This window comes from Rhinolophus hipposideros, assembly GCF_964194185.1.
Source record: "Rhinolophus hipposideros genome assembly, chromosome: 12".
Taxonomy (NCBI): Eukaryota; Metazoa; Chordata; class Mammalia; order Chiroptera; family Rhinolophidae; genus Rhinolophus; species Rhinolophus hipposideros.
Window position 1 is genome coordinate 34594832 of NC_138058.1, and position 144179 is coordinate 34739010.

General features: G+C 43.8%; 1 protein-coding gene across 6 annotated transcripts; it reads left to right on the forward strand.

Annotated features, from left to right (window-relative positions):
- Nucleotides 1-9259: 9259 nt before the first annotated feature.
- Nucleotides 9260-109271, forward strand: BCL11A (BCL11 transcription factor A; the record flags this gene model as incomplete). Of its 6 annotated transcripts, none has more annotated exons than XM_081068453.1 (5): nucleotides 9260-9408; nucleotides 10215-10472; nucleotides 17279-17608; nucleotides 93635-93736; nucleotides 99021-105403. In XM_081068453.1, 4 exons carry the CDS (start codon nucleotides 10418-10420, stop codon nucleotides 101039-101041), a joined length of 2508 nt encoding a protein of 835 aa, XP_080924579.1. In that variant the 3' UTR covers nucleotides 101042-105403. The 6 variants fall into 6 exon arrangements, with proteins under 6 accessions (XP_080924579.1, XP_080924580.1, XP_080924581.1 ...); XM_081068454.1 differs by having other exon boundaries at nucleotides 10291-10472; XM_081068455.1 differs by lacking the exon at nucleotides 9260-9408 and adding an exon at nucleotides 108765-109271 and having other exon boundaries at nucleotides 10027-10472; nucleotides 99021-100915.
- Nucleotides 109272-144179: the final 34908 nt, after the last annotated feature.

Here is a 144179-nt window from a genome sequence, read left to right on the forward strand (position 1 = left end):
GATTAATATTTATTTCCTTGCGGCTGGTCAATCTCTTGTCCCTAAAAACTGAAGAAAAGATACCAACTGAAATCAGAGGCACTTTTGTCCCTTTCAACTCCCATAGTGAAAAGCTTCTTTCTTTTAAAATATTTAAAAATTGGAAGTAATGAATCACAACTTTTTGCCATTGTCAGAAACGTATTAATTTTAAAATGTTTTTAAAAATGAGATATCATGTCAATATTACTGAGGGTAAAATAACTGGAAACACAAGCCTGGGCTCAGCATTTAAACATTTCTCTTTGTCACATTAATTTCAAGAGATTGAAACACTTAAATATGAACATCAGTGGAAATAAAACAATCCAGCTTGGAATTACTAAAGCTAAAGTCATATAATTTTTTGTTGTTGTTTAAAGTAGTTCCTTTTTGGTTTCAGGCTGCTTTTCAGTTTGATTTATTTATGCTAAAATAAAAGTAAAAAACTGAGAGTTGCAAGTTCCCATTAACGAGAGCTGATTTCCTGTAAAACATGTTTTAAAATGAACATATTTTAAACTTTCTAGAATCTTTAAATTAACACGCCCAAAAGATCTACAATATTTAGCAAAACCCATTTATATGCTTAATATTCAAATAATTAATTTATATATCTTTCCCTCTCATACATTTATAGTCAGAAACTAAGTTTATTTTAAAAATTCCACTTATCTTGTGTTTTCTCCTACTAATTAAGCTGGGAGTTCATGATTGAATATTTTGAGAAGAAACAGCCATGATTCTTTCCCCACCATATTTGAAGAACACATACTGATATATCCCTATTCCCTAAGCAAGTCTACAAAAATCACTGTTTGGGGATGGGTGGGAGGTCAATTGCCCATGTAAGGATCTGTGAGCTTTGTCTCTTTTAAATTAGAACCAGCTAGAACAGGCCTTGATATTTAAAGAAGGTAGTATCGTGATAATCAGGCTCCAGAATTAATCTCTCAGAGTTATTCTGTGTTACAATGCACTTGGATTTTGGCTCCTTGAATATTTTATTGCATTTCAAAATCTGAGAATTGAGAACAATAGAAAGAACATTTTATCTATGATAGATAGAAATTTGAAGTTTCTGGGAACCTAAGTGGTCTATTTTGTAAGTTTTTATTCACACACGAGACATTTTCCTAGGGTCCTACTCTGTGCTGAGTGGGGAAAAAGATGAAAATGACAGAAGCTCTGCTCTAAAGGCACTGTTAACCCAGGACTTGAGTTAGGCAGTGGCTTTTATGACATGTTACTATATGTACACAGAAAGACATGCAATTGTTTTCACCTGATGCAAATGGGCTTGCAGTTTATAATGTTTAGGTTACATAACAGTGCAAATGGCCCATACTTAACTATTTAAAAAGTAAAATAATATAACTTTTCACTATATGCATATTTAATTTATTAGTGAGTAGAAACAAATACCTATGTTTTTTTCACCTGCAGCAGCAACTGAAAATACATTTGTGGAATTCATTCCTTGACTCAACAAATGTATTCAATGCCTACAATGTGTTAGGGAAGCGAAACAATGTCATTTAAAAAAAATGACTCATTCACAAATGCATGCTAGAAATAATCTATACTATTGTCTACAAAACAAATGTAGTACAGAAGGCGCATTTCTCTAAAGTAACTAGTTTGGCTATTTAATAACATCATAAACACTGAAAACAAAAGATTATCACAGGTATCAATGATCAAACTTCATTAATTTACCAGTCTACTTTTTGGGAAACCAAACTCGGGTAAAAATCTGGAGTCAGAAGTGACCAGAGCTGTGTTCCTTCAAATAGGTACTTGCTAAAGGTTTAGAACTGATCAAATCAGTAACGTGAAGCCAGGGCTATACAAAACAAGGATGATAGTGTGCATCTATGTGGCTTTTGCATGTGTAGCTCGTGAACTTTGTGACATAAAGTCTGGTGCCTGTGTGTGTATCCTAGTGCCTCAAAAATAAAAGCCATCTAAGAGCAGGAACCACATCTCATGTCTGCTCAGTGCAGTGCTCCATAAAGAAAGAAAGAATAAAAATTCTTAGGACCAGATTCTCCATTTTATAGGAACCTGGAGGCTTAGTTAGCCGACCTTATGCAAAAGATTTTTTGTTTTTAAGAGAAAGAGAGAGAAAACAGGCGAATTGTATACAACCAGAAATGTGAGACTAGAGACATTTATCCTGTACCGCACTGCTAAAGAAAGATGAAATAGAAATAGGTATTTTCTACCTAAAAGGTTCCCTTTGCTGAATTTGGCAGGAAAGAAAAAGTACCGATGCTTAACTATCAGGAAAAAAAAAGTGTCTTTATTTCTGGAAAAGGGACCAGAATGGCCCCAGCTATTCAGTGATCTCTGGGAATGATTGGCATACATCTGGAGTGTTTGTGGGTCTGGATATTCGTGGGGTTTATGAGAAACTGGCAGAGAAGGAACTTGAGCCTGGTGACATGTTTTGATGACTACTTCTCTTTTGTCACGTACTTAATTTCAGAGGAGACCAACTAAAGCTATTGTGAAGTGAGAATTATCAAGTCGGTTTGGCACTTGATGGCTTGATTTGGTGGTCTGCTTTCAGTAAGAGAGAACAGAGAACAGGAACTGTTCTTCTAGAAGTGAAAAGGTTTCTAAATGCAGACATGGCTGTACACAGTTCTTGGTGGGTCCTTCTTTATGAAGTCAGTGACCTTAGGGCCTGCCAACAGCACCCAGCTAAGGCCACATGTTGGCGTGTGAGAGAAGCACACAGAGTAACATGCGTTTGAAAACTTCATTTTAACTCTTCTACCACCTGATCTTTATGGAATTGCTTTTCTAAAGCAAATAGAGTTGGAGAAGCAAGGGTTTGAGCCTTTTATCTTCAACTTTCATCCTATTTCTACTCCCCTGTGATGGACATGATGACTAGAGAAACCACCGTCACCCTCATCTCCTACCCCTACCATCAACACCATCACCACCACCATCATCACCGCCATCATCACCTCCATCATCACCCCCACCATCACCACCATTATCAACACCATCATCACCACCACCATCATCACCTCCACTGTCATCACCCCCACCACCATCACCACCATCATCATCACCATCAACACCACCACCATCATTACCTGCACCATTCTGTTTTCCTTATGATAGAATCAGCATCAGCTACATCGTCACTAATTACATATTATGGTGGTGGTAGACCAGGTTAATAGAACATATTTTAAAAATCTCGTCCATTAGATAACCTAAGGTAAATTCTTCATCAATCTGTCAACAGTCAAAATTAAGCAGAGAAATATATGGTGTTTGTGTACAGTCCTTGGCTAGTTCAGTGCTGACGGCACCATGTTTGTTGTGGCTTTCTGAACAAACCAAGTGGTACCAGGAAAGCTACAACTTTCTGAAATATGCATAAGATGTTTAATACCTCTTTTATTTTTACCACCGTGTCGATAAGATAAAAGATCCGAGGTGTTTTATTTCTCCTTTTCAGTAAAGTTTTACATTTTCATCAGAATGTAACATCAAATGTATACATACCTCAGTGTATGAATATGAGGTGGTAACACATCTTGACATATAGTCTTGATGTTTTCAGTTGTCTCTCTCTCTTTCTCTCTCTCTCTCTCTCTCTCTGTGTATATATATATATATATATATGTTTTTCCAGGATAATAAAATAATAAACACTTATAATAATGGCAAAGAGTACTTGTCCAAATAAAGGGCAAACTGAACTGCCTATAAAATTTCCTTTTAGACAGTGAAGTCATAGCTACAAGTTGGCAATAAGACCATCTGAAACTATTAAAAATCATTTCTGTGATGTTTTCTTAGAAAGGAAGGGAGAAAAGGAAGGATAGAGAGAAAGAGAGAGAGAGAGAGAGAGAGAGAGAGAGAGAGAGAGAGAGAGAGAGAGAGAGAATCTCTAAAAGATTCCTCAACAGAGTTATTTTGTCTTTTACAATACAACTTCACATCTGGACTGATAACTTGAATTCCACCCAGTGCCATTTAAATAGCCCAAGTTATAAACCTCTTAAACTTGGGGTTTATAATAGAAACACTGACAGACCCTTAACTATAGTGCCTCTATAGTAATGAAAGCACAACTATTTCATTATAGCAGTGTCTGGCAGGGCTGCTATAATTAAGAGCCTGTCAGCGTTTCCATTAAAAACCCAAATTTTAAGAGGTTTTTAACTCACATTGTTTTAAATCACATTGGGCTGAAATTTGCTGTACAAAATGTTGGACCAGATGTGTATGTGTGTTGTGTTGCTTTTCCTTTTATTTACGACTCCACCCCCAAAGAGACAAATAGGTGAAGCTTGTTTTTAAGATTGGGTGTACTGAAAAAATGATTTCTTTATTAAAAGCAAAAGCTTCATGTAGTGGGGCACATAGGAAATGAAGTTTGAGATATTTTAAATTTTTTGTTTGTACTTATTGTGTTTTTTCCTTTAGAAATGCTCTCATTCGGGAAATCAGATTTGTACATCCAAAAAGCAATGTTGAAAAAAAAACTGGATCTTTTGATACTGGGTTCTTGATACTGGCTTATTTGGAAGATATTGACAGTGTGGGCTGCTGGAGTTGATGGAAACATCTTGCATTGTGTTTTTAATTGTTCAGCTGCTCTGATATTTGGGATAATCATTTTGAGCTCACCATCCTTGGTGGGAATCACTTTTAGGCTAAAATGCACTCTTAATAGGGTTGCCTGATCAAAATCTTAGTGATTTCTGAGGAAAACCAATAGAATATAGATGGTTATATTAATTTCATTTATATGGTGATGGGATTTATTCAGTGGTCACACACACAAACAAAAACCACATTTATTGAGCATCTCCTATGTGCTGAGTACCGCATTAGGACTTTTCTAATATAGTACGTTGGACGGGCTTCATTGGCCAGCACCTGTATGTCTTTGATGTCAATATTAGGGAGCTAAACTGAACATTTCACCTAACAGTGTTCTAATCAGAACTCCTTGTTGTCTTCAAAGGGGACTTTTACTTAAGTGGTGAGACTACTGCTCCCCACTCCCCATACATTATTGACTCAGCACACAGCTACCCAGTCTGGAGGCAAGTACAGACTTATTTAGAGCAGATTCAGCTTTTTCCTTCTTCCTCTTTCTCCCTCCCTTCTTTTAATTTTTGGATAGGTCCATTCAGGTATGTGAAGTGGTTTGCCAGCCAGCCAAAAGCACAGGGAGCCTCTGGAGAAGTATCAGACTGTTCCCCCAGGAACCTCCCTAGGGGAAGTTTGTGCCTTAGCAGAAGGTGTGGACACTGCCCTCCAGGGGCCTCCTCAGGTCTCAGGCTCTGGATCACACTGGAAGTAGAGGAAGAAAAAATGTTATTCTGTATGGAGGGGTGGAGGGCTGGGAGTGGGTGTTAGGAGCTTAGGGAGGCTGAAGAGAAGAGGGGACTGTGGCCCTTCTGCTCACCTTTCAATTTAGGGTGCCTACACAAAGCCCATCCCCTTCCTCTCACACAACCCCTCTTTCTCTTTTTAATTAATATTTCCTTTGTCCTAACAAAATCCTAGTACTCCTACCCTCAAGAACCCCAAATGCAAAAACCTATGCTAAATGTAGAATCTATACCTAAGTTTTATTTTTATGAAGATGACTGCCCTTTCTCTATCTTCTAAACTGCCTCTAGGAAAAAAAAAAAGTGAAAAAGCAAGGTGGGATCGATTGCATTTTTAACCATTCATTCATTCAGTCATTCATTTGTTTATCTTTAAGTTCATAAAGGTGTTCCCCCTAAAGGCAGACAGTGAATATTTTACATTAATCTTGTAGTTTCCTTCTAGACGGACCTTTTAACCCTTCATTCTCCGGCTCAGCCCGAGTCCCCCGCGCCAGGCGATCGTCTGCACGAGGGCTGGGACTGTATTAAGTCTCCCTCTTCAGAGCTGTTTGTTGACCACATTCACGTTCAGAGCCCTGGAGCTAAAAGCACTTTACACCATAAAATAAAAGCACTGTCTTTTTTTTCTAAAAGGTTACGTCTGGAGGCCACGCGGCTCATACTTCATACCGAAAACTACTGAAAGGACTATGAAATCCTCTATGATTTACACTCTCTCACTGCATTAGAGTATAGATCTACTAGACTCTAAAAATACGGTGAGTTTCTAACCGACGTGAATATATGTGCATTATTTCAGAAAGTCTGTTAGAAAACTTGTCAACACATTATAAAGCATAAACCAGGACTTGGCTATTAAGTACGGAGATCAGAGGCAGAATATATACTGCAGGAAGTCCTGGGGAGTCTCCTCCGCGGGCAAGATAAAAAGGGGGCGGAGGGGAGGGGAGGGGTCCTCGGTTGGCCTGGAGTTTACACGCGCAATGTCGTCACCAAAGGTTTGGGAAAAAGCCCACGGAGCGTAATGGCCCCCTCAGTGGAACCAGCAAAGGTTCTACAGCTCCAAATGAAGTTAACTGAAGGGCCAAAAAATAATTTTAACGTTGTCATAATTTATTACTTTCTAAAAACCACTTTTGGAAAGGTAAATATACTTATTGTGTATTCAAGTGTGCGCGTTTAACGTGACCTTTCACCCCTCTACAAAACCACCTGCATCATTAATCAATACTTATGTAATATTTTTAAAGCTCTTAAAACAACACAATTTTATTTCTTTAAGCACACATAAAAACCCTCCCCCTCCCCCACTTCTGGGCGCTTTAGCGAGCATCCAACCGCAATGAGGGAGGGGGCGTCACTCCTAGGGACTAGCTCAAGGAACCCGAGCGGGGGTCCGCGACCAGGAGGAACCAAATGCCTAAACACAGCCCTGGTTTTCTGGACTGGGTGAAATCAGGCTGGGGGAGGGGCGGGAGCGGAGGGCATTTCCTATTTCACTCTGGGCATTTTATGATGGTGAAATTAAATATATGTTAATGGTGGAAACGTTGCTGCTTACCTCTGCATTGGCACCCAGGGAAAGCAGCTGCAAAACTGGATTTTTAATGTATGTTTTAAGATGTGGTTTCGGAAGGAACCCCCTGGAATCTGAAACAAGTGCAATAACATAGCAGACCTACTTGTGACTAAGTGCTTAATTTCCTATGATTTTTTTAAAAAAAGAAAATCAATAAAATGTTGCCAGTTATTTATTGGAAATAACCACAGATAGCGGCCCTGATAGGGTGCCAGTTTTAGAGAGCACACAATTGTGTAATGAATTGTAATTCAGGAGACTGTTAAATGTGAACCACAGAACCTTTCAGAGGTAATAAGTCATTACTTTTACACTACAGCCAACCCTGAAAAGCTTTATACATACCATTATATATAAATCATACATATATATTTCCACAACACACATTCGCCCATTTATACACCTTCTTTGTACATGGACATTTATGGATGGATGGGGAAAATATTTAAATTTGCAAAACTCTGTTCCGAAAGAATCTGACTCACTATTGTTACCTGAAGGGGTTTTATTTTTTAAATTTATTTTTCAAAGGCCTCCCAGTTGTACTTTCTTCTTCCCTTTGCTCACCTTCCCTCCAACCATTCTCCTCCAAGTCCCCCTCCCCCAACCCCCGCAATGACATTTTTTGGTAGCTCTAAGGCTAGTTAAACAAGACAAAAAAATAGACAGTATTGGAAGAAAGAAGCTGACCTGGTGTGAAGAACTCATGAAAAGGGGGAAATGGTGTAACGCACAAACGCACAATCTACAGAGCTTTACTGAAAGTGAAATCTTCCTGCTTCTTAAACGGGATGTGAGTCTCCCTCCTCCCCCCAAACTGGAGGGAAACAACAACAAACCACATTTACACTAACTCAGTCCAGCTTACGTCTCTCCTAATGTTGAGCATCAAAACCTCCTTTTCTTCCTGAGAGGGGCCCGAAGCTTCACCGAGCTAGGCAAGCCAGTCATTTTCTAATAGGTTTGAAACTTTACTAAAACAACACATGAATAAACAGCCGCTTGCCGGCGCGACTGGGAGGTGGGTGCGCGCTGGTAAGCCGGGGACCCTTGCTTAAAACAATAAAGCCCCCTGCTGGGTTGGCGACTTTATGAAATAGACGGCCCTTAGACTGAGGAGGGGGAAGAGAAGCAACGAGGGGTTGTGGAACCCTTGGAGCACAGGGAAGGAGACTGCTTGCTCTGCAGATACACACACACGTCCACCTGCAGCTTGGAGTCTCGCGGGCTGCGGCCACCTGCCTACACCATGCAAGCTTTCGCCTCCCTTGGACTTGAGTCCCTTTTCCTCTCCCCCCTGCCCTTCCGGATTTGCAATCGCAGCGCGGTCTCCGCGGCGGCAGCGGCGGCTTGAAGCTACAGGGTGGCGCAGGCAGGCAGGGAGGCTGGGAGGCGGGAGACGCCGGGGGACTTTGCAGGCACGTTTCTGAATAAACTTTCCAATCGCAGGGGGTGCTGTTGCTGTACATTTCACGTAAAACTGAAAGTATCCCACGCCAGAGTGAAGCCCGCTTTTTGACAGCGGCAGTGTGTGTGTGTGTGTGTGTGTGTGTGTGTGTGTGTGCGCGCGCGCGCATTAAAGAGACAGGGGTTTATTTCCAACAGGTCTTCCCTAATTTCCTGAGAACGTCTGCAGAAAGGCCAGACCGGGGCTGCCGGTTCCAGCGTGTGCGCCTTGGCCAGGAGCGCTTGAGGAGCACGGCGCTGAGCCCCGGCGGTCACCCCACCACATGGCCTCCCCGTAGCTCCAGCGAGACAGCCGTTCTCTTTCCATTCCCCATCTTCTCTCCCCGGGTAACAGCACAGGAATAGTTGTGCTCTGCCCGTAAGAAACATTTTCTTTCTATTTCTCAGTGCTTTTGCAGTTGCTCGGGAATGGGAGGGGGTGTGTCCATCCCTGGGACCCGGCTCGGGGACCTCGCTCAATGCCGGGAGCACGTTCCCAGGGATTGGAATTACCGGGACTGCCGGTGCTTTGTCCTCTGGCCTGCGGCCGCTCGGTGAAGTGGACGCCTCGGCGCCTCCCTAGCCCAGGGCCCCGGCTCTCCCCTCCGGGGGCCGAAACGTACCCCTAATCTGGCTCCGGGTTCTTTATTCCTCAGCCTCTCTCTTTCCGCGACCCTAGGGAGATTCGACTCCGTGCTTCCAGTTGCATCCAGACCCAATCACTTGTGGGGGCGCGTAGAACCACGGCCCTCCCACCCCCAGTTTGGCCTTGGGGGCGCTCTCCCAGCCCTCCGACCCAGGCCTGCACCACTCTCCTCGCCCTTGCCCCTCTTTCCAGGCCGCCAGGGCTCCGGGAAGCCCGGGTGCTGCCCTTCCGGACCCGCCACCCTCCAAACTTGGGCTGGACTCTGTTTCGCCGCGCGCTCCCTCCCGTCTCCCCTCGCCCGCTGCGAAGCTGTAACTTGGAGGCTCAACTCTCAACTTCGGGTGATTTTTCTTTACTATCCTCTCCTTGGGCAAAGTTTCCCGACCGCAGCCGCGGGCTCAGGGCTTTCACTTGGGCCCCGGCGTCCGCACGCGGGGAGAGAGCGCAGCGGCAGTGGTGAGGGGAAGTGGGTGTGCGCACGGAGGAGGGTGTCCGGGAGCAACTCTACCTGGCTTCCCTCTGCCCGCGCTTCCTCGGCCCCGGGCTGCAGCCTCCCCGTACACGCCAGCTTTTTAATAATAATAAAAAAAACCTTTCATTTTTGGGGTGCGTGTGCTGGAGGAGGAGGGAGCACGTCTTGCTCCCCCCACCCCCTTTACCCCCCCCCGTCGCCCCTTTCTTCTTCCCCGGCCACGCCGCCGCTTCGGCGTTGGCTGCGTCCACTCGTGAGCCCGCGGCCCCAGCTCCCCCTCCCCTCCGCCTGCCCCTCCCCCGGGGGCCGCGTCTGGCATCTGCGGAGCCCCCCGCCCCGCACCTCCCCCGCCCCGCACTGGCCATTGGCTTGTCCTGGTCTCTTTTTCATGTCCAGCCCCTGATGTGTGTCCATTGGTGTGAGCTTCCCCTTCCCTCCTCCCCTCTCTCCTGCTCGCCCTGCCCATGTTTTGTGTGTCTCTGTCCATCCAGACTCCTGACGTTCAAGTTCGCAGGGACGTCACGTCCGCACTTGAACTTGCAGCTCAGGGGGGCTTTTGCCATTTTTTTCATCTCTCTCTCTCTCTCTCTCTCTCTCTCTCCCCCTCTATCTCTCCTCTCTCTCTCTCTCTCTCTCTCTCTCTCTCTTTTTTTTTTTTTGCTTAAAAAAAAAAAGCCATGACGGCTCTCCCACAATTCATCTTCCCTGCGCCATCTTTGTATTATTTCTAATTTATTTTGGATGTCAAAAGGCACTGATGAAGATATTTTCTCTGGAGTCTCCTTCTTTCTAACCCGGCTCTCCCGATGTGAACCGAGCCGTCGTCCGCCCGCCGCCGCCGCCGCCGCCGCAGCCGCCCGCCCGCCCCGCAGCCCACCATGTCTCGCCGCAAGCAAGGCAAACCCCAGCACTTAAGCAAACGGGAATTCTCGCGTAAGTAACCCAATAATAGTAATAATAATTATTAATAATCACGAGAGTGCGCAGGACAGAAGCAAGAACGGGGGGGGGAGAGGGGTGTGTGCATGCATTTTAAAATTTTTTCAGGAGAAAAACCTCCGAGAGTCGGGATAAAAGAGATTAAAGGGAGGGGGGAAAAAAAGCAAACCTCATTCCATCTCGAATCCTAGCCGTATGTACTTTTGGGACAGCACGCACCTTTTAATTTTACAAAAATTTGACTCCTCCTCTTTCCTGCTTTCCGCTGCTTTATTTCGCTTTTCGAAAAGGAATGCAATGATTTCCCCTCTAATTTTGCAAAATAATGAACAATGCTATGTATGGATGCGAACAACTCTCTTGCAAACCTAGGGGAGGGAACTGGAGGATAAAGGGGGGTTGCTTCCACTCATCGAAGGAAGGAAAACGGGGTGGGGGGGGGTAAGAGGGAACCCAAGACTAAAAAACAATTCCCAGTGAGAAAAGAGGTGAGATTGGCCCTCGGACATCAGCGCGCTCACGGTCAAGTGTGCACCGGGAGGAAAGTAGTCATCTCCACAATAGTGAGAAAGTGGGATTGTGGGATGGGGCCCCCGGCGCTCTGGAGTCTGCCGAGTGTGGAGAGGGGCCGCGGCGGCTGTGAGAGCCGGGCGACCGGGAAGGACGGGAGACGCGGCCGGCGCTGCCGCCTTTTGTTCCGGCCCGAGGTGGGTGTTTGTCCCGCTGCCTTTTGTGCCGGCTTCTAGCGCTTGCCCTCCCGCGCCGCCGCCTCCGAAGGGCAGGAGCAAGGGCCGGGGGTGAGCAAGAAAGGGAGGGTGGGCGCGGGTGCCGCCACCGCCCGGGTTGTGGCTGCCCTCCCCTCCCGGGAGAACCTCAGTGGCGGATAGAAGACGCGCAAAATTAAATCAAATTAAATTAAAAACTAAATATAACAAGGCAAGAGAATGTAAAATTTCTTGCCCCAAAACAGAAGCCGAACGCTCCGCGGGCAGTTGCTGCAACGCTCTCCTCTTTGACTCTCCCCCCCCACCGCAAAAATCTCACACTCTTTAAATAGGGGGGAAAAATACAATCACCCCCTTCCCCAAAACCTCTTTAGTTGCAAACTTAGAGCGCCGGCGGCACGGAGAGGGAGCGAGGAACTCCCTCCTCTTACTATTTTTTGGAAGATTTTCAAAAAAAGTGGAAGTGGATTTTGATTGGGAAAAATCTCGTGTCTGAATGTTTACAAGCACCGCGTGTGCGGGAGCCTCCTGCCAACAAACAGACAGAGGACCGAGCGCGGCGCGGCAGCCCGGGAGCGGGTGGCTGCCGCGGCCGGGCCTCGTTGGGGCCTCGCCGGGCCTTGCCGCGCCCCCGCCCTTCCCGAGATTGCCCACCCGGCGCCCGGCGCCCGCCCGCCGACACTGCTGGCAGGCCGCGCCGCAACTCTGCGCCAGCGGGGTCCACGGTTCTCTCGCCCCCAGCACAATACCCAAACCTCCCCCCGGCCAACCCGACTGCGAAATCCGCTGGGGAGAAACGCGGCTTTGCAAAACATTTTCATTTTGCGAAGCAACTGAAAAAGCGAGTTTTGCGACCCCTCCCACCCCCCCAATCCCGGTCTCTTGTCCACAGCTCTGGACGGCGGGGAGGTCACCACGTGCTTTCCCTGCCCTCCTCCCACCCAGTCTGGTTACCAGCCCCTCGGCTCCCGGAGCGCTGACTTGCGGCGGCGGGGGGGGGGGGAGGGTGTTGGGGGGTGGTCAGGAGAGTACTATATTCGAGTACGCGTTTTGGGAGTGCTGAATCTCGGGACTCCGTGCACCTCACCCTTGAGTTCTTTCCCTTTACCCCTGGTCTGGCTCGGTCGGGGGCAAGGGGCGGGGGGTCCTTGTGAGCCTATCAGTGGTGGGTGGGTTGCTGCCTCCTCGCTAACAGAGTGCGTCTGGAAAGGCGGGTGGTGGGCACTTAGGAAAGTTTGGCAGTGAGGGAAAGAAAGGCGTGACAGGGCCCACATCCTTTCTCCTTATTCATGACCCTTATTTTAATTTTTGATGCAATTTTAAAGGGCCACAGATACCCAGTTCTGTAGTTTTTAAATCAGGGGGTGCGCACAGGGAATTGAATTTTTCACTGGGCCCTGGAACTTATCACAGACTTTGGGAGCTTCCCCCGCCCCAGCACGTTGCGGGGCCCTCCCTCTCCCCACCCCCGCGCATCCCTCCCTCGCCGCTCTCCCCCGCCCCCCACTCCCCCGGCTGCGCCGGATGCGGAGCAGACGCGGCGCGCGGCGGTGTGAAGTTACAGCCGGGCCAGGTACCCGCGGGAAGGAAGGGCAGTGTTCGCAGGACTCGGGAAAGCCGGGCCCTTCTTCGGAAGGATGCATTGGGGGCTCAGAGGACAGACTGAGGCGTGCAGTCCGGGCTGCTCCCCTGCCTCCCTCCCCCCATCCCGGGTCCATCTCGGGACACTCCAGGCTGGGTGGATTAGTCCCCCTTTCCCCCCACCCTAGTGCTTTGGGTTAAGGGACCAGCTTGGAGGGGGTTCGGGGGTCGCTTCTTGTACTGGGCGCAAAGAGGGGGCGGGAGCCATTCAGGTCTTTAGGACCCCCCCAACCCCCCATCCTCCGCTTCTTGGGCTGAAAGAGAGCCATTCGGTCGCTAGGAGGCAGAACAAGATCAAGAAAGCTCAGCGAACTTGAACCTGTACCAGAGCCTCCCCCCACCCCCAGTTCTGCGTTTCTCCGCCGGGGAGGGAAGAGCTTTGCGAGGGTGGGGGTGGGGGAAATGGACGGTTAGGCAGAATTCCCTTTCTCCCCTCATCACCTCTTAGGTCTTTGTTCTTCGTTTTGACTTTAAAAATGCTTCAGGCCAGGGCTGCGTGGAAGCGCCTGGGCGCACCGACAGCCCCGGGCACGGAGAGCCGAGCAGGGTGGAGTTCTCGCTTTCTCTCGGGGCGGGCATTTTTGGTAGGGAGGAAAGGGGAGTGCGCGCCCTTCGGCTTCGGGGTAAGGCCAAAGGGCAGGATCCCGAAAGTTTGCACTTAATCTCTAGGTTCACTCCTTCCACCTCCTCATCCCCGCGCAAAGCACCTACCCCCGGCTCCTCCGCCTCCTGCAACTCTTGCTTCCGAGCCCGAAATCACAACAATAGTAATAGTTATCATCGTAATGATGCGGGCAAGCAGCGTCATTAATAATGAATAACCTTAGCGGCCGCCGCGCTGCGCACACCAGTGCCGGGAATTGCGGGAGAAATGCATTTGCCGAGATCCCCCAAAGTAAAGTGTGAGCCTGTGGACACAGAATGAATTTCAGGAGCCGCGCTTGAGGTGTGTGCGGTGATACCGAGACTGCACCAGGTTAACCAGCTGAGTTTTTTAAGCCTCGAGTACCATTTCTCCCAACTGGCGGGCCCAGGGAACCTCGTCACCCGGCGGTCGGGATGGATGGACGTGGAGGAGGCAGTCGGGGCCCCTGGCCGCCAGCCGCCTCCTGGCCCCGGGCCCCACGGCCCTGCGGCCGCTGCTGCACGTGTTCGCAGCGAGCGCCGCCGTAGCCTGCAGCCTGCACGCTGCTCGCTTTGTGCTTCATAGTCCCTGCGCCCAACTTCACTTTCTGCACAGCCCGACCCAGCCGGGCCCCCTGCCCCGGGCCTGTTGTCCCTGCCTTCGCTTTTGTCTCTTTGCTTTTCCTCTCTACATTTCAGCCTCGGTTTGCTTCCTTACCCTGTTAAGACAATTATAGGGAAAGACTTGGAAAGCAAACTTGAAGGCAAATCTCCTCCCAACCCCCAGCAGCCCTCGTTTCCCTTGCTCCTTCTCTACATTTCTTCTAAGGCTTTTTTTTTTTTTTTTTTTTTTTGTAATTTATTCCTTTGCAACTGCAGAGAGAGGAACGAGATCTCAGCCGCTGGGGCATTGAGACGTTTCAGTCTGTCTTGCTGTTTGAACGCAGAAGCATTTTATTTTCTATTTCTCCCCTTGTAGAGAATTCGCGGCTAATTATTATGATTATTTGCTCACTCCCTTCCACTAAAGTCCTGGACTCTTCGCTTTGTAGCGGGAGCTTAGGCCCGAGCTTAGAAAAGATAGTATTGTGGGGGCGAAGGAGGATGGAGTTGAATTGAAGGAGGGGGTAAAATGGCTGAGGTTAGGAATATTTTCAGGGAAAGAGGAATTTGCATTAAAATACAGAGAAATTATCAGATGCCCAGAAAGGAAATGTTGATTGCCACTGAGAAAAAAAAACGTCAATGCAAATCAGTAGACTACACCAAGAGAACTGTATTCTCATATTTTCTTTGTGCCCCACTTCGTCTGATTGTTAATAATATAGCGACAATAATAAGAACAGGCTTTGGAATTTCTCTGAACATCACTAGCCAAATGTTTTGCAGGGAGCCCGATGTTAAACGTATTTCATACATTAGGATATAATTCTTGTTAATTAGCAATAATTTACGTTAAGAGCATAGAAAATGTTGAGGTTACAGGTTTTATATCTGTACATTTGATCATCTTGTTATTTTCAAGAACTTTGCCTCCTATAAAATTAATTAGGTGAAATGTGGAGGTGTAATCAGCAACCTCTGAATTACCACTTCATTTCCTGGTTTTGATTATAAATCAGTTCAGTCACTACATTTAGAAGACCTTAACCAAGTCTGTTTTGTACCGCATTACCTTTAACTATTTGATACCTAGGAGAATATTTCCATTTGTTCCTAAATAATATTTACACTTTAAGAAATGTGTCAGGCCTTGGGAATAAAAAAACGAATCTTAACGGAGTTTTTTTTTAAAATGTTTTTTCCAAAGGGTCTTTGTACTACTAACTTTAGTAAAATAAAATATTTATTCTTAGTCTTTCTTCAGTCTGTAAACCTCAACTTGTAGTTAATGCTGAAAAACAACAACAAAACTACATTTGTTAATGTGTACCTTAAATCCTTAATTCAAATAGCAGGGATCTTGGAGAATGACTTCCTTATTCAGTTCTTCATTGGGTCAAAATGAAAGCAAATGTAGGATAAAAATGACACAGAGGCATAATGCACAAGCACTTCTGTTTGTCTTTTATTTGAAAAGTATGCATGTGTAGTCTCTATTTACCTTTTGGTCAGTGTGTTGGGCAAAGAAACATAAGTGCTTACCTTGCTGTCTTTATTAGTAGGAATATAACCTTCATATTCCTGTGGTGACCTTATGTTAAATTAGGAGGAGGACCAGAGGCTAGAAATTATGACATGTCCTACTTGAGCACAGGTGCAGCTAGGCAGGGCTCTCTCAATATTATTTCACCCAGCACATCTGGGAGTTACTCCAGATCTTCCCCCTCAATATTCAACCTGGGTAGGGTTGAAATAAATTTAACCTGAGTTCACTGGATTTTTGCACTTTATCAAAATCTGTTCCAATATTCTACACTCAAATTAAAATCTATTTTTTGATTCTCTGTGGCTTTAAGTTCATTAAATGTGAAATTGGCAGCTTGCTAAAGAAGGTCAGACTGATTAACTGTTTAAGACATACATTTTCTGCTTCAGTTTTATTAACTGGCAGCATCCTGGATGTGTTGTGTATTTTGTGATTTTTTTTTTTTTCCTAGAGTAAGCATGAGGTTTCAGGAGCAGAGACTTACCAACTCTTTTTTCCCCTTTGGAAGGTCAAAAAATGATAGAAGCTGTTCAAATAGGTGCTGAAGTATTTTGGTGCAAAGTTATAAAAAGGAAACAGGAATGAAAGACGTACCTACCTTGTTATACCATCCGCTGGTGATTATGTGTGCAGAAATAGTTCCATAATGAAGCGTTTTAGAGCTCATTCAGAAAATTAGTCAACTTTGACAACATTAGGCAAAGTATTTCAAGTCTAAAGAAAGGACTTCTCAGCCTTGTTCTGAAATGCGGCGTTTTGCTTGACCATTCTGATTTTTATGTGATGGGGGCCACCAAGTGCAAACATGTTTGGAATATTTTAGGGTTTCTTTCTTCAGAATGAAAAAATGACTAATTGGCTTATTTTCTTAAGTACTCAAAAGTATCCCATTTAGCTAATGTGTCTGAGAAGAATTGCCAGTGAATTTGGTATTTCTTTGATTTTGTGGCACTGCTGAGATTGAGATCAGAAAGGTTTTTGGCAGTGTGAATTATGCTGCGTTATGATTATTATTTAGATCTGTTTCACAGGTGAATGCAGTCGTTTTCTTATTACGGCAGTGTAAATGTGCACATTTTCTGTGTGATGTAGTAGCTTTCTAATTTATGAAGCTATGTCTCTATTCTTAGGAGTATATACATTCACACACAAAGGGTGTGTATGTTTATTCACCTCTCCTTTTATTCTTTGGCACAATAGACAACTTAGTCTATAGGAAAAAAGAAACTTGGTTTCAATCCATGTTTTCATCAAGTTTTTCGATGAGGGTAGTTATTATTTAAGTTTTCTTTATGCCTTCTGCATTAACTATTTAATAGTCACATTCTTCCCAAACTCACAAACCAGATACATTTGTTGTTGTTGTTGTTGTTGTGTGTGTGTGTGTGTGTGTGTGTGTGTGTGTGTCTGGAATTATGCAAGTCAGACAGTTTTCTTTAAATATATGATGATTTGCCTCATTGATAAATTTGCTTGCTTGTTGACCACCTCCACAGCCTTGTACATTTTAGGCGCTCACGTTTTATGGGTGTTATATGGAGGAGTCTAGAAACACTTTATATAATGTGGTGGGGTGGGGTGGGATTAAAAATGAATGTATTTCCCCCTTTTCTCTCCTTTCTGGCACTCTAATAATTGTGCTTTTGTTTCTCCAACCACAGCCGAACCTCTTGAAGCCATTCTTACAGATGATGAACCAGACCATGGCCCTTTGGGAGCTCCAGAAGGGGACCATGACCTCCTCACGTGTGGGCAGTGCCAGATGAACTTCCCATTGGGGGACATTCTTATTTTTATCGAGCACAAACGGAAACAATGCAATGGCAGCCTCTGCTTAGAAAAAGCTGTGGATAAGCCACCTTCCCCTTCACCAATCGAGATGAAAAAAGCATCCAATCCTGTGGAGGTTGGCATCCAGGTCACGCCAGAGGATGACGATTGTTTATCAACGTCATCTAGAGGAATTTGCCCCAAACAGGAACACATAGCAGGTAAATGAGAAGCAAGGAGAAAAGCTGTTTGCATGTTTTCTTTTCATTTGCAGAGGCGCTGTAGCCAAGCACTAAGGAATGGTGAAGTGCTTTCTGTATTTCTCCATGTGACTGTCCATGACAGCCCTGTAATGTTAAAATAATCATTCCTATTACTTACATCCAGAACACAAAAAAATAAATATTTCCACTTCACTGAGTCAGCAGTAGGTGCAATAGGTACACACACCTGATACCTTCTCTCTGGGTCTCCAGATTCTGAATTTCTTCCCTTTTTTCTTCCCTTCTTATTTTTAAGTGTTCAATCTTATTACACCTAGCCCAATTTCCAGTGTCCATTTCTAGCCTTGGGGACAATTCAGAGGCAAAGTAGCCATATAGACATTTGTAGTTTGGCCAATGACCTGTTTGAGTCAGGCCTCCCTAGGGGTTCAGTTAGTTCTCAGGGCTTCCATGAAGTGGGCTGGGCTGCAGGGTGTTTTGAGAGGGTGGAAAGAGTTAACTGAGCTTCAGGGCTAGCCTTGGATCCATATTGGCTGTCAGCCCGTATGGGGCTGTAATTAAACACAGCCCCGTGGTGGGATGACACCGTGACCTTGACTTTAAGATGCCATTTTCGACTGGCCAGGCCAGAGTAGAGAGGGCAGTTGCTGAAGCGCACAGACATGCTTACTCGAAAAGTTTAAGGGCATGTTGGAAATTTCAAAAGGTTGGTTTGACAGGAACGGCTGCTCCCTGCAGCCTGCCTCCTCAGCTAAATGATAAATGCTTCTCTGTGCTCTCTCTTGTCTCTGATGTGGTTTTGACAGATGTATCTTGATTTTGTTTGTGGTTTACACAACCACATGTCACCCTTACAAATGTCCAGTCCAGACTTCCACTGTTTCTGCTATAACACAATGTAAAAATTCTCTTGGAAAAGTACATACAATACATTCAACAGCTCTCCTTCCTTTGGTTAATTTTAGCAGAGAGGTAGCTAGGTGTGTGGGTTTCTCAGCCACACGAGGGAAAAGGAATTAACGGCTAACAGGGACTTAAATCCCTACTCTTAGTGATAAACAGCAACACTATATAGTGGCCTTTAAAACGTATTTTTTAACGAAACAACAGTGATTTAACATGTAAGACAAAGTGAATGCAGATTCTATGGTGACAAAAACAGTATGCCTGTTGTGGATCACTTTCCTCTATTTTTCTCTGCTCCCTCCCCCTAAGGCAGAAGATTTGTTCAGTTTTAGGCAAGGTGGTGCATATAATCAATTGATTCACTGGAAGTTGTCTCTCTGACCTAGTTTGACCACAGAGTTGAACTGTAGTAGGTCAGTGGTCCGGAGAGGATTAAATGTCGTATTATTTCTCCTCAACCCCCCTCTGGAATTTGATCATTAAAATCAAATGTGGCATTTTCTTTCCTTTTTAAAAAATGCTTCCTGCAGTAGCACTCAGATACTTCTCCTTTAGTGCAGTGAGAAATCTGCTCCCAGGGATGCTGCATTTACAAAATATTTTTCTTGAATCCACCACATTTCGCTTATGTGACATGTAGGTTAAGATTTTATCTCCACCCCGTTACCCCACCCCCCAGTAGGATATGGGAATGGCCATTTCCATGTACTGTCTTGTGACTGGAAGGAAAATGAACAGAAGTGTAAGGCATGATTAATGAAGCAGGAGCAAGCGGAAGGGGATTTGTCGTCTTCAGAGATCCAAAGCCTTTCTAAATCACCAAATATGGAGTAACACTTGCGTGATGTAACATCGTATTTACATATTGAGCTGCTCGTTTAAAAGACAAAACACAGTGTCTGTCAAGCAAGAATTAAAACCACACTTCTTACTGAGGTCCCAGATAGGTTATTCAGTCTCAGATTAAGCAGCTCAAAAATTCTGTGCTTCTGTACTTAGAGGAGGTATCTAAAAGCTGGGGGAAAGGCCCTATAGGAAAGGCCTTTTACTGTTACAGTTGTGAATCTATGTAGGGGAAGAAACGATATTTTCCTTACCTTTCTGGTTGTATATTATTGTTATGTTTTTAAAGAACGAGCACAATAACAGAGTCCAGAGAAGCCAAAACCAAAAGACAACTTTAAAATGTTTTATAGGGCTAATACAAAATAATTCATTGAAGTGAAAAGCTATCTATGATATTCAGTGGGTGCACAAATGCTGCGACTCAGGTGAGGTAAACCTTGCATGCACGAATAATTGCAAAGCCTTGAATCCTTTCATTGTGTTTAATCACCTATTCCCACCCTGGAATTGGCTGTACATAAATAGCATGGTCACATCTCAAAGCGAGATGTCAGTAACTAGCATCATGACTTCTCATAATTCATAGTAATGAATTAAGAGTTTCCTATGGTGAAATTAACATTCTACCATGGCACATAAATTAAGATGCCCTGGCCCTCAGGTGCCTCTGAAGTCAAGTTCTGGAAGACGGCTGTGTACTCCCAGCCCATTTCTCTCAAGCACGTCTTCACAATTCCAAGTCTGCTTTTTTTTTTATGGTGAGGAGGGAAACAATAAGAGTAATCATTCAGTGGATATTTGAATCGTGTCACAAAAAGAAAGGAGAAGCAGTGCTCTGTATTAAGAAAGAGATATATTGATGAATCTCTAGAAGAATATGTTTGGCAACCACATAAAAGGTAGTCATTTAAGTGTGCTGTGTAGGAAAGGCTTTATTAAAGTGGTGTAAGTTGGATTCGAGCTCACTGTGCTCTGTGCCATTTTACAGGCAGGAAGCAGGAATGAAACAGAGACAGATCTTCCTGAGATAAATAAAGCTTAGAATTTGGGGCTTTCAGATAGGAGAATGAGGTAGAGTTCTTTAAATATTTAGTAAAATGGTATGCATTTTGACTGTATATAGGCTTCTCAATAGTGAGTATTTCTGAGAAAGGATAATTTTTACCTGGCGAATAGAGGGGTATGTATGTGTTAACTAGACACATATACGTGGATCAGGTTGCTTTCTTCATTTTATTCCAATAGTCAAAATGTATGACTGACCCATTGAGACCATTGAAATAGTATTAATTTAACTGGAAATGAGCAGGTTATACTGTGCGGGGCCCAGTCCATCAATTTGTATGTCAGATATCCACCATCAGCAGCCTTTGACTGGCAGTCAGGGCTTTTAATAGGGGTTTGGTTTTGTTTTCTAGTCTCATATTTTATGATGGGAACATATTCATTGGAGATTAGTGAATATAAAACTGCTATTCACTTATAGAAAAGTCCACAAAATATTATCCCACAGTATCAGATTTGAGGTTTTGGCTTATTGCACATAGAAATGTTTAAATTAGGATCGGGCTATCATAAAGTTAGCTTTTTGAGAGAATGGGAGAAAATATAACAAGTTCTGTAAAATGAAGTAAAGTCTACTGCTATTGATATGTAACATTTTTTTCCTCAAAATCATGAACATAGACATTTTATATCAGGGTATTTGAAAATGATTTGCCTAGACGATACACCTCATATCTAAATAATAGTATGTAAGACAGATATTCTAATGAAGGTAGAAATACTAATTCAAAATCGAAATACATTAACATGTTACTTAAAGGTAAATCAAGTATAACATACTTATGCTTTTCAGAATTTAGAAAATCAACTTGCCTTTTCTCTTTGTACCCATTCTGATTCTTCCCTAGCTCAGACTGATCTGGAGGATGGTATTTGTATACTTTACAGTGTAATTGTAAATGAGACTAAATTATCGTATCTTATTATGACTACTTATTTTTCATTTTTCTTTATTTGTGTGATTCTGAATAAAAACTACTGACTGCTGAAGTGAATTTTTAGCATGACAGCTAAACAACAACAACAACAACAACAACAACAAGAGCCCAGTATACTGATTAACATTTTATTTGCCTTCAGAATCCAGAGTCTAGAGAATATTGTTTACTAATAAATACCTGGGATTTTCATTGGGAGCCTGTATTTGTGAGGCCACTACCCAAAGAGCCATGTCCATGAGACTGGGAGTCCTATATACAAGCTATATTTGTAAATAAGACAGAGAAAGGTTGTGAACTGGCAGCTTGGATGTTTTGTCAAAGTGCAATGTCAGAGAAACTCTTTCTAAGACAAATTGTAAATAGAACTGTCACAGTGATTGCATGATTGAGCCGCAGAAGTGTCTTACAATTGTTGGCATTGTCAGAGGACTTTTGAAAGCTTAATTAAACACAGTGGCCCACATGGCTGCTAAATTTACTTCGGAAAGCCAAAAAGAAAAAAAAAAAATCTGAAATGTGGAAGATCCCCTAAATCCTAAGTTCTTCAGACATTACCTTTCTGGTGACACAGAAAAGATGCATTGTGCATTTCCCTAGTTGTCTTTTATAAATAATAGTTTTGAGAATAGGGCCACGTGATATGAAGATCATCCTGTGTGTGATGTGGCGATTGTGTTAGTTTTTCTGTCTCCTGCTGTTACAGACAGTTAATGTAAAAATGGCCTTTTATTGGAAACACAAATATGTATTCACTTCAAGAACAGGAGCAGAGGGAGAAAGTTTCCCTCCCATTCTCTGTGTTTATTCTGTGAAAGCCTAAAAAAACAGTGCTGTAATTTCTTAAATCACCCCATTCCTTGTTGTGTTGCAAGTTGTGCCTTTTACTTTAAAGGATCTGAAATCTGTTTTGCACACCTTTCTCCTAGAGAATGTGGCATTTAATTGTGGAGCTGCCCATGGGCTGGAAAATGCAAGTGGGTGTAGAAACATGCAGGCGATGTCAGGACAGCGAACCTTAAGCTCAGGGAAGAGGCGAGTTAGATGCATATTAATGGCATATTTTAGAGTCCTGGAAAATCATTAATGTCACACTGCAGCATCAATGTACTTTGGCTAATGTGAGAGGACTAAATTGGAGTACATAACAAACATGCAAATTTTAGGGAAGCATTTTTCAGAAATTCATGATTTTTTAGTGAAAGTGTTTAATAAAGGAGAAGACATGAATGGTGGCTTCCCACATTAGTCAGTGAGAAAAAAAAAGTAAGTTTGGCTTTCCTTTGGGGGAATATCTGAAATTTAACCAAAGGAGCACAGTGAGGGAGATGCACCGGGATTGTGTCATTTGATGTTAATTTAATCTACTTTAGTTGGCCTGTTCACTCCCTTTATTGCTCAAAGAAATCATTTGACAAAATTTACCCCAAGCCGAAGTCTGTTTTTACATACAGTAGTACCAGCTTTGTGCAATAAAAAGCACTTAGCATCAAGCTGGACCCAGCCTGGCACCTTGCCACTTTTTTAGCAAGAGATTTAATCACCAAGGATCTTTAGTACCTTTCTGCTTGTTCAGATTTCATTTAGGTCATGGTTATGTCAGCAGTGTTGTTATTACAAGGATTAAAAAAAATTTTTTAACTTAGTGCCCATTTTTAACATTACCTCAAACCAAGCAGGTTTTTATTTTACGTGTCAATTTGGAAGGACATTAATAAAGTTCATAAAATATGTTCAGAGTATATAATTTAATGGATAATGACTAGTATTTTTATTTGTAATACAAATACAAAATTGGCCGTTGTAGCCCTCCCTCCTCTGTTCTTTCCTCCTACCTTCAGGTGCTTCTCCCCTTTACTTCCAGGGTACAGAGCTCTGGCCAGTATCAGTAAATTTACCTTTGTAATTTGCCATGTAGTTTTTACAACAATGACCTAATTAATTTGAGCATGAACCATATTATTGCTACTAGAGTCATTTTCTGTCACAAACTTAATTTCCAGGAAATGTAACCTGACGAATAAGAATGCTTTAGCTCTCCACATGTGCTCCTAGAGACCAGAGGCAGATTTAAAATAATAATAATCAGAAAATGCCAGCATTATTAAAGCCAGTATGTTTGGTGCCAAACTCAATTGGAAGCCAGTAAACATCAGACTGTATTTCTAATCAGTTTTAGAATGTAACGCAGTCCATATTGGGTTCACTGGAATTTGTCTCCCTGCTTTTTTACTGGCCAGCTGCACTCCCTATGCATTTTTAAAACATTTCAGCAAAGGCTTTTGCTGTTCTTAGCAGGGTTTCTAACTTGGGGTCTATTTCTGAGCTCATTCGTCATTCTGCGATGGCATTGAGTTAGGTTGGCAAGGGAAGGATTTGAGGCATGGGGGGTGGTGAGGTCACTTCTGACCCCAGCAGGGAATAGGTGAGCTTCATTTGCCTTTACAATAGGCACACAGTTACTGCACCTTGGAGGAGCTCTCAGGTGCCGCTCAGATGGGCGCATGTAAATGCCCTGTCAGATGCGGAGCTAGAATATTAATGCTTCTTCCACCACCGCACCGTAATAAAGCTGTACACAGCCAGCTTAATATGCAGCTAGTCTGGGGAATTGTGTAAACTTAGATAGCCCAGTGTGAAAGACAGCGATGTAAAAATGCTCGATATGCCACAGTTTCCATTCTTGTTCTGTGATCTATTGCAAAATGAAAACATCATCCTTTCCTCCTCTTGGAGTTGTCCCCCCAACTCTGCCACGTCCCAATCCACCACCAGAATTTTTTGCATGTGCTGGTATGGAGAAATGCAACATAATTTGTTTCATATGGTTAATTACAGGCGTTTGAATATTTAAAAATTTAAATAGTCACAGTTCCAGCTTTTCCTGTTAAAAGTATGTGATTTGAACAAAGAGAGTACAGTGTAAATATTTGTGGTGATTTGCAACACCCCTCTTACTCCATTAAACACACATACACGCGCACGCGCACACACACACACACACATTCAGTTTAAATCTAGTGCCGACTTGAAGAACTTCTGTACCTTCATATGTATTTTTTTCTTAAGCAACTCTCAACTGGAACTCCATTAAAATATTTTACCATTATTTTTGAGTCCACTGTTGCTTCAGGTTTTAAAGAGGATTTTTATAATGTGTTCATTTAACAGAATCAACAGCTGTCAGAACCAGTTGTGGTAAATCCTCAAAACATACAAAGAAAAATACACACGTTTCCTGAAACAAAACACTTGGAAAAATAAGCTGCCAAGAACTGGTGAATGAGAAGTTTGCAGAAAGGGAACCGGAGTGTTTCATCTCTGGGTTCACCCTAGAGACTGATACGAGCGGATCTGATGCAATGCGGCTGGAAGGCTTACCTGTACAGGTTGCTGCTCTGAGCCACTGTGCTATGTACAAGGACGAGGCTCTCTCCCTCTTCTGCCCCCTTTATGATCTCTTTAGACAGATAAAAATACCAAATTCTTAGAGTGCTCAACAACAAATTATGTCCACTAAAGGTGAGATGATCAGGTTTAAATTTACTGGAAAAGAGGCGAGAAGGCGCCTTTGAACACCCTTTTCCAGATAGGGTTGGCAGCGTGTTACTCAGAAGTGAATCGGGCCGCCAGGGAATTCCCAGAGGGAACCTGGAGCAGGCATGTTGATGAAGGGGATACCTGGGGACCTTTGGCCACTCACAATGAGTTTCTGTTTGTATCTTCACTCTTGTTAGCATTGGTGATGAACAATTACACCTACAATTTGATCTTAGTTTTAGATAGAGGTGAGTCCACTGATTAAAAACTCCCATTAAAATGAAGAATGGAATTATTGTGAAACCTGCAAAGGTGCTTTCAAAAAGAACACAGGTGCTGTTGTGTTTCCCCCCCTTTTCTATTTTCTTTTTGAACTTTCTAAAAAACACAAGTTAGCCCTCTGCTAAGCATCAGGGCATTTAAATTTATATTCATCAGTTGTTCATTTTCTTGACATGTAATGATGCATAAAAAAAGCTGCAAAAAAAAAAGTCACATCTGTTAATTTTTAGGGAAATAAGGTGTAGGTAGCTGGGATCCTTACCTTAGCTGGAGCATAATGCACTACATGCCACGTCTGATCTTTTACATTTTAAATAATGGAGTTTTTCTTTGGGGGGAAAAAATCTCAAGTATTTCTTTATATTGACTCGGGATACCACGATTTCATGATTTATTTACATTTAGGGGGCAGCTCACAATGAGCCATTTACTGCTCATTTTAGCTGCCCCCTCCCAAGTCTTTGAGTTCACAGTTAAAACAATGCATTTACCAGTGTTAAAATTTAAATCTCATGATTTTCTCTCCCCTGCTTCATCTCATCCTAAGATTAAAAAACAAAAAATTTATTCTTTTACATTTAAAAGTGAACATTGGCTACTGAAGAATGATTTAAAGACTGAGAAAAATTTTAATAATAAATCGTAACCTTCTCATGTTATGTTTTTGTTATGTTAAGGGGAAAAATCAATAAGGAAAAATTTAATTCTGATAAAGATACTCTTGGATCTTTGAAAACAACTGCTGTCCTTTTAACTAAAACATTTGAGCAGCTTCAAAGACTATGTATTTCTTCTGATCTTGGAGCTGTGTGACTGGTAGCAAGAAAGAAAAAAAAATCTTATTCTACATACAAGTGGATTGCTTAACAAGTCTGCACAGACACGTACTTGTTTGTACAATAGAGATAAAAATTCCTGTATAAAAATAATTCAGCTGCTGACAGCAGGCATTGTTGTTGGACCTGTCTTTTGTGCTTGTCCCAGCTCTGGGCCCCCTCCCCCTCTATCTGCTTGGGGCAGCTTGCTGCCTGCAGACTCCTGACCAGAAGTTAATTGCTATATATTAAATATATAGGTATTGTATCGAAAGAGGAATATCTTCAGCCTTCCTATATGCATTCCACTCTACTTTCTGATGTGACTGCAGCATTGCCAGCAGGGGGGTGGCAGGCAAACGCTCTAATAGGGAAAATGACTTGAATGCAGTTAGGGGAAATTTGGCCTTCAAGTCCCATTTGCTCTGCAGTGTAGCATCGGTTTCTAAACTTTTGTTTTTAATCTAATTCTGATTTACTCTGTCACATCCCATATCAACCCTCATTGAACTCTACTCATGTAGAGTAACATTAGTGTCAAACGGAATTGGTCAGGACCGCGGACCTGTGGCTCATACAGATGGTTGTGGATGTGGGTTACATGCAGCTCTGCGTCCTGTTCTTCCTAATAAATGGTACAACGTGGCATGTTTCTGAGCAGGGCCCAGGGATCAGAAAGTCAGGGAATCAGCGATAGTACCTGAAGTTGTCTCCCTTCTCGCTCCTCCTCTTTCCCACTTCCTTGATATACCTGCATTTCAGGTAAGATCAACTCGAGGAAAACAGCTGAGATTGAGGGTGAAGGTTTGAAGGATGGCAGAGCGAAGTCAGTGGAATATTTTCAATAGGGTTCAAATGCAGTCACCAAGCAGAGAGCCCTTTGGGCCCCTGCAGCTGAGCAGTAAGCACAGCCACGTGGTCCTTTCAAAGCTGTTATTCTTAGTCTGACTTGTACACTAGCAGAGATAGGACTTGGATATACTTTGGTGCTTTCACCTGGGTTGGGTGTTCGGCATGGGGGAAGGAGAGGCCTTCACTGGGAATTCTTTCACTAGAATTTCTTAACTGGCACGAGGTTAGTAAGGTGTGTGTTAGCATTCAAGGGGCTGGTTAGATTCTTCTCCAGACTGGAAACTGGAAACATGAAAACCCCAATTTCCACAATACTCTCTAATAACTGGGCTGGGTGAGGTGGTGGTGGTGGGTGGACACCACAACTTTCTGAAAGTCAGCTGATGTCTGCATGATCCGAACCTCTTGGATTAAATGCTGCCAAGTGCAGGTTGGGGGAACCCCCAGGAAGATAAATGCCCCAACGACAGGATTTTCACTCCTCAGAAGTAAACCAGATCTGGCTCCTCTGCCTCATAGACTCTCCTTTCTTGCTCTTTTCCCTTTGGAAGCAGAAACTTCTAAAATGAATGCCACTCCAAGCCGATGAAAAAGCTGTTTTTGTACCATAGTGGATGTTTACACAGGAGACTCAACTTGAGGGGGAAAAGGCTTTTTGGGAGGGTGGTGGGACTCCTGTTAATCTGTTTTGTTGGAGGACTGTGCAGTATTGCCTATGAGCAACTCTGGGCTGTTTTTGATAAATTACCATGTTTAGAGATAGGTTTGGCTCTTAAGGGCTTAGTTTTATGAACAAAGTCCGTAACGATGTTTGCTGCCTCTGTTTGTCTCAGCCCCTTCGGCTTCACTAGAAGCTCAATGTTTAGTTTAAGCTCAGTCTGGAAGATATAACAATTTTGCATTAAAAAAATGAGGAAATCATAGGAAGAAAAACCCTTTGCTTTTTGGATGAATCTTACTGATAATTTGCTAAAGCTCATTTGAATTTTAAGCACTTCTTTAATCTTCAAAGGCTAAATTGCTTTATGAATATGCATGGTGTGGGCAGACTTCAGTTCATTACCTAGTTGTAAATTCTAATGACCATTAGGTCCTTCCAGTAATTGCGAATTGTTTTGCATTTTTGATTGGCCTATTAACATGTACATTCGGTGCACATCAGGCTGGCCTGTCAGCCTGCTGAAGGAGAAAAAAAAGGTGAAAATTGTTTATAGCACCAAGATTCTTAGATTTTCAATCTTGCAAAATTGATGATGTAAAAAAATTAAAGCAGTGTTTTTTCTTCTCAAGATTGAAAGTTCACCAAGAGATTTGACATATTTAATTTACATGATGACTTTGCACTCCTTCATTAATGCAATTTGCATATGAAGCTGTTGTTAATCACTTTTGATCATGTTTTGTGTATTAGCTGCCTCAGTGGCTCTCCTCCTCGGATGCCCCAGTAGAAAGGAGCAAAATGATGCATCTTTTTGCCAAGCTTCCTTTAGTGAATTGAGGAATTAGAAGTCTAACCTTGAGTAATTACATATGTTTTATCCATTTTTCTTTTAATGTTAAGTACATTTGTGGAAGTGTTGGCTGGAGATCCTTCTTATTTGGGGAGAAGACTGTAAAATTTAAGTGTGTGATTGAGGCACATCCAGCTATGTACAGAAATATGTATTGCCTGCCCCTGTTCCCCCATGAAAGTTGTCGGGCAGTTTTATTGTTAGCAGTTTGATGGCAGGGAGACTTGACTATTCTAGTGTATTAAGACATCAGACTCCTTTGGAAGAGACACGGCTACAAACTACAGACCTTTCTAACAATGTGTTGGATTTCTTCTTTAAATGTACGGCTGGTACCTACATGTCTTGGGCCTGGGTTTGGCTGACTTCTTTATCTCTTAGTTCAAGTAAGTTTTCCTGTGGTCTTGTTCAGCTTCTGCTCTCAAGCTGCTCTCTCTCTGTGTCCTTTCATAGTCACTAAAATAAATCGTGGTCTCCGGGCTCCGGGTGCCTTCCTCAAGGTATACAAGTGCCCTGGTTGTGAAAACAAGGTGCTAACTAACGGTTTCCGATTTTTGAGAGCCTGTGATTTTGCTGTTTGCCTTTGCTGTGGAATCGCCTGTGCTGTATTATTGATGTTCATCTTTGGTTTATGAGTTTGTCACTGGTGAACAAGCAGAATCAGAACACTGAAACTGATATTCTGATTAAAAGGAATGTGTAATGAAAGAAAATAAATTGTGATGGAAAATGAACAGTGTGTAAGAAACATAACTACAATTTTAACCTCCGAGGGACCCTAGCACTGCCCTACCGTGACTTCCATCCATACCATGCTAAAAGCATGCTTCAGTTCAAAGTTGTTAATATTCAGCTGGGAAACAGTATCCAGAACACAAATAAATTATTAAGTGCATGAACTTTTTAGGCAGTAAGATGAACTGATGGGGTCCATCTGTGAGATCCAGGGGCTTTTTATTTGTGTGTGTCGAGCGATTCTGCCCTCTCCGACTTCACAGCCTTTGGTCTCCGGCCAACTGCATGCATAATTGATTCCACACGCACTATCATTTTCTTGATGTAATTGCTTTACTAAGATATGATGAAATCTAATGGATAATTTGCTATTTGAAAATGGGCAAAAAAAGGTTCATACTTTTTATTGGGAGGAGGGCAGTAGACAAGGGGGTGTTCAGATGACCTGGTATGTAAGAAAACAAAACGAAACAAAAAAGGCAAAACTAACTCATGGACGCTGCTTCAATCGCGTTGGTTGTGGATAGGAAGGTCTTTATGACATATGGAAGCCAGTGTATAATAAATCTCTCTCCTTCTATCTCATAGCACCCCCCTTCATTCCTTCTCTCTCTGTCTCTCCCCCAAACTTTACAAGACAGGGATCCTAACAAGGTAAAAAGTAAACAATTTAGTCATCACAAGCCTTATTATTCAGTCTATCCAGGAGTTTTGCCATGTAGGTTTATTTAACTTCCAGGAATGTAAACACTGACACAGCCCTAGAAGCAGCAAGAAAGATTACAGTATTAGAGTTAAAAACCGTGAGCATGGAGTAGCTGTGCTTTATACTCAGCTACAATAACACTTTACATTGAAACATAATGGTAAGTCAAAACCGACTGGAAACTTCTGCTTATATGGAGTACAAATTTCATTCTAATAGATTGGCATAATCTAGTGTACCCAGAGTAGATTTTCATATAATGGAGAAACTGCATCAATGTCAAGTACACAAATAATTCGACAGGAAGTAAATGAAAAGTATTAGAAGTTCTTAAGTCACCATTAAATTTTGTTGCTGGGACAATCTCATTTGCTCCTTCAAAAATCATGTGTGGCTTTGCATAAGTCTTTTAAAAATGTATTTTAAGGGAATTTACGGACGTTGAAACATTGTTTTAATCCAAACCAGTTCATGCTTTAAATGTACCTTAAAAAAAATTGTACTGTTTTTTTCAAAGTATTTAAAGGGAGTGGAGGGGTAGAAAGCATATAAAGCGAATCCATCTCACTGTGGCAAACTGTTTTTCAAGTAAAGTCATAATAATGAACAACACATGATCTGAAATTCGATCAGCAAACATATACTTATGCCAAGGAATTTTCTTTCTTTCTTTCTTTCTTTTTTTTTTTCTTTGCCATTCACATACCAAATTTCTGTAAATCAGTAAACCGGGCAGAGAGTAACTCTTGTAAGAGGGAGACCAAATCCTAACACATAGGATGGCACAGCTAAGCTGTCTTTTGGAAGAAACATTAATATCACCACCACTAACAACAACAAAAAAACCTTTTTCCAAAATTGGAAATGACAGAATCGTTTTTAAAGGCAAAAAAAAAAAAAAAAAAAAAGCAAAAAACAAAACAAAACAAAACACACACACACACACACTCACACACACACACAAACACACGAAACTACCCCACCTTCCTGGTGCTCAAAACTTCAAACTATTAATAGACCACCAGTGAGATAGACTGTCTTTGTGCCTTGAAATGCAAAATGAGGGAAATAATTAGCAGAGGAACAAAATTCTCAAAATTTGAAGAACTTTTGTGATTACTGGGGGTACAGTGAAAAGAAAATGCAAATTTCTTCCTGATCTTAATTAGATTCAATTGTGCTGTGGGTGTGTTGGATTTGGGGGGAGTGGAGGGGGTAGGGAGTGCTGGGGATGAAGCAAAGGGCTGAGTGATGTGGAGACAGGTTCGCTGGGGCCTGGTGATATGGCAAGAAGAAAGAAAGGCAGCTTCCAGTGCTGGTGCAGTAAGGTGTGAGGGGGCCCAGAATCCTGAGCCCTTAATGTAGCTGGGCTCATTTCCCTCTGGGTGTAAGGGATTTAATTTGGTGTGCACTGAAATAAGAGCTCAGGCTTCCTAAGGAAGGGGAAGCAGCCTGTGGGTAACTTTTCCCCAGCACATGGGAAAACGGTCTGCTCTGTCTGTGCACTCCGGCCCTCAGTCTCAAGGTGGGTGCACTGAGCCCCCAACCCCAGGGCACTGCCACCCTGACCCCCCACAAACATGCTCTTTAGAGTTCAGTGGTGGTGGTTGGCCAGAGCCCTGCCAAAGTATGTGTAGCAAGTTTCACTGGCTGGATTTCCTCTTGAGTGAAATAATAAAAGCCCTGGCCAAGGCTTATGAATCTATTTTTGTTTCATTAATATTATTTATTATGTATTTTATTAATATTTTTAGGAGGGACTGTGCTCTCATTTGACCACTTGTAGTAATAATTAATACATTCCGTGCTGGTTATAAAAAGTGTACTTGCATTTAATTGCAAGTCAGGATAAATTAATGGATATGATTTAAAACAAAACTCACTTAAAATATTCTTGCAGGGAGCAAAGGAGGGGGCAGCCCCTGTATTTAATTTATTTTCTGGGTGAGTGTCCGCTGTGAGAGGGTCGACAGGATTGTGTGGGTCTAACGGGATTCGTGTACGTGTCCGAGGGATGTGGGGGCACAAAGGGGGAGGAGGAAAACTTGAGCAGGAGGAGGGGAAGCTAGGAACTCCGTTCTTTTCTTTAATTTCTGAGGTTACAAGGGGAAGAAGGGGGGCTTAAGCAAAGTGGTCAAGTCCATCTGCTCCAGAGAAGGTGGTAAAGAAAAGAGGTTAGTGCAAAAGGGAAAGAGCACAAAGGGAAAATTGTACATTGGGAGCGCTGCTCTCCCGGCCGTGGTGTAGCCAGACTGGTTTAGCAGACAGAATGATAGATTGTTTTGTCAAGGGTCCCAGGGTGTGCCCTGAACTTGAAGCACTTTGTTTATCTTGAATAGAAAGGGAAAAGCACAGACATAATCGATGTCTAGTTTTTAGGAGCTAGAAAGAGGTAGGAGAACAGAGAAGAGTCGGGGAGGTGGGGGAGGTGCAGGCCCTTGGTTATGGCTGTCCATTAACAGATGAACTTGGCCGAGGGCCAAGCTTTAGATGAGAGTGTCAGGGCCCCAGTGCAGCCAAGCCTTTTCAGTGGGTTTTTTTTTCTTTCTTTTTTTCTTTCTTTTCTTTTCTTCTTTCTTTCTTTTCTTTCTTTCTTTCTTTCTTTCTTTCTTTCTTTCTTTCTTTCTTTCTTTCTTTCTTTCTTTCTTTCTTTCTTTCTTTCTTTCTTCTTTTTTCTTTTTTTCTTTCTTTCTTCTTTTCTTTTTTTTTAATACCTGCTGACTGTACATCAAATGCTCCCAGGTCTTTGGCTAAAGGCAAGAGAAAAAAAAAAACCACACAGCTCAATTTTTTCCCCTCTGAACCAGTTGAGGCCAGTCTTTTGGCTACGTGCACAGGTTCTATCATCTTTCCTGGCTTGCCATTGGGGAAAAAAAGAGTTGTGATAACGCCAGTAACCTGAGGGCCCAGGATCCGAAGGGTTTGGTGTGTGCAGGAGACCAGCGTGTGTGAGCGCATGCGCGAAGCTGGGGCGGGCATGGCGAGTGGGCCTGCGTGTGCATGTAGGAAATCGGTAGAAATGAAATTTTATTAATTTTTTTAATGGCTGAAGTTAAACTCCTTGTTGGAAAAGACCTGTGAACTAATCTGTTGGTGGCTGAGAAAGATAACACACAAACAAGGCTCAGGAGAGGCCATGGGTGGGGAAAAAGTGCTCTTGTTGGAAGCACAGCATTTCCTGTGCAGGGCTGATGGCAAACCCATGTGTCTGGGCTTGTTTTGTTCTCGTTTATATCGTCTTCTTTGGTCTGTTTGTGTGTTTTTTAGTTTGTTGTGACATTATGCATTCACTTATGAGGGTTGGCAAACAAGAGTCATCAGCCCAATAACTTCCTGACATTTTTAGCTCTTTGAATGTGCAGTCTTTGCCCTTTTGCCACAAGTGGCAAGGTAATTGAATTTCCCTGTTACTTACTGGCAGGAGCCATGTTCTGGTTCCCACCAGAGGGGCTGCTGGGGCTAGAGCTGGGTTCTTAGAATTCTACCTGGGGGACCCTGGGCCTGTCTAAAATGCAGTTCACACAATGAAATCCATTTTTTCCCCACCATAGACTTGAAAGGCAGCGTTGTGAACATCTATATACAATACAGTAAAATCGTGTTTACTCCCCCAGGCCGAAGCCTCAGAGCAAGGTGAATTTTTCTCTCTCCTTAATCTAATGGCAACTAGAAGCTGGTGCTCTAGAAGCTGGGAAAAGTTGGAGGCCGCTGGGCTCATCCCACAAACGAACGAAAAAAGTCAGTCAAGCCCTTAGATGCCATCTTCTCTCCCACCTCGGTGTCTTTGTAACCTGTGTGGTAAGGAAGGGAAGAAAGGCTGAAAGAGGGGAAATAGGCCCTTAAAAATGTTTATCTCTTTTTATCTCTTTTTTTTGTCCTCTTGAGCTTCTGTATGTAAAATAAAATGGTGAAGAAGTGCTGTCATTTCTAGCTGTGCGAGCTTGGGCAGATTTCTTCATCTCTCTGAGCTTCAATTTCCTCATCTGTAACATGGGGAGGGGGGAAGTCACAGGACCCACCTCGTAGATGTCATGAGTATTATAGGAGAAGGCTTGCCTGGCACTTGGTGAGCACTAGAGAAAAACCAGTTACTATTATGATGACTCACGGCTGGGAACTTTTTTCTCCTACCAGAACCGGGCTCCACATAGTTCCTCACTGTGTGTGGGTGAGCAGTTGGGATGAGAGGGGAGCAGGGCAGGGAGGGTTCTAAAGGGCTCAGAGCCTCTTTTTGCCTTAGGGTGGGCTCTTGTGGCAGCCTGTGGGGAGGCGTTCTTGGGTGGAGGCTGTTCAGTAGCCCTTGCAGGTCTGGTGAGGTAGGGTGACTTGGGGGGCTTCTTCCATTGGCAGTTCCCTCTGTGCTTAGCCTTTCTCCCTACAGACATGTGCTGTACCACCAGGAGAGTGTGCCTGGATGTGTGACTTAGTCACTCTAGGTTCAGATTCCTACTTTGCCACTGACTGGCTGGGAGAGTTTGGGCAAATCATTTAACCTCTGTGAAATGGAGACAACCTGAAGTATCTCCCTTGTAGGGTGGATACAAGGAGGAAATGAGAGAAAGCACCTAAACTCCTTGCTACACAGGATGTACTCCAAGAGTTGTTACTGCCATACCACGTATCCTATGTATCCTACGCATTGTTACCCCATTCCACAGCAATCCCAAATGGGAAGTCCTAATAGCCCCATTTGGTAGAGGAGAAAGTTGGGGTTCACCAAGGGTTAAATGACTTCCCTGAGGGTTCACAGTTATTAAGGATTCAATCCTTTGTCTTCCATTCATTACCCTTTGCCACCTCTACAAAAGGTTTGCAGCTTTCTGCACTGGGCTGGGCACCAGTGGGTGGGAAGCTCTGGTGCTGGACGGTTGGCCCTCCTATGGGTTCTGTGGTCAAGTGTTTTAATCTTCTGGGAAAGAGAGGAATGTTCCCATCTAGTCCCTGGGCGGCTGTCCTGGGCTTATTAGAGGAGCCTTGGAGCTGTTGGAAAGAGTTGCAATGTAAGGAATTCTGCTTTGCAAGTAGTCACTTCTCCATCTGTCTAGAGTGAGCCAGAAGTGGGGCCAGGGTCCTGTGAAGAAGAGGGAGGAATTTTACTATTTGTGTATGACTCGGTTATGAGAAAGCAAGTAGGCTGACCAAGAAAGCAAGCTAGGACTTTTAAGGGCTGGTGAAATCTGGCTTTCAGCAGTTCCGTTCTGTTGTCTCTCTCGCATTCGTTTCACTGGCCACACCTTTAAAGGAGGGGGAGAATCAGAATTAGACTGTGACAGAGAAAGTGTGTGAGTGTGAATGTATATGTGTGTGTGTGAGTGTGTGTGTAGGGAGCGCTGGGGATGATGGGTGCTGGGGGGTAATAATCTGCTTCAAGGAGGTTTTCATTTCTGGCCACACCAGCGCTGTGGTAAGGCAAGTCCGGAAGGCATGCGAGGAGACTTGAGGGAATATTTGAATGGAAACTACAGTCAACAACTCCATATGATCCACATGTGGCTTTCCCTGAGGCAAGTTTTCAACTGCATGGTGGCCTCCCCCAGTCACTCCACAGGCTGCTCTGACACCATTAATATTTGCTGAAGCAAGACCTGAGGTTCGTTGCAGAGGGATTACGTAATGTATTCCAAAACCAAATGTCAGTGTTTTCCTTTCATTACCCATTCTTCCGAATTGGCTGGGCCTCCATAGACCTCCACTTGTGTATCATTCCAGAGTCAGTTGGTAGTTACGAAGCACCTACTGTGTGCGAAGGCCTCATGGGGGAGCTGAAGAGTTGGCTTTAACACTGACAAGTGTTAGTTGTAAGCTCTGCTCACTCGATAAGCCCTTGTATTCCAACCAAGGGAGGTTGTTTAGATCCACCATCAAGAGGTTGTCACTGGCATGGATCTAGGACGTCTTCTGAGTTGAAGTGGGCGTGGAGGTGGCTGCTGAGAATACATGTGGGTAAAGAACTTGAAACCCTCCATTTCAATTTTTACTCTGCCCTGGGACTGACATTCTTGCTCTTTGCCCCTCGCCTCTTCCCCGGGCTCTCCACGATGTCTCTATGTATCCCAGGACAGGATTGCAGTGGTATTCCCTGATCGCTCCAGAAGAGAAATTCTGAGTCGTGTTTGCTGGGACTCCTAGACTGAAAAGCTGACATGATAAAAGGAATACCGTTGCTTTAGAGCTCCTATTCCCCCTACTCCCCCACCCCCCGTTTTCTCTCCATTCTCTTGAAAATCAGGCCAGCTCTCTGATGGTGGCCTTTTGTTTCTTTTTCTATTTTGGTTCTGCCTTCGTTAAGGTAAGCGCGATTTAATGTCCCAAGAGGCAGGCTGGTGACCCTTCAGGCCAAGTGCCTGGATGTGGCAAGGCTATAATAAATATTGAATGGTGAGAGCAATGGAAATTTAACAAAGCCATAACTGAGGAGACCACAGAGGGGCAGTGGACTGGTTAAGAGGCTGTTGGATGAGCTGGGTAGTATTTCTACTTCAACCTGATTGAAATGTCGGCTAAAAAATCAATGCTGTTGACTAGTGATAATTTACAACGTTCCCGGTGCTAAGTAGTTCCCCGCTTAAGAATGCGTTGGCTGGGCAGAGATTAGTGCAGGGAGTTGTGTGTGTCACAATGAATCAGACGCATTATAGGTCAGCCCTTTATTTGTTTCATCATGACTTTTACACAGTTGTCATGTAATTTATGGCTGCTTTCACGTTGTCAAACATTTTCATTGCATCTTCTCCTTTAACACACTCCTGACACGGACGCGCTGTCTTGGAAGGCTTGGTATTATTTCATAATCCGAGAGGAGGCCTATAAACCAACAAATTACACTATCTTCGGGCTAATCTAAATGCGCTGCAGATTAAAATCAGAGCTCATTTGTCCCTGATGCAAATTATTAAGTTCTAATTATAAATATCCATTTAATTACCCCATACATTTTTATTTTGCGGACCCTTTTGAGCATTGCTGTCTGCTACTGGGGGGGAGATGCATGGGAGACAATCTGCGGTAATTAATGTACACTTCCCAAATGGTAAAGGATAAACATATGCTGCTTTGTTTATCTTATTTATTGATTGATTAGATGTATAGAGACTTTGGCATCGGCACAATCCAAAGTTGAAATCCTTTTAAAAATGAAAACTATTTAAAAATCTTCTGGGAGGAAAAAGCAAAATACAGCCAACCAAGAGCTGTCTGCTAGAACACATCGTCCTAAAATGTAGGATTTTCACCAGATTCTGAAGTTGAGCCAATCTAGATTTTGCAGAAGATAAGGGTGAGAGAAACCATATCTGTTTTATACCTAGAATGTCAAATCATTTTTGGTAATAGAAAAAACTATAATGTTTAGTAAAAATGACATCCTTATTTCCAGCCCTGCTACCACTCTCTACTAGGAAATAACAGTATCTGCATGTATTAGGAAGACAATCTAATTGAGAGCCTTATGATCAACTGTTTGATTACCAAAGAGTAAAGTAAAAAATGAAAAGAACGATAAAATAAAAATTTGTAAAGGCCTTATAACTAGACTTTTACTCTTCCATGAAGGCAGTGGAAAAATTACCAACACTGATTTGGGAAGGAGGGAAAGGATTGAGGTCTTTTGGAATTTTTCTAGAACCACACTTTAACTTTTAATGATTGTGGAAAGACACTGGTCTGGGAACTATGTTCTGACTCTGAGCTGTGAAACCTTGGGTTCCCTTCATCTCTTGGCATTTTAGTTTCCTCATCTGTAAAATGGGTAGTTGGACCGGGTGGGTCTCTAAATGGTTCATATATGTTCTAGCATACTGGTGGGTCTCTAAGCTCTTGTCGTGTTCTAGCATGCTCTGAACACACAGGCAGGTGGATTGATTTCCTGCTTTTTTTGGAATCTAGTTATTGAATGGGGTTCACCTGCAAAGAGGACAGAATACTTTCTTGATTTGTTTCAAAGATAGAAGCTGTGGTGGTGATTAAAGTTTGGGCTCATGATCCCTCAGCAGAAAGAACAACTTTCAAATTGCTGGAAGCAAAACTGAAGCATGGTATAATGGAATGGTGACAATTCACAGAAGTTTCCAACCTTACAAGATTTCTCCATCTTCTAATTGTTGCAAGCTGTGGGTTTTTTTTTTTTTTTTTTTTTTTTTTTTTAAATAAACTCTAAGGAGTGTAGTGTGTATTTTCTCCAAGCTTGCTTTTTTGGGCAACTCTAGCTGTGTCAAAATAGAAATACGTTTGACAAAGAAATCAGTTGAATTCAAACAATCAGGTATTTTAAATTCAATTAACTGACTGAATTCAGTGATATTTTCCTTCTGCCTCCCCCAAAAGCTGGTTTCTCTGTATGGACACAGCCCACATATGCTGAGTTCTTGGAGTTACAAATTCTTGCTTGTTAAAGGCATCCGATGCAACATGTTTAGAAGAACTCTCCCTCTGTTAGTGTTGAAGACAGCATAAATTGAGGGAAAATGTTCTTTTTTTATTCATCATGTAGGTAAAAGCATATGGCCTGTTCTGGAACATGTGATCTTTGCTATCCATTTTTCTAAACTTGTTTACCATTGACTTTTAGCACGGATGTTTCCGTCTTCCACACGTCCAACAGATACCATTTATATGTGGCATTAAATTAGATAGAAAATGATGTTTTTAGAAGCAGACTGAAAAACAATGTTCAAAGTTATTCTTTGGATAATAATTATTTAAAACTTTCTTTTATTATCGCATGTGCTGAGAATGAGAGGGGAATAGCCCAGTTGTGAAATATGTGTTCCCTGTAGGACAGAGGCACTTTTGATCTACAGCTCAATAAAAAAGTAATTTATTTAAATTACTGCCTTTTTAATTTATAATGTTTTCGGGATTTTTATTAGGAGTGCTCTATTTGGGCACTGATAATCAGCTATTTCAGATTTTGCATGCTCTTTGTCTCTGGCAAAAGCAAAACAAACACAAAAAACCCCCACAAAAAACAAGTTTGGGGGGAGGAGGGAAAACAGGGAAAGGGAAAAAGTTTAGTCCTAAGCCAAACCAAAGGAAGATAACGAACAGACTGAATGAATGGCAGCCACCCAGAGGTACCACTTTCCCCTTCGGTTATTACCTGAAGAGAAAGCATGATAACATTCATGCCAAAAAGATAGGTGACAAAATATGTATTCAGATATGAAGTTTAGGATTTCATAGCCTGATAATCTCTCTTCTCCTCCTGCCCCTCATATGGTGCAGATGTTTCAGGCGTTGTATTGTTAATGTATGATAGGATTGCTGTTGCTAGGACAGGCTTGGCTCACGAATGGGGTCAGCTGTGTCACAATGTGATGTATGGATTATGTTTACCATGGCATATTTTGTTTGTGAGCTGGGCTGTGAGATGGGAGCAGATGATAAATGAAGATACCCTACAGTTTTCACACTTGTTCCTGTGGTCCTGTGTCTCCAAAAGAATCAAGCACCTCTGATAATGGAGAGGTATTTATGAGGACATAATTCGATTTCAAAGTTGTAGATCTCTGGCTGAAGTTTAAGATGTGATAGTCCATTACGTTAATGTCTTTAGTTAAAGCTCTTATTTGACTTAAATAAATTATTTAGGCTTTGCTGCTGAAACTTGGGTAAATCCATGAACTTTCGGGCTAGTTACTTTCCAGTGGCTTTGTGTGCCTTGACAATTCATTTGCTTGGGCTCTTGTGTGTTTGTATGGTTTCTAAATTTATTTCTCAAGTTTCCCTGGCAAGAAATGATTTTTCTTATTGGAGTTTTATGTGGTACACCTGTAAAAGACTTATCTCTTTTTTAAAAATGTTCCCAAATACAGCAATAGCAACACAGTCGTCACAAGATATAGCGCGCACACACACACACACATTTACACATACATATATACTGTGTATAATATAATGTATACATATATATATAGTGTGTATATACGAGTATATATAGAAAGAGAGATTGAGAGAGTAGAAGATCTTTAGATTTACCATGATTTCATTTTTAGTATAGAAGTTTTAAAAATTGTCCACATGAATTCCTCTTTTCATCATGCTATTTGTCTCCGAGGGCCTGAGGGTCTGTGTTTCACATAGCCCCGGACTGAGGGGCAGCGTTGTACATTGAGCGACAACGGTCTGAAGCGGAACTCATGGATGGCTGCCTGTACCTTGGCCTTCACTGAGTTGAGAAGACTGGTCTTTCTTGATCTCTCTCGGCGGCTGTAACACTTGTTGCCTTGAAGTCCCCTTCTCCAGAATTCAGCCACAAGTCTGTTTCCTGTGACCTGTCTCTGCATCTGGTTAAATGGACGTCAGTAATCTGTACACAGTTACTTTTTACTGATTTTATATCCTGAAAGATATTAAGTCCAACAAGCTTTTACACACCAAATCTGCAGAGAAAACAGCCAGGCAGTTTTTGTTTCAATCTCCTCGTCTCTCTGGAGCACTAGTTCCAGAGGCTGATCAATAGCTTTTATTGTAGACCTCACTGTCTCGGAAAGCATTGTGACCATATCCTGCCTAAAAATAGTATTTGCTCTTGCCTGCAGAACCTTGACCTGTGAAAACCCGTTTGGAACATAACTGACATACATAGTCAGCTGTATATCCAAGACACGCTCTGTGAATGAATTCTGTACAGAACTGTCCAGGAGAACACTTTCTTTGAAGAAAACATAAATACCGGTTCTGAACACTGGGAGTGCACCTACTTGCCTGATGGGGTGATGGGACACGCAGTGGAGAGTGAGGGAGACTCCAGGCCTAGGGGCCATTGAGAGGAAAGAGGCCCTCACAGAGGATTCCTGGAGGGTGCAGGCGACCCCAAATAGGGCAAAGGACTGCAAAGGACAGAAGTCTGGATTGAAGTACAAGGTGGCTTTAAATAAGGTCTGCGACCCTCCTTAGAGAGTGTGACTCTCCAAAGCTTTTCTTGTCAGCCTCAGTCTTGAGCCTTGGTGAAAGGGATCCTCTGAAGCATGACCTGGATGGAAAGAAGTACTTCTGAGTCTAAAGTAACTCCTCTATTTAGTGATAAGGAATTGTTGTCACTTTATTTTTTTAGGTGTGATAATGGTTTTGTGGTGAGAGAAAAAAAGTCTTTATCTTTTAACAGTACAAACAGAAGTATTTACCGATAGAATGATAGAATATCTGGATTCAGTATAAATAAGCTAGTGGGCAGGGTTGGTGTTAGGGTTATAGATGAAAGAAGATTGGCAATGACTGGCTAGTGGTGGAAGCTGGATGACTCATACTTGGGAGCTGATTTATACCACTCTCTCTCCTTTTGTATATAGGTGAGATTTCCCTGAAAATAAAGGTGCTCCCTGACTGGTAAAGAGCAAAATGGCCTTATTCAGTGGATGTTACTTCTTCACCAAAGGTTTGGTTCAGAGGTAGGGAGGGGACAGGTGTACTGTGGGGAAGAAAGTACTTGTGAGCTTGTCTAGTATCTGGACAGTTCAGTGTTAAGGGGTCATCTTAAAGTCTGCACTGTGTACTGTGCTCCATTCTCCTGGAAGAAGAGATCCTATGATTTTTTTTCCCCAGTGCATAAAGGAGAGCTTCATTGAGTTTCATCCCTGGGGCCTCTTTTCATCAGTTGGTGTTGGGGAGAAGCAGGTGGGCAGTGCCCGCTTACCTGGTAGTGTTGAGGAAGACAAGTCTCTTGGGTCTTCCGAGGTCATTTGTACCCTGGCTATTTGAGAAAGATGGTTTGCCTGAGAGGAGGCTGACCACACCCTAAGGAAGAAGGGGATCAAAACACAGGCAAGGGAGGACTGGGTTACAGCCTCCCAAAGGTGAAAGGGAGCGGTACAATGATTACACAGCTGTAAAGGGGCATTTTGTTCTCTTTAGCAAAAGCCAGGACTGTCACTGAGTAGTGTGAAAGTGAGGCCACTGGTGGTCTTAGTGCAGCCAGTCTTGTCAGAGCCAGGGTGGGCCTGCTTCTGCCATAGCTGCTGCCTGGAAGCTGAGACCAGCCTTTCTGAGCCATTCCCAGGTTCAGGTCCCTCTGCTTTTACAAAATGTCCGCTCCTGCTCATTTCGCGCAGAGGCTATTATTAGCAAGTGTCACTCAGTTATCTGAGAGTGGCGCTTTTAGCTGCCATCTAAGTGCATGACACTTGGGTTTACAGCAGATTAAATTAAATTTTAGGCTGGTTTGGCTTCACTGGCAGTAGACAATAGGACCAGCTGTTGTAGAAATGTAACCTGGCACCCTCAAGGACCTGTGTGTGTGTGTGTGTGTGTGTGTGTGTGTGTGTACGCGCACGCTCACATGTGCACTTTTGGGAGTTCTGAGCACGCAGGTAAATCTTGGGTGATTAGGGACCTGACAGGCACCATTGTGGGAATGGGAAGGTGCCATTGTCTGAGGCTGACCTTGGGGCTACCCCTCCTTTTTCTCTTTTCTGTACTTCATCCCTTCCCAAAAGAGTGTGACAAACAGTTTCTCCATCTTGATTTTTTTTTTGTTTGGTTGCAAACGGAGTGTACGAAGCTGGAATACTTTCTACTATTTGCACATGCATGTCAGTGTTTCTCTGCAAAGAAGAGGCTAAGCTTGCACGAAAACACCAAAGGAAGCTAACAGAAGGACATAGATGGTTGTGGCCTTATTGCAATGTGATGACCAAGTTGATCTGATGGGTATTGTAGGCAGAGTGTCTGCCTCCCGCGTCCTGCTGTGTACCTCAGACTCCTGTAGGTCCAGAGGCAGACAGCCCTTGGGGTGGGAGTAAGGTCTGCCTTTTAAAATGCAAATATCCTCACTCTCCTTGGTTCTTGGTGCCTGGTGTGGTTGTGCCTGTGAATTTAGGACCTTTGTGCTTCATACTTTTGAGTCAGAGCAAAGCAATGTACATCAACATCACTCATTTAAAATTCTTCAGAAAACTCTGGGGAGATAATTTCTCCTTATAACCAGAAAGTAAGTGTGTCGTGTACATTATTTCACCAAAGGGAGATACCCTTTACTTTTTAAGATTTTAAAAATTCTGTGGCACTTGATTTCAGTTGCTCAGACTCCAGAATTTATACTCACTGATTAGTAATACATTATGCAAATAATTCAGTTTACATATCCAAATACTGTTTTTGCATCATTCACACCTCATGTCTTGAAAAAAAAAAGTGAAATGTTTCCTCAAAATAAACAAAACCTGTGGAAGAGTTTATTATAAGGGTGAAAATTAAAGAAGCACCCATTTGCCAGGGAACTTTTGAGGAAATTTTTTTTTTTTTTTTTTTTTTTAGATTTTATTGGGGAAGGGGAACAGGACTTTATTGGGGAACAGTGTGCACCTCCAGGCCTCCCCTCCGAGTCAAGTTGTTGTACTTTCAGTCTTAGTTGTGGAGGGCGCAGCTCAGCTCCAGGCCCAGCTGCCATTTTCTAGTTGCAGGGGGCGCAGCCCACCATCCCCCGGGAGTCCAACCGGCAACCTTGTGGCTGAGAGGATGTGCTCTAACCAACTGAGCCATCTGGGAGGCAGCTGAGCTCAAGGTGCCGTGTTCAATCTTAGTTGCAGGGGGCCGAGCCCACCATCCTTTGCGGGACTCGAATCGAACTGGCAAACTTGTGGTTGAGAGCCCACTGGCCCATGTGGGAACAGAACCAGCAACCTTCGGAGTTAGGAGCATGGAGCTCCAACCGTCTGAGCCATCGGGCTGGCCCAGGAAATTTTTAATATTCTTGCATAAATAATTCTGCAAGGTTTTTTTTTTGTTGTTTTTTTGCTTCTACCCATAGGGCATGCCATGAAGGTATATTATGTGATCTTTGGCTTTCTGGATTTTTCAATTTTTGGAAAAAAGAAGCCATAACACTATATCAGATACACATCTGTGCATATATACGTACAGCCATAAATGAACATTTAAGTTGAGTTATTTGAAGGAGGTAAAATAATTGCTTACCAGTGACATGATTTTTCCACCAGAGAGAGGGGAGAGTAAGTAAATGCAAACTTTGAATATTTCATGTTGAGAGAGAGTTAATTAAGCCTAGCCATGAATGCTTACGTTATAGATTGGCAAATGGCAGTGCCCTGTGAAAAGTATCTCTTTTCTTTCAGTGGGTTTTTATTGTCATTGGATTAATTCAGGAGAATACAGGATGTGACCCGGAGCCCTTGTCTGAATAAGCACGTTCCCATGCTCACGTGAATGTCTAAACCAGTGGCTTTGACCTCACATGTCAGAACAGAACTGGCCTCAGAAATCTGCCCAGATTCCACTGGTTCCAACCTCATACTCTGGAATGGCTAACTTACTGCTGTTGCAAAGCATGTCAGATTGCAGGAGGAACTTCCCTCAGAAAGAAGGAAGGACAGAAGGAAGGGAAGAAAGCCAGTAGGGACCTTGTTTTTTCTCTGCGGTGCGAGTGCTGTCATCTTTCTCGTACGATGCTCCACACCCATCTCCCCTAACAGGTTATAGACACATTTTTGGCACTGCATAAAGTCAGCGTTCCAACATGTTTTTAATCTTTAACTTTCACGTCGTTAAAAGTCTGATGTACTGACTCTCAGATGCCTGGAGATAGTTCAGGGCACAGCACCTGACAGGTGTAATGTTTTGTGTTTTATGTCTCTCAGTATGGAGGTTACAGAATCAAAAAGGCCACAAAAATGCCTTAAAGATGTTGGTCCTTGTATACTGACAGACACAGTCCTTAGGTTCCCTTTCTTGCCCCACTTTCACACCTACCTTATTTATTTATTTATTTGGTAGCCTGTATTTGAAAAGGGCCCTTGGTGTACTTAGGAGACAAGAAACTTCTTGCCGTGGTATAACCTACCAGGATTGGAGAATCTCGCCTCTCTTCATTTTCTCTCAAGGGTTGAGAGACATGTACCAGAGCTCCTTTAAAAAATGGCCTCTCTTTTTTCTGTGGATTGTAGGGAGGCAGATTTGGTGTGTCCTGTGGCTTCAGGACTTAACTTGAATGACAACATGTTGGTAATAAGCAGCCCCATGAACTACTGCTGAGAACGACTCTGTCTTCATCTTTACTCATCAGACACTGGCATGTTGATGAAGTTCACCCAGCTTTTCTTGAGCCTAAACAGTAATTGCTGGGTCCTCAGAATGCTCTGTGGCAACCCCCTCTTACATTCTGGTTCCTGGATGGACTTTTTTGGGAATTCTGCAATGATAAGTAGGCTCCTAAAATTTCTTTAACAGGCTCACCTCCACTCTGGTGTGTGGTAATTCTCAGATTGATCCTAGATGCCTAGATGCTTCTTGCCTTGTACCCTTCCCCTCTCCCCGCCATGTCTGTGCATGTGAGAAACTGACATTCTCATGTGTGATGCCCTCCCACATGCAATTTCTGGCTGGGCCCTACCTCTTACTCTCCACTCGAGTAAGCATAATGAAATTCAGGTGAGTTGGAATGTCATTTTACAGGCACAATCTTGAGTGTGCTCTAACACATACACTTAAAGAGTATATTTTATTAGTAGTAAGTGGTAACAAAATTCTTTGGACTCCTTTCATGACGGGCTGCAGCACACCCATGCAGACCTGAAGGCCTGCTCCAGTTCTGCCTTCACCTCTCATGCCTTGTGCAGTGAGGGAGCTCAGCAGATGTTGAGGAGGGAATAAGGCCAGACGATTTCAGATCCAGCTTTGTCGGAGGGAGTCTGGATAGAGAAAAACTGGCCTTCATTTTTTGTTTTCTTAAATGAAGAGAGCTAGATCCCAGTAGTTATTATAATGTGTTTTTAAAGAACTTCTCTCTTCCTCTCAAATTGACTTTTTGGGCAAGGCTCTTGTTCCTCGTTAACCAGAGTGTCTGAGGAATCACAGAATATAGTACAGGTCTTTGAGTGGAGGCATTTTCCTTCGTGAAAGGGGAGGTCAGTATTTACTGAGTCTCTTCTGTGTACATATAGGTTCGTGCAATCCTGTGGTTCACCCTCTCAATTTACAGATAAGGAAGGCTGAGGCTGAGAGGGGAGCGATGTCCCTGAGGCCACTCACTAGGCAGTGATAGAACTGGGCCTCACGTGTTCATGCTGGCTCGCTGTACCAACTCTTATAGCCAGTCCTTGCCCAGCAGGACCAAGGGGTGGCTCCTTGGGCTTCTGCCAAGAAACTTACGCTACTCCCAATGCTTTTATTGAGACAGCTGGATTACGTTTCACAACTGGAGCTTTGCTGGTGTAGATATCGGAACTCTCTGGGCATTGTTAACCTAGGGGTCCCATGGTAAAACCCAAACAACAAAACACCCAGCCAGCTGGCCATTGCAGAGACTGGTTGTGTTGCTTTGCCCTTTCATCCCACCTCCTGCTGCCCTGTGTCCTGATCGGGCTCCCACAGTGTGGCAGTTCTAGGGTTTGCACTGTGTGCACATGGAATAGGTTGGTGTCTTCATCCAGGTCGTTGGACATATGGGGTTGATGGAGTTGGGATGATGGTAGGGCCCACACCCTCTGGGGGACGGATGCGTCTTAAGAATTGGCCAGCCCTACCTCTTCTTCTAAAACCTATGTTCCTTCTTCTAATTTTAAATGCATCTCTCAATAGCAGGAAATCCTCCCTTTCGTCTACCTCAAATCCCTTATGCTTCAGTGTATGCCCATTTTGTCTTCATTCCATTCTCATCCCCAGCTTTGGTCTAAAAGACCTCATATTTTAGAATCCTTTCCTCTCTGCCATTGCTTCTTCCTGAGTAATCTCGATTCCCTGAACTTGATTGAATTCGACGATTATTTTTTAACCCATGTATTATTTTTGTACCTCTCTTTAGAACCTCCTGGTTTCCCAGGTCTTTTACTCAAACACTAGTCTGATTACTGCAGAGTACAATGGCAAGGTACCTTTGTGCTGTCTACATTCCTTACTCCAAGATCTGCACTCGGGTATCTTGCTTCCTTTTTAAAAAAACCAGTGCTTCATTGATGACTCATGCTCAGCTTGATGTCCACTAGGAATCTCAGATCTTTGTCAGCTATCTTTGAGTGCAGTTAAACTTTCACTCCCAACCATATTGATGTCACAGCTCTCCCTTCCCAGGCCGCCCTCTCTGTCCTTGTTCATATTGAACTTCACTCTCCACTCCTGTCCCAAGTTCCCTGACCACCTGTCTGCTTCACCAGGTGGCGGAGAGTTATGATCCTGTCTCTGAAGATGCCTCCTCCCTCTTGGCTTCTCTCCCAGTGACAACTTCATGGAGGCTGAGAAATACAGTGAGTGGCCTTTCTTGCCTCACTTACTGCTGGGGAGAGAACTATTCATAACTTTCTGCTGACATCTGGAGAACATAGGTTTTGGAGGACCAGAGCCCAGGTTTCCCACAAACCAACAGAGCCAAGTTTTTTTTGTTTCCTGCACAACCTGTGTTATAATGGTAGGAGCTAGTCATTGTGTTTAATAGTAAAACAAAATCTAAGTGCGCGTAATAAGCACATCTTTTCTGTGTGCTGGGGTAAAGAGAGGTGACAGTGAATGTGTAGGATGGTAGGAAAAGCATTACAGACATGGGAAAGCATTTCAGAGCACACGAACATGGCATGAGTAATAGGCTTATAGCCACAAGGCTCAATTTTCAATCCCTGCCTCCCATTTTTGTACCCCAGTTCAATCAGTTAAGACATAAGTGAAGTGGTGAGAGTAGGGGCCACCTGCTCCTCAGACTCCAGGGTGTTTGTAGCCCAGGACCCCTTTGTGGGCGTTGGCCCAGCAGGGCCCACAGAACGTCCTCCGACTGGAACTTTCTCAGCCTGACTTGCTCACTTCCTGTTCTGCCCTGCCCAGAGGTGACTTGGTAATCCCCACCGTATGACCTCATGGTAGGCTCAGAGGCCTGGGAACTTCTGCCTCCAGTCTCAAGTCAGGAGCAGAAATGGGGAAGCTGGGAAGTTGGGGGCTCAAGAGTCGGTTGGAAACCCCTGCCATCTGTGTCAGACCTGTTTTCCTTCCATCAGCCCCTCTGTTCACCCCCACATTCTCCTTGCCTGAAAGCACTAGGCTGTGTTTCAAAGAAGAAAGAGGTAGCTTGTTTCCATATACATGTATTGAGTGCTTGCTTCTGTAGCGCCTTCCCCTGGGCCAGATCTCCAAGGCCATTTCTCCAGATCACTAAGAATGTCTGAGTGGGGACCTGGCAAAGGCTCGACTCCGTCAACTAGTGGCTCTAGCTCCTTTGGCTCCCTTTGGCGGAAGTGTTGCTCTGGAATTAGTGAGAGGGCATCAACAATATTTACATTGCCTCCTGGGTGTCAGTATTTTCTCTTCCCAAAACTATGACCCTTTTGAGGGCAAGGACTGTTTTACTTTTCACATTTTCATGTCCCAAATAATGATGGTTCATATATGGTATTTAATTTATACTTTGTTCAGGCTGATTGATTGCAAGTGAAAAGACCAGGCTTTGAATTGTATTCCTTGGCTCCCTGTGGTGGAAACGTGCCAAGGCTGGGTGAGTTTATTTTCCCCCTTTCTCCCTGTGGACAAGATGAGAAAGGGGATGGCATCTTTGCAGACTTCACTCCATGGGCGCCTTTTCCCTTGGCCAAACAGTGAGCTCTCTGCTTCCAGCTTCTGCCCATTCTCACCTGGAAGTTGGTGTGGGGGAGGCTCCTCAGGCTAGGGGCTCCCCTGGGGGTGTGGAAAGCTGGCAGCAGCATCCTGTCATCAGCCCAGCTCATACCAGAAGGAAGTATGGCCCATATTCAGAAGAGACTGAGCACTGCTCTCCTCTGGTCGCTCTGGCTGATGTTGGGTTGGGTTTAAATGGTGATTCATTGTCTCTCTCTCTCTCTCTCTCTCTCTCTCTCTCTCTCTCTCTCTCTCTCTCTCTCTCTTTCTCTGGTGTATGTGTATGCGTGTATGCAAGACCTTCGATATTTAAGTAGGAAAATCCTCTCTTGCCAGTGGAATTCACCAACTTTTGCAGTGTTACCCTTCTCAGTGTGTTGTGAAGAGTCATCCAGACCAACTAGATTTACTTGCACAACTCTAATTTATTTCATAAGAAAAAAAAATTAATTCCATGTTTAGAAGGCCGGTTCTCCAAGTCTCAGGACTGTCCAGAAGTGGGTTGCTCAGCACTGCTGTTCCATTAGAGGTGCGGGCAGCCCACAGCCTTCTAGTTTGTTTGTGACCTTTCTCATATTACTTTGTTACCTGCTCCCACCTGTACCACCGGCGGTGGCCCAGCACAAAAGCGTTCCCCTTAGAGAGCCTTGGGGAGCTCTGCTGGCTGGCAGTGCTTTGGGGGGAAGTCTGGGAAGAATTCGCTTGTGTGGCTAGAGGTCTCTGTGACCACCTCACCCCAGCCCAGGTAGCCCACCTGCCTTTCCTCAGGCCATCATCCTTCCTTCCTTTTCCCCCTACCCTTCTTTTCCCTTCCCCGCTCCTTCTTTGGGACTTTAAGATCTTAGACTTAGAGAATTTAAGGTAGTGTATCTAGAATCCAAGTCTTCTGACTCAGTCTAGAGTGTTTTTTCTACTGTAGTCCTGGAAACAGTTTCTCTTCCATGGAGGTGCCTGTCTGTGGAAAGCATCGAGTCTGGCTTATTGAGAAGACAGACCACCTGCCCTTTGGACAGCACCCCTGTGTAGGTGCTGGCCCATCCGTGCTCAGTTCTAGAGCAGGCTTGCACCTCTAATTTCTCAGATGCTGACATGAGGGGAGTAGTAGTTGTGGTGGAGACTTTCCATCCTTGCCCGGGATGAGTCTGTTCTGTTTTGGGTGGGAGTGGGTGAGCCAGCCCTTGGAAGGAGGGGGGCACCTAGAAGGGAGAGGGCAGGACAGGGAAGATCCTGGCAGGATTTGAAGGTATGTTCTAACAAGAGAGAAGAAGCAGTTCTTGCTAGGGCTGACCCAACACCACCCCGGTGAAGCACCCCACTCCCACTCCCGTGGGGCACTTGGCTTTCGGGCATTGGGCGGTGGCATCTGCTGCAGAGTAGCTTCGAGGGGGCATGGAAGCAGCGTCACCTCACCGCCTGGCAATGAATGCCCGAGGAGTGGGCCTCTGAGTGCAGGAACTCCATCTGGTGCAACTCTTAGGACTCAATTCCGTCCCTACTTTGTCCCACACTCCACCATCCTGGAGTGGTGTTGATTGCATAGATTGGGGACCAGGGCACCATGGAGGTGTGCTGCAAGCCTAATTAGCCCCTAAGTCCCTGACTCTGGTCATTCTCCTCCCAGGAGAGAGACTTTCTAAGAGTTGTTGGGATGAGAAAGAGAAAGTAACACTTCCCCTCAAAGGCTCTGCAGCCTGTGGATTATGGTGGGGTGGGGGTGAGTTCTCACTCTCCCCAAAACTCTCCCCAAAGGTGACTGTTCTGTGGAGTGTCCTTTCTCTCCCTCTCTTGGGGGTAACTAGAGGTGCTGGCATGGTCAAATGGAACTTGTCAGCTGTGGCCCGGGTGAGATTCATCTCTGAGATGGCTAATGGGTCAAACTCCTTTCCCCTTGTCTCATCCAAATGGATGCATGTGGGTGGACAACATGGTCAAGTTTATTTCTTCACTTAGCTGTGTATTGCAGTAAAAGCTGCCTGTTCTCCTGCCCCTCGTTAAAGGGGACTCATAGTTGAGAAGCTAAAAGAAAATAAACCATCTTCCTCAGACTGTGATCCTCTCCCGGCTCTGAACCAATTTCAAGTAACCGAGGACGGCCCTAATGCCTACCTTATCGAAGCCTCTTACATTAGATACACAGCATGAAGCTTTTGGGGGCTTTCGTTTTCAGAGGACCAAAGAATTAGAGCTGAAAGGAGAAGCGGATGCCATCTAATCTCATTCTTATTCAACTCCAGTTTATTGAGCACTTACTGTACGCCTAGCACTGCGCTGGGTACTGGAGATACATAGATGAAGAAGACAGGCACACTCGCTCATGAGGCTTGACTTTATGTGGGAGACAGATCGGTGCGGGGAGGGAGGCATATGGGGCAAATCCTTACACCCCAGAGCCAGAAGGTCTAACGTACACAGTCTAAGAGAGGTGAAGTGATTTGCCTAGGCCCTCAGCTACCTAGCAGAGCTCAGCCACAAACCCAAATAGGTTTTTCTGAGTCCAAACCTATGCCTTTTCTAGCACATCAGGCAGCTACCTTTAGCAACGCGACAGAGTTACAGGTGGGCCGCTAAGTTGCCTTCTGAATTGCTTCCTTTAAAGTGTCCTAGATGAGCAGGCTTCCTCTTTGGACAGCTCTCCAGGGAAGGAGAGCACAAAGCTTGCTTTGCGGCTTCCCACCCCACTGTTTCTTAGCCTTCCAGTTGTTTGGATAAAGTTGCAGGCCCAGGTCAGCACACATGTTCATTTTGGAGTCACTAAGACACTATTTCCTGCGAGGAGTTACTGTATATTTGGCCCAATTAGTACGAAACGCTGAGCCTTTGAACACTCATGCCAGTTACTAGAAGGCCAGCTTGGTGAGTTGCATGTAGCAGATGAAGCACCTCACGTTCTTATTTATTTGTGTGTTTGGAAAGAAAAAAAAAATCCTACTTGCTTTACCATTCCTTTTCTTCTTGCCTTCATGGGAACAGAGTGCACAAAGCTTAGAGAATTGATGGCAACGCTCCCTACCATTGTCTTATATTGCGAGCTGCTTCTATGCCTCCTGCATTTTCAACTTAGTACAGCTTTTCTATGGCTTGGAAAATCCGTTGACTGAGTGATGATTGTTTTCCTGAAACGGTGCAACATGTAAAGCGGTGGTTGTCATTAATAGTGCAGTTATGTAGAGTGTAGCTCTTTAAGGCTTCAGTTTCAAATCAGATTAGTGCTCTGTTAACTTAAAATAGCCCCAAAAAAGAAGAAAGAAAAAAAAAGAACTGTCGGAAATCAGAGGGAAATATTAGCATTATGAAACATGTTAACAAGTGGCCATTAGCACTTTATGTCTGCATGAATAGCATCTTTAAGTGTTTTATTGGTAACAGAATAGAGTAGAGTCACATAGAATGGCATTTCTTTTCAAATTGGCAAGTTCTTTTAATTCCGACTTCTCCTTGTTATTGCCTACTGGGGAGCATTTATTCGCTTGTCAAAATGTACGCCAGGGTGGGAAAAGGTACTTTAGCTTTTCTGGCTGATCCCTGGCTCTCAGGTGTAAGGGATTTGCCCCTTCCCCATGGCCATCCTAACACCCCTCCCACCTGGAGGAGGGAGAGTCTGAAAGCTGACATGGAGGAAGAATAATGCCTGGAGGAAGCTGGCACCTCAGGGCTTGTGTCTGCCCAGTGCCCCTGCACAGCGTTGAGTGTGAGTTTGTGCATCTCAGTTTGCAGAGACACGTGGCTGGCTGCAAGGGTGTGTGTGTGGGGGGAGAGTGGTGAGGGGGTGGATGGTGGTCGCCGAGAGATGGGAGCTTTGAAGAGCTGAGGGTAGATCTTAGCTCCCTAAGCCTTAGGGAAAAAACTCTTAATTTGGTCCTGATTGGCCCCTCTCAAGAGTCCCCTATTCACTTTCCTTTCCCCAAACCAGCCAAACCCTTCCATTTGTATTATAATGCAAAATGCTGTTCCTTCTGGGCCTCAGGGCCTGTGGGGAAAATGCAAGTTGGCTGCAACTCCAACTCCAAAGCCAAAGTGACCCCAGGTCAGTCCACTGGGCGATTTTATAGGTTATAGCACTGATGAACCTCCTGGCTGTTAGGGATTCTGGAGGTTCACCGACTCATTTTGCACAAATTTTTTGAACACTTGCTCTGTGCCAGGAACTGTTTGTCGGGCATATAATGATGATCAAAACATTCAAAATTTCCCTCATCTTGTGGCACTCCCGTTCTTGCTGGGGAGAAAGACAGTGAATAAAGATGTGAATTATATAGTGTGAGCAGACTGTGTTGGAGAAAAATAAGGTAGGGACCAAGGATGGGAGATGGGTGGTGGGCACACTTTATAGAGTGATTAGGGAGCGCCCCACCGAGAAGCAAAGTCTCCAAGGAAGTGACACTAGGTCAGGTAGATTTGTGGGGGAAGAGGGTTCCAAGCAGAGTGAGTAGAAAGTGCATAATCTGCCTGGTTGTTTTTGGAGGAGCTAGGGGCCCTTTCCAGTCAGAGTGGAAGGCGTAAAGGAGGTGAGTAGGATCTAAGATCCAAGGAGAGGAGGCCAGCGCCTTGTAGGCTATCGTACAAACTTTGGCTTGGACGCCAAGAGAGATGGAGGAAGCCACTGGAGGACTGGTGTCATGTGACCTGGGTTTCCAGAAGGTCGCTTTGGCTGCTTTTTGAGACTTGAGTGAGGGGAGGTGAAGCAGAAGCTGTCAGGAGGCTGTTGCCCAAATCCAGGCAAGACGATGGCTGTTTGGACCAGGGTGGTCGGGAGGTGAGAAGGGGCTGAATTTTGGGACATATTTTGAAGGCAAAACCAACAGGATTTGCTGACACATCGGATGTGGGGTATGAATGGAAGAGGGGAGTCAGGGTGGACCCTAAGATGTTTGACTTGGTGATTGGAAGGATGAATGGCACTGCTGTTTGCTGGGATAGGGAAGGCACTGGAAGGTGCTCAAGAGGATGGCAGGGCTCAGCCAAAGCTGCGGGCTTCTTGTCCCGGGTTTCGGACTTAGGGCCAAGGGTGGCAGTTAGATTGCTCTGTTCAGGAAGGGTCGGAAGTGAAGGAGTGTGGCCTTCAGGAGGGGTAGTAAGGAGAACTTCAGTAGACTGCTTGCAACTGAGGTGATTTAAATAAAACTTGAACTTGTTATTCTTTGGAGTAGGTGTTGTTTTTGAATCGTTTGACTCAGTTTTCTTCTCTATTGTTCTTTTGATACCAAAGACACAGAAATATGTGCTTTGTGTCTTGCATTTTTTCCCTTAGCTTGTTTTCTCAAGCTGGGGTAGACCCTCAGGGGCTGCTGGTGAACCATGGGCTCTGGAAGTGGGTATACAAGCTGCGCCTTTCCCTGGACTTCACCTTCTCCTGGTGCCTGAGGCATCTCAGGAATCGATCACCTTGTACATCCAGAGAGTCTTTTTCTTAAGATGTGTCTGTGGCTCTGCTTTGCTCTGATCTGCCGGTCAGCCTGGGGGTTTGGAATTCCTCATGGAAACCAGTTGTCCTCCTTTCCACAGGTCCTCCTCCTTTCTTTCCCATTCCTGGAAAGAAGTTGGCTGGCAGATAGAGTGTTTTTCCTTGAAAGGAGAGTGGAGAGCCCTCTAATGGAAAAGTAAAATAATTCTTGGAATCCTCATAACACCCAAGCCCGCCAAAGCTGAGACCAAGTAAATTATTTGGGGGTAATTTGCAAGGGCCTGAGTCAAACAAATTGCCTTCTTGCCCTGACCTCAGCTTGAATCTTTAGATGAGAACCCAGTGATTTTAGGAGTATGATGAGAAACAGGAGACAGTGCTGCTGTCGGAGCCACTTTGGTGGTAAGGGGGTCCTGCAGTGGTCACGGCTCACAGGTGAACACCTTTGCCCAGCTGTAGGTTCTTTATTGCAGGAGGCGCTCCTTTACTTTCAGAAATCTCAAGAAAAACCTTACAATTGCAGTATTTAGAGTACGAGTTTAACATTCCTCAAGTTAGGCCGTAGTGTTCTCTCTCTCTCTCTCTCTCTCTCTCTCTCTCTCTCTCTCCAATTATTCTGGAATCGTAGGTGATTGAAGGGAGAGCCCATAGAAAAATCTAGGCTGCCGGCTCAAAGACCCAGGCCTGTTGTCCAAGAGACCCTCAGGGAACTCCCAAGGCTTCCAGCTATTGCCACGGTCCGGTCCGTGACCTGGAAGCATCCAGCCTTTTCCTAATCCAAGCTGAGACGGATCCCTGACACCTCCATTCTCATAGCGACACCCCTCCTTGACCCGTTTGCTGAAGTGTCTGAGAACCAGTATCTGCCCTCCTCCTACCAGTCACGTCCTTCCCATCCTGGAGGAAAATAGTCTTCAGAAAGGAAAACGTCCAGCGCAGTTCCACATTGGCTGTTCCATAACCTTACAGCCACATTCCTTTAAGAATGTGTTTTGAGGATGTTTTTCTTGCAGCAACTGGCAAACTCCTTGTTTCTGTAAATGTCAGGCGCCGTGACTGGGCTGCCATGCTGGCCCCTTTCCCCACTGCAGGGAGAGTGGCCTGGGGTGTAATTCTGTGTCCCCAAATAGCTTTTCTCTGGCTCCTCTTTCTCATCAAGTCTTGTCCGCCACATTCTAAAACAAGTGTGGCCAAGTTTGAGTTTCTTCCTATTTTTTTATTTATGTAATTTTTTGTAGTTGTTGTTGAGGGGGGCGCGGGGAGATAGCCCTGGGGCAGTCAGCATTTTAGGTTGGCACTTGGAGATGAATAACTACTTAGCTATTGCTCAACTACTTTTGTTTGTGAAATAAAGGGCAGTAAACACCATGACATGAGAGAATTTCAGGTTTATTGTGATTTCTTTTTTGTGTTTGCATCTGTCCTACTCACTTAAGACATTACTCGTAACCCCATAGGAACCAACACCGAAGACCATATGATTTTCAAGCTTTAGAAATCTGTGTGTGTAATATGTCTTTTGTGAAAAAAATTTTTTTTGTTCTTTCGCTTTAGAAACTGTAATAATAATCCATAGTAATTATCCCATAGTATGCTGTCCTTTGTTACAGGAGCACTGGATTAGTGTGAAAACGTGTCCTGTATACAGTTTCAACAGCTTGATTTTGCTTCTTCCTTCTCCCATCCCCCACCTCCCCCTTTTCTGTCATGTGCTATTTGGAAGACAATTTCCACATTTCTGCCATATGTCTTAGAAATGCTCGGGACTGAGAGGCGGTAGCAGACTTAGGACAGCGAGCTTAGTTCAGGTGGGGAGGCGGCCCTGAGTAACAGAGACTGTTATGCAGACAGCGAGCTGTTGAAACAGCTGCACTTGGAAATAGTGCTTCTCCTTGCCTGCCCTCTTTTCTTGAGAGACTCCAAAACATGTGAAAATGCAAAAGCACTTCACCAGGTTTTAACTTTTCTGGCTCAAACAGAAGCGGCTTCAGATGTAAGAGCATGGCAGTCTTTGTATGTTTAGTACACATTTTTCCAGCTTTTAAAGAAAGGCAAGCCCTTCTTTCTCACTTTTTCTCCCTTCCTTCCTTCCTTCCTTCCTTCCTTCCTTCCTTCCTTCCTTCCTTCCTTCCTTCCTTCCTTCCTTCCTTCCTTCCTTCCTTCCTTCCTTCTTCCCTCCCTCCCTCTCTTCCTTCCTTCTTTTGGTGCCTTGTTTTGCATTCTGCTGTACTAGAGAACATTTAATCCTTGGCCTCCCGTCTGTTGAGATATTATGTTTTTTTAATAGTGCTTGTTTATGACTAAGGTCAAAGACAGTATTTCAGAACAAAAATTAGAGTTAGTTCATAATTGAGTACATATGTATGTAACTGTTTATTTTTATAGTTTGCTAATTTATTTTTAAACAGCTCAGTTATGCCAACATGTTTATAGCTCCGTTCATCACAAGCCTTACCAGTCAGGGTGTTAAAAGGCACATGCTTTTCAATAGTTTGGATCTCAAGTTAAATTAGATAATGCCATCAGGTAGCAATTTAATTACATTAATTGAATGTTTAGGCGGAAAAGTAGTTTTGCAAAGGCTATAATGACATAACATTTATAAGTACACATGTATAAATCTCAGCATTATAGACATTATTTGCGGTTGCTGACAGAAAAATGGATATATATCAGGTGTTTAGAAGGAGACATGAGGGGGCTCTTTCATCAGTGGTAAATGCTGCCTTCGCAATTTAGGAGGCTGCCGGGCACGGCCATTTCCTTCGTGAGCTGCCTTTATCATTAGTCCTGGAGCAGAGACACACAAAGGCACTTGGGTGTGTGTTGTGTAGCCAGGGATTTCCTGGGAGGCTGCCTGCCAGCTTGGGGTGGCTCACTGAGCCTGAAAAGATGAGACACAATCTAGTGAGGTCTTTGTCACCTTGGAGGGTCAAGGCTTGGCACACTTGGGTTTATCTCCGTGGCACCCCCCCAAGCCAGCTCTGTCTGATATATGAGGAGGGCTGTCTCAGGGTTCCCTGGGGGTTTATAGACCAGGATGGAAGCCACTGGCAGAACCCCGGGGCATCAGATGTGGCGAGTCAGCCCTTCCCTCTTGCCTGTAAAGGTGGCTTTTCCTGTGATGCAGAGGGAGTTAAACAATAGGGCCAGAGCTCCAGCCCCTGCTCAGCTACCTCCCCCTGGTGCCCTGGGATGAAATGGGAGTGCTGGCATTTGGCTAATATGACAACCTATGTTGGGTCCTTTCCCACCTCTCTGTGATTTAGTGTGGTATCAAACGATGGCCAGAAAAAAGGGATTTTTAGGTGTGCTAAGAACAGATCCTTTGCCTATGAGTAATTCATTGTTTTCTGATACCATCTGGTTTCACCCAGGCTGCGAAGCCTTGTGTGGTGTCCCATACCCTGTAACACCCTATGTGGGTTACTTACCAAATGCCACTGTGCCACCCCCACAGCCTCTGGCCAAAAATCAGGTGGACCTGCTGTCACTCCTGGGAGTTTCCTGGATGTCAATGTTTTCTACCCACCATTGCTTTTCGGATACTGTCCCCCTCTCTTAGGCAGTTGTTCCTGGTGATATCTATAATTGGCCCTTCCCTTTAGGAGTCACCCATGAATGACCTTGTCTGAAGTTAAAGACCCAGATGGAGGAGGGTTGCTCCTCCTCATCACAGAGCGATCAGCTTGTGTCTCCTGCCTCTGGGAGGTGGGGGCAGGCGGGCGGGATTATTTCTTGCGTTGGTGGCCTGGAGGTCTCTGTTCCTTGGAGCAGGAAGGATGGAGCTGGAGGAGTGCCTTTGAAGGAAAGGAGACCTACTGGTTGGGACAAGAAGGAAAAGGAGGGTTGGTTTGGCCCCCAAGGGAAGGACCAGAAAGCTCTCACTCCCACTGAGGATTCAGTGTTGGTCCAGCTGAAAGCAGCCCCACTCGGTTGACTACCTGGTGAGTGATTTTCCCCAAGCTGACAGCTGCTCCAACACATTTCACCTACAAGTCCTGACAAAGTGGTGTATTCTTTTGGGGCTGTTATTACTGCAGCAGGCATTTGGAAGAATCTGGAAGAATGGGGCTCCAAAGCACAACCTTGAAGCAATCTCTGAATATCTGTTCGTTTCCTTCTTGCCAACCCTCCAGCTTTTTTGGTTTATGAAAAATTGGGCCCACCCCTTTCAAACATCCATTGTGCTGTTTATGATGAGGATAGAAATAAAATCGCGGTGTGTTTTTATGTTTCTTTTATAAGCCCTTTGATGAGCAGTGTCAGATTTGAGCCTCACCTCATGAGTAACCTTGTGAAGAGGCGGGAGTGGTGGTATCTGAAACCCCGGGAGGTTAAGGGCACTAAGGGCACGTCGGGTCTCACAACTACAGGACCAGGACTCCTCACTCCCCGCCCTTCACTGCTTCCACAGCCCACCCACACGGCACATCGTGGAGGCTTGCAGAAGGCGGTGTTTTGGTGGAAGGTCTATTTGAACAGTTGGGAGCAGGGAAGTAGGTGAGGGGTGCTCACTGTACAGGAGGCAGGTGATAGGAATTAGTTTGATCCCTTTAGGGTTTGCAGGGAGAGAACTGTGCCTGGCATTCAGCCTTTCTATATAATTTCAAGAGTGTATTGCCATCCCTTGAGCACCAGGGGAAAGGTTAACATAGAGGGGCTTCTCAGTAAATACCTCAGGTGCATTTCCTGGTGAGTAGCCATTCCCGTGCTCTTACTCCTAACTCGTTGCAATGCTGAGAGGAGGCTCTGAAAGGGAAGGTTTGAGGGGGACACGCGTGGAGTTGGTTATACGAGCACACTCAGCCTTCTATTCGCGTTTTGCTTCGGACTTGACTTTTCCTGGGTTCCAGGATGCCGAGCTACCATTTCAAGGAGCACATTAGTGTAAATATAAAAACCACAGGTAGTTGGAGGTTGACATGTTTGTTTTATTATGCCTTCCTTTTGGGGAGAGTGGGCTGGCAGGGTGGAAGTTTCAAGCATGTATAATATTCGGGCCTTCAGGTTGGTGGCCTCCTCTACCTTTGCAGTGGGTGGCTGGGCTGGCTGAAGCCCTGAGGCGACTTAGAAAGGGAAGGGTGGACCACACAGACCTCTGGAAGACTGCGTCTTCATCATCCCTCCTGCTTGTGTGCCAGCAAGCAGCTGTGCGTGGATGGCTGGGGAAATAGCTGTGTGGGGTGAGTGCCTGGCCCTGTTCTCTTATGTGAAGGCTCGGTGGACATCTCTGTTTTCTGTGGTGGAGTCCTGCCAGGCAAGTGTGATTGAAAAGAAGACCAGGGCCCTGTGGCACAGAGATGGTATAGGCTGAATGATCCTTTTCAGAGTTCACAGAATGTGTCACCCAAAGCCATGAATGCAGGCAGTAGGAAATGCGGGATTTAGGTCTGGTTGGGCCTTAAACACTCAGTATCTTTCATTTCCTTCCTTCCTTCCTTCCTTCCTTCCTTCCTTCCTTCCTTCCTTCCTTCCTTCCTTCCTTCCTTCCTTCCTTCCTTCCTTCCTGTTTTGGAATCAATAAACAGTTCGTAATCAATTTTCAGAAGGTTTAGATGAATGCAAATTATGGTTTAACTTTGAAAACTTTACAAAAAGAATTGAACGCTGATGAAAGATCCAGAATACCCTCTCTCTCAATGGGCATTAGGTTTGCATTTTGCCTTCAGATTGTTTAGATGGGTTAAATTAGTCGTCACAAAATGTCGCACTTTCCTGGCAGAGCCATCTGTATATTTGATGAAGGCTTTTCAGTCGTGGGTAGGAACTGCTGGGTGTAGAAACCCCAAAGCAGCCACTGGTGTGGGAGCTTGGACAACACTCAGACTTAAGTTGTGCAGATACCTTTCCTGGCTTTGGGTGGTGCATGGCGAGTCTACCTGGTAGGTGGGAGCATTATGTCCTGTCCTGGGAATGGATGGAGGAGAAGCTATACAGGAAATTGTCATGGTACTCAACAGAAGCAAGAGCCAGCTGTCTCCCAGGGAGAAGTACGGGTCCTGGAATGCCTGCCCAGGCTGGCAGGTGGTGGCATGGGTGAGGTTTTAATAAGTCAGATCCCCGGAGAAACGAGGTTCCTTTGCCGCTGCCCCCTTTTTCTGTCTTGGGTATCTTGGTTGGACTTGGTTTGTCCTACCTGCTGGGAGACGGCTATGGTTTCAGAATGGGGCTGACATGCTCTGGGGGCATGTGGCCCCTCCCTCCTGGGACTGGGGGTGACTTGTTTTGCAGGAGGTGGCCTCCTTCCCTGTTCTTACCCCAAGGCAAATGCAGTGAGTGGATCTGGGTCTACTTACTCCCTTCCCCACAGATGCATTCATGGCTGGCTTTGATCCTTATTTTAAACGCATTCCATGTGTATTATGACAGACACATTGGTTTCACTCCAAGCAAGTAGCCATTCACCCTAGATGGGCCCTGGGCCCTAAAGACAGATAGGTGTTTGCAAGAGAGTAAGCAACAAACCACGCTGTTTCTTCTGGGAGCCCCAGATGGACCAATGCGCGCGCGTTCTCTCTCTCTCTCTCTCTCTCTCTCTCTCTTCCCCCCCCAATCCCCCCCATCTAAGTTTACCCATGAGAAACTTGACTCTTATTAGAGATTAAGTGCCTTCTCCTGGTCACATAGCTTCTTAGTGACAGAACTAGAATAGATGTTTTTTGATTACCAGTGGAGTGCTTTTTCTGCTCTACTATATTACCATGACCAGAGCTAAATATGTGTTTTTAATTGGTATTCCTTAAATGCATATTTTTAATATAAGAAAGCACGGGATTGGGTGTGAATAATGCCTTTGATGTAGGAGGAAGATTGGGGAGGAAGCTGAGTGGGATGATTCTGGAACAATACCTGAGATCTGGAGTTGCGTGTACAAAGCAAAATGAAAATATGTGCTAGCGCGACCCCACTGGGCTACTCTTCTGAATTCCATGAAGAAGTTATTCTTCTGTCTGTGTAATTTTATTAGGCTGAGACTTTTTCCGATGGTTTATTTTTCCATTTGCTCACAGCCCATAGAAGAGAGCCAGGGAGGGAAGCCAACACGTTTGCACGATTTACCTACTCTCTGACTTTGGAATTCAGCATCTCTGCTGTGTGTGTGTGTCACTCTGTTGCACCAACTTTTACAAATCAGGACAATAAACTGTAAGCACCTCAGCTCACTTTGAGGGACTTGCTATCTGATCGTTACTTTGATAAGTGTCTGTACAAATATTTATATGATTCTGATAGTCTTGAGTTGCGTTGTTACGACACTTAAAGCTGTCAGGTTTCCAGCACTTCTGGTGGTAAAGCTTCTCCGTGCATTGAGGATTATTTTCAACCTGGCCTTTCCTCTCTGAAAACCTGTTAGCCTGAGATTTCACCTAATGCAACACAAGTTGTGTAGAAAGAAACATAATATTACCTCGTTCCATCATTCAGTAGTAAAATAACTAGGAGAGGAGGCCATTCTGGAATGCAGAGAGGCCGGTGTAACTTCTCAGAATGTGTCTTCCTGTTCCCCCTTCCTAACTTTTCATGTGAGATGAGCACATTTCTGTGATTAAGGAAGCAACGTAATACTTTTGAAAGGACTTTATCTCTTGCCGTTCAGGCGAGCGCCTGAAAGAACTTATAAGCCGTTGGAAGTGACTAATCATATTGCAAAAGTGCCCTTCATTTCCCCGAGGGGTCCACGTCTTCCTCGGACACTCGCATGTCTACTTACATACAGGTCGTTAAGGATTAGAGCCAGCGAAGGGCAAGGAATGAAGTTCATTTTGTTCTCCCTGCCATTCACAATACATGTTTGGAACAAGTGAAAGAAATTGGCTGCCATTGACTATAAAGGGGAATGAAGGTAGCATTTCCGGAACGATGATATAAATAAGTGCACAATTGGATATTTACTGACACCTTTCCAGAAATAAGTCTTGTTTCGGAAGATGCACCAAGGGCTTCTCATTTGGGAGGGGTTCATGTGATAGTTGGAGCCCTCTGCTGTTGAGTTAGTCAGCTGTAACTAGGCCAGGCAGTTAAGGTTTTCCCCATATTACAGATGAGGAAGCGGAGCCCCAGAAGTGCTTGTAAGCCCATCGGGCAAGGTGCCTGAGTTCCAGCAGGTCCTGAGCTCCTGCTCTGGGCTGAGTGCTTCACAGATACTATTTTAATCAGTTTCCACAGCAACCCCAGGAGGCTAGGCAGTACAGTATTATCTCGCACATTTTACTGATGAAGAAACTGAGGCCCAGACAACTCAATGAGCTGTTCTGGGTTGCAGAGCCAGGAAGTGGTAGTAGATAAAGATTCCACAATCTAATTTGGGAGCCTGAGTGCTCACCCCACTGACCTGCCAGAGCTTGAACCCATGCGGCATGGGTTTGTGTTCCAGGCCTGTCGGCCTTACACCTGGACTGCTGGCAGGTGTGGTTTTAAAAGGTATCAGCCGCCAGGCTGGCCCTGGACTTGGTCCCAAGGGGTTGGGAGGAGTGGGGTGTCCTTAGTACACCTAGTTCTTTCCACTCTTTCCCCCGTCTTTCACAGAGCCTCACCTTCCTTCCCTACCGCAGAGACTGTCTGCCTGGCTCTTGGGTAGGCCACCTGCTCCCATGTACATTCCTGCCAGAATGTATTTCTTTGGCCAGGCCATGACTGCTCCCCACCCCACTCTGAAGGCATGTCTGTCAGTCCCCAGGGGTGTGGTGCACAGGGTGGAGAAGTCAGAGGCCGCTGGCCTTCCCCCTTTCTCCTACCCGCCCGGGCTGGATTTGGGGAGTTTCACTCTCAGGACCACCCCCTCAAACCCCTCTGCTGCCCCAGTTCTACCCCAGACCTTTCTGGGCCTCTGGGTTTTCTATCCTGGGCAGAGCAGCAAGACTGTGGGAGTCCCAACCCTCGGTGCCCTGGGCATAGCCCTGACATGCAATCGCTCTGGCAAGCAGCCTCAGGCAGGCCTGGGCAGGGGACCGAAGGAGGAGAAGGAGAAGGAGAGCGGTAGCAGACCAGACAAGAGACAAAAGCCAGCTCAAGAGCACACAGCCTGGCAGTGGGGTGGGTGCCCCGGCTGGGGGGGCCAGTCCAGGCTGGCCTGTCCTGGGAGGAGTCAGGTTGGCGCCTGCTTTCTCAGAGTGTTAGTCCTGCTGATGGCTGGCCACCTTTTGGAGCTGTGTATGCGACCACGAACACAGGGTCTTGACGTATTGACGGTGATGGTTTGGAAGAAGGAGAAGAGAGAACCAGTATGGTAGAGCACCAAACAGCGTGGGTCTTCTTCCCACCACACACTGTGGCCCAGATGTTGCCTCAGAACTGTTTCACAGCAGCTTAAGGCTGAGTGGGTTTTTTCACTACAGTCCATGCTTTGGTCCTGGGGGTCCCTCGGGCTTACTGACACTTGTACCTAGGGCTGGTGGGTAGGTGCAGGGCAATTGGCAAACATTGTCTTGAGAAGGCAACACTTTGAAGGGTCTTGGGCTCTAAAGGCAGGTACAAGAGTTCCTTCCCCTCCTGGCGTGGTGGCCTGAAACAAGTTGATCAACCCCATTGAGCCTTAGCCTCCTTATCTGTAGAATGGAGCTAGTTACATTTCCTGTCCATGGGGAAGAAATGTTCTGCTTGACCGCCCCTCACACAGAGGTGGTACAGAATGTGCGTCTTTTCCCAGGAGTATTCTGGAAGGCATAAGGCCTGGTGGTCTTCTGACGTCAGCCTCAGGCACTGTGGGCTGGAAGTGTGTGGCAGGGGAAGCGGTGTGCTGGGATCCCTGGCAGCCCACTGAGGCTGCTGTCTGCCAACTTTGCACAGCACGTGTGGCCAGCCTGAGCTCCCCCTGGCCTCCCCAGGCTCTGTGGCCAGACATTTTTCTCTAGCTCACTGGCTCAGGCCCAAAGATGGGAGAAGATGATGACAGCCCTTGGAACCTGAGTTGCAGGGGACACACCAGAGGGTCATCTCTCAGAAAAGGCAAAGATAAATGGTTTGTTGCTGTAGCATTCTTCCCTTTTGCTGCCCATGTGTGGAGAGAGTTAGAGGAAGGGAAAGTGGAGAAGACATGCTGCCCCTGCCGCACACCCCTCATCCTACCTGCTTCCTGTTCTGTTAGAGAAATGTAGTTTCTGCATGAGTTGGACAATCATCTGAGTCTGATCAAGGTTCCTGGATGATTCAAATACATGTGTAAGGTACATATGTAGTAGTACATAAACCCAAGGGGCTCCTCTTAGCAACAAAGTTTCCAGGCTCCTTGGAGAATCAGCAGCCTGGCCAGCAATGGGGTGGGTCTGGGACAACCTTGGATCTACAGATGTCCTTAGTGACGCCATTGACTTCTGGCCTTCTTCTCCCTCATCAGCCTGCTTCCCTCTCATTTCTGATCATACATGTTGGTGAATAGATGAGTAGATCAGATCATCCCTGCTCACTTCTCTTCAGTATGCTAAACAGTATTTGTTAGCTATCAAAATTAGAAAAACAAATGCAGGTGCCCAATGTGGCTATGTCATGAATGTTCCAGGCCACCCAGTGCTTCCTGGTGCCTTCCTGGTACCAGGCTGATGCAATGTTTGGAGGCTGTCACCTCCTCAGTGCACGCCCTGCAACCTTGTAGGGACCCCTGCGTCCAGCCCAGCCTGGGTGTGCATCTTGTGTGCTTGGTCGGCACTGATAGGGGTCAGTGGTGGGGAGGAGTTCCCATGGAGCACAGTGCCACATGTCCCTGGAGCTGTCCCTGAGGCAGTGCCCGGCCTCTAGTGTCCAGGACCTCTTCTACCAAAGCCCTGCTGGTTATCACTATGGGCATTATCTCCACTCACCACCTCTGCGCCCAGGGCTGTGGAGTCCCCTGAAGAGTCACACACCCATCTACCCAGACGCCCTCTTGCCTAGAGTCTGACCCAATCCCCTGCTCCTCCCACCTCCTTTAAGGACATTTTATGCAGCCCAGCTCTGCTCAGAGCAATGTCCTTCCCCAAAAGACTAGAGCCCCCGCTCTCAAGGGGCTTCCCTGCCTGTGGGTCTCCCCAGTCCCTCACCTCCTTGGACTTGCAATCTCTGCAACACCTAGACCTTGATGGGTTCTCATGGTGACCTTCGGCGGATAACATGAGTTCATTTAGGACTGCACAGGACCATTTCTCACTAGATCATTGTCCTGTCATTGGTAAAGGAAGAAATGGGACAAAAGAGGCCATGGTGTCCTCTGAGGGCAATGCTGGATGAAGAGAAGGTGGTAGTGCAGGAAAAGTGGGAGTAGAAGACTGGTCTGGAAGGCCTTCGAAGGAAGGAAAGTTTGTTAAATTGCTCTATAAGCTGCAAAGTGCCATTCAGTGGCCGCTATTATTACTATTATCATCACAACGGTCATTATCATCACCGTTATAGGTGATGGCAATGAGGTAGATGGTAACTGGTGAGCACTGATCGAGTTTCCAGCTGATTCCTGATTTTAGAGGCCATGAAATTGTCTACCTGGAACATTCCACTGCAATTCAAGAGCTGGGGTGTGAGTCTAGACTTCACAGCTCTCTGATATTTCCCTGGCTTACTAAATTAGGGGTTAGTTTCTAGGGTTTCACTTGAAGACGACTTTATATGGCCTTGAATACTAGTTATCCATAGTGTGAAAAATCTTGAATTTATCAACCACAGTAATGCTTAAAGGTGATGCTTTATTTTGCAAAAGATTTCTTTTTCTTTCATTTTGCAAAAGGATCCATAGTGCTGTTCCTTTTCGATGGGATATTGCTTTAGCTCTGTAAGTGTTTACAGGTCATTAACTACTCCATGGAAGGACTTTGATAGAGAAAAGGAAGGCTGCAAGGAAATAGACTCACAGCTCCAGCTCAAAGGAGTAAGAGAGGATCAGAGTCTGTTAGCTAACAGGTGTCTGCTAAGCCCTCCGTATGCTCAACACTGGGAGAGAAGTGGGGAGCGAGCTTCCTTCCCTCTGAGAACTTACGGTCCCTTTGGAGTCAATATTTCTGGTGAAGTAATTGTGAAGACAGTATTGTGAAGACAGAAATTAAGTGCTAAGTTGTGTTCACTCATCTCTTATGACTGTCGATAGGAAAATGGGCCCTGCTTCACAAAAATCCAGTTGACACACTGCTTTTCAGTATGCTTTGCTCTACAGAACTGCGTACAGGGAGGGAGCTGTGAGGAAGGAGTTGGCCTGAGATTCCTCTTGGGAGCATGGAGAGAGCTCATGATGGGATGCAGAGGGTTGGCTGTCCTAGAATTTAATTCTGTGTGATCAGAGTTTGTACTCCAGAAATGGCAGGCCCCTGGGCGGTGAGGAGAGAGAGTTTTACAAGATGGGAGAGTTGTATTCATCAGGCTCTTCCCAGAAAGGGTAGCTGGCTCAAGTCCGTGTTTCAAACCAGTGGCAAAGTGGAAGATGGATGTCATCCTTCTGTCGTCCGGCTCTCTTCCATCTGCTGTTCTGAGTTTAATTTTGCCGTGTGTCCAGAGCTGACCAAGGAACAATGGCAGACCTGTCGTCAGACGGTCACCTGCCTGGGAAATGGTTTTAAAAAGATCCTGGTTCTGCCTGGACACCTGCTAGCCATTGCCCCTCTAGTAACAGCTTTGGGATGGTCTCTTTTGCCCCCCCCCCCCCCCCCCCCCCCCCGTCTGTAGCATCTTGCACCACCTCCCCGGACAAGGCATTCTGTAAATTTTTATTGGACTTTAATTGTATAGGTCAGAATTTGTTTTTCCAGCTCAGGGACCTTCCCTGGTCCTAGTGTTCTGGGATTTCATGAGCAAGTCCATGTTGCCCTAATCCGTTTCCTTTGCATATGCATAGCTCTCAATTGTCTCCCCTCTTGTTATCCTAAAAGCCTTCATCATCGAGTTTTCACATATGAGGGTGGCTCTGGCCCCCTTCTCTTTCGTTTGTTCTCCCCTTCTCTGGCAGTCTTTCCCACATCAGCAGTATGATTCTTAGGTGTTTTAAAAAATATTCTAAGAAGAATAAAAACATTCTTGTAATTCAGAGACTCAGAAAAATGGCAGCATTGTTTAGAACCTGGAGTTGCCGTCTGCCCAGACCCCACCGAGGCAGGGGATTTGGGTTGGGGGAGGAGTGTTGAATTACCCATCTCTGAGCAGGATTGGGATACACCTTTTGTGTGTAGACTGAGGACCCCTTTGGAACATTTTGACTTTCAGGAAAGCCCCAAACTCTCAAACCACCAGGGACCACACCAGACACATAATGTCTGCACCCCAACCAGGAAAACACCCTGACTGCCCCTAACTGGCTGAACTGAACTCATTCCTAGGTGTTCTGCCCTAAGGTACTGATGGGCCATCCCTGTGAGAAGAAAGCAAGCTAGGCAGGGGGTGGGAGTTATCTAGGGTGATACGGCTGGCTGAGGAGAGGACAGGGCTGGGTCAGTGCCCCAGGGGTGTACAGGTAAGGGCAGATAGCTGATTCCCGTGTAGTCCCCACATTGGCCAGAAAAGATATGCCATCCACTCTCAGATGTAACACACCGGGGTACAAGACGTTGACCTGGTGCAAGCTAACAGTTGCTTTTATCGAAGCCCTCATGGAAGGGCTTGGCCTCCGATTGGGGCGGGGTGGAAGAGGAGGGGTAGATCTCTGGGTCTGTGGCTGTTTGCTCAGGTGGCCTCTTTCAGAAGGCCCTCTTGTCGGTGGAGAGTTAGATTTTATTTCCCAATGGCAATAAAATTATTCGTATGCCATGCCTGGTGGTCTAGATTATCTCTCCCAAAATTGTAAAGGCGGTAAGGCTGCGCTGTCTGCACTCTCCCTATCTCATCACTTCCCACCCATTTTTCATCCATTATCCACTGTCCATTTGTCCATCCATCTGTCACATAGAGGCACCTGTCAGGTACCAGCTGCTGTGCTGGAATCTGTATTCCCAGTTGACCACCACCTCCCCCAGTCTCACATTCTTTTCCTCTCTTCTCTCCCTCTTCCTTTTTCTCTTGATTTGAACTTACTCTTGGGATAGGGGTTGATGACTTCATTTTTCCCCAAGTATAACTAATAAATACCAAGAGGTATGTGTTTTATTTCATGAACAGAGCACTTACGCTGTTTTAAGTACTTTACAAATATTAACTCATTTTACTTTCATACCAACCCTATGAAGCAGACACTATTATTGTTATTCCCATTTTACAGATGAGTCAGTTTTTTTTAATCCAGCTGAAGAAATAAAGTTTGGCGGTGAAACATTAGGAGTGAGCCAGCAGTTATTTGTGATCACAGAACCAGTCTGCATCTCCCCAAGTCTGACTTTGCCAACTAGACATTAGGTAGTAGGAATGAGTTCTTTTCTTCCCCTGCAGTATTTCATCGCAGGTATCTCTGGGCCATTTTCACTCTCCTCTCCCCATACTCCCATCTCTGCAAAAATGGCACAGGTTTATAAGATGTTGGGGTCCTAGAGATCATTTATTCCAACCTCCTGGTTTACAGTGAGATGGCTGAGGTCCAGAGAGGTGATAAGACCTGGCATGCTCTCCTGGCCAGGTATTGTCAATGCACAGATGGGAAGCCAGGACTTCTAGCTCCCAGTCCCGTATCTTCCTGCTCTCCCATACCACTCCATCAGCACCATCCTCTCCCCGGCCTTGGGCTTCTTCAATCTATTCAGCTAAAGGATCTATTGCCCCAGGAATAAGAATCTCCTCAGATTTCTTAAGTGATGTAGGTGTGCCTCACTCCTGGGCTTTACTTTCTTTTTCTCAGTTTATTGCCAGTAGCAATCTCTGTTCTGTTTTCTCCAACTTCTTCCCCTTGAGTAGTAACTGTCTTTTTATTTAAAATGGCTGCCCCTTCTTTTGTCCACTTCCCCTCTACTCCCCATGTCTTAATCCTCTTGCTTTTGCTACTGCCAGGGGGGGCCACTGCAACTCTAGTCTCCAGACTCTAGCCCCTTCATGGATCTTCCTGCTTCCTGTTTGCCCCTTGTCTTCCAGCTCTGAGGGTGAGGGAGGCGGCAGGAGGGTACATCTTCATTTCTTCCCCTGATTCTCTGCTGTCCACAGTCCTGGGCTGCAGCTGTCCCCCCCACCCCGGGGTGTTGTCTGAGCGAGGCCTTGATGTTGTCTTTCTTCCAAGGCCTTTTGGCAAGGTAGACATTATCTCTAGGACCCTTGGCTCCCATTAAATTGTATGGCTAATGGGGGAGGTCAACCACCTGACCTAGCGGGGGCTCTTAGGCCTCTCAACACCACATGTAATAGTTACCCCTGACTCAGAAGGGGCCTCAGTCCAAGTGAATGCCCCTTATAAGAAGTTTTGGGGTCTCTTCCCATCACTTCTTTAGAGTACTAGAGAAGTTTCTGTGTGGAATAAGATGACATTTGGTAATTGAGCCAAGCAGATGGCTAGTGCATAGGCTTTGGAGTTGAACTCCAAGGAGGGTGGGGAAGAAGTGGGGGCAGACTGGGGGGTGACAGAATGGGGGCTCCCTGGACTCTCAAACTCAGAACCCTTTGTGTGTTCTCAAAACTTGAGTTGCCCTAGATATTTACCTAAGAGAAATGGAGGCATGCATTCATATAAACACATATACACAAATACTCATCATATCATTGTTTATAATAGTCAAAAAGTGGTAACAATCCAAATGTCTATCAGTAAATGAATGGTTAAACAAATTGTAGTACAGCCATACAATGGAATGCTCAATATAAGAATGAAATAGTAATACACTCAACAACATGGGTGGATCGTCAAATCATTCTGCTCAGCGAAAGAACTTAACACAAAAGGAGACATACTGTATGATTCCATATGTAGGAAATCTAGAAAAATCAAAACTCTAACTATGGGAAGTAGATCAAGGACTAAAAGAGGTGAGAGAACGTGGAGGGCGTTGGCTGCAAAGGGGTGTGAGAAAAGGTTTTAGAGTGATGGAAATGTTCTATATCTTGATTTTGGTAGAGGTTATACAACTGTATACAATTAACAAAATTCATCAAACTGTACACTTAAAACGAGTAACTATTGTATGTACATTGTGTCTCAATAAAGCTTAAAAATGAAAACGAACCACTTGGGTTGGACCATTATGGATGGCTGTCTGACTATTTCTAGTCTTTAACTCTTTGCGACTTCTCAAGACTCCAGCCATCTCTGAGTGGGGCAGGGGGAGGGAGGAAGGGCGGAAGGGAGGGCACCAGGTTACATTTCAGGTAAATCAGGATGCTCGGGGTTTTGAGGAAATTTCATAGAAGTTGGTAATGACTGGGAGAGAGGCAGAAGCAGACTGAGATGGTGTTATCCACCATGAGCAGATCATGTGTATCTGTGTGAGAAATGTGTGAGCACTCGAGAGTGTGTGAGGGAAAGAGAAAGTAAGGGCAGAGAATTTATTTCATAGAATCCAGGGGCCTTTAAAAATAAAAAGGGGGGAAGGTGCCCAAGTCAGTCTTATTCATTGATGTACCTTCTCCTTGGGTGGAGATCCCAATTATGTGACTGGTGAATTCTAAAGTGAGAGTTTTTGCTTGTTTTTTAACATCCATCTCTCTCTCTCAGTTGTCCTTCATGCAGTTTCCAGGTCTGCATACATGTGATATTGGAACTTTGCTCTCCTTTATTGGGCAGACTTGTGTGGACCCAGCTCAGTGCTAAGGTTGTGTAGATTTGGGTCCTTACCATGGAAAACCCCTGTGCATGCACAGTGTTGGGTCCTACCTGGTCACATGGCATGACTCCAGGTCTTGGCTGTCAAGGTGGAGTGAGGATGCCCAGGGCACTTTGATATGAACAGTCAGCCCGGCCTGGAGAATTGTGGGCAACATTTCAAATGGGAGTTACAGTAACGGCTGCCTTCGTTTTTGCTAGGCTTTCCCTTTACCACACCCAGTTGCTAAAGGTAGCCAGCAACGCCCATGTTTGCTACTCTCTGGCATCAAAACGAAGTCCTTTTTAGTGGAGCTGGATTTACAAGAATATTCAAAATATGTTTTTAGAACTTAGCTTTTTGCATTCACGATGTGCTCCTGCTGAGCCTAACCTCTTTGCCGGTAACCATGGCTAAAATACAGCTAGAGAGTTGCTCAACCTTCAAGTTGGGTCTCCCAGAGAGATGTTATTATTTCTTGGTAACTCTGACAGCCAGACTTGATCACATTGGCACAGGCTCTGGCTGGCACGTGTACTTCACTTGTGCTCGTCGCCAGGGTGTGGGGTGGCTGTTTAAAGAGGGTGGATATGAATTCTAATCTTTGGGTAGCATAACACATTACTGCTACTTGCCTTTTTTATCTGGAAGTTCAAGCAGATATCAGAAGGGAACTGTTTGTGGGTACAGAGATGGTTTAAATTACCATTATAAACAGAAAATGGTATTTGGCACAATAACTTCCCTTTCAGGAAGGTAAAGTGGTCATTTAACCACTATTTGTTGAATTCCTGGGGTTTATGTATATAATATCACATGGCATGCTAGGTACTTTTAAATAAATTAAAAAGAAGTAGAGGACAGAGTCCCTGCACTTATGAAGCACATAGGGAAGACAAGGAATTAAGTGGAGGCCTGGAGAGGTAGCCAGTGATGGAAGGACTGGACATGAGGCAACAGTGGTGCAGGGAATGAGTACGCAGTTGGGGAAGGAAGGGATTGAGTCTGAGGTTACTAGCAGACCTTTAGCTGGACCTTCAAGTATGAACAGGATCCCAGGAAGTCAGAGAGGAAGAAGAAAAGCCAGAACGGAAATGAGAATAGATGGGATTTTTACTTGAGCAGAGTATTTCTGTTGGTTGCTCGCAGGAGCTAAGCCTGGAATGGAAATTTGAGTCTCGATTATGGAGCTCTGGAATGGCGACTTAAAGGAATTGGACTATATCCTGTAGACCATGGGAGCTGTTGAAATGTGCTGAGCAGAGGATGAAGGCAGCATCCTAGGAGACGTAAATTAAGGACTCTGTCCAGGGATGGGTTGTTGCAGTTCTCTCTGTAATACCCTTCATGCTGAGTGCTCGCTCCTGTTGACACACGTGTTCTAGAGGACGGAGTTGGCTGACTGTAGAGTTTCCTTTCACAAGCGGAATGGAGCCGAACATTGTAGGGGACTAGCAAATGGGCCTGTTATTAATGTAGAGGAAATTTTAAGTCTTGGAAAGTGTCCAGTTGCCCACATTACGGATGAGGAGTGGGCAGGAATGAAGTTTGGAAGTAAGTTCACCAGGTTCCACATTGTTCCCTTATCCATCTCCTCTAGACCATTCATGTTGGGGAATTGTTTCAGTGTGCGGACAGGTTTTCCTGATGGCGTTTATCATTCAGATGGTGCCTGTTGAAGCAAGGCAGGTAACGAAAGTCAGATCCTCTTCAGTAGTACCTTCCTACTGTGGGGGTTATTAAGCCAGACTGAATTTGAATGAACTTTTTTGGATGGAGTAGGAGGAGAGTTGATAAAAGGGGTAGTAGATAGACATTTAGAAAGGAAAGGTCTGGGAACTCAGAAGATTAGCCAGGGAAGCAGAGAAAGTCAAAAGGAAAGCAGAAACCCTAGTGAGCCTTGAATGTTCTAGAGTACTAGTTTCTGTTAGGATTTGAAATGGTCAGAACATCTCTTTAGTCTCCTCCTTCGTGGTACTTCCTCCTCTAGCCAGAATTTTCTTTTGAGACAAGTTTTTGTTTGTGGTGGGTCACTTAGCATACATCATGACTCTTTGTCCTGGATGATGAGGAAGCCATTTTAATGGCAGGCAGAGCAGCTCTGTGTTCACTGCAAAGGAATAACAGCTTCTAGGAGACATGGTGACTGTAGGGAAAAACTCACCATGGCAGAAATTCATTAGAGAGTAGAGTAGAGCTGACTTCCAAAAGCTCGTATTATATGCATTTAGATGTGCTGTGGGCAAAATGACATAGAGGAAATGGAATGAGAAATTGTGTGAGCGACTGACAAATCCTCTGTTGGCGGGTGGACCAGGATTGACTGGCGTCCCCCAATGTGAGTTTAGTTCGTTGTTTCCACTTTATCTTCCCCAAACTCTCTAAAGCAACCATTTCATCAGGGCCTAAGACATTCTTCAGAAACTTGTTGACTACCTATTGTTTATGACCAGCAGAAAATTTTCTTTTTTCTTTGAAAATAAATTCATTTTGGATGATAGTAACTTCAGGCTATTATTGAATCTTTGGTTATTGGTTTGAATTTTTGTTGTTGTTATTATTTCCACATCAAACAAAGCTAGAAAGTTTCACCAGATCCCCCTGCAATATATGTGTTTCCTTTCATCAGGGAAGCAAACTATTTACGGCCATAACAGGGTTTACAATGAATTTTATAAGTGATACTGACTTCTGTGTCAGCAAAAAACGAAACAAAAACTGATCATAGATGACATTACCTAAATGACAATACCTATGTGTGTCCTTTCTTTCACATTTGCTGTAATCCTATTATGGCATTGTCCTATTACCTCAAGTACTGTCATCTTTAAATGCTGTCAAATCGTAACTGGATTGCCAAGGACAGAGGAGAGGAATCAGGAGAACACAATGGCGTTTCCCGACACACTGCAGAGATGGTCGTCTTCTCCCTCTCACAGGTGGAATTCTTTAAGAAATTGTTCAGTTAAAATGATGACTCAGATGTCTTTTACAGGCGTCGATGAAATAGCCAGATTCATTCGTCTTGTTCCTAGAAGGAAAGAAAAAACATTCTCTTTTAACAGCTAATGAGGCAGACTCTTCCAGGAAAATGTTAATGTTTCTGCATGATGAAAATGTGTTATAAGTACTATTGTGTTTTAAAAACCATGTCAAAAATAATAACAAAGAAAGAGGGCTCTCTAAGAGCTTAGCATCCAGTTCTTTGTTTCCCCAGATTTTGTTAGAGATTCCATTTTAGAGATGGGAAAACTGAGTCATAAGACTGTGAGGCAGACACCAGACAGCTGGAGTTGGGAACATTCCTCTTGTGTGCTTGTGCCACATGTCCATGTTCCTTCTCATAGATTTAGAACCAATTCTTATCCAGATTTCTCATAAAGTGTTCATAAATTTCAAGTCTTCACCTTTCTGCAGTTTCTGTAGATAGAATGGTTGATGGGAAAATGACTACATTAAAATTAAGCCTCTTGCTTTTTGCATTCTGTTGCTCAGAAGTAAGGGAATGAGAAATGGTTACTTTGAACACCCTTATTAAGGCTGGGTTGTCTGCCAGAGAATAGGCCTAAACTTAAGGGGATTGGCTAAGAGTTCTTTTCATGTTTCTCTCTCTCTCTCTCTCTCTCTCTCTCTCTCTCTCTCTCTCTCTCTCTCTCGTTGCACTTTGGATTTTATAACACTATAATTTAGTTTTATAATTTAATCTGATTTTGTATTCATTTTAAAATATATAATGTTGATTAGTATGTTCTAGCATTTATAGCCCTTCAGAAGGATCCCAGGGGAAAATAACCTCTGCTTGAGAAGACAGTTTCCTAATTTTCATGCAGATGACGAAAAAGTAACTGCCCACTGCACAGCTCCTCCTCCCCTCCCCCACCCCACTGAGTTTTCTTCTTACACTGAAGCTGCAGACACCCAAAAGATTGACTGGAGGTGCACCATGGGATGTGCTGACATTAACACGAAAGGACTGGCTAATTGACTTGCAAAATATAGGTTAGGTAGTTTTATGGGATATCAAATTATCTTACTCTTTCTCTGATTAAAGACAAAATATTATATTAAGTAGATCATTACATGGGTAAAAGGTTAGAACTTCACACACTTAGAGGTGTAGCGCTGGCTTTCCTCCTGTCTGTGGTAGAGGCCCGTGGCAAATAACGGATTGAAGGCAGGGAGACTGTTCCTAGAACTATGAAATATCTGAATAGCTAAGTTAGATTTACAGGAGGGGTGTTTGCCGTAGCTTTGAATTACCCAAGGCTTTGATTCTGATAGAATGGTAATCTTAAAATTAAATATTAATTTGTTCTGATTCCATTTCTGATAGCAGGGAAAAGGGTGAATACATGAAAGGGGAGTGAGCAGCGGGCAGAGCAGTGGCCAGGTCTGAGAGACGGAGTGACTTCTCTCAGGCTGCCCATTCGTGGCATTCACAGGCAGTGAGTGAAAACGTGTGAAGGGATGTTGTCACCCTATGGGCTGCCTCTCTGTCACACCGTAGTGCCTTGGTCAACCGTCTAATGTTATAAAGTTCTTCCTGAAAGAAATTCCAGGCCCAATCCTGATGTTGAGCTTGTTTCCATGTGTCTGATAATAATCTACCAGCTAATCCATCAAGCTGCCTATTTCTGTCATTATTTATTTCAATGCTTGAGTACCTTAGGTCCACCACCGGGCTTGTGGTGTGTAGAAAGGGACAATTTCAAAGCCTTTTCGGGCCAGAGGTAGCCATTGTCTTTCAATATCACAAATTGATAAGTCCTTAGAAATTTCTTGTTTACCTCAATATTTAACTACATGCATGTGCATAAAGTAGACTCTCAGCATTTGGCGCCTCACCTTATTCTCTTTCATTGTGTGAGAAGAAGGCACTGGTTGCCAAATTGGAAGTGGGGCAAAGTGGGCTAGTAGAGCTGTGCTTGGTGTCTTGATTTGATGTGTGGAGGAGAGAACAAATCACAAGTCATGCTCTGAAAATGATCCATGGTTCACCCATAGAGCAATGACCCTGGAAGCCCCAGTGCCAGACCCAGCCTCCCAGGATGTTTTGACCTTCAGCAGCCTTTCAGTCAAATCCATTTCAGAATGCAAAACAGCTTGCCACTGCCCTCTACTCTTGACTAGCTGACAGAACAGGGGCGTTAGAAACTTTGGGTAGGTACGGAAATAGATCCCTAAATATACCAAATTGTGTGTGTGTGTGTGTGTGTGTGTGTGTGTGTGTGTGTGTGTGTGTGTTGAGAAAGGAAAGAACCAGAACAGAAGGTTGGAGAAAGAAAATCAGGAGAGAAACACTGAAATGTGCAGTCGCATTCTCCAGCCCTCCCGTTGAAAATGAGGATCAAGTGTAGCAACATACATTTCCAAAAGACAAAGACGTCTGTTTCGGTTTGTCTGGGGGACCTGGAATTCCTGTGTGATCTCAGGGAAACACTTGCCTTCTCTGGGCTAAGCTTAGCCCATTGTTCACAAGGTGCAGTGCTTGTATTTATAGACCAGGTTTGACAGTCCTGAGTGAGAGGCAACTTCACTTCTCACCTCAGAATAGCAAGCGTAGTTTCTCATATCTAGGTTGCTGGGCCAGCTTCCTAGGAACCTAATATTCAGCAGCTTTGTGACGTTAGATAGAGGGTTTTTCTTTTGAAATGAGTTGATTGGTTTTTGCCACTTTTCACGTTATTTTCCGGGTTTAGGTTTTTTTCTTATTTTTTCTTCACAGGCAGGATTTAAATGACCCTGTTTTTTCAGTTAGCTTAAAGGCACCTCGGGCTCTCCTGGGACTGATGTCTGGAGGCTGATGACCAAGCTGACAGCAGCAGGATGTTGCTGGAGGCGTGGGTCCCAGCCGGAGTTAGCAGCTGAGGATGCTGTCCTTGGGATTATTGCTGGGGTTGCCACCCTGCCTGCTCACTGTGACTTTAGCTAATCTGGGTTTGTGTGATTTCTAGCCTATGGCGTCCCACCCCATCCCAGCCCAGTGCATTTCATAAGCCAGCAACTGCCAGGAGGACAGGTTCCCATTACCCTCAGCTTCCTGCATTTGTTTGTAGGGACCTCAAGGAAGAATTGGGTCTGCTTAGGGACTTGGGCTTTGGCCTGGTGAGGTTAGTCAGCGTGGGAACTATAGCTGGTGGCAAGAGATAGCTGGTTCTTCTAGGGCTGTGCCTTGTTGTTGTTGTTGTTGTTGTTGTTGTTGGGTGTGGTGTGTGTGTGTGTGTGTGTGTGTGTGTGCGCAAATAGTTTTTATATTATTTTGGTTTAAATACTTGTCTCAATTTTGGCCAAGTCTTAGGCAAGTGCCACCGCGGATTTGATTTCTCTTTGGCTTGAACTTGATGAAATTTAGATGAACGTAATGAAATAAACACAAGTTTACTCACACATGGTCAGGGACACATCACCACTGCGCCCCTCACCCCCCCCTGCACAGATGCCATAATAAGCTATTTGTAAGTGAGAATTCCTATAATTTTAAGGTCTTAAGTTGGAACGCTGATAAGGGTGGGCAACCTCAGCCCTGTATACATGTTAACCTTTCCTTCCTTCCTCTTCCTTTTTCCTCCCCCTTCAACGTCCCCCTTCCCTTAAGAAAAAACATCTGAGCCATTGCTGGAAGTATAGACTCGATTTCCACCTCACCAGGTGCAGCTGCTGACCACCACAAAAAAATAGGAAATATTTCTTTTTAAAGGAGGGGGTAGTTTCTGTTCCACAATCACTGCTATTTCAATAAAAAAGCAACCTGGTTATCTGTAAGACCTACTTCCCTTTCTGGTGAGTGCGCCCGCCCGTTTTCAATAGCAGAGGACCCTGATTGATGGGGGAGTGAAGGGAGGGAAGATGAGAGAAGGGAGATGCTAGAAAGAGGCTTGGAAAAGGAGAGAAGAGAGGTGTGAAGAAGAAAAAGGGGAAGAGAGAAGGGAAAGAGGACTGAAATTTGAGCTATTTTTAGGAGAATGTAAATGCAGATTTCATCAGGCTTGTTGGCTGTGGGGAAACAGACTGTGTGCGGACAGTCACCTTGCTTGTAACTTCCTGTGAAGCGGCCGTGGTGACTGAATTTTCTGACACTGTTAGAGTCTGGACAACGCTGCCAGCTCCTGGAAGAGCAGCCCAACAACTGTCACAGGCAAAGAATCAAAAGCATGAGCTGTCGATAGCGACCTGCATTTGCAGAAAATCTGAGGGCTTTCTAATTAACAGAGGAGCTCTAAATTAGAGTAAAGCTGTTCGACAAGCCCCCTCATATGTGGTAAGTGTCATGGTGCAGATAATCATTACATCTAACAAGCGTCTGATTTTTAACAGAAGCTATGAGACAAACTTGCCTATAATGGTTCAGATTCAAGGGGGAAAATTACACCCCCCCCCCCGAAAAAATAAAAAGACAGAAAGAAATGAAGAAAGAACAACAAGAAGACAAGAAAATAGGGGGGGAAATGAAATCCTCAACCTAGTGCTTCAGGCAAATGCCTGAGACCCCATCTCTGAATTCTTGCTTCTGTTGCTAGTCGAAGTATTCAGATACATTTTCTGTTTTAGATGGTCCTTACTGTAATCTATGACTGCTAATATGCCAGCTCATTCATTTGATGTTTCCCGGAGACAAACATCTTCCGTGAGTTATTTCTGACCATCGAAGCATTCCACAGGGTCTGAGTTGTTGAAAGCAGTGTCCCAAACTGTAATAACTTGAATATTACAATCAAAACATATGATAGAGACAATTGATTTGGGTTCTATCTACCTCAGACAGAGCAGAAGACTGGGGGCTGGAGGGGATGGCAGCTGTAGCCGGGAACTTGCCTGAGATCACTTGGGGTTTGTCTGAAAGCAGGCCCCCAGACCATGGCCAGGGCTCTTTGCACAGGGCAGGGGAATTTGAGTCCTGGTTTGATTGGATCTGAAAGTGAGGCATTGACCTAAATCAGCTTTCAAAGACCTAAGCAGAACTGATAATTTGTGTGTCTTCCTTTCTGGGTGATTCTCCCCAACCCCCAGACCATTTCTCTACCGTGGGATACATATTTGAGGGGCAAGGGCTGTAAACCTGATGGTTGTCCAGCATTGTTCAGGGCATGCATTAGGAGCCCCCCTTCTCTTGCCAGTGTTGCTTCTCCCCAAACTCTCCACACTGTCCTTGCAATTATTCATGGGAAATAATATAAATCACACTGCCTGACTCTTCACAAACAGCTCCCAAAGGAATCACAGGCTGAAGTGCAGGTTTTCTTGCAGTGCCTTTATCAGTAAATCAGATTTTGAGCATTTATCAGCAAAAGTTAGATTTAAGCATAATTCCTGTAACATTTGAAAGAAAGAAGATGTGTTTCGGTGGGGACTCTGCCAATCAGCGATCCTCCTGCTTGACTCTGCTATCAATTATTGTTGCAATTATTTGTCTAGTTGGACATTTAAAATGTCATCAGAAAGAGATGATTACATATTCTAGAAAGCAAGGCACTGTATAATCAGATGAACTGAATCCAGTTAACTGTAGTGTGGTACCAACCTGTCCTTCAAAGTATAATTCTTGAGCTACCACCAAAGCAGCAGCCTTCTGCCTGGTTTTCAGGAAGCGGAGCTTAACCTTGGGATGCAGCATGCTGCCGGGTCGGGTGATACTCAATTACGGGAAACTTTCCAAGTCTGAAAATGGAATTGCTCCTTCAGATACACGAGAAGTGCATTTTGGTTATCTCATTCAATTCATCTGCAAATCTATAAATAAGAGGTCCTTCTATTCTTCTTGTTTCCTGTAGATTTAAATGCCAAATCTTGATTTGTGGCAAAGTTGTCACATGCCCCCTTTCCCACTCTCTGTGCCTGGTGCTCAGGATCTAAGCAGTGGCAGTAGAAATTACAACTGTTTGGAAGCCAAGAAAAAGCTTCATTTCTCACTTTTCTCCAATTCCGGATATTCTCGGCCTGGCTCCATCTATCAGCCTTCTCCCCACACACCTCCTCCACTGCACACCCTCCTTCTGTCCGCTTCATGAACAGGAAATAAATACAGCTCCAAATTTATTATTATTTTTTTTTATGGAGGAAAAGAAACCACACCCTGAACAAACAACACATGAATGCCAACCAAACTAAACTCTCTAGATAGAATGGTCTCAAATGTTCTAAATGTATAGAAACCCGCCCCCCCCCCATTACCACTCTGCCCCCACACTGGGCCTTCAGGAGTGCCCCTGATGAGCAGGATATTGGATCTGAAAGTGACAGCAAAACCTTCAGCTGGAAAACATTAATCCATTTGCTTTCTTTTGACACCAAGGTTAGGACGGACTTGAGGATCAGGAGACGTTCTCTCTATCTAGGTGGGTTTCATGAGTTTGAGAATTTTCTGTGGGGCTGGCCGTTCAGGCTTTTCCCAATTCCCTTCCCAGAGATCATGCTGAGCTCTTACGATTCCAGAACACTGGTGGTCAAAAGGCCTTCCCGCTATAACAAAAAATGTATTGAGCGGGGGGGGGGGGATGGAAGGGGGAGGGTCTGTTAGAAAATTAATCTTGTCTGTGAAAAAGAAAAAAAGCACCTTTTAAAATATTGGAACCCTGAATTGTGTGTGCTGGAGTGTGTGGAAGAGAAAGATACGTATTTTTAAAAAAATGACCTAAAAAAATCACAACCCGTTAACATGGAGAAGAAACACTGTCTCAGCTGCAGTGACTCTTAGCCAGGAGCTGGCCGTGGACAACATTGTCACCTTTGTCCCTTCTCCTTCAGCAGCTATACTCACGGACCTGGGTTTCCCTGCCAGGCCCTGCAGCTTGTGGCCTTGGTGGCCTCTGTTCCAGCCTGGGGTGACCCAGGTCAGCTGACCACACTGCCCTGTTGGGGAGCAGAAATTGCTTTGACCCTTGAAAGCAGGTTATGTGCTTGTGGTAGGTGAAGTGTAGTGTGTTAAAACCACAAAAGAGAGTTGTGAGGGGCCTGGTTTACCTCTTGAGAAATGGAGAGGAGATCCTGGGTTCTGAATGTTTTTACTTTTCCCGTGATTCCTGCCCCATTTTTGTTTTCAGGGTGTATGTGTTTCTCTCTTTATACCCTCTAGCATGTCTCAAGCAGAGGTGGAAACTGCCCGGGTTGTCTCCAAAGCCCATGGCAGTGGTTTCACATTCCAGGGCCCTTGCCAGTCACTTGGCTGGGAAGCCCCGGCCTCACAGAGTATACCACGCATTCCTTCTCCTCAGGGCCTCCAGGGGGCTGTGCCAGGACCTGGTGCAACCTGGGCGATGAGGTGTAGGGTGGCTGTGGGTGTTCTGCATCTGAGGCAGGGAAGCAGATGAGGTCATCTACGTAGCCAGCCTTTAATGCACCTTCTGTGGATAGCTTCTTAGCCTTATTTTTAAGCCCTTTTGGTGGAGCTACACTACGGATTCTAAATAGGATTATTTGAACTGAAGGACTTTACATTTTTCTTTCTCTTGGGGCAGAAAGATGGGAGTCTAAGTGGGAGATGAGAATAAAATGTAGGAGATTACAAAAAAAAAAAAAAGAGTGAGAGAGAGAGAGAGAGAGGAAAGGGACCCAGAGAAGGTAATTGGGACCAATTCATCAGAAGACGTAAGGAAATTGGACATCTAGTGTAACTCTTCTAACTATGTAATTATCCAGCATTTGGAAAGTGAATTATTAACCTGATTGTCCATAACAACCTTTGAGTAAATATACAATTACAGATTGCCAAAATTGTATAGTGAACAGATGGGCCAGCAGCCACTTTCAAGGGGCTGTAATCATCTCTTGGGTCAAGGCTGACCTGGAGGCCTCTTGGTTTAGTGAATCATTTACCGGAGAGACTTCAACGACTTCAGGAAAGGGAGGTTCCTTTGGCCACCGCTGGCTCCATGGCTGCTCCTTCCAGACAGGTGGTCATTTAGAATAAATACCTCTCCAGCAGGAAGGAAAGTTCTGATTTTTGAGTATTTATTCTTTGCTTGGAATGGTGCCGAGCACTGAGAGGTGGACACTATAGTCTGGGTTCTCAGAGGGTTTGGACTTGAGTTGGAGAACCGGTGCTAGTGGACACATGATAGTCACATGGAGCCCGGGAACCCAAGAGAAATGTAGTGGAGAGCTGGGGACAGAGAGTGGCATACGCTTTGCAGTCCTACCTATTATCTAACCAGGGGCCTTCCTGCCTGCCAGTTGTCTCAGTGGGGCCTCCTCCCGGGGAAGTCCATGGGCCTGCTCCACGCTGGAGGAGCTGCCCTGCATCAGCCAAGAGCCGCCGGCCATAAATGCAAAGTTCAGTTTAACAAAAGCAGCTTTTGAATGAGAAAGCTGAGTGGAGTTGTCCCAACCTGTCAACTTCAGATTTCTTTCCTCCTCTCCATAAATCAAAAAACGGTTGGTGGAAGGGAGGGACAGAACCGTTTCATTTTTGGATTTTGTAAGAAAATAAAATCAAATCAAAAGAACCTGTCCCACGCTGATACCTTACATGCCAGGTTTGAGCCTGAGGCAAATTTTTGTGGCCATGTAATAAGCCTCTTTAAAATGGTGACAGACCCTTGACTCTCTGCCTTGAATTACACTGATAAAAGACATTTTATTGCATTAGAGCCGGGGCAAGAGTACAGGACGGTTCTTGCCTGGTCGGCTTCTTTGAAACCACGTCAGCCCTGCTGTCCACACTCCCCGCTGCCTGACAGGGTTTGAGCGTGATGGCGGCGGAGATCTGTGGGCCGGTGACAGAGGGGGGCTTTCTACCCAGCAGTCAAAAGTTGAGGTTCTGGAAGCAAAAGGATTTCAGCCCGAGGGGTTTGTTAGGGAGAGTGGAGTGTCTCCCGATGTAAGAGATCTTGATTGAAGAATCTCATTGAATCTTAGATTCAAACTGAAAGATGATCTAGGGGTCTCTTATGTAGTGTGGGTTTCCTTTAGGCCCCCCAATGCTTGTGGAGAAGGATAAAGGGGGACCGTGGCCCCTTAGTGTAGCAAGGCCAGGTCTCCATGATCTGAGTTTTCTTTTCAGTGGACCTGCCTGGTGCGTAGAAAGGAGCTGAGATGGTGCATTCTTGGTTTGAGGAGTTTGGTGGTATGTGTGTGTGTGTGTGTGTGGGGGGGTGTCTCGTAGCTTTGATGTTACTTCTGTTGAATCAACAGAGTTAGTAAACCTGAGAATAGCCTGTAGCACCCATTCAGTGGCTGGATTGGGGTCTGTCGAATGATTGCAGATTATACATGTGAGCATTTCTTTTTTAGTCAAGAAATTCTTTCCAGATTGGTCAGTGGTAGAAATGAAGGATTAGAAATTGGGTAATAAGCCAGGAAAATAATGATGAAGCCAAGAAAACAGGCCTCAAATAAATAAGGCTATGTCTGCCTCTCCTTTGTTCTGCGGGGCTCAGTCAGAGGTTAGGGCTGAGGCTCCCTGCTGTGTGCCCGGAGGAGGGAAGGTGCTGAGGGACTGAGAGAAGGTGGCAGAAGCTGGAGGAGCCTCAGCTGGGCGGGCAGAGGCCTGTTTCTGAAAGAAGAAGGACTTACCGCCTTGGGACGAGGCCTGGCCTCACAGCACCAGAACCCTCCTCGATTCAATCTCACCTCAGGCAAGAGGGCAGCCTAGTTTTGTGACTGAAGAAATGTCAGAGCCTGACCTGCTAGACCATTTTTTTTTTTTTCAGTTTGTAGAAACCTTAAATTAGTTCTCATAATTTCCAAGCAGTTCTGTGTCAACCATGGGACATAATAGGTTTTAATTTTGGAGATTGGCCAGTTCTGGTTCTAAGAACCTCTTGGCCAAGGTTGTCACAGAACATTATGCCTGTAGCGTGTGCCTTTTCCACTTTCCTTGACGTACGCACACCACTTTATAGTCCCAGGACGTCAAGTGTTGCCTGTAAGTGGCTGTGAGGCTAGTGCCCAGACCACACACTGCCTTGGCCCACCTTGAGGGCTCCTGAGTGGACCGGTGACAAGGGGCAAAGCTTGTTTCTCAAGAAGGTGGGAAGGACTCTTGAGTTCCAGCCCTGCCCTCATGACCTCCAGCAGAACACTTCTGAGAGCTAACATTTCTTAGCTGGGAAGGTGAGGGTAACACCTTACTTCATCCTACAGGATTGCTGTAGGGCCAGAATGTGAGGAAAATGCTTTGGGAAGCAGATGAAGCCTTCCAGAGAGGACAGGACATATTTCCTTAAGAAGGGCTAGGCTTGGAGGCCTGACAGAACCTTCCGGGGGCTGCCCATTGTTCTGGGCTCTTTTCCATTGAAGGGTTGCACAGATCATTCCTGGGAAGATAAGAGTAGAAAACTCTCCAGCTCTCTGGGTGGCACTGCTGTCTGAGCCTGCTCCCATCTTCCAGCCATGAGTCTCTCTTCCCTTGTCACTCCGGCAGTGCCCTTACCCCACCGACTTCCTCCTCCACAATGCCCAAGATCACCTGAAAAGATCAAGGGGTCTTATAAACACTAAGCTTGGTTACCGTAAGTGTATTCTGGTATTTTCTCAGGACTGATGAAAATGGTGATATAGAGGCATACATTTCATTTGTTGTGAGTCGACACAGGTAAAAGGCTCAGGGTGGCCTCTTCAGAGTAATTTGGAAGTTGCATGTTCTGCTGGCTTTGATAGACAAGTCCTTTGCTGCCCTGGCTGGTGTTATCAGAATTAAACGTTTGCTAAGCAAATGGTCAGTCTCATGGGATCCAGCTTTACAGCCCAAATGCCTTTTCATCCCTTTGGTTGAAAATGCTCATTCCACTCTCATCAGGCATCTCAATTATACTTAAATCAGGAGAAGCTCAAGTGTGGTTTTCAAATCTTTCCAGGTGTCTAGGACTACGAATTGCCACCCTTCTCTTCCTATCTCAGGTAGGGTAGAGAGGTGTCAGTGGAATCTTTGAATCCTCTTGTGTGAGGCTGGACAATTTGGGTGGAAGAAATGCATCCAGGGCAGCTCCTATCATCACCCACCCCATCTTCTAACCACAAAGGTATTGCAGTTGAGCCCCATCTTAAGGAAGCCCAATACACACAAAAATTTCACCAATGGAAACTGATAAATTAGAGGGTGATTTTTCACATTACAGAAAGATTGCTAACTTTTCAAAAGGTTTCGCCACAGGGTTTCTTTAAATAGTGAGCTCCCCTACTGAATTTAAAGTGTTTGTTTACAGATCATTAACTACTTGACAGAGAGGTTGGGGAGGGGGTGGAGGAAGAAGCACTTAAAAGGTAAAATGTTAGAAGCCCTGCCAATTCTCGATGAGCCTGGAAGGGTGATGAAACATCTCTGAAATTGTCGGTTGGCAAATGTGATTCACTTTACAGAAATCCATTTTACACATGGCTTTCCAGGAACTCTTCAAGTTGGTTGAGGGCAGGGACCACAGGACGCTGGGGCCTTGCCTCCCTGGTTTGAGGTAGCTGGGGAAGGACTGTGGCATTTAGAGTTCTGTGTGTGCCCTCGTGAGCAGTGGGTGTTAGGCTCTGGCATGAGGCCAAGCTTCGCCATTGGCCTTCTGGCACGGGCAGCAGACACCTTTCCCCTTGACATTTACCCTGCATTTGTGGGAAGTTTCTTCCTGGTTCTCTCTGACCTTCAGCTTCTTTGGCTTAGGACCCACTTAGGTTTCCTTTGTGACACTCAGACAGGTGTGCCCAGGAGGTTGCAATCCATCACCCAGCCCCTTCTCTGAATCCGAGAATTAACCTGGGGCCAGACCCAGCCCACACAAGTCTATATCCCTTCTAATCTCTGCAAGGTCACAAGGGGCGCAGGCCTATCCAGGCCAGCTTCTAGCATGGCCCATAGTAGGCCTCTTACCTGCATCCAAGTCTCCTGCCCGGAATCTGGTCTCCGGGAGACTCCAACTAGTGTGGGGAACAGGAAAGAGAAGTCACCCATCTAAGCCAGTCTTCTCTTTTTAAATATGACAAAACTTAGGGCCAGAAAGGGGAAGAGATTTACTAAAGGTCACGCACAGCTGGTGAGTGGCAGAGCTGGGACTGAAGAACCTGAATTCCTGACTTTGTTCCAATGGTTGCTCCAGAGGAATAAGTCCCTGACATCCTAAAGGCAGAAAAGAATCTGGAGAGTGATATTCACGGGGGAATGCACAGGGCAAGTGTATCTTTAAAAGTAGTTGCCAAGTTCCTCCAAATAACCTGAAAAATACCTCAGGTGGAGGCAAGCCTGTGTACACACACACACACACACACACACACACTTATACACACTCACACACTCATACTCACACACTCTCACTCACACTCACACTTCACCACACACAAAATCAAAATCCTCAAATAAGGACTCAGAGCAGGAGAAAGGTGACCCTTACCCTTCTTGTGGAGGAGAAGAGAAGAAAGAGAAGGAAGAAGGAAAATTTGGCGGGAACGTCAAGTTGATGATTGAAGAGACCAAGCAGTATAGGAAAATCTCCTCATTTCTTGCACAGTCATTTGTTGAAAATGTGTCAGCAAGTATAAGCCCATCTTAAACTGGCAATCATACATCTGAAATAGATTCTTTAAGTTGGGGAGGCAGTGTTGCACAGAAGAATGCGACTATCAACACTTGTTTGTCTGACTCAGAGGGATAAAACACAGTGAATTCTGCCTTAGGAGACCAGCCACCATTCATCAGGGGAAGAAAACAGAGGAGGTGGGGGGGGGGCTGGGGACTAAACAGGACAGACGAACCCTTGTAGAGTTTCACAAGAGTCCGCATGGCTGTGTCCCTTATTTTAAGAAAATGTGATATTTGACAATAAGTTATAAAAGCTGGAGATGTCACAAAAGTCATCAGAGGGCTATTTAGAGGACCATATCCTCTGCTGTCAACCAAATGAATTGGTGTACAGTATTTTGATTTAAATGTCAGTACCTGTTCGGGCCCCATTTGCTCTGTGCACACCTTGGGCTTTGATTCTCTCTGGGCATCCATACCTTTTTCTCTTGTCTAGAAAGTCCTCCCTCTTGGCTCTTCAGGTCTGGTTCCTAAGTTACCTCTTCCTTAAAGCCACTCTCCTGCCTTCCAAATGGAAACAGTTTTTCTTCCTTTGAATCTCCTTAGCTATTTATCTGTACCTCTCTGGTGACACACTTTCTACACTGGAGGAGAGCGAGTTCTGTTCTGGCCTTATCTTCTCTACTAGATGAAGGCTCTTGTAGTCTGTGTCTTCTTTGTGCTACCACAGAGACTCGTCCACTGCTTTGGGCATTATAGGCACTTGGTAAATAGTTGTTCAATATATGCATGAAAGAATGAATGAATGGAATTTATCCTGGGTACACACGTTTTGCATAGTGAGGTATTACAGTTAAAAAAAAATGTCCTAAACCAATTTGTCTTTTTATGCAGCTGCCCTTCCAGTCTCCTCAATAAGTTCCACCATTCTAAGGCAAAAGCTTAAAGTGTAATAAAAATTTATCTAATTCACAATCAAGTGAAAATACTTTGGGCCCAGAGCCAAAGAATATTATTGGAGTGAACTTTTTTCAACACCCTAAATTTAACCAGCTGGAATTCTTTTTTTAAGTACCATCCTATCCAACCTTTTGAAATGAAGGATTTGCCTTTTAGTGGTAAATCTGCATTTCAACACAAAAATGGAACACAATATCTTTGGCTTAGTTATTCTTCAGAAAAGCAAGCTTTTTTTTTTTTTTCTTCTTTTTTGAATTATATGCTTTGCTTATGTTAAAGAAAAGATTGCAGGAAATTTTGTTTAGGTCTGACAGATTGGTGGCTTGCATTTTTATACATAAAGAGTCATGAAAGATGTCATCTTTCCATCCTCTCTCATAGAGTGATTGCCTGAGGTGAGAACTCCTAACGTGTTGTTTAGATAATCAAGGCTCCGAAAGGATAGAATTAATCAGAAAAGAAAAAGAGTTTTAAAATGAGGGATTGATGAAATTAAAGTCACTGATAAAGTCACTACCAAGTTTCAGCAAAGAAATTCTGTAGTGTTCCATTGATTATAGTAATATAGTCATTATACACTGCAAAAGAAATATTCTGTAATGTAATGTCTTTAGAATTCTCCCATGTTCCCATTTGTACAGGATACACTTTTTAAAGAGCATCGCAATTTGGAAAAACCTTACCTAGTAAAAAAGCAGTGATGGAAAAAATGCTCATGGAAATGCTCATTTCTAGAACAAAAGGGAATGATTTTGACAATATCAGAAGGTTAATTAAGAAGTCTGTTAGTGAAAAAGACTCAGATGTAAGGGAAAAAAACCTGATGGTTGCTAGATGGGAGGGGGGATGGGGGAAGAAAGCAAAGGGATTAGAAGTACAAATTAGCAGTCACAGTATAGTCACAGGGATATGAAATACAGTTTGGGGAATATAATCAGTAATGTAAAGATTATATTGGGTGCCAGATGGGCACTGGACTTATTAGGGGATCACTTCATAGACTGTGTAGATGTCTGACCACTGCGCTGTACACCTGAAGCTGAAGTTGAATGTCAACTATAATGATATATATATATATATATATATATATATATATATATATATATATATATATTTACTGGGGTTGCCTAAACAACGTAGAAAAGTGGACACTTTGGTCAACATTGCTCAAGCAGTAGTTCGCCGTAATCAGAAGCGTCTGGACGTTGATGGTAACCACTTTGAGCACCTCTTGTAATTGCAGAAGTCAAACGTGACTTGTATCCATCTTTTGTTGTTGGTATATGTTACTACAATTTTAATACAGTTTTCCTTTCTTAAAATGTGTATACATTTTTTGGCACCTTCTGTGTGTGTGTGTGTGTGTGTGTGTGTATAGTCACAGGATGTAAAGTACAGCATAGGGAATAGAGTCAATGGAATTGTAACAGCTATTTACAATGTCAAAGGGGTAGTAGACGGGGGGGGGGGGGCACGGTTATCACTTTGTGAGGGGTGTAAATGCCTAACTATTATGTTGTTGCTTTGTACACCTGAAACTGATAACAAAAAAAGAAAGTAGAGGAATGCTGATAAATTAGAAAAAAAAAGTGTGTTAATGATGACAAAGCTGGCACATTTTCCGTTTAGATTGACATGATTCAAGACATAGGCATAGCTCATGTTTGCTCTATAATACTCTGAGAAATCACAGACTCTGAGAGAGGAGAGCTGATATCTATCATCAGCGGAGGGTCAAGAGCTACAAGGATATTCAGTGGATTTGCTTTTGGTTAAAGAAAACTCTAGCCACTATTAAAGAAGACTAGCTGCCCTGTTGTTATTTTTGTGATTTGGATCCATTAAAATATTGACAAAACTAAACTTGATTCATTCAGGGAACTTCACAAACTTTCAGGATGCATTTTAAGTGTAGTCTAGAAGTTGGCTCCTGGCTATGTGGGGAGGAGACTTGAGAATTTTGGAGCTGGAAGGGACAGTCAAGACCCTTTATTTCGGCCTGTCACCAACATAGACTCACTCTATCATGGTCAGTTGTCATTCTCTTCCTGAAGACCCAAGGTGGAAAGGTGGTCACAGCTTCAGAAGGCGGTCACAGCCATTCCTCTCAGGGACGGCTTGACTTCTTTTATGCCCTGTCTCATTGGAAATATAGGAAACTTATCTAAAAATATGTGTTTAAGAAAAGAAATATATATACACACATACACATTTTAGTGAACAGCAAACGTCTATACATCTATGTACTCCTCTAGAGAAGCTTAGAGTTTTAATACCTGATAAAAATTGGGCACCCGGGGCAGTCCTTACGTGTTGGACTTACGTGTTGGAAATGATGCTTTGTGCTTAGCTGCTTGGGCACATTTGTAGATCGGCAGTATTACTTGTTGATTAGTGGACAGTAATGTGGCTGTGTTACACACCCACTAATTAGTTTCAGAAATAAATAGTATGTCAGTAGTAAAGGGATCTTTGAGACGGTCTCGAGGAAACCTAACCCTTGATTTAGTGACCTTAAATTCCAGGGACATCCCACTGGCCTTTAGAGCTCAGCACTAAAAGTTGGTAGCCAATGTGTATAGAAATGTAAAGGGATCAAGGTGTAACATTAAGTCAAAACCCTTCCCAATTTGTTGCAGATTTTTAATGACACCTGAAAAATAATATTCACTATTTTTTATTCAGCTACAGTATAAGGAAATATTACAATCTGATAATGCAGAATGTATTTTGAAGCCCCAGGTGGAGATTCTGGGTCTGGAGAGACCTTTATGAAACAGAACAGGTTAAAACACCTTTCACCAGAGGAATCAAGGCATTTAAAAGATTGATTCAGAAGAGGGCAAAACATCCCATTTGAGAGTCCAGCAAGGGAAGCAGGAGGCCAGTTCTTGCTCCATCTGTGCAGCATGCCACAGCTGCATTCTCAAATATTTCAGCTTTTATGGAATCAGTGAGGACACCATCTTCCTGGCATGAGCTGGTTTGGATGTTGTCTTATGCAAAGAGCATTCCCTACTTGATGGAGAGCTTGGGCCTGTTTCCTATCCTGGTCAGTGAGGGAGGGTGGAACCTTGGATTCCACATGGAGCTATCCTTAGGGATTTCCCAAGCTTGCTCTGCTTTTAACTGTTCCAGTCCTAAAGGAGGTGAGGCCTAGACAGGAGGGATGACAGCCTCACAGCCAGTGGATCTCTGACAGGGGAACATCAGAGTTTCCAGCTTCCATGCCTTCCCTTACCACTAAGATGGTGCTCATTAAACTGGATTGTGTATCTGAATCACCTGGAGGGCTTGTTAAACACAGTTTGCTCCCCCCGCCCCCCCCCCCCCACACACAAACCCTGTTTCTGATTTGGGAGGTCTGAGGTGGAGCCTGAGAGTTTTCATTTCCTACAAGCTCCATGATGCTGATGCTGGGCCTTGCTCTGCACTTTGACAACCACTGCCCTAAGAGTACCTACCACCAAGGAAATACAGAGCATAGCTGGACCACCCACTTGCCAGCCAGCCTCCCAAGGCCATCTCTCCCTGGGGAGAATGAAAATGCAGGTGGGAGAAGAGGCCTTCAACCAGGGCCAGTCTGGGAAGGCAGAGCTGCTCATTGAGTGTGATACTTGGAAGCATTAATTGTGAGACTTTACTCTGCCTAAACTGTGATGAAATAATTAAAAGCATCATAGCAAGAAGTGAAACCCTAGGGAGTCTATTAACAGTTCAGCATTTCTAGTTCCTGTGGGAATGTCGATTCTACTTACCAAGGAGAGTGTTGGGGACGTTTTCCGTGGGTAAGGCAGCAGAACCAGCTGGGGTTCCCTGTTGCTTTTGCTTTGACACTCTGCCCAGAGGAAGAGAAACACAAGTCTGAGTCTCTCTCGCAAAGACAGTGTCAGTGGCTTGTTAAGCTGATAGGAATGGTGTGTTTCTCTTCAGCTGGCTAATTCTGAATGGGAAGCATAAGTAGAGGGTGAAAACAGTGGGGGTGAGCCAAGAGGTACAGGAAGCAGGCCAGGTATTATTTTCCAATTTTGAAATCAAGTCAGTTCATTTGGACCTTTTGAAAGGCCCACTCCACACCTCTGGGCTGGACTCTTACCCAACAGGTTAAGAAAGGCTGTTTCTCCTAATGGGTCAGAAGGAGAACCCTCTTCATTGGCACTTCATTTGGGCAGTGAAGACCAAAGCGGGAACGGCAGAGGGGAGGAGATACACAGATATCTCAGGAAAGGGCCCTGGTCAGGGAGTCAGGAGGCTAATTCTGATCTTCACTTTGTGGTTAACCATCAGTATAGCCATGGGTCAGTCACTTAATTTCTCAGGGCCTCTGTTTCCCCATCTGTAAAATGAAGGCATAGACTTGATGATCTCGTAGGTTTTCCACAACTCATAAATCAAAAAACAAACCAAACGCCAGTGCCAGATACTCAGAACTCTCCTTGACGAGCCCCGCTGTGCTGCGTGGCCTGATGCTGTGAAGAACTGGGCCAGGCGGCTGCCCTGAAGCTTCTCGGGCCACTGGGTTTGTGAACCAGAGATACATGCAAGTGGTCAGGCCTGGATTTAGATTAATGGTTCTCCCATTTCTTTTTTTTTTTTTTAAGATTTTTTTTTTAATTGGGGAAGGGGAACAGGACTTTATTGGGGAACAGTGTGTACTTCCAGGACTTTTTTTTTTTCCCAAGTCAAGTTGTTGTCCTTTCAATCTTAGTTGTGGAGGGTGCCATTCAGCTTCAAGTTGTTCTTTTAGTCTTAGTTGTGGAGGGCGCAGCTCAGCTCCAGGTCCAGTTGCTATTACTAGTTGCAGGGGGTACAGCCCACCATCCCTTGTGGGAGTTGAACCAGCAACCTTGTGGTTGAGAGGACGCGCTCCAACCAACTGAGCCATCTGGGAGCTCAGGGGCAGCTCAGCTCAAGGTGCCGTGTTCAATCTTAGTTGCAGGGGGCGCTGCCCACCATCCCTTGTGGGAGCTGAGGAATTGAATTGACAGCCTTGTGGTTGAGAGCCCACTGGCCCATGTGGGAATCGAAGCGGCAGCCTTCGGAGTTAGGAGCATGGAGCTCCAACCGCCTGAGCCACCGGGCCGGCCCCGGTTCTCCAATTTCTTGCTGGAGGACTTTTGAGGCACCGTGGAGTCTCTTCCCAGAGTAAGTGGCAGGGAGTTTGAAATTAGACTCTCCCTGTGCGAGGGTCCCAGTACCTTGTTGCTTTTATGCAGGGGTCCCAGACGTACCTCAGTTGTGTGAGTCTCCTAAGAAAAGGATTTCAGTTTTGGCGACAAACACTTATTAAATCGCTGAGGCAAGAACAAGTGCAAAAATGAATTCTCAGATTTCTCATTGAAAAACACTATGACTAAATCTGTAGTTGATGTTGCCCTATACTCTCAATTCACTTAACGTAAACAGTCAAATTAAGACATACTTGTTGTTTGAGTCCAGTCTTCCTGCTTTTGCTGGTTCATTTTGTGGTATTTATTTTGTTTTGGGTCAGAGAGGAGAACATGCCTCTGTAGATGGTCTTGGGCTGGGTGGAGACTCCCTTTGCAGTCATGATAACAGCAGACTTATGACATCCATGTCAGAGCATCCATGAGCCACACGCCATTGTTACCCACGAAGTCCTCATGAAAGGAAACCTTGTGCCGACTGCCCTGGCTGTTCTTGGTAATGTGATCTGTATAAGGAGAACAGGATGTATTTTATACGCGAGACCTGCTGTCCTAGAGTATAACAACAACACTTTTAAGTGCTCTTAATATTAAGCTAATGGAAAACATACTCTGTTTACTCACCATCAAAGTCTGTTTTTCTTCTCTCCAGTCTCCCCAAGCACCACAAACTCCAAACCTCTAGAACACGCTGAGTGTCTCTTGCTCCATCTGTCCTCCACTCTGTCTCATGGTTGACCTCTAAATGCTTGGTTAGCTCAAGGTGGCTTGGAAAAGCTAGGAACTTACCACATAAACTGTATAATCCCCGGGTTGAACAAACCAAATATTTCCTTTCTCACGAAAATCTCAGTGCTAGAAATGCTTGATTTACTACTAGATTTATGTTTATTAGTGTGAGAAGTCATTTTTCCTCACCAGAGTGCAACAAAGTGCAGTAGAATGGAAAAGGTGGGTCACTTTTTGTGGGTGCTATTATTGGAAAACTGGTATTCTCCTTGTCATTTAATGGTGGGATTCCTCACCATCAATGGGAGAATTGGCCAGTTATTTTAACCCCAGAAGTATAATCTTTATTATCCACTACTTTGTGTTCTAAGAAGCCATGCCATGTGCAGTGCCCCATTGACTGAATTCTGGAGTGAGGCCCAACCCTGAAATATCTAAGGTTTCCCTGTCATTGAAATGCTGTCATAAATACATCATTAGAAGAGAAAGCAGTGGGACAAGGAAGGCAGAATGGGACGCTGTTCTAGAAGGAATGATTCACAAATCCACTCCTTTCATATTAGCATGTTGTTTTTCGCTTGGGCTTGTCTATAAAGTGAAATAAATGTATGCATGTAAACCAGCCTTGCAGATAAATCCCTCCCGTTTTACCATCCTACCCATAATATTACCAATTTCCCCTTGCTATTTCCACATCTCTTATTACAAAACAATAATTAAACAATAACCCGCAAGCAAATGAATGAAAGAACCGCCCCCAATACCTAAAAACAAACCTCTTCCCTTTTGTCAAAAAAGACCAAACTTAAAAACAAAACAAACTGTGAGAATTAACTCACCACTGTTCTTTTGATACAGGCCTTGGGCCTGTTAACTATCTGCAAGGCTGTTGTAATGATGCTAATCTATTTTAATGGAATTGAAATGTGATATCCTGTGGTTTACGATGTACATTGTTTATAGCTTTAGTGCTTGATTTTGGGTTTCTTTCACAGATAAACTTCTGCACTGGAGGGGCCTGTCCTCCCCTCGTTCTGCACATGGAGCTCTAATCCCCACGCCCGGGATGAGTGCAGAATATGCCCCGCAGGGTATTTGTAAGTTGAGCATTATTTCTTCTACAATGTCCATATGTATAGAGATGAGAGTTTCTGGAAATTACCCTTACTTTTTTAAGTACTGAAAGGAGTTACTTCCAAAATAGACTGGCATCCGCATATGTATTATTCCATTACTCACTTGGCACCCGCTCCCCCACTCCACTCAGCTTTTCCCTCCCCTTTTTTTCTTTGCTTCTTTACTAAAGGCATGGAGCTGACAGCAGCTCATCCCTGTGGGTCTCCTCCCCAGGGTCTTGTCTGGCTCCACAGCTGGTGACTGCATACGTCTGTGTGGTCAGAGCCCATTTTATTGCTGGACATTCACTCCCATGGCCTCATTTAAGACTTCAAATTATTCCATGCCATACATTTTTAGCAGAGGCCAGAACCAAAAGGAGTTAGTTGAGAGTTACTCCAGAGTTATTCTTAAGCATGTTATATAGACATTTACATGTGTATTTAAACATGGTGTATTTTTATATATACATGGTGCATTATATATGTGCATATATATATAATTTCTACTTGTTTTTCTCCTAGTTTTAGAGAAAAATGCACAGCATTGTTGCTAAAATTCAAAGATACCACCACCACCATCACTACCGCCCCCACCGTTACCACCACCAGCACCACCATCTAGTTACTTGTTCAAGCCAACTTTTATAGTGGGGAACTTTTTATGAAATTTAGATTTATGTGTTTATAAAAATGTTTTTGGAAGATGTTGTTTTAGAATGTAATACAGTTTGCTTCTCTATGTAGGAATAAATGGTATGAGTCATGCATGGCTAAAAAGTTGGGGCGGGGGAGGGCTGATTCCACCCCAAACACAAAAAGCAGGTTCAAGAAAAAAGAAGTGTGACATCTAATTTTTATTTAAGGAAAGTATTTTTATTTTGAAAGTAAATGAAAAATAACCTGTTGTGGAAAATAAAAAAAGAAAGGGAAAGTGTCATAGAAAGAGAATCATGAAGGGCAAGATGCAGGAGTTGAGGCTATAAAGGGGACTGGTTTTTCTATGGGAGGTAAACTAGGCCTCACCATCTTGTGAATGGTGTCTGCAGGGCAGGGCATACATCGGAGACCAAATTCAAAGCCAGTTGTTTATTTTTGTTAACTCCTAGGTAATCCTAGGTAACAAAGAGTTATTGTGTGAATTTCACAAGCCCTTGGGTCCTGAGGGCTGGGTGGTACAGGGGTTAAAAAGCACCTCCTCTGCTCCACCCCCCACCCCCCAGGCTGGGCCTAAGCCTGGGTTAGGTCACAGATTTCAGAGTTTAGGGGGTTGGACTCATGGTTTCGAGTCCCTACATGCTTACTGGGTGGGGAGAGCTCTCCTCATTTGGCTGGGGGTGCCTGGGGCCCCACACTTGGCTGTGGGAACAGAGCCACCCTTGGAGGGAAGGGAAGGGAAGGGAGTAGGGCAGTAGAGAGGAGGGTGCAGCTGAGTGGCCAAGGGCTGCTGGCCTGGGAATCGGTTTAGTTCTCTCTCTTCCACTGGATCCTCCCGAAGGCAGGGAGTTTGATTTGAGGGATGGGAAACGAGGAGCCTGATATGGAACCCCTGTCTTCCTCCTTGCTTCCCGCAAAGGAAGTGTGCCTAGTTTGTTGGTACCTATGCTGGCAAGACCAGTATAGGGGTGACCAGCATAAGGTATGTGGAAATGGGTCGTGGGGTTCCAGAAAGCTGTAGAACAAAGCTGACGCCCACCTCACTCAGCTATCTTAACCAACTGCCTTTGGGTTTCAGAGCACTTAGCACCACTCAGCTGTGGCCTCCCTTGGTGGACATGGTCCTTAAAATCTCCCCCTCCTGCCTTCCTCTAACCAGGGCCTTCCATTGGCCTGGGGTAAGACCTGGCTTTTGGATTCTGACCTTCCCCGGGATACTCCTCTGGTTGTGTAATGTGGTTAGTCATCATACTAGGTAACTAATCAAGCCTGGTAGTAATGAAAACTCACATTCAAGTTGGACCTGATAGTTTACAGAGGACTTTTATATACATCTGTCCTTAGAGCCTCACAATTTGTTAAGGTACTGCGTTTATGTTTATTTTACCGATAATAGGAAACCTAAGGCTCAGAGAAATTAAATGACTGTCCCATAGCCTCAAGCTAGTAAATAGTAGAGCCAGAGGTTGAGCATCAGACCTCCTTGTTCTTCTAAATCCTGAGGCTTAGATCATGTGACTTTTTAATCACCTGACAAACTAGAAAAGGGGTCATTCTTTCCCATAAAATACAAGGAAATAAGATAGCTGATTTTAACCATTTTGATGCCTCGATTTCCTATGCTTGGGGCCAGGTCTCAGTTTATTGCTCTAAATCAAAACAATCCCTGTGACTGCCCAATGAGGCTCTCAAATTGAGAAGTTGATTTTCATCAGAGTAAATGAAGAATATTATTATATTTTACAAGTCAATAAATCAATGTAGCCCTAATTTTGCCACGCAGGAAATCAATTCTGGTCTTTCTAAACCATCAAAGATGTTATGAACAAAGTAATTTCACAAATTATGGCAAGTAACACATTTATTGATGACTGCAGTTTCGGAATTTAGAATCTGTGAGCACTGTAATATAATATGGTACACTGGCATGAGCTGAGTGAAATACAGATTATATGGTGAAACTGTAATGCATCATTTGCTATTAGTGGACTGGTAATAATTACCAGTTTCAAAGCAGCTCTTTCCATGTAATCTTTAGTCTCAATCGTAACAGCCCTTCTCATTGACATTATGATTACACTGGCTGCCCTCATGATCTAGAATATCTAGTTGATGGGAATACTAAAATGCAATAGTGAAAACTGTATGTTGTGTCCTCATTAGAAGATAAAATGCCGTTTTCTCTGATCTGATGTAGGAGAGAATGGGGAGGCAAACGGCACACTGTTAACATATTGTAGCACAATCACATGACTGGCTATGAAAACAAAATTTTAGGAAGCTCAGGGCAGCAAAATAAAATGGACTTTTCTCAGTTAAGCCTGTTTGAAAAGACACAGATGAGATCCTTGATGTAGTGCTGTATAGATGTTGGCATTTATCAATGGTTACATTCATATGTGTGCGAAATCAGCATCACTAATTAAAGGTCCAGTCCTGCGTTTCAATAGATAGTATGAGGTAAAATATGATTTTTAGGCACTTTGAGTGATGAAAGTGTTAAGGTCTTGCTTCAGCTTGACAAATCTCCTCGTTACTTACCCAATTCAGATTGTCAGGCTAAATGTGTGATAATAACACAGAGTCCTGGAGAGGCAAAGGAGAAAGCCACAGAGGGTCACGCACGGTAGTTGGAACCAGATAGTTTTTTTCCTGTCTATTTAGCACCCAAGTCATTGTTCAACAACAAAAAAATTATGAAAATACTCTCTATGATGCTTTTTATTCCTTTTGAAGAGAGGAGGCAAACAAAAATAGGCAGATAATGTGATATTAATGTCAGTGTTTTCTTTCAAAATCTTTTCTGCCTTTTTTTTTTTAAACAATTAGGCAAATGTTTCAAACCTAATTTTGGTATCTTATCATCTAATCTAGTTAAGGAGATTTACCCAGGAGTGGGGTATATTGAGTGAGATTATAAATGCATTGTAAAGTAAATTACAAGGTCAGGGTGGGGAGTCCATTATTCAGACAAGTGCTTGAGTGAGGCTGGCTTGTTTTGGGAGACTGTATTGTTTTGGAATACGAGTGTTTGGGGCTCCTGAGCAGACTCTGCCAGCTTTTCTTTCTGACTTGTTAAATGGAGTAATCATAATTGATTAATTCCTCATTCCCACTCTGGCTCCATGGTGAACCTTTTCCTTTTTAAAAAGTTACGAGCCAGGGTTTGGGGAACAACTCTGCCCTGTCTTTTAAGAGAAGGGCTAAAGTTTGTTATTTCTCATTTGTGTTTTATACACTGACTTTTTTGGGAATCCCTGGGAAGTTATCTATTTTTCTCCTCTCCTTTGGCCACCAATATTTGTGCCCTTTTTAACGCTGTAGTTGACTGGTAAACTGTTAGTTACTCCTTTGATGTAGATATATATTTTTAATTTAGCTATCTCCTAAAATGAATGATTGTGAAGTCAAGCTGGCCCCCTTGGCCAAAGTGGCATTTACCACTCTTGGGTTCTTTTCAGCGAGAGAGAAATAATGTGACTTAAGCAAGGCCCCTCTCCAGACGGCTTGGCTACTAGCCAAAGAGTTGACTAGCTGAACTGTGTCTTTCTGTTTCTTTCTCAACTGGAGCTGAGGCTCAGCGGAGGGCGCAGGATGTTGTATAATTTGGTTCACGTTGTTAGCCTCTCAAAATAATGAGGGGGAGGATAGTGTAGCATTTCTCAGCCTGCTGCCGGTCATGGTGCTGGCTGCTTTAACTGTTCTTAAACTAGGATGCTGTGTCTGCCTAAGTTGGCACCAGCCTCTCCTACTAACTCTGGGCTTGCATTCGTTTGACTGGGGGCAACTCCTAAAGATTTGATACGGCCTGTTGGTTAAATCCGAATTAAATTTCTCTTTTGAGATTGTCAGAACATCCCTTGAGATAAAAATGGGAGTCCTCGTGGGGTGTCATGGAGCCAGAATTGGGACTCACTGACCCTCACACCGGCTGGGATGTGTGAATGTTGCTAGTCGGTCTTCCAAAGAATTATTTTTTGAGTACCTTGTCATTTTTTAACAATGTCAATAATTAGTGTATTTCAGGCTAAGATTAAAAGCATCTCTAGGTCCACAGAGAATTGTAATGAGTTGACCTTCTCTTTTTTGATATCTCTGTGAAATGATTGCCTATTTAGAAAGTTCACCTGCCATCCAGGGGGGAATAGAACGATGGGATTTAGGGAGCAGAAAAGTTTCCCTTAGGTCACCTTGTCCAAGTCCCTCACTTAACAATGAGAAACAGAGGCACAGAGATGAAATGACTTCCCCAAACCACGGCAGGTGAAAGACTGGAAGGTTCAGAAGATGTTTGCTGAGGTTCCCTCGGCTGTAGGGCTCATCAGCCTCAAGCTTGAATTAGACTAGATTTTTCTGCTTTGGAGACTGGGTTTAAAATTCTTAGAACTGAGTTAAACGATAGAAAGACTGATTTGACAAATATTTATTGGGCACCAACCACTAGGTGTGCAAGGCACCATCTAGGTACAGGGGATACAGGTCAGGAAGGACTCAGGCCTTAGGGTTGAGGGCTGGGGGCAGGAAAGGCTGGAAGAGGAACATAAATAAGCAATTGCTGTTGCCCTCCTCCATGATTAAACATTGATGTTGGTATTGTATTATTTTGCAGGTAAAGATGAGCCCAGCAGCTACACATGTACAACTTGCAAACAGCCATTCACCAGTGCATGGTTTCTCTTGCAACACGCACAGAACACTCATGGATTAAGAATCTACTTAGAAAGCGACCACGGAAGTCCCCTGACCCCGCGGGTTGGTATCCCTTCAGGACTAGGTGCAGAATGTCCTTCCCAGCCACCTCTCCATGGGATCCATATTGCAGACAATAACCCCTTTAACCTGCTAAGAATACCAGGATCAGTATCGAGAGAGGCTTCCGGCCTGGCAGAAGGGCGCTTTCCACCCACTCCCCCCCTGTTTAGCCCACCACCGAGACATCACTTGGACCCCCACCGCATAGAGCGCCTGGGGGCAGAAGAGATGGCCCTGGCCACCCATCACCCGAGTGCCTTTGACAGGGTGCTGCGGTTGAACCCAATGGCTATGGAGCCTCCCGCCATGGATTTCTCTAGGAGACTTAGAGAGCTGGCAGGGAACACGTCTAGCCCACCGCTGTCCCCAGGCCGGCCCAGCCCTATGCAAAGGTTACTGCAACCATTCCAGCCAGGTAGCAAGCCACCCTTCCTGGCGACGCCCCCCCTCCCTCCTCTGCAATCCGCCCCTCCTCCCTCCCAGCCCCCGGTCAAGTCCAAGTCATGCGAGTTCTGCGGCAAGACGTTCAAATTTCAGAGCAACCTGGTGGTGCACCGGCGCAGCCACACGGGCGAGAAGCCCTACAAGTGCAACCTGTGCGACCACGCGTGCACGCAGGCCAGCAAGCTGAAGCGCCACATGAAGACGCACATGCACAAGTCATCCCCCATGACGGTCAAGTCGGACGACGGCCTCTCCACTGCCAGCTCCCCGGAACCCGGCACCAGCGACCTGGTGGGCAGCGCCAGCAGCGCGCTCAAGTCCGTTGTGGCCAAGTTCAAGAGCGAGAACGACCCCAACCTGATCCCGGAGAACGGGGACGAGGAGGAAGAGGAGGACGAGGAGGAAGAGGAGGAAGAGGAGGAAGAGGAGGAGGAGGAGCTGACGGAGAGCGAGCGGGTGGACTACGGCTTCGGGCTGAGCCTGGAGGCGGCGCGCCACCATGAAAACAGCTCTCGGGGCGCCGTGGTAGGCGTGGGCGACGAGGGCCGCAGCCTGCCTGACGTCATGCAGGGCATGGTGCTCAGCTCCATGCAGCACTTCAGTGAGGCCTTCCACCAGGTCCTGGGCGAGAAGCATAAGCGCGGCCACCTGGCTGAGGTTGAGGGCCACAGGGACACGTGCGATGAAGACTCGGTGGCGGGCGAGTCGGACCGCATAGACGATGGCACTGTTAACGGCCGCGGCTGCTCCCCAGGCGAGTCAGCCTCAGGGGGCCTGTCCAAAAAGCTGCTGCTGGGCAGTCCCAGCTCGCTGAGCCCCTTCTCCAAGCGCATCAAGCTCGAGAAGGAGTTCGACCTGCCCCCCGCCGCGATGCCCAACACCGAGAACGTGTACTCGCAGTGGCTAGCCGGCTACGCGGCCTCCAGGCAGCTCAAAGATCCCTTCCTTAGCTTCGGAGACTCCAGACAATCGCCTTTCGCCTCCTCGTCGGAGCACTCCTCGGAGAATGGGAGCTTGCGCTTCTCCACGCCCCCCGGGGAGCTGGACGGAGGGATCTCGGGGCGCAGCGGCACGGGAAGTGGAGGGAGCACGCCCCATATTAGTGGTCCGGGCCCGGGCAGGCCCAGCTCAAAAGAGGGCAGACGCAGCGACACTTGTGAGTACTGTGGGAAAGTCTTCAAGAACTGTAGCAATCTCACTGTCCACAGGAGAAGCCACACGGGCGAAAGGCCTTATAAATGCGAGCTGTGCAACTATGCCTGTGCCCAGAGTAGCAAGCTCACCAGGCACATGAAAACGCATGGCCAGGTGGGGAAGGACGTTTACAAATGTGAAATTTGTAAGATGCCTTTTAGCGTGTACAGTACCCTGGAGAAACACATGAAAAAATGGCACAGTGATCGAGTGTTGAATAATGATATAAAAACTGAATAGAGGTATATTAATACCCCTCCCTCACTCCCACCTGACACCTCCTTTTTTCACCCGCCCCCCACCCATCGCCCTCCAGCCCCACTCCCAGTAGGATTTTTTTCTAGTCCCATGTGATTTAAACAAACAAACAAACAACAAACAAACAAAAGTAACAGAAGCTAAGAATATCAGAGTGCTTGTCACCAGCACACCTGTTTTTTTTTTCTTTTTCTTTTTCCTTTTTCTTTTTTTCCTTTATGTTCTCACCGTTTGAATGCATGATCTGTATGGGGCAATACTATTGCATTTTACGCAAACTTTGAGCCTTTCTCTTGTGCAATAATTTACATGTTGTGTATGTTTTTTTTTTAAACTTAGACAGCATGTATGGTATGTTATAGCTATTTTAAATTGTCCCCGATTCGTTGCTGAGCAAAAATGTTGCTGTTTCCAGTTCCGTTCTTAGAGAAAAAGAGAGAGAGAGAGAAAAAGACCATGCTGCATACATTCTGTAATACATATCATGTACAGTTTTATTTTATAATGTAAGGAGGAAAAACAGTCTTTGGATTAACCCTCTAGAGACGGAATAGATAGCGCTGAAAGTCTCTATGAGCTAAATGACTGTCTCTAAAGGGTTAAATGTATCAATTGGAGAGAAAAAAGGCCTTGAATTGACAAATTAACAGAAAAACAAAATGTTTATTCTATCATTTGGTTTTAAAATATGAGTGCCTTGGATCTATTTAAACCACGTTGATGGTTCTTTCTACTTGTTATAAACTTGTAGCTTAATTCAGCATTGGGTAAGGTAATAAACCTTAGGACCTAGCATACAATTCTATATTGTGTTTCTCACAACAATGGCTACCTAAAAATATGACCCATTATGTCCTAGTTAATCATCATTTTCCCTTTAGTTTAATCTTGTAAGCAAAACTGATTATACCAGTATAAAAGCTATTTTGCTCCTGGTGAGAGCTTAAAAGAAATGGGCTGTTTTGCCCAAAGTTTTATTTTTTTTTTTAAAAATAATGATTACATTGAATGTGCAACGTGCAAAAGCCCTGGAATGATTAAATACATGAGTAAAGAATTCATTTCATAAAGATACTTGTTTTAAATAATGTCTTTTAAAAAAATTCTGGCACCAAAAGAAATAGATCCCGATCTACTTGGTTGTCAAAGGGACAATCAGACGATTAACTTTAAGACCTCGTATACCATATTAAAAATAAGAGACTGCAATAAGGTTTGACAGAGGGTAACAGAGGAAAAAAATATATGATTTACTAGCACAACTTGGTACTATTTGCCATTTTAAACTAGAACAGGTGTATAAGCTAATATTGATACAATGATGATTAACTATGAATTCTTAAGACTTGCGTTTAAATGTGACATTCTTAAAAGAGAAAGAATTTTAAGAGTAGCAGTATATATGTCTGTGCTCCCTAAAAGTTGTACTTCATTTCTTTTCCATACACTGTGTGCTATTTGTGTTAACATGAAAGAGGATTCATTGTTTTTATTTTATTTTTTGATTTTTTCTTTTTTATTAAGCTAGCATCTGCCCCAGTTGGTGTTCAAATAGCACTTGACTCTGCCTGTAATATCTGTATCTTTTCTCTAATCAGAGATACAGAGGTTGAGTATAAAATAAACCTGCTCAGATAGGACAATTAAGTGCACTGTACAATTTTCCCAGTTTACAGGTCTATACTTAAGGGAAAAGTTGCAAGAATGCTGAAAAAAAAAATTGAACACAATCTCATTGATGAGCATTTTTAAAAAAAAACTAAAAAAAACAACCTTTGCCAGCCATTTACTTGACTAATGAGCTTACTTACTCGGACTCAACATTGCAAGCGCTGTGAATGGAAAACAGAATACACTTAACATAGAAATGAATGATTGCTTTTGCTTCTACAGTGCAAGGATTTTTTTGTACAAAACTTTTTAAAATATAAATGTTAAGAAAAAATTTTTTTAAAACACTTCATTATGTTTAGGGGGGAACTGCATTTTAGGGTTCCATTGTCTTGGTGGTGTTACAAGACTTGTTATCCATTTAAAAATGGTAGTGGAAATTCTATGCCTTGGATACACACCGCTCTTCAGGTTGTAAAAAAAAAAAAACATACATTGGGGAAAGGTTTAAGATTATATAGTACTTAAATATAGGAAAATGCACACTCATGTTGATTCCTATGCTAAAACACATTTATGGTCTTTTTTCTGTATTTCTAGAATGGTATTTGAATTAAATGTTCATCTAGTGTTAGGCACTATAGTATTTATATTGAAGCTTGTATTTTTAACTGTTGCTTGTTCTCTTAAAAGGTATCAATGTACCTTTTTTGGTAGTGGAAAAAAAAAGACAGGCTGCCACAGTATATTTTTTTAATTTGGCAGGATAATATAGTGCAAATTATTTGTATGCTTCAAAAAAGAAAAAAAAGAGAGAGAAACAAAAAAGTGTGACATTGTACAGATGAGAAGCCATATAATGGCGGTTTGGGGGAGCCTGCTAGAATGTCACACGGATGGCTGTCATAGGGGTTGTACATATCCTTTTTTGTTCCTTTTTCCTGCTGCCATACTGTATGCAGTACTGCAAGCTAATAACGTTGGTTTGTTATGTAGTGTGCTTTTTGTCCCTTTCCTCCTATCACCCTTACATTCCAGCATCTTACCTTCATATGCAGTAAAAGAAAGAAAGAAAAAAAAAAAGGAAAAAAAAAACACAATGTTTTGCAGTTTTTTTCATTGCCAAAAACTAAATGGTGCTTTATATTTAGATTGGAAAGAATTTCATATGCAAAGCATATTAAAGAGAAAGCCCGCTTTAGTCAATACTTTTTTGTAAATGGCAATGCAGAATATTTTGTTATTGGCCTTTTCTATTCCTGTAATGAAAGCTGTTTGTCGTAACTTGAAATTTTATCTTTTACTATGGGAGTCACTATTTATTATTGCTTATGTGCCCTGTTCAAAACAGAGGCACTTAATTTGATCTTTTATTTTTCTTTGTTTTTATTTTTTTTTTATTTGGATGACCAAAGGTCATTACAACCTGGCTTTTTATTGTATTTGTTTCTGGTCTTTGTTAAGTTCTATTGGAAAAACCACTGTCTGTGTTTTTTTGGCAGTTGTCTGCATTAACCTGTTCATACACCCATTTTGTCCCTTTATTGAAAAAATAAAAAAAAATTAAAGTACACAATGTAAGCTTCTTGTGTCCTCATTTGACACACGCTGTAAATTACTTTCAAGAAAATAACAGGTTTTAAGAGAAGGCCAGTCAGTCTTTTTCAGGATTATTTCTATGGGCATTTTGATGCGTGTATTATACCCCAAAGGAACATAAAGTACTTACTATATTAAAATAGACATATCTCAAGCCATGGGAATAGTTTTTAGACTATAGTTCTAGAATAATTTTCAGGAAATGGAAGGTGTTTTCAGTTTGATGTTAAAAACTTTCTCTCCATCTCTTAGCAGTAATCCATTCAGATATAAATTTAAAACTTAGTGGTAATAGCATCTTAAGTTTTTATTTCCTTTGGATAGTTTGCTATTCTTGTCTAAAAGTTCTTTTCTATTCTCCCATCCCTACCTTAGAACATAATGTAAACAAGGTTTTTAAAAAATAAATCAGCTTTTTCGTTCTCACATAAGAGTCTTTTCTCATATCAAAAATAACCCCACCTCCCAAATCTAAACATCCAGAAGTAATGGCATGGGGGGGGGAGGATAGAGAAAGAGAGAGAGAAGAAAGCAGTAGCCAGGAGGTTAGCCGGATGTGGCCAAATCTGTGGAATCAGCCACTGATTTTCTGAGGTGTATGGTGGTTTGCCTTGTGATTCCGAGGTCCTAGGGACCCTAGACAAAATAGATCTTCTAGGTGTTTTTATAAGGTCTTCTTGACTGATAGCAAATGAGGGTGGGGATATTCTTCAATATCTTTTGGCCAATCAACAGATTTATGAAATGAAACATCTTTGAAGAGCAAGCTAAGTCTATTTTAAAACCCTTCCTTAGAAATCTGTGTTGTCAGATATACAAATACTGCATGTTGCAGTATCTATTTGCTTTATTAAAACACATATGTCTGTGATCCTGTCTCCCCATTCCCAGTGTAGACGAATGAATAAGACATTGTTCTTATTTTTGTAAAAACCAAAACAAAAGCCATCCTGTTGTCTTCTTGTGGTAGCATTTTTTTGTTGCTCAGTTCTTATGCCCTGGTGCCTGTGAGGTGGACTTTTCATGTAAAGCCTTTTATCTGAGGCAAGAATAGTTTTATCTTTCTAAAATAAAGAGAAAGTAGTAGGTGTTTTGTTTTTGGTTTTTTTTTTTAAGGCCCATTTGGGTGGGAAAGCAGAGAGTGGAGGCAGAGAGGAATCTGGTAAGAGAGGATTTGGGAGAGCATTATACTGGAGCTGGGATGAAATGGGATGGGCTGGGGAGGGCGGGTACCTTGTAGAACTTGATAATTGGCAGTGAACTGAGGGGAGGTATATGTGTTTTAGATTAGGTTACTTCACAACTGAATCCAGAATGCTGGTCAAGACAGACAGAAATATCCCCCAGTGCCAGGCCAGTTTTAGATGTGTCTTCTCCACCATATTAAATGTCCATAAACTGCTGTGTGTCCCTATCACTCTTTTATTGGGAGCTATGAGTGCAGCTGTACACATTTTATATACAGTATTCATATTAATTTCTCAGTATATGAAGCTTTTAGTGTAATTAGGTTTTGCTTCCTGACAGACAGAATTAATGGTGGATACTGTATACTTGTGTCTTCAAATTTCTTAAATCAAATGGGGAGTGAGGAGGGGTGCAAACATCTGGTGATAAATCACAGATTATGTTTGATTTACATGGTCCCGAAGTTAAATAAATTTACTGGGAGACAGGTTCTTCAGGGTACTTAGTCTCCTGACTTATTGAAGCCCTCTTATAAAATATGATTTCTGAAGCTGAGTGAACAATAGAAACATGAAAACCTACGCAACAAGAATATACCTTATAAATGACATCTTGTATCCAGAACTCTAAAATTAAAAATCTTAATGTAAAATAACAAACATTTCCAACAGTAGGATGAATCGTGATATCTTTTTAAAATGAGGAAATACTAAGAACATTAACATTTTTCAAAATTCTCAAGTAAGGTTATATGAGACTCCCGAAGTGCTGATGCAATGTTCTCTACATACCTGAACTGCTACTTGTGAAAACCTTCCTTTTTATCTTCATTTTGAGAACAACTTAATAAACAGGAATACAGCAAATACTATTTCTCACACACTTTAATCCGGAAATTCTTCCAGTGCAAGTGCTTTCTCCATCCTGAGATCATTTACTGTCTTCTCTATTTAGGACCTACAAAAGGACTGACAAACATTTTAAACGTGGCTAAGAAGTGAGGTGAACACTTGGTTCTTCATTTGTACCAGCAATGGCAGGAAGTGTGAAGTAGCTGAGTTTTTCCCAGGGCATTCTGTGACAGAACTGTTTATTTAAATGCCATTTTTGTATATGCAATAAATACATACTGTATACATAATGTGTGAAGTGAGAATTTGAAAGGAAGTGGCGGTGAGGGTTAGATATCATTTCATTTGGGGAAATAAGGAAATGAGGTGGTTTATTCACAAACACTCGAAGTTTGTTAAAAGGTACTGGGATATTTCAGGCCTTCCTGAAAAGGAGTTGAGAAGCCTCAGGCCCCATCCTATCCTGCTTCAAACACTTTACTCACAGAGAATGAGGGAGGAAATCCAGTGTTTTCTTTTTTTAAACCTCTCCCCCCCCCTCCACGCTCCGTATACACACACACAAACATCATTTCTTATGACTGTGTTGTAATCGTGTGTTCTTCATTATGATTCTGTTACTCCATTGTCCCTGGGCCTGGTATGTTCAAGAATGTACCCATCCCATTCTCTTTTTTTTCAGACAACTTCCCACTTAAAAAAGAAAACTTGTGGGAATTTTGCCGGTATGAGGATGGGATTGGGAGCGTTCGTTAAACCTGCTTGGAAAAATGTTTTTTAAAAGACTGTTAGCTTTTAAAAGGCGTGAGCCACTCAGCAAAATTTCCTAAGTGTCTCCTAAGGCCCTGCAGCTCTCCCAGTTATGAATAAACGAATCCATTTTTAGAGAAATGGAGATCAGAACGCATAGGCAGAAATGAGACCATGTACATTTATTCCAGGGCTGCTGTAGCTACAAATTATAGACATGGGTTGTTGGGTATGCACTTTCGTTTGCTGTCGTCTTGTTATCCCATTAGCCCGCTGTTTCATTTAGTAAAACACATGGCCAGTAAATCATCTAAGGGGGATGGGCCTGTTTCTCTCTCTCTCTCTATTTCCCAGTATCATCTATGGTCATGGGATGCAATGAATTCCTTCCTTTCAAATGGGAAAGGAGACCAATACAGTTCACGTGGGTCATTGTACTCAAACTTGGCTGAACACAACTCAATGGTTGATCCAAATACTGTTTTTCCTTTCTGTAAAGTGGCAAAGACTGCTTAAAGGGAGCATATGTCAGGTCTTCATGAGACAGCAGAAAAGGCAATCTAAGTGATTTCTCCAAAGTCTATCCTCTAAAGTAGGACCCCCCCCCCCAAACCCATAGGGGGCTGTGCTTTTAAGTGGCAGTGAACATGGTACATGCCCATGCTATATTTTGTCTCTTAGTGCTTTAAGTATTGGTAGGAGGTCTAACAAAGAAGTTTGATGGGGGTATCAGCTAAAGGGGCCTCAACGACAATGACGTAGGGTTGGATGGGAACCGGATTCCCAGAGCTCACCTGGACACAGCAGGCCCCTCAGCCCAGGTCTCTACTGTTCAGGGGGGATTGGTGAGAGCAGCTGAGCTCCAGACCCTGGGCCTCCTCCGGAGCCAAGTCAAGGGAGAGGAGGCCCCAGGCCCCTGCTTCAGGTTGCCATGACAACAAGACCTGGAATGCCACAGTGGTAGCCCTCTTCCTCGGCACATCCGGACTCCCAGTTCTGCTGCTTCAAGTCAATGTACACAGCAAGGGAGGAACCCCGGAGGAAAATAACCACTCCCTTCTTCCCCTCACCATTGCCTTTCCCCCTTACAAAAAAGAAAAAAAGAAAGAAAACTGCATGTTTGAACGAAACTACAGGCAGTTTTTGGTGCAATTTGGGAGCAACTATTTTGGGTTCTGGTTTCCTCTTCAGAGATTTGTTCGCCTCTTGTAAATCGTTGGCTGCTTTGACGTTGAACTTGATGACATTTCATGTTTTCGTTGTGCTGCTTTTACATCAATTTTGATTTTTTGTTTCTTTATAATTTTATTATTATTTTAAGGAAATGTCCCCTTCCCTCTTCCCTCCCCTGTTCTCCTCAACCAAAGGACTGTTTCCTACTCAGTTTTCTCAGTCATAAGGGAAAGTGTTTCTTTCCAGGTGTGTCCCAAGTTTATTAGGACTATCATATGATTGCATAGGGGGTCTGGGTCCTTTGGGGGAAGGCAGGGAGGGAGATCATGGGAAAGGTAATCGGAGGTCAGAGATTTGGGTGGGGGGTTGTGGGGGGAAGACTGAGTTTGAAATCATGTTTAAGATGCCAGTGGCTCAACCTGTGGTTGATTTAAGTTATAATTGTAAAAAGCTAGTTAGAGAACAGACAATCTCTGGGCCAAGTCACACCTGTACTTTTTTTTTCCCCTCCTCTGTCTCCAACCTCTTTTTAGGTTCTTCACACACCCCCATTCGGCGTAGTACCCAGAGAGCTCAAGATGTGTGGCAGTTTTCGGATGGAAGCTCGAGAGCCCTTAAGTTCTGAGAAAATTTGAAGTCCCCAGGGGCGGGGTGGACGCGTGCCGCCTGGCCGACATCTGCGTGGTGTGTCATCCTGCTAGTTTGTGATGTTTTCTGACAGTAGCCTCCAAGAAGCCGTGTGCGCAGACAGAGTCCTGCAGAATCCTTCCTGCCTGGACCTCAGTGCCATTTTATTTATATTTTTTAATAAAAAGTAAAAACAAAAAAACAGACCCGAATTGGAATAGTGAATCAGTCCCATAGAGAGGGCCAATGGACCATCGCTGTTCCGAGTGGGGTCCTGGCCCTTCTGAAACCAGCCAACCTAATTACCCGTATTGTGGAAATAAGCATGAGTCCCCAACCCCTTGTTTCTATACATTCTATGTTGTCTTTTAAAAAGTGTGCTTAACATTGACACAATAAATGTTGGAGCTTTAGGTGGTGTTTGCTTGTTCTTTAATTATTAATGTTTATAAGACAATGCAGCTGCTTATGACTTTGTATTTCTGTACCGTTTACTGCAGACACCTATTGGGTGGGTACGAGGAACAGATTTGAGGAATGGGTAGGAGGTGTAGGAGGGGAAATAGGTTACTGCTTATCAGATGGCATAAATTTTCAAGGAGAATCAAAATGCAAAACTTGGGAATAAATCATTATGAAGTTCGCAATATCATAATTAATGTAGTAGTAGTGTTGTTGTTTATTAATGCTGAAGTGTGGTTTTCCTAACTGTCTGACTTACAATTTGCATACCATTAAATAATGCATAATATGGCACGCTGAATTCTGTTTTTCAAATATATGCTTTTGGTGGCTACCATGCAGGATTGGAATTTGTCTTTTAATTTAGCCCAAGAAAGATAATGTCACAGGGTTAGTGGTAAATTCCAAGGAAGGTGATAAATGTCAGTAGTTGCTTATTAACTATTCTAATTTTAGGTTTCCAAACCTTTGGCAAATATATCTTAATGCAGACAAACAAACAAACATAAAACTTCTTTCTTATTTACATCGGGAAATTTGGAGCAGATTTTATAAGGAGGAAAATTATAGAAGGAAAGAAGTTCGCATCAGAAGACACTATTGTAAGCATAGTAATGCCCCATTTCTTAGAAATTAATTTTGCAAATAAGGCAGGTCTACAAACAGGTGATAAAAATTCCTTCTGGTCCAGTTAATTTACAAATAATTTTTTTTCAATTTGATGTTTTCTATTGCCTGGAGATCCAGAAGAGATCTAGAAACGATATAGCATATTGAAATAGGTTTATAAATAATAAACCTGTCTATTACAGATTTACATGTTGGCTGTGCACGTTTAAGTGGGGAAAGTTGTACCCACTCACCTACTGGCCAGATCACCTAGCCTAGTGAGAAGATAACAAAATAGTTGGCATCTGGATTATTGCCTACTTATTCAGCATAAATAGTGATTCCTTCCAGTAGTATGCTGCCTTATACTTTATATAGTGCTTTCATGTACATGATTTCATCTGATCCTCATTGGGACAGATCTTGTAACTTCCATTTTAGGATGAGAAGAGTGAGGCTCACCAAGATTAAGGGCTTCTCCAAGTTCCTGAGAGCCGAGAAGCCACGTGTTCTGGTCCAGAGCTGATTCCACTGAACTCTGTATCTAATCAAAGGGAATGTCTCTCTTGTGTTAGCGCACAAGCCATAAGTGTTCGTGAGTACACATGTATGGTTTGCACATAGATCAAGGATGTCCATTTGTAAGTTCACTCAAAGTTGTCTCTTCCTGCCAATAGCTGTGTGTATTGCAGGAAGGAGCTTGGAACAAGGGTCCCTCCTTGCCATCTTTCTCCAGTGCCTTTTCCATGACAAATAAATAACGCTGATTGACTAGGTGGCCTTGAGTTTTTCAGACTTCCTCGTGGCTAGGTGAGATGAGGCTTCCAGACAAGTTATGCCATGGAGAAACACTCTCCCTGGCCCCTGCTCTGCCTCTGTGTTGTTGAAACCTAAGACCATTACGGATTCTGTGACAGCATCCTCTTTGAACATGCTCAGCTCCTTGGGGATACCTAGAAAGAGTGACACCACTTCAAAAGGGAGACCTGATGGCAATAGAACAAATGTGGGTTTTTTTTGGACAACTTCAGCCTTGGTAACTGCACTTGGTGTTCACTACACTTTCGTTTCTGGTCTGTGTTTCCACTTCGCCTCTCATGTCTTCTCAGAGTCAGTTTGTAAATAAACAAATATCTCTAGAAGTGGGATTTTGAAGGGGGGAGAGACGGGGGAGGAGAGAGGGAGTAGGTAAAGGATATCTTTATTTTTCTCCCCCTTTTCGAGAAGAAAGATCCCTCATGAAAAACAAAACAAAAAACAACTCTTCCCCTATACCATTTTCAGTTGAAAGAAAATAAAAATTCATTTATGAAATTCATTATGAAATCATGGTGATATACTGGGGTTAGGACTTTTGAAAACCCACACAAGATTGATGGTCTGGGAAGACATATGTCCCTCTATGTCAAGGTCATGGTTATCTGTGAATGGTGGAAGCAGCAGAAGGGATTTACAAATCTGGTTGGGGTTCTCACCATACATTCTCCCAAGAGTGGACTTTCAGATTGCAAAGAGGTTAATTTTTTGGCCAGCATGCACCAAGCACGGCTCCGAGGACATGATCTGGTGCTTAAGAGGGTGGTGACCAAATACGAGATACTGCTTTTACCCTCTCAAGCCTGGTCTATGAACATTAATTTTGTCGTCTGTCTGGATTGTCACTGTAAGCACAAAGGTCTGTTAGACTTCTGGGTCCATGATGGCAGAGACTCAATACCTTCTGCAGCACGTAGCACCCAGCCTTTTGAATATTGGCAATGCTGCAGAACTGAATGATTGTACGCAAAACGTGTTCATTTAAAGAAAAATCTTAGGCAAGGAGAGCCTAAGATTTGGATTCTACTGAGGCCTAATTAAGTGGCCCAAATCTTGGCAGAATGTTTCCTGGGCACTTGTAGTTTTCAAGAGCATTTGTATTAGAGCCAAGCTTTTCATGTGGTGAGAATATCTTTCAAGTTTTGTGTGCGTTGACATGATTTTCTTGTTTTGAAGGCTAGATAGGTTAATGTTGAAGACGATGATTATTAATGCTAACATATATATTTTCTCAGTGTTTATATTTATTTCTAGCAAGGATTTTACAAATCATTGTTTTACAAGTCAGTGTCCCCAGAAAGTAGTGGTAGAGAGGGTCAGAGGTGACGTTTTTGTAGGCTGTTGTGTCTCTTCTTACATGTCACATAGCTGTGGCTCCTTTTGGGGGATAAGTGTGAGGGAACAGATTTCAGGAATTTACATACTTGTATCGGCCATGAAGTCCATATGAAGTTCAATTGAAGTTCAGAAACAACGAATGTTGCAAGTCCACCTTCTTCAAGGATCTGTCCTGTCTGAGTTCTTAATCAACAGGGAAACAATCATGTCACATTTCTTTTTTCTGACTCCCTCATAGAGACAGCAGTCCCCAGATTGCACTCTGCCAGGGTTACATTCAGCCAAAGAACTTTTCACTTCCAACGAAATCAAGAAACAGAATTGTTTCCCTTCCTATGTTAGTGTAAGTTAAGATACCTTGCTGTTAAATCACATTACCTTTCCCCTTGCTTTATATTTAAAGAAATGCTCCCAGGAAATACTTAAGGTTTATGAAGCAGTTTTATAGACATGATACAATCAATATTCCTATGGATTCTAGAAATTAGGTAGGATAAGAATAGACTAAAACTGAAAGGAAACACAGCAATCATTCATTTTATAGATCAGGGCAATAGAGGCCCAAAGATTAAGTGAAGGATCTAAGACCACACAGCTTTTTAAAAAGTGAGAGCCAAGCTTGAAACCACACAGTGGCTGAGCCAGAACTGGAACCCAAGCCTCCAGCTCCTGTAGAAAGGAATTTAAGCTGCAAATCTCTCCCTTGTGACCTACTAAATTCAGAAGTAGGAATGGCAGAAAAGCGTGCATTACAGAAGGATTTAAGAATGAAATCAAAAGCTTGTTTGGGTGCCAGTTCTAGTGGGGAGCATGTAAGCATGACCAGTATTTCAAGGGTTTCTAAGTAGCACGCTGATGACAGAGAACATTTAGGTCACTACCTGGAAGGATTCCTCCTTTAATTCACCCCTCTAATGGTAGAAATAAACTTAGGGACCGAGACGTGCTGGGAGATAGCTTTTAAAGTTAAAAGGGCATAAAAAAGAGCTACTCATCAAACCAAATGTGTCACAAATGACTTAAATAGATCTCGCAGTCTACTCCAGTCTCGAGACAGGATTTAAGAGAAACACCCACTTAATTTGAATTTTGAGGTCACATCACATCCTGTTAGAGAATGCATAGAGCCAATCGCATGACCTGAATCTTGTTACTGGGGATATTTAATTTTGAGTTCAAAGGTGTTGAAATAGCAATGAACTAAAAGAGGATTGATTGAAATGGTATACCACTCTTGGTTGTAAGGATTATTCCACTTAATATCCTATCCAGGCTGCACAGTCTTTTTCTGTGCAAGATGAAATCTTATTTTCCATTTTGATCACAGGTTCCTGGCTCTGTTTAGAGATACACAGATTGGGCCTCACCCTTATTAGACCTGTTGTGATAAGCATTTCTGCTGCCATTTCTTTTCTTGTTAGCCAAACTTTGATTCACATGTACTTTTTTGAATGGCATGGGTTGACTTTGAATGTCTTGGGGCCAGATAGGGCTGCAGTTGCTGTGTGTAGCAGTTATTTAGACCCTGCACCAGGAAAGTCACCCCAGAAATAGAAGCAGGACAGCAGGAAGCCTCACAGAGCAACAGCAAACCAAATATTCCTGTTGGGGACGATCTGAGAGGAAGTCATTTGCCTGATTTTTTTCCCCCTAGTGATAGTTTCCTGAATTTCCTGAGACAGCAATACAAACAGGCGACTTCTCCCTTTGCTTCCCTTCTGCTCCTTTCTCCTTGCTGATTTGTCCTCTCTTCTCAGATAACTTGAAAGCCCACGGAGAGGCATATGGAGATTATCTGCCTTTCAACTCTAAGATTTGCATTGAGTTGCTCACACCCCTGTTTCAGACTGCCTGATTTTACCTGTTGCTTACTTCACTATACAAAGGGGAAAAACCAAAATGCAAATGCTCCTCTTCAGAAACTTACCCACAGCTCAGAACTCAGGAACATGAGTTTTTCCTTTAAAGTGGTCCCCTTTGTGTGGATTTGCCTGTAGCTACTTTGCCTTCTTTGTGGAGTTCTTTTTATTTTTCAGCCTCTTTGAGAGTATATTTTCTTTCCCCTCCGACAGGCTGTGCTGGAGGTGGACTCCTGGGGTTTTTGGTCTAGACTGGTGAATAGTGGTGGGGTCTGAGCCAGCAGCTGCGGTGGTAATCCCAGCTCTGTCTTTGCCGTGCTCACATATTTGGTGTCCCCTCTCTCTCTACTTAACCCCATTCAAGGCTCATCACTCCCTCCCAAAATGGAAGGAGACACCCTGCTTCCTTAAAAGAGTATGAGCCATCCGAATGCCCTGGACTCTAGATAGGATTGGAGGTATTGACATCCAGTCTTTTTTTTTTTAATTGCCAAATGCATTTCAGTTATTTTTTGACACTCAATATTATTTTATATTTAAGGTGTACAGCATAGTGGTGAGACATTTATAAGAAGTGACCCACTGACTAGTCTAGTACCCACCTGGCACTATACATAGTTATTACCATCTCATTGACTATATTCCCTATGCTTTACTTTACATCCCCATGACTGTTTCGTAACTACCAATTTGTACTTTTTAAACCCTACACCTTTTCACCCTGCCCCCAACCCCCTGCCATCTCTCATCCCAACAAATCTAGTACCCATCTGACACCATGTATAGTTATTACAATATTATTGCGTATATCCCTTATTCTATACCCTACATCCCCATAAGTACGTTGTAACAACCAATTTGTACTTCTTAATCCCATCTCCTTCTTTCACCCACATTCCCAACACCTCTCCCATCTGGCAACCACCAAAATGTTCTCTGTATCTATGAGTTTGTTTCTCTTTTGTCTGTAAATTTTGTTCTTAGATTCCACAGATAAGTGAAATCACATTGAATCTGTCTGACACTCAACTCATCCCAATACCCTCCGGGTCCATCCATGCCACCACAGATGGCAAGAACCCATTCCCTTCCATGGCCAAGCAATATTCCATTGTACACTTATTTTTGTACCACCTTCTCATTATTCATTCTTCCATGGATGGACACCCAGGCTGCCTCCACATCTTGGCCATTGTAAGCAAAGCTGCAATGAGCATATGGGTGCATATGTCCCCTCGAAGTAGTTTGGGTTTCTTCAGGTAAATACCCTGAAGTGGGATTACTGGGTCCTTCATTGTCTCTTCTAAGCCTTTGTTTTAAAGTCTATTTTGTCTGGTATAAGTATTGCCACTCCAGATTTTTTTCCTGTTTTCATGAAATATCTTTTTCCATCTCTTTACTTTCATTCTGTATGTATCTTTCAATCTGAAATGAGTCTCTTGTAGGCAGCATATGTAAGGGTTTCGTTTTTCTTATCTATTCAGCTCTCCTATTTTTTTTGATTGGAGCATTTAATCTATTTACATTGTAAGTAATTGTTGATAGATATGTAGCTATTGCCATTTTATTATTCACAATTTTGATTTTTTTTTTTTCATCTTAAAAAAAGTCCCTCTAAGATTCTTTGTAATACTGGTTTGGTGGTGATGAACTCCTTTAGCTTTTTCTTGTCCGGGAAACTTTTTATCTGTTCTTTAATTTTTAAGTGATAGCCTTGCTGGGTACAGTAGTCTTGCTTTTCATCACGTTGAATATTTTGTGCCAGTCCCTTCTGGTCTGCAACGTTTCTGTTGAGAAATCAGCTGACAGCATTATGGGATCTCCCTTATAAGGTACTAGCTGCCTTTCTCTTGCTGCTTTTAGGATTCTCTCTTCATCTTTAACCATTACTGTTTTAATTATAATGTGTCTAGGTATAGGCATGTTTGGGTTCATCTTGTTTGGGACTCTCTGCACTTCCTGAGCTTGTATGTCTATTTCCTTCACCAGGTTAGGAAAGTTTTCAGTCATTTCTTCAAATATGTTGTCAATCTCTTGTTTTTTCTCTTCTCCTTCTAGTACCCCTGTGCTGCAAATGTTACACTCGATGGTTTCCCAGAGGTCTCTTGAAGCATACTCATTTTTTGGATTCTTTTTTCTTTTTGCTGTTCTGATTGGCTGTTTTCTGCCACCTTATCTTCCAAATCGCTTATTTGATCCTCTGCTTCTTCTAGTCTGCTGGTGAGTCCTTCCAGTGCATTCTTCATTTCAGTTATTGTATTCTTCACTTCTGACTGGTTCTTTTTTATGGTTTCTATGTCTTTTTTATTGCTTGCTATCTTTTTGTTGAAGTTCTCACTAAGTTTCTTGAGCATCCTTATAACCATTGTTTTGAACTCTACCTCAGGTGAGTTGCTTGCCTTCATTTCATTTAGTTATTTTTTGGGAGTTTTCTCCTGTTCTTTCATTTGGGATGCACTTCTTTGTTTCCTCATTTTGGCTGCCTCTCTGTGTTTCTTTCTATGTATTAGGTAGATCTGCTCTGTCTCCCAGTCTTGGCCAGGTGGCCTTATGTAATAGGTGTCCTGTGGGGCCCAGTGGCACAGTCTCCCTGGTCACCTGCTTCGGGTGCTCCAGGAGCATCGCTTAGAGTGTCGGTTGTATGTGCCCACCTGTTATAGTTGCACCTTGATTGCTGTTGGCATGTCAGTGGGTGGGATTAACCCTCAGCCTGACTGGCTGTGGGGTTTGGCCATGTCCACAGCTTTTGGGCTGCTGCGTGGGAGGCTTTCCTCATTGAATGGGATTCTCCCCAATGGGCTCTGGTGCCTGTTGAGATCACCCTTTGTGTGTGCCACTTGTGGGGCTAATTGGGTGGTGCTCTGCTGTGGTGTGAAGCCAACCTTCAAGTATATCAGTTCTGGGACCTCTTGGAAGGGGCCCAGGTCAGCAACTACCTGTGACTGGCCAGGAGGTACCTCATAGGAGCTACAAAATGATCTGCAGTTATTTGCTGCCTGTGCTAAACCTGGAGGCGTGTGGGAGAGGCCAGATTGCGAACTGCGGACAGCTGCCACCAGTACCGGGTCTAGAGTAGCTCCACAAAAAACCAGGACACCTGGAGGCCTGCTACCACCTGCTGGCTCCCTTAAGGTTCAGCTACCGATAAAGCCTCGGGTGGTACATGAGTTAAGTGAGGCAGGGTCTCAGAAAATCACTAGATTGAAAAAAATTGTGGTCACCAGGTTAATGTAGACTCTGGTTTGGTGTCAGTGCTGAGCCTGGAGTGACTCAGTGAAAGTCTCGGAGCACACAGAGGCCAGTCACTGCTCACCCGGGGCCCATAGACTACAGTAGTTTTCCTAGAAAGAGTGCAATGCAGGCTGGCTGTTTAGGGAGAAAGTGCCTCTGACATTGGGGGAGTTGGATGGGGTGGGGCCCCAGTGAGTCAGCAGGGCAGAGCAGAGGAGTTCACCAGGCCAATCAAATTCAGAGTTAGCCAGAGGGGGCGGGCTCAATATAGGAAAGATGGTGTCCACCTGCTGGCTGCTTGGGAAGGAAATTCCTCGCCAAGCAAATGCTGTCTGTCTTCCAGTCCTCCCTCTGGAGCCACATTCTTCAGTCTGCCCACAATATGTCTCCAAAGCCCTCCAAGTCACCATCCCTTTGCTGGAGTCCATGGTAAGTGCCTGTGAGAGAGTGAGTCTGTGCACCGGCTATTTACAAGGATGGCTAGGATTCCCAGAGCCATTTGTCCCACCTGACCGTCGAAATCCCCAGTTTTTCACAGCCAGATATTGTGGGGGGCTTCTCTTCCTGGCACCAGTACTCTGGGCTGGGGAGCCTGGTGTTTAGGGGCTGGGGTCCCTTGCTCCTCCAGGGGGAACCTCCACAACTGAGGTATCCCCCCTGATTTTCAACCACCACAGGGAGTTTTAGGGCCCATTCTGCATCTCCGCCCCTCCTACTGGTCTTGACATGGTTTCTTCTTTCTATTTTCAGTGATAGGACTTCTGTTTGGCTAGACTTCTGATGGTTCTTTAGGTTGATGGTTCTATAATTTAGTTGTAATTTTAATGTATTTACGGAAGGACTCAGGCACAGTGTTTATTCCACCATCTTGGATCTCTTGACATCTATTCTTGATGGCTGTGGGCAAGTGGGGTTGTAGTCCATTTTAAGGGTGAGCTTTTCTTTTCTTTTGGTTAGTAAACCCATTTTCTTTATATGTTTATGTCACAGAATAAAAAAATTGCAGTGATTTTTGTTTGGAATCTAAAGCTGTCATTGTGTTTTAAACATGCTCACATTTTGGAAATGGTTGCATATGCAGTGCTCAGGCGCATTTTTATTACTTTGGCGCACCTTAAGGGTGGAGGTCCCCCTCTACCCCTTGCCCTACTGGAGGGCAGCACTGGAGAACAGCTCTCTCCCACAGGGCCTTGTGCATCTCACTAGAGGTGGCAAAGTACCCCACATCTTCTGCTGCCTGGAGATCAAGATTTAGGACATGTCTAAAATGTGATCTCTGATTGAACACCTAACCCCTCTCATCCTCAGCTGGCAGACTGCCTGGAATTGGGTAAAGAGAAAAATATAGGTTAAAGCAGAAATAATATCAGCTAATGTTTATTGATAATTTACTATGCTCTGGACACAATAATAAGAGTTTTCCATGCTCATTCTTATTTCATCTTTGTAACCATCTTGTGGAGTAGATACTATGATTATTCCCATTTTACTGAAGCTTACAGAGACTAAGTGACATGTCCAAGATTGTATAACTGGTACTGCCACTATGATATGACTCCAGAATCTTCACTCTTAACCTCTACATAGTGACTTCCTAGATCTATGCGTATCTTATTTGAGAATTTTGTCACCATGTATAATGCCAAAGGTTGAGGGTACCATATCAAAACAATGACAACAGTGCTAATTAAGCTGATTAGGAAGCATACTCACTCAGACTGGTCTTGTTAACTATTGAGCAAGGCTGTTGTTAGTATTTCCTATGGTGCTTGCATTTCTGTCCATCCTCAGTGCTGGGAGTTTGATTTTGTGAGGCATGTCTGAGTTTACCCATACATCTTCTCCATCTGCAGTAAGGCTCCTTCATTTGTTCAATCAACAAATATTTATTAGGTCCCTGCTATATGCAACCTACTGAGCTAAGTGCTGGGTAAGGAATGCAAAGAAGTAAAAGGCACAGTCATTGCCCATCAGAAATTGCCACCAGTGGAGAATTAAATTAATTAGAATCCTACTAAATAACTAATCTCAGTTAAGCTGACGTGGTGAGAACAGTGGGCCTTTTAAAATGCTAATATATAATTCACTTTGCCAATGTAGACAGCAGTCCTAGGCAAGGGGCTTCGGAGTTTCTGAATGAATGGGAATGTTTTTCTTTACATCTTATCAGTAGGATGTACACTGAAAAGTTGTTTTTCAAATGGTGGGGATGAGTATACATTGATGTTTCCTCATGCATTTGGCCCAGTTCTTCTTGTAAAGAATAACAGCAGATGATTTAGAAGGAGGATAGTAAAAGAAACACAGTTCTTGTCCTGTGATCAAAGATAAATGACCTATTCAGGGGATAAGGCCATATATTTCAACTCTCTGAGCTGATCTGTAACTGATTACCTGCTGCTAATTTAATCTAAATGGAACATGACAAAGAAATCTTTACTTCTGCTCTGTGCAGTCCCGTGATCTCTCTCAGAACATCAACAAAACCAAGTTTGTCTTTCCCATCAACGGTGTGCAAGGTGGTGTTCTAGGCATTGTGGGCAACTATAAAGAATGCAACCCCTGTCCTCAAAGGGATTATAGTTGGTCTTAAAGGGGGTGGGATAAGATTATAAGCAGGTAATTAACAATGAAAGGATGTAATGTGATTAATTCTGAAGTAAGAGACATAAACCGTGGGAATGTGAAGGAAGATAATTTCTCTGGGGACCAGATATTGGGCTTTTAGTTATCCATGGCAAGCTAAGATGTAGATGATACAGAGAAAGAATGAGGAGAGGACAAACCAGTTCAAGGCAGTATTGTGCTTGGAGGGCAATGGCTAGATCAGTGTGGCAGGAAGAGAAGGTCTGTATGAAAATCATGGAAGGTAAGGCTGAAAACTAATTTGGAGCCATATTATGGAGATAGGCTAAGGGGCTTGTATTATAATCAATAAATAGTTTTTCAAATTCACGTGCATGGAAAAGTTTTAGAAAGAGCATAGCAGGGTCTAGAATGGAGTAAAGGGGATCTCAGAGGAGAAGAAGAGACCAGTAGGAGGCTGCCCCTTGAAGGTGTTGGCAATTTCCTTTAGAAAGGATTCTGCTATGAGGATGTGGGTCAGACTAGGTAGTCATCCTACCACACTAAAGCACACATTGATCCCATTGTTTGATGGTGTATCTAAATTCCCCATTTGCCCTGGTCTCTATCCATCCCAAACAGTCTATGGAAGCCAACAAAAAGTCTTCCTTAACATGTTGACTGTTGTTAGAAGCCTACACAATGAAGAGCTTAAAGATAAAGACCTTGAGGCCCAAACAGGTCAGTTAGTTCCAAGAGGTGGAATATTTTTATTATACAAAAGAAAAACATCATGTCTCGTCAAGCATTTAACACTTTAACATCAAGTCTCAAGCACAATGATAAACTCAACTGGAAAAAGAATAGAAAATTACTAGAATTTTGTAGGTCAGCGGGCTCCAAGGTTTTCCTTTTTTGGGGGGAAGATTTAAGAATTTTTGATTCTCTTGACTATTTGTAAAAGTTGTATTATGTTGCCTTTTTCTTTGTCATGTGCTTGTTGATACATTCCAGGTTCTGTAATAATATGATTTTATTGTCCTTTGGCCACAACATTAGATAAATTTCATAATGAAAGCATGAATTGAAAACAAGCGAGCATGTTTACACTGAATCAGAAAAATGTCCTGGGCACAAAGTAAGGCTGACCAGGGTAGAGCTTCACTCTCTTGGAACCTACATTTCAAAAATAGATAGCTTTGCATTTTTGTTTTGCAGTCATATCATCTGGTGACCTTTTACACCTTCCTCCCCCCTGCACCCCACAAGCATGCTTCTCCTGGAAGCAAGACTGGTCTATGACTGTCCAGTGTCATAAGTCAGAATATTTAAGGCACACTAAAAATTACTTTTTGACACTGGATTGCGAACTCTTCATTACACCCTTGTTTCTCCCAGAGTCCCCTCCCCACTTCTGTGACCTGTCCACAGCCACAGACCCTAGCGCTGGTCCTACCCATTAAGGTGATTGTCTAGGATGTAAATATATGCTAAAGACCAGTCACAAGCAAATGGCTGGGAGCCCAAGGGGTTCAACATAAGTGGAAATGTTCCCTGAGGTGTGAAAACACTTTGATAATATAGACCACTGAAACAGAGTAAAAAGTTAGGTATAGTAGTCCCCCCTATCCTCAGGGGATACATTCCAAGACTCCAGTGGATGCCTGAAATCATGAATAGTACTGAGCCCTATATATACTATGTTTTTTCCCTATACATACATACCTACGAGTATGATAAAGTTTAACTTATAAATTAGCCACAGTAAGAGCTTAACAATAATAACTAATACTAAAGTAGAACAATTATAACAATATACTGTAATGAAAGTTATGTGAATGTGGTCTCTCTCTCAAAATCTTACTGTACTGTACTTACCTTTTTACTTAAAGGAAGCACCCTACAACTTCTCTTTGGCATAGCCAAATTACCAACATCACTGCTCTTGCACTCTGGGGCCATCATGAAGTAAAATAAGAGTTATTTGAACACAAGCACTCCGATATCAGTGGATCTGATAACCCCGGTGGCTACTAAGCGACTAACGGGTGGGAGCACATGTGCATGTAGCATAGATACACTGGCCAAAGGGATGATTCTCATCCTGGGCCGGACAGCATGAGATTTCATCACGCTACTCAGAATGGCGTGGGAAGAGAACAGCATGCTACTCAGCACTGAAACCCAGGAAGTCAAAACGGCAGGTAAACAGGGCTGTATTCCCTACAGACCTTGATGGGGAACAGGGAGGAAATTCAGACCTCTGTGAGATGTAGTCTGTGGAACAGAAGACAAAGCTCCCTTCTCTAGCTAGGCACCCGTCTTCCATGTCAGTCCCAGGGCTCAATGCACACAGCACAGCAAAATGATAATCACTGAAAGTCACATATATTTGGTTAGGAAATGCAAGTGTCCATATAATTGTTTAATATAGTAGTTTTCATACAATCACCCTTTCCATTTTCCTTGTGAGTCAGAATTATGGTGTATGCTCAGTAAGTGTATACGTACGCACAGTTACACTTATTATATACACTTAGTACGTACTGTGTTTCCCCGAAAATAAGACCGGGTCTTATATTAACTTTTGCTTCAAAAGACACATTAGGGCTTACGTTCAGGGGATATCACCCTGAAAAATCATGCTAGAGCTGACTTTCCGGTTAGGTCTTATTTTGGGGGAAACATGGTACCTATTTATAACAAAAGCATATTTGTGTCTTGTGTGTTCACCAGCACACACACATCCTGACAGGAAAACATGTTTCATCTGTCATGACTGTGATGAGTGTAAGGACGTTATTGGGTTATGATCTTTGGTTTTCATCACTCCCTAGTTTCTAGAGTTGTGTCTTCAGATACTCTGTTCATTCTGGGCTCCCCTCTTTCTTCTCCAGAAGTTAAAGTTCAAGTTTACAAAGCCAGCTAGAGAAGTTTAGTTCATCTGCTCCTGGCCTAAGGAGAACCGATGTGGGATGGGCAACAGTGGAGTAAACCTATCCCTTTTCTGACTGGAAATCACACATAATTCTGACCCAAGGGAACTTTGTGTTGCAAATGGAGAGGTAATTAAGCCTCCAGACTCTGAGCCTTTGGGGTAAGAGCGCTGAGGTTATTTTTTTATACACATCTAGTATATTTTTGAAGAGCAGAGCGTGGGGGTCAGACAGGCATGGGAGCCTTGAAGATAATGGAAACAAGATGACAGGTGTTGGGAGTACTGCCGTTCGGTGGCATGGATAACTAGAACACATATTTAGAAATTAATTCCAGTTCGAAAAAGCTGAAAGAATTCTACCAACATTTTTGGTGGGGTGACAGAGGAATGGGGATACCAACTTTTGCAGTGAGTGCTCACGGGAGGGCGTGTGGGCTAGAGTGCTCCTTTGGCTGTCATTATTATTAAAAAAACTTATTATTGAAATGGAAAAGTTTCACCTGCAGAGACCTGGAGTGAGACCTCGAAGGACAAGAGCTCTCTCTGTTGGTAACGACACTTGGTTGTTAACCAACACAGCCGAGGATGGAGCCCAGTGACCTAGAGGGAGATGGCTGAGGTAACCAGTCCCCAGGAGCAGTCCCCCCAAGGAGTGTAGGTCCCATTTCAGCCACTGCTAGCAAGGAACATTCCACTTGCTGCTGTTCTGTGTTGATTTAGACCATCCCTCCTGGGGGTGTGGCTGCAGTGGAGGTTGGAAAATCTGAAGCAAGTGAGAGGACTTGGGAGATTTCCATTTAGGAATGTTAACACCTTCCCATATTCAATGGACATGGTGTGTGTGTGTGTGTGTGTATGTGTGTTTGTGTGTTGGGCTTGTACAGAGGTTGGGGGGTCCTGTCCCTTCTCCACCACAGCTGTGTTAGGACCGATGAAGTAGAAAGGGCTACTGTATACTGTACACCCTCTCCTTTCACCACCCCCTCTTGGAACCAAGCTGGGAGAACTCTTTAGCATGGGCACCCTTACGTTTTTTTGTTTTGTTTTGTGTTTTTTTTTGTTGTTTTTTTGATCGGCCAAGCTTACAGTTTTCAAAGTGCTATGACAGGATGGTTGCAAAAATAAAAAGCTAGTGAAAGCTTAGTCACAATATTTCTATAGCTGGCAATCAAAAGATCATATTGCATGCAACTGGCAAAATCATCATAGAGAAATTATGCATTTTCCAGAATACCTTATTCCCTTCTGTGTATTAAACATTACTTTAATATTCTGGTGACAATGTTTTATAATTAATCTAAATGTAAGGGAATGAACACACCAGAGATTATGTCTCAGGGCAAAGAGGTGAAAGAGCCTTTTTTGCAATGGCAGACTGGATTACTGACTCAACTCCTTTCACTTAAGAGCAGCTGCAGATATCACTGAGGGCTAATATCCTGCCCATCCTCCAGTGAATGCAAACAGTCTGTACACTTTGGGGAGTAAAACCCTTTCACTCATAAGGGTGTTAATGTTAACACAGAAGAAAAGCGTTTTAAAAATTACATTAGTTCATAGACTTATATTGAACTCATGAGGGGAATCTAGCCCCAGAGAGATAAAAACTAAAGAGCTGAGCCATAAACCAGTATGATAACATCCTTATTATAAGATGCAAATTGAGGGACCCAATTCACTAAAACACATGTTACTGGTATTTAATTTTGCTTGTGGGAATATATCAGAAGTTGGCCTATGCCTTTTGCACAATGTACTTAAAATGAGGGCGAGTAACTTTAGCTATAAAAAAAAGTGATAGAGAAGCAGAGGGCAAGCCAGGATTGAGAGATAATTGTAAGGATCTAATTCACGTGTCAGTGTACACAGCTTGCTTTCTTGGCTTGGGCTTAGAGGCACAGCACTGGCGTGGGAAGGCAAGTGGGGCTGCACTCCTGGGGAGGGAGGCTGGGGTTCTGTGACAGGCTGGGAATGGTGGCCGGCTTGGCTGGCCCTGACCCATGGGGGGAGGGAGGAAAACTCCTGGGTGGGGGCCAGAAGAGGCAGGCCCACACCCAGTGGTCATCACAGGAACTTCACTTGAGCTAGTATGGTTGTGAGCCTGTGGTTCCGACAAGAGAAGATGCACTTCCCCACGAGAATAAGGTCAGTTCCTCTTTCCTCTTTGTGGCATAAACAGCCTGCTGGGTATACTCGGACTTCCTGCCACTACTTCCACCCTGGAGTAGGTGAATTATGCTTCCCTCTTAGGGTGACATCTCTGGGTTGTAGCTCTCCAGGTGGGCACTCCTGTGGGCCCAACAGTTGAGAAAACTGTTTCTCAGCTCTAAACTCCTCTCAGAAGCCTTCCTCACGTGGGGGCTCTGAGGGAAGGGACCTCTCCCCTTAAGACTCCATATGTGATCATTGGACCACACAGCATCACTTCAGAGCCCATTAGAAATGGCACAATGTCCAGCCCCTCCCCGGAGCTGAGTCATGATCTGCATCTTAATGACATGCGTTAACTTTTAAGAAGTATGGCCAACCCCACCCTCTGACCTATTGTATGAACCCCTCATTTGGCATTTACCATTTAGGGTTTGGGTAAAGAAGAGAGGGTCCTACAGATATCTTTTTTTTCTTTTTGGAGGTGGGAGATTCAAATCTTTGTGATTAGAGGGAAAAAAATACAGTAGGCGTAGGGATGCACTGGAGTTTTCAGGACACAGTCATGATACACCATGAAATACTACCTTAGGTAACATTGGGGTCACCTTGATGTTGGCTGGTGAAGGCAGGGGTGTCCCACTGGTGGGGGCATGGAGGGTTTGCTGAGGGTGTACATTTGCTCTGTTAGTGTTGGCTGAAGCTCTAGAAGAAGCTATGGAAATAAGGGTGGTCTGCCTCTGCTTTGTCCTCTCCGGAAATAGGCTGCCCGCAACCTCCTTGAGAGTAGAAGTTAGGGAGACAGGAAGGAGAGGAAAGGGACCCCTCAGGCCACCTTAGATAATTAAACTTGCTGACCCTGAGGCAGGCTGGGTAAGCCCTTAGGTGATTTCAGGAGCTTATTGTACTAACTCTACTCACACTAACCTGATGAAGCTAAAATTCCTTTAATATAAAGATGAAAATCCTTTCATAACACAATTAGGACAGAAAATGCTTACATTGCAAAGGCTAGGTTGAGGGAACACTTGTGTGAATGTTCAAGAATAACCTGCCAATCAATCCTCGAGTCTCAACAGGTGAAGAGATGAACCTGTCTTGGTTTTACTGGGCTGACAAGAGTCAGCTAGAACCAAAAAGAGGGCTGGGTGCAGAACATGAATTTTGAAGACTCCACTATTTTAGCCATGCGCGAGGCCCAGTTTACTTCACACTGGAAGCCTCAAAAGGCAATATTTTAGTCATGTGGCTGCAAAGGCCACAGTTCAACTTTGCATTATTCAATGAAGGTTTTTGTTTTTAAACCCAGGTTATTTCATATACAGGAGTTCATCTCCTAGAGCGTGATTAATTGGAGCATTACGTGTAAATATCATATCTTTCCACCTGGAGCAAGCACTGTGCCCGTACATAATTCTCTGTAGAGATGCTCAGATGTTGTTGGAAGAACCAACAAGAACTTCAGTGGGATAATTTCATCTCCCAGGATGGATTTTACTCATTGTGCTATCACCAGGACAGCCCACATGCAACCAGGTCTTAGGAGTGAGTAACTTCTTTGCTTTTAAAAAAATGGAAAAAAAAAAAAAGATGTTTCACGAAACTCTCAAAGTTCAGATTACACCATCAGATTGATCTACATGTTCTCAGATGGGCAGGGGATTGGGATGGGATGGTTCATTATTGCTTTCAAATGTGCAGATGAAAATGCTTGTGTTTTCCCAATAGTTCAGATCAGGGCTCTAGCCTCAGTTCCCTATTTGACCTTTGAGAAGCCATCTCTCCAGGTGCTTCCTTTCAAAGGGAGAGCCCTACGTGCTTGCTCTGCCATGTGGGATCAGAAGGAACAATTCATGAGTATCTGAAAGAAACATCCAAATGATAGCACTGGATTGCTGGGGAAGCAGCCCCGGGATTTTGGAGGAGGCATTAGAAGTTCATGGAGGGCTTTAATTTTGTTTAGATTCTTAGCCATTTTCTTATTACTGCTATTCCCTACATTTGTGTAACTATTGACCTACAAAAAGTTCACATGCATTCTCTCAGTTGATGCTCACAGCAGCACTGTGGTATGATACAATCAGGAAAGGTGCTATTATCTCCACTTCACTGGGAACATGAGGCTCAGAGCAGTTTCGGAGTTCTTCTGAGATCACACAGCTGGTTAGAAGTCAAGTCAGGTCTCAGGGTAGATGTTTCAGTATTGTGTGTGGATGGTACAAAATGAAATCTGTAGACCACTGCTCCTCTGGCAAGTTCAAGTTCTCTGCTTTGTTTCTTCCTCCTTCCAAGACAATAAGTTGGTTCAGTGCCCTCTCTTGGGGCAGACTGGCAGCGTGTCATCAGTGCTAGGTAGCTATCCTATGATCTACCAATTCCATTCCTAGGTAAATAGCCAAAAAAATTGAAAGCAGGGATGTGAACCATATCTGTACAGCCATATTCATAGCAGCATTATTCACAGGCCTGGTGGCACAACTCTACATTCAGAACCAAGACAACTGGGTTCTAGTTCCTGCTTTTTCAGTTCACTTTCTTTTCTGGGTCTTCTCATCTGTAAAAGGAGTAGATGAATTCCAAGGTCACTTCTGTCTCTAAGATTCTATGTGACTCTCCCTGGAGGGGAGAACCTGGGAGAACAGTGGTACCCAGGTAGGAAGTCACCGGGCACCACCATAGCAGGAATCATTGAATCACAGGAGCCACTGTGATGAACAATCCGTGGTGAGAGGAACACGCAGGCTCAGGTCAGTGAGGGAAGGAAGGTGACTCTTAAAAATGCTAGGGAAGCTATGTAGGGAGGTTTGGCCTAGGTGATGGGCAACTAGGTTCTAATAGCTAACAAACCAGCTCAGGGTCTCAGCTTGGTCAGGGATAGAAGCCTCCCTTCCTTCTTTCCTTCCTTCCTTCTTTTCTTCCTTTCTGTCAATCTCTCTCTCTGCCTTTCTTTTGAAATCAATCTAATCAGATCTTTTATGTTGTTTAGAAATCATAAATTTAATATGTATTGGGGTTAGTAGACCAGTTCAGGGGCTGTTTGGGGGCATGGGTTCACTAGGCTGGGAGTATTTATGAGGCAGGGTTTAAAGAACACCATTCAACAACTCTTGGCCCAGGGCTGTTTTGGCTGCAGCTTTGGGTGATCTTTTGGAGTTCTGTTTTGTTGAAATATAGTTTGGAACACAAAGAATTAAATGGCTTTTGAAAACATTTTCCTCCCACCCCAACTGCATATTTAAATCCCTAACACTTCATGGCTATGATGAAGTTTACAAACTCAAGTGGCATGCCCACTTTGTCTTATTACATGCAGGACACAGTATGGGGTCTTTTGAGGGAAACAACAATAAACAATAGTAGGGCCACAGCAGGTGACTCAGACATTTTTCAAATTGTAATAAGTTTGGGGAATTTTCCTTCTCAGGTAAGAAGGCACATCTACATGGTGACCTCCATGTGTCTTTTTGTTACAAGACTTGGTCTTGGTTTCTGGAAACTGCTTCACAATCGATAGGCCAAATTTTGTCGTAATCGAAATATGGTAGACATGTCCCAGCATGAACACTGTTTAGAAAACGAAGATTCTGGAATACATACAAACTGGTTTAGACAATCGATTAATGGATGCTGCCTCATGGGGCACCTGGGCAAAGGTAAAGGGCATTCTCTGTTCTTGAGGACCTGTTACGTGTGATTCATTTATTTCTCTGAGCTATGGAGTATTATTGCCATTTTCCAGATAAAGAAAACAAGGCTTAAACAAGTTAAGTGACTTGATAAACGTCATCTAGCTAGAAAGAGGTAAAGTTAGGTCTTTCTGACTCCAAAATCCACGCTGGTATTCACTCATTCATTCAACAAATAGTAATAGAGCATTTCCCATCAAACCTGCTGCCTTCATGTGGGGGTATTCGATATACTTCAAGGGACAAATCTAATCATCACGACACAAAGCACAATATATTTTGTAGTTAAGTGCTACTTTAACAGCTGCATGAATTCAGAGAAGGGAGAATGATGTGCATTGGAGAGGCTTGGTGAGATGTCTTGGGAGGATCTTAAGCTGGGTCTCAGAGCATAGAAAAGATTTACAGGGACAGGGAACAGAGAGGAGAGGCAGAACAAGCTGTGTCTGGGGGACAGTGAGGTACAGAGGGAAACCGGAATAGATGGTTTAACTTGGCAATGTCACAGCCTCCTGGGTTCAAATTAATCTACCTGGAGTGACCTTTCAATTCCCCAAATATTGGAAAGGGTGGAAGTAATCTGCATTATCTTACTCCCATCTGCCTTAATAGTGACTGTCTCTAAGTCCAGAAAGAGAGCCGGGTGGGGTGAAAATATAAAATAATTACTCTTTGATGGCAATTTCCACATGCTCCCTAAAATGATACCAACTTGAATTAACTTTCTACAGGTACATCTACACAGAGAAGGCTTAATAAATCTGAAATAGTAATGGGAGAAGCCATAAGAGTGAGATTTTAAAAGCCTGTGTTCCCAAGGGGCATATGTTACCAGCTGCACAGACTCCTTTCTATGTGTGATCAAAACCTTTTTTATTCCCTTTAAAAATAAGATGTTTGCAAGAAGGTGCTTCATTAATTGAAGAAGTTGTTGCTTGTTTGCTGGCTTGGTTTTCGAAAACAGAAATGACTTTTCTGTGGAATCAACTTGAGCAGGGTATTCATTCAGCTTCTCAAAAATTGCTGGTAAACTTTTTAAAGAGATTCTCTGGGAGGCTGTTGTGGTGACTTTGACGTATTGCACCCCATACCCACAACTTCTTCACCATTCACCTTCTTTCCCAGCCCCATACGAGACCTGACAATTAAGTTTGCGAACTCACCCTAGAAAAAGTGCTACATATCTCATTGCTGAATATCACTACGGTCACCTTCGAAGTCCTCCCCTTGGGAAGCTATGCACCGATGCCAGTGCCTAGTCCACCCTTCAAAGCAATTTTGGAACTCTTTTTCTGGAATGGCCATCACAGCTGTCGTTGTGTTACCCTTGATGTCCTGATTATCATCAAAATGTCTTCTTTACAATATTTCCTTTATCTTTGGGTAAAGAAAGAAGCCACTGGGGCCAGATCAGGTGAGTAGGAGGGTGTTCCAATACAGTTACTTGTTTACTGGCTAAAAACTTCCTCACAGACAGTGCCGTATGAGCTGGTGCATTGTCGTGATGCAAGAGCCATGAATTGTTGGGGAAAAGTTCAGGTCATCTAACTTTTTCACGCAGCCTTTTCAGCACTTCCAAATAGTAAACTTGGTTAACTGTTTGTCCAGTTGGTACAAATTCATAATGAATAATCGCTCTGTTATCAAAAAAGGTTAACAGTATTGTTGCAACAAGTTCACAAATTTAATTGTCCAACCTGGTATACCTTGAGGAGGTGGGATGGGAGGAGAATACAGGATGGTTTGGGGCTCTGATTTGTTTAGGAGAGGTTGGATGTTGGCAAGAACATGGCGGCTCATGGTGGTGCTGTGAGGCCCTTGGCCATAGCACTGAATTTCCCCATAGGAAGGCTGCTGTGGCCATTCTCTCCTTTGGCAGTGGTGATAACTACTGGGAGCATTTCTCACAGGATTTGGGAAGGATGTCCACGTTCATTTCTTGGGGCCCATTAATTTGGTTGCTTGCGTGTTCCAGTGACGGATTCATGTGGTAAGTTGGAAAGAACACTAGATTGGAAAAAAAGCCTTGCCCTGGACAGTCCTGCTATGTGGCCTTAAGCAAATTTCTTAAAGTTTCTCCATATCAATTTCTTTATTTGCCATTGGATAGTTGCAGTAGATAATATCCAAGCTCCCTCTCAAGTCTGTGACGAGAGGCCAAAGTTGCAAATTCTGTCTCCTGTCCTCCTGGGATAGATAATGCTGCTTTTATGCCAAGTTCGCGGACAGTGTTCCGAACTTGCCCTCATCTTGACTCTTCCAGGTGAGACTGTCATTGGTTCAGCCACAATCCCTTGTCATTTCGGATAAAACCGCTCTCAGTTGATGCTTTCAGTAAAATTGTATAGGACTAGAGCGACCATGCTGGTTTGAGATGGAGGGGTTTCTCTCAGTTTTAAAACTGGCGAAATCCTGAGCTAATAGGGATAAAGTGTCACCCAAAGAAGGACTGAGTTAGTATGAAGGTGCTATTCAACCAGGGCCAGGGAAGGTATCACAAAGAGATGTAGAAAAATTCTAGAAAGTGCCAATTTCTGTTGACAATTACTGTATTTCCCTGGAAGTCTCTTCAGGTCTTTCCTAGACAAATACTAAAATTTAAATAATGAAATGTTTTCTGCCCCCAGACCTCATGTTAGTGTGACTAAGACACTTCCCATTCCAGAGGTTAGTTTGGTTCTGTTCTAATTGGTCTTGTACCAAGTGTCTCTGAAACCATCTTCTTAATCGCCACAGCCTCCTCGTCTAGCACTCACCTGTCCAGGGCAGGAGGGAAGATTCAGATGAGACCATGAGACCATGGCTAGGCTTCCACCCCAGTTCTCACACACTCTCCCAATCCTTACCCTATGCCTGGGAGCGAGTAAGCTCTCTTCTGAAACTGGTGCTCTGACTGGCTGTTAATTAAGAAATATGTGACCACAAGAGAGCAGGAGCCATAAAAGATGAGTGTGGATGTTTTATGCCCAGGATCCAGCTTGTCTTGATTTTGGTGATTTATTCTTGCAGGAAGGGTTCTGACGGCTGTAAAAGTCTGAAAGAGCCCATGTTGGCATAGCCTCTTCTCTGTTGCCAATAGCTGCTTTCTGTAGGGATATGGCCACTTTTTTCTGGGGCTTGGACTGTTTTTATCCTTTCTTCTATACCTATTTAGAATTGAGGAACAATGCAATTGGTTTCCTCAAGTCTCTTCCGTTTCTTTTAATTGTACTTTTATTGCTAGCTTTGCTTCTGAGTGCTTTCTCTATGTGTTCTGGGGGTACAGAACACTGACCAGCCATTTTATGTTTTCTATAATCTATTTGAATCACACAATTTATATAGAGATATATATTTGTTGTTGTAAACATTCAAATTTTGTCAATCTAATAGATGTATGGTCTTGATTTAAATCACATTTTCCTGGGTTTCTGAATGACAGTGGGGAGTAGGCGCTCCATGATCCCCCGGTCCCCATAACCTGCATCAAACTGTGATACACGTGAGAAATAACTTTTTGTGTGTGTGTTAGGCCACTAAACTGGCAGTTATTTGCTACAGCAGTTTGGCCTACCTTGACCAATGCAAGACATTTCAAATAATGGCAGAAATACTGAAATCATCTTGGCGTCTTAAAACCATACCGCCCAGGCCCTGCCCTATCTGGCCTGTATGTGAAGCCAAATTCCAACAGCTAGCCTATAGTTTGAAAACCCAAGTAACTACAGAAAATTGAAATAGCCTTTTCCTCTCCTCTTTCTGTCTTCCTCCTATAGCCATCCTTCTCCCATTGTCTCTGTGAATATTCTATTCCTTTGTCTCTCCCAATTTATAAAAATAAAATGGAAATGTTAAAAGGTTAACATAGGCCAATGATACTTTAGCTATGTCAATGCTTAACGAATTGGGGTGGAGAATTTTAACAATAAAAAAAAAATTCTTTCTGAATCTTCCTTTGGCTTGAAGTACTACTATCTAGATAATTAATGCCAACATAGTATCTTTTCTCCTCTCTTTGGGTGACTAAATATTTGCACCTCGGTTCCCTCCTCTTTGTGTATATGTATAGAAATAATTTCAATGCCCTAGCTTAAGATCTGGCAGAGAAAAATATTCTTATCCCCTTGGAGAAGGTCATCCAATTCTGGAAAAGCTGCCTCAAGAAAGGACCATATACACGTTTTGTAAGAGTGTGATTATTAAGTTTCAGGTTTATTATCATGCAAATGCTTCCATTTCCCCTCTTACCCCCACCCAATCCCCTCCTATACCCGTGAATAAAATGACATCTGGGACATTGGGAATTTAACCAGCCAGTCAGGAAGGTGGAACAATGTTTTCTCAGCCAGTGGTTCACAGAGGTTCTCAGAGGGCCTTTGCAGGGAACTTAAGGAGTTGTTCCTTTAAACAAGGTGCCAGCTTATCTCACATTTTAAAACTCCCTTTGCTTTCAAAGTTAAGTGTTTATCTCCTTGGGAATATGAATTGGTACAACCTTTCGGGAAAGCAATTTGGCAACACGCATCAGGAGCCTTAAAACGTTTACATGCTTGACCTGGCAGTCTTACTTCTAATGCTTTTATCCTAGGGACATAATCAGAGATGCGATCCCAGATGTAGGTACAAGAATGCTTTATCACACCATACTTTATGATGGCAAAACCTTGGGAAAAAGCCTAAATGCTGAATGACAAGGGTAGGGTTAATCTGCTTGGTGATGGAATATTATGCTGCCTTTAAAAATAGTGTTTAAAACATTTTATGAGATAAGAAAATGCTCACAATAAAGTGTGAAGTGGAAAAAAGGATACAAAATAAATTCTCATTTTATTAAAAAAATAATTTACTTGGGCATGCATTCATTCAACACGAGGAATAAAGACAAACAGAAGAGTGGTTCTAACCTCAGCTCTGACACGTTCTAACTGCTTAGCATTGAACAAGTGATTTTTAAACCCTTTAAATTGTTTTTTCAGGGTTGTGGTGAATGTTTACCAAGTTTCTTGCACATAGTATTTGCTCAATAAATGGTAGTAGCTATTAGCGTTTTGACCCTTAAACGCTAGTATTTATTAGTGGTAGGCGTTCGTTCGTGACAAAGCTCATGTAAAAATAGTTTGTGGGGATAGCTTCTGTTACTCTCAATTTACTTCACCCCATCGTTGACCCACCATCTTCTGTGAGGTGGTCCTACTCACAGTCCAGATGAAACAAACTCTAAGCCCTGAAGCAAAAACTGCCACAAGGATAAATCCTCCTGTCAAACATAGATGGGGACATTGGCAAGACAGCAAAACTTCCTCTGGCTGTTCAAATAAAGCAAGTTAAGCATTTAGGAAAAGGACTTATTTATTGGGTCAAAAACAAATGACAACATACAGCTGTATGGCACTTTACTATTTAAAACTCTGTTATCTCATAGGAGAAAACATTCCTGTTAAATAGTGTATATAGTTTGATCTGTCTTAGTTATCCATTGCTATATAACAGATTACCCCAAAACTTAGCACTTACATCAACACATTTATTATCTCACAGTTTCTATGGGTCAGGAATCCAGGAGCAGCTTAGCTGGGCTGAGGGTCTGTCATGAAGCTGCAGTCAAAGTGTAGGCCAGACCTGCGATTTTCTCGGGGTTCAACAGGGCCCATTCACTCGGTGCTTCTTGGCAGGATTCAGTTCCTCGTGGGGGGTTGGACTGAGGGTCTTAGTTCCTCACTTGCTGTGCGCTGGAGGCTATCTTAAATTCCTTGTATGAGGGCCTCTATAGGGCAGCTTGCATCATGGCATTGAACTTTACTAGAGCGAGCAAGTTGAGAGAGAGAGAGAGAGAGAGAGAGAGAGAGAGAGAGAGAGACACCATCTTTTGTAATCTAATCTTGGAATTGACATCTTATTACTTTGCCATCTTCTTTTTGTTAAAGGAAGCCAGCCACTAGGTCCAGCCCACACTTAAGACAAGGGGATTACACAAGGGTGTGGATATCAGAAGACCAGGCATTGGTGCCATTTTAGAAGGCAGGCTACCACATCCCCTTTTTATGGCAGAGGAAACCAAGGCTTAGTAAGGATGTGTGGCTTTCCCTAAATCATCCTTGCAGGATGACTCAAACCAGGGTCCTCTGCATTCCAAAGCCTGTACTCTGTCCACTCTTCATGCAAACCTGTATTCATCTTATTCCAGCCTAATCCTCATGCATAAAGGCATGCACAATGTATCGAGCACTTAAGAATTTTCATATAATAAAAATATCCTAAGAAATCTACGACATTTTATGATAATCTAGGATGGAGGTGCCTTTTGGAGACAGATAGAAAAATGTAATGATAATTAGAGAAATATACAGAGGCTCCATTACCTACAAATGCCATCCAGAGTTTTCATAGAACAGGGCCTGGAAAATAGTTCTTTAGGCCATCCAGGGTAGCTGTGATGATTAATTCCAAGCTGTTAACACATTTTATTATGCAAATACTCCAGCAATCAGCCATGGAGAAAGTCTGGGTACTACTCCCACCCTATTCACTCTGGACACTCAATTTGCATGGAAATGTGATACTCTCACTAGGAGAGGGGCTGGTTTGGTTCTCCTTGGGAGGTGGTGGTGGGGGGTTAGGAGATGGGAGAGGGAGGTGGCTGGAGGGAGATCCAGCTACCCATTAGTGACATTGATCATTTTAATGCCATTGGTGGTTAGAAAAAGAACATTACCTTAATTTAGTAATTAATTTGCTCCAAGCAGGAGACATAAGCAAGGCCTAGGGTCAGTTCCAGGTGCATTGAATTTTGTGCCTTCCAGGAATGGGAGTTGAATCCTGCATCACCAGGAAGAAGGGTATTCCACATGAGCAGTGTTCAGCCTCAGCAGAGATGGGGACATCTCTCTGGGGAGAGAAAGGCAAGCAAAAGGAGCATGTCTCTGGTAACCAGAGGGAGTTTTATCTGGGATTTTTTAGAATGGCCAGTTTTTGGTTTCAAGGAGGTGATCACTGATAACTCTTATGGCTCTTTCCCACTTAATAATACTCAAGTGGGTTCAAAACCGTGTTCAATGAATGAATAACCTCACTTTAGGCATGGCAGGCTTATGTGGGGAATCAGAGCATCAGTTGGAAGCCTCTCACCAGATGGGCCAGGACACTGTGTTGCCAGAAAACAGGTTCTTTGTATCCTTGCAGGAAAGAATTCAAGGATGTACCAAAAGGAGAGTGACAGGGCTGGAGAAGAGCAACTGCCTCAAAGAACACAGAGGCTTAGGAATTTATTACTTCTAAAATGAGGGTGTGAAATATTCAAGACTTAGGGGTGGTGTTACAGGCATTCCTAGCCCTGTCCTCACTGACCACTCCTTCCCATGGGGCGGAGGGATTTTTTTTTAATCTTTTTAAAAAAATTTATTGGGGTGACAATTGTTAGTGAAATTACATAGATTTCAGGTGTACAATTCTGTGTTACGTCATCTATAAATCCCAGTGTGTGTTCACACCCAGAGTCAGTTCTCCTTCTATCACCATATATTTGATCCCCCTTACCCTCATCTCCCACCCCCCACCCCCTTACCCTCTGGTAACCACTAAACTATTGTCTGTGTCTATGAGTTTTTGTTTCTCATTTGTTTGTCTTGTTCTTTCGTTGTTTTTGGTTTATATACCACATATCAGTGAAATCATAGGGTTCTCTGCTTTTTCTGTCTGACTTATTTCGCTTAGAATTATACTCTCAAGATCCATCCATGTTGTCACAAATGTTCCTATATCATCTTTTCTTACTGCCGATAGTATTCCATTGTGTATATATACCACAACTTCTTTATCCATTCATCTATCGAAGGACATTTTGGTTGTTTCCATGTCTTGGCCACGGTAAACAATGCTGCAATGAACATTGGAGCACACATATCTTTATGTATAAATGTTTTCACATTTTTTGGGTAGATACCCAGGAGAGGGATTGCTGGGTCATATGGTAATTCTATTCGTAATTTTTTGAGGAACCTCCACACTGCCTTCCATAACAGCTGCACCAGTCTGCATTCCCACCAACAGTGTATGAGGGTTCGGAAGGAGGGATTTTTGTCCTTATTTAGTTCTTGGCAGAACTGTCATGGAGGCACAGGGGGTGGAGCTATTCCCTAACCACAATGCTAATAATATTACAATCCATTATAATTAGCTAAAGTTCACCTTGAGGGACAAGATGGTATCCTGGATCTGCTCTTGGCCACTGAAATCTAGTTCTGGACTGTCTGGTGACTGTACTTTTCTTAAGGATGATCTCATCTCCTCCCTCCTTCCTCTCCCCTTACCTCCTCCTTTCCTGAATCCCCCTCTCTCCCGCAGCCCTATTCTTTCTGCCTAAGGTAACAACTGGGCTGACCTGGGAGCTGTTGCAAGTTGAAGACATAAACAGCACAATTACATGGGAGTTGGAGGGGCTTCCAATACCAGAGCAAAGGTGAGCTTACATATCCCTGGGAAGGTCCTATTTTCAGAAGGATAAAGGAAGATGGAAAGATTGGCAGAATTGAGTTGTCCACTCATTCATACACATGAAACCTCTACACACGCTGGTTATAAAAGAACTCAATCAGGTTTTCCTACAAGCAGGGAGGAAGTTCATGCTAGGGAAGAAAGAGCTCACGCAGGGCATGCCCCTAAATCTCCTTTGTAATTCCTGCTTCTGGCAATGAGGTTTTAGAAAAAGCATGGTTTTGGAGTGCTAGTCCAATCCTATACCTTTCTCTATATTCCACATAATAGGCATTTGAGGGCGCTTCTGCTCTATTTTCACTGTATCATAATAAAGCCTTTAAGAATATAGGGCAGGTATCATCATCTTCATTTGACAGAGGAGAAAAAACATGGCTTGGAGAAGTCCAGTCATTTGTCTGGTGAGTTTGGGGTAAGTGGTCTAGAACCAGGTGTCCTGACTCAAGATTCAGAGCCCTTCTCATTTCACCAAAGTACTTATGAAAGCCAAAGCTGGCTTGAGTGAATGGCAGAGAAAGGGAGCTTGATTGTAGTGGAGATTTTGAGGAGAAGCCACTGCGGTTTCTTGAGAATGGCTTCTGTTGTTGGGTGGACAGAAAGGAAGGAAGCATCTAGAGAGAGACCTGTAGACCAACCTCCGAATTTCTGGAGCAACCATCTGATTAACTTCTTAGAGCTTTAGCTCTGGAAGCAAATGGCTCTGTTAGTTGACAGACTGGAGAGGATACACAGTGCCCCCCAAAAGAGGCTGGGCTGTAGTGGAAAGGTCTTTGACCTTGGGGACAGAAGACCTGTATTTTTTATCAAGTCCTAGTTGTGCTACTAATTCACTATTTAATTCTGTGACTTCATTCTCTTCAGTTCTTGTTTTTGTCACTTGTAAAATATGGGCTAGATGATCTCTAAGACATTTCCAGTTCTTTTTAGGGGGAAGCTGAAGTCAGACAGAAATGAAATCAACTTCCATTCCACTTCTCAGTGATTGCTCTCTAGATCCCAGCTTTCAAGAACTCCAGCTTCTCCCTCTAGAATTTCCAAGTTCTGGACACCTTGGAACTTTTCCTAATTGTGAAACATGGTGACTTTGGCTATAAGAGAAACTAGCCCTTTTCTGTGCCATTCCCAGGATGTATGACACCACCCAAGAGTTCCCACTCATTGTCTTCATGGCTGCATTTGAATTCACACCATTCCTTGCCTGTGTTTCTTCAGTTCTGCCTTCTCCCATTCTGCCCATCAGCCTTCTGTGCCCTCAGTCATAGCCACATTTCCCCAGAGAGGCAGATATTTGACCATCACTCAGGAACCATGGGGAAATGTAAGATAGGTTCCTTGTGGTCCAGAAGCTTAAAACATAACGAGGAGAGAAACTGATCAATAGATTCAAGGCATAGTCAATCGAAATCCCAGCAGGATTTTTTGGTGGTGGTTGTTAAAATTGACCAATTGATTCTGAAATTTGTATAAGAATATAAATACCTAGAATAGTCAAAACAGTTTTGCAAGGGAAAAACAAAGTTGGAGGATGTATACTACCTGATTTCAAGACTTAATGTAAAGTTAGAATAATCAAAACATTATAGTGTTGGTGTGGAGATCGACACGCGAATCAATAGAACAGAACAGAGTCCAAAAATAGATCCACACACATATGATCAGCTGAAATTTTACAAACATGAAAGACAGTGTAATGGGGGGAAAGATAATCTTTTTTATCACATGAATCGGAGTAATTAGAATTCATATGCAACAAAACAAAACAACCCCCCCAAAATAAGAACCCCAACTTAAATCTCCACCTCACACCATACATACAAATTAAATGGATTATAGATATAAATATAGGAGCTAAATTTATGAAATAAAACATAGGAGAAAAATCTATGGGTTAGACAAATACATTTTAATGAGGACACACACACATACACACACACACACACACCAAACTAAAATAAAATACTGATAAATTGAGCACTACCAAATCTGAAAACTTTAGCTCTTCAAAAGACACTGTTAACAAAATGAAAAGATAAGACGGACTAGGAGAAAATACTTCCACAAATACATGTCTGATAAAGAACTTGTATCCAGAATAAAAAAAGAACACTTACAACTTAATAAGAAAACAAACGACTCAATAGAAATGGGCAAAGATTTGAACAACAGGCATTTCACCAAAGGAGATATATGCATGGCAAATAAACACATGGAAAGATGCTTAACGTCATTAGTCACTAGGCAAATGCAAATTAAAACCAGAAAGAGATACCACTACTTACACACTCTAATGACTAAAATTAACAGGACAGAAAATAAAAGCATTGGCAAAGATGTGGAGCAACCGGAACTCTCATTCATAGAAAGTTAAAGATGAGACCTAGTTTTCAACTATATGTGGCTATTCCTGGGAAGATGGGGGAACAGGAGGCTTGTGTGGAGGACTTGGTAGAGTTGGCACAGGAGGAGGGGAAGGGCAGGGGCTTGGCTGTGGACAGAACACGGGGAATGCCAACTTCTAAAGGTCAGTGGGGAAGTGGTTCCAGCCATGGTGGTTTTGGTCAGCACCTTTACAGTAAGCTGTGGGGAAGTGTGGAGTTGCTCGAGTGTGGCAGCACTTCTGGCCTTGAGCCCCACACACGGGTCACTTTCATCAGAACAGGAAAACGAAACAGGCTACCCTGAATGATTTATGGGAGGGCTTGTATTTTGGGGATGTGATACTGCAATTTATGTTATAGGATCTGGACATCTGTTTCCAGGGAGGTGCGTTCTCTCACCATGAGTCTTTCCCACCAGGGCCCCTCAAATAGTTACACATTTTATCTCAGTTGCTTGTTAGCATAAGGGGGCTTTCTGGTGACAAGTGGCCTCACCAGTGCCTGGCGTGAGTGGTCTGGGGCCAATTGGGAGGTGAATAGAAACTGCTTTGGTCCCACCCTGTCCGTCTGATGGTGTCCAGCAGTGCAGTAAGCTGTAGGATTAGGGAGTATGCCATCTGTCAGATGGCATAGGCAGGCTCCCACTTAACAATTACGTTTTAGCCATTTATTTGATTAAATTTCAGTTATGCTAACTGTCCCCTTGTGGATTAATGTCCCTTGCTATGGAACTCTACTGACAACAGATCTTGGCCCACACCCCTTCTAACCAGGAGGCACACTTCCCTGGGGAGGTCTGAAACAAGAAGGTGTGGAATCATAGTTTCTTGACTAGAGGGACTTTGGCAAGCTTCTTGTTCAACTCTGTACTTCACACATAACAAAACTGAGGTTAGTTGGTCACAGGGAGCCAGTAGGGAAGGGACTTAAGTCAAAGGCACACAGCCTGTTAAGGAGCAGGAGACATTGTCTCTAGCCTCAGGATCTTGCCTAAGTCATGAGACTCATCCTCTTGGTTTGCAAGGGTGCGGCCTGGCAGGGTGTATGGCCTGGCACTAGACAGAGACACGGAGTGTACTTATGGCGAGCAGCTACCCTGTTCCTTACCCCTTCTCAGGAGGGGAATGTGGGGATCTTTGCTTGTGTGCATCTTTCCCTGCCAGGCTAGTTCAGGAAAAGAGCCTGAAAATTCACTGGGAGGAGAAAATACAAATTAAAAGGAAATACAAATCCTTAATTCTTAGAGAGGAAGATTTTTGTCTGGTTTAAATTTCAGGAGCTTTGTTTTGTCAAAAGGGTATTTGAGATTCTGGAAGCTCCACCCTGCCCAGTCAGAACACTCCCCACTAATCCCTCTTCACCCTGAGTAAGCTGAGGCCTTGTCCACACGGTGTTCATGGTCTCCTAGCCTGTCTGTGAATCCTCCCAGCTCCCACCTCGAGAACCTCCTGCAACCCAACATCCCCAGGAGCATATTATGCAAGAATGTGTGTGTAGAAGCATCTCTCCCCACACTGTATGTGGGATCGAATATTCATTGTATAAGTCAAATTAAAATGTATTCACTTTCCTTCCAGATGCCCCCTGATAGCAAGTTTAATTACTCTGGACATAATTAAATGAGTTTAGGAGATTAGAAATATAAGGAGGTAGTGAAGAGCATAAAAATAACAATTTAATTCCAGAGTCTTTTGTCACTTGGTGGGCAGAGTGCTGTGGACTAGTGGGGACAGAGGCAGTGCTTGGGTAGTGTCAGAATGAGGAGGGGTGAACCAGTTTGCATGTATCAGGAGGTAGCGGTCTCTTGCCCCACCATGCAGGTGGCCCTCTGCCTGCGTCTTCCCCCGAGTCAGGGCGCTCTTTTCTGCAGGAGGTCCAGTGACCTTGGGGCACATAGACGACTAAGAAGTTGGGCAAACAAACAGCTGTGCTGGGAGTCTCATCCTCTCCCCTGCTTCATTCTAGGGCGTGGCCCCATCTTGTGATAGGCTTTCCTTCCTGTAGGAGGCTTTTCCAAGGAGTCAACGTCAAGTTCACAAATGTCAGAGTGTCTTCAACAACAAAAGTGGTTCTCTAGAGACCTCACTGTTTTGTTTTCTGGGCCATGGCTCATGGCACGTCTCCCGGTTACTTCAACCCCAGCCTTGCCTTGATTTAAGGAGCAAGGAGGTGGAGGGCAGCTTCAGGTAGAGCCAGAAGAACCCTAACCCAGCTGATGAATCAGATGCTGTATTTCTCCATTAGAAACCCAGACGCACATACACTAATACACACATATGTGCACATATGCATATACATAACACACTCACTCTGACATACACAGTCATGCAGACACTTGCTACTCACACATATATATATATACACTCGCACATATACTTGCTTGTTCACACACTCATAGATTCACATACATGAACACATATGAACATATACTCATGCACACAAACACATTCACATAATCACACACACTTGTAAACATGTGGATACACACATGCATACACATACATTCACACATACATATACTTGCACAAATATGTGCCCATGCGTATACATGTCTACATACCCAAACACATACACATGCACGCGCACGCCCACACACACACATACACACCCACACACTTAGACATTCAAAACTCAAGGTGAGTGGAGAAGATATCTACTTTGTGATGCAGCTTCCTGTAAGTCTTTCTCTTCAGAATCCACTTTTTCAGCGGGAGGGGATGTCTTGCCTTTTGAGTGGGAAAGGCAGTTGTGGTTTGTTCACGTTTTCAGCTGCACAGGGCGGAAAGATATTCTTCCTTGTGGTTTAGAATGACACTCTAGAAAGTTGCAAACAGATTTCCACACGTTTTTCTGAAGGTGTCTTTCCCTGCACGGGGGCTGTTTTAAAAAGATTGGCCGAAGCTCTAGATAAAGTCCCAATGTTTTTTTTATAAAAGCAAAGAGAAAACGCCAAGACACTGAATGAATAATGAAAGTGAAGGCAAAACAAGGCGGAGGAGATAAAATGAAAATTCTCTTACATTTGAGCCTTGGTTTGAGGATGGGGGTTGGGGACTGCCAACTGCTAGAATGGTGTTTAGAAATAAAGAGTCTGTGTTATGTCTAGTGGTCCTAGTATTTTGTGTTACTCTGACCCCGGCATTGTATCGTTTCAATGCAGTCGGGTGTGCAAACGATCAGTTCTGGTTGGTAGAAGGTATTTTGTATTCAAGCCAAATCTACATTTCAGATTTGAAATGAGGGGGAGCAGGGGGGAAGAAGGGGTAGGGCTGAAAGGGGGCGAAGGTCAGTGTTCACAGGTCTGAGACCATGTTTAATATCACATGACACCTTTGTCAAACAGTGTGTCACCCCCTCCTCTCCGTACACACAGGCTGTCTGGGTTTCTATACCTAAGGGACCTTCCCCTCTCTCTGTTGCCTTCCCGCACAAACTCTCAGACTTGCTTTTTGTAAACCAGAAGAAATGAATGAAATTTGACCTATCACATTTTTTTTTTTTTTAAATGTGGTGGCATGAGAACCCCTGGAGGGTCATGTGGTTCCTCCTCTCCCTGGTCAGGCGTGTCTGCATACCCCTGGGCTGCTGCAAGTTGTCTGAGGCCTTGGGATTGACTGGAGGTTGGGGGGAAGGGAGTGGTATTGTATTTCATGCTTATGTTCTTTAAGGTGAGCCTCCTGTCTGCAGCCCAGGGTCAGGACATCTCCGGAAACCTCAAAGGAGGCGAATGAAACCCAGGCGGACAAATGCATTCAAAAGGGCTTCAGAGAGGAGTAATTATGGCTCTGGGTTCTGGGGCCTTCTGCTGTCCTGTGGTTATATGGGCTGATGGTCTATCTTTCACTTTGTGGACCATGAGTTCACCTTTGGCTTTTATCTTTATCTTCCCCTATCACCATGGTTCCCACATGAGCACTGCGCTCTAGAGGAGACCCTGCCTGGGAGGGTGTAGTGATCCACCTCTCTGTGCCCAGGATCTCTAGGTCTCCCTAAGGATGCTATATAAAAGGGGCAAGACTGGTAGATATCTATTTTCTTTCCTCTTTCACCTTTTGTACATCCAATTTTGAAGGCCCAGTGGAGTGAGAATGAGCCACCGGTGAATAGCAGTTTCTCAGGCAAACTTCATTTGAGCTTTATAAAGACATACAGCTTATTAACGTGCACAATTCAGCAAGGCAGGAGGACTTTGGAGGCACAAAGACCTGGGTTCAAATCCTGAGTGTCACTTGAAGCTACACCTGCTCTAAGATCCTTCCTTCCTTTTCTCAAAAATGGGGACAAAAATGACTCAACTGTGAGCCTTGAATGAGCTATTGCATGTAAAATGTCTGGTATAGAATTAGCTCTCAGTATACATTACTCATTATTCATTTCTTAAGAATTTATCTAGCCCTCATTTCAAAGAGTTAGAGGCAATGTATACATAAATCCATGGGGCAAAGGCAGAGTTTTAAGATGGGTATTTGGCAAAGGGAAAGGGAAAAGGAAAGGGAACATGCTCAGGAATGAGACTTGAATTCCTCAATCTGGCTCCACATGGCCAGATACTCCTGACCAAATCACGATTTCATTTATTTTGGGGGAGCTGAAGAATTCTCCTCTCCTCTGTGCATTGCGGTGGGGAGAATCCATGCACATACCAAGCAGTATCTCCAGGAGGGGCATGAAGGCTCAGCACCCTGTTTAGACCAGTTACCATTTTGAGAACTGTTCTTAAATACGTCAAGCTTAGCTTTACCTGTTTACTGCTCTGCTTAGAAGAAAAAACAGTATGCCAGGAACAATTTGGGGAGACTGCACAGTGGCACGGTGCAGAAAA